Raw genomic sequence first — 144,179 nt, forward strand, 5'->3', positions numbered from 1 at the left:
AAAGACATTTGTCCACACAATGAATGCTCTCCACAGAAGCCAACATTTACACATATTTACAGTTTGAGCTTTGCAAGCATAAATATGACAAAAAGCATTGCTAAAACATGAAATTTCTTTCCTTTCAAAAATAGCAATATCTGAAAGGATTTCCACATTTTAAAAAAAAAATAACAAAGATGAAAGGCTGCAGATTTGTCAAACAAACTAATGTTGATTGTTGGGCAATTCACAGAAAGACAATAACAAAGCCTTCCTTGGGAGTCATTAAGAAACAGCAGTTATCACACAGAGTGTAAAAAATGGAAGTATATTACTTATAAAAAGAAAGAGTAAAAAACATGAAAAAAAGAAAGAAAGCAAAAACCATCCAAAACCAAGCACGAAAAACAAAAACCCAAAAGTGACACAAATAACTATGGCCTTTTAAAAGATCAATATATGAAAAGTACAGAATTTTGGTGGGATAGGGTTCATAAATTTTTATCAAAATGCAGTACTTCATATATTTGAATCAGAATACAGTACTTGAAATTGGAAAAGGAGCCATGCACAGTCCAAGTTGCAAGGGAAGAAAAAGAGAATGCTTGTGTGTTTCTTCCATGTGAGACTGGCAGGATACACAGCCTAGTTTACAATCCTATCACACCATCGTAGAAAATTTGTGACCATAATCTATCATTATCCATGAAATGTTGTGATTAGAAATTACTGCGTTTGTCTCATGGGACTTGCCATCAATCTTTGGATTCAGCTCTCCAGTTACTGCATCAAAACTTGACGATCCTGATGCAGTAACCAAAAGAGAACCAAAGTGATGATGTAAAAGCTTTTTGTTATAGCTGGGGTGAAAAACACTCTGGCTATGCAAGGTTGTTTTGAACCAGTTTCCATCGCAATGAATGGCTATGTCCATGACATCACACTTTGGAATTCTATAGTGCAACTGGAATCTCTCTGCACGCTGTCCAAGTGAGACCCACAATAGAACAGACAGTTGAAGTAATTTTTGGTGCTCCATTACAAATTTAATCTAAATGTGTTAATGCACTGATACAAATAAATGGGGGAAAATGATGTAGATGGCAAGATAAAAAGTCATAATTGATTTATGAATTATTCAAATTTTGAAAACATAATTACAGAAGTGCATTAATTTATTGGCGAGTAACCTGTGACCGCACATGCAGCCAGTGAAAGCGCTGTAAATTGTGACCTGATATTGAAGATCCTTGAATGCTTGAATACAATAGTTCTACGAAAGCTATCTTTACATATTTTTTTTTTTTAAGTGGAGCTAACAGTCTTACATTTATCATTGACATCACACAATGTGAAATACAACGTATACAAATCAATAACTTAGATTTTCCCGACAAGAAATACAAAAATTGAATATCAAAAGATTGTTGAAAACAAATATGTCTGAATGAAATATTTCAAGATGAATTATGAGTCAGAGTACTGGTAACAATGAATACAAACTCGTTAAAAAGATTAAAAGACTTGATCATCAAGCTTTCCAAGTGACCAGTACTATTTTGCACCAAGATAAAATTTAGTATTGATGGGAGACTGTGGCATATACACCAAAAGTCAACTTATGCTGGCTAGACACTTGTAAAGAAGGCTTTTAATTAAAAGTTACTGAACTGTTTTATTTTCTCCTATATTACCGGGTGAGGGAGAAATGGTAAGATTAACATGAAAGTTGCTCTTGTGTGCGAGTTCAGTCTTTCTGAACAAGAAATATATATCTCACTGGTCCCCTTTATGCAGCATATATTCATCATAAACATACACACATGCACACGTAGCTCTCTTAGATAATTTCTCAAACCAACATTCACTCCAAGGTACTATTGTTGTTGTTTTTTTCCTGGGGGGGGGGGGGGGGGGGGGCAAAGACCCTTGTTTATGAGGGGTGTAAGTATCAAGTCTTGGGTATTGGAGAATTATGCTAATTACATTAGGTACTTATTATGTAACTGGCCAAAACTAACAATGAACAGGAGGATCTGTACTAACATTCCACTGTACTTGTGAATTTTAAGAATTTGAAAGACCTCACAATTGCCTATTTCAAATGTCAAGTTTCAAATGTCAAGTGTTTCTTTCCAACTACAGTACACTCTCATTATAACAAAGTCCTCAGGACCGGTAGTTTTTATTTCATTACATCAAAATTTTGTTATAGCCAAACAGTATAGTGTGTAAAGATATATAGATTATAACTTTGGGACTTGAATTTCGATTTTGCTGTGACAAGAATTTCGCTATAGCAGTGTTTGGAGTGCACAGTACTAATATCTAACATGCCACAGATTCTCGGAAATTTTACTTTTTCAGGGATGGGAGAGGGCATGGTTCTGTCTTACTGCTCCAGGTTGAGACTGTAGCAGCAAATGCTGCTACACAAAAGAACACAAACATCTCTACGAACATATCTTGACAGCCACAACATCACCCTGCCGCTCCAAAACAAGTCATGAGTGTTTTGAGAGCGGATGAGTCTCTAAATGAAAAATTCTCACTGGATAAGTATACCCTGTGCCATATGGTTTTCCTGAACGAGGATTGCCAATTTATGGAAGCATTAATAAAACAGATGGATCAGTGCACTTCTTAATGGAACATGTACACACAATAATACTTGCTTTTGTAAGACAATTGGACAGCAATTATGATTTCTTTGTTTTGTCCTGTTTTGGTCAAAATTATGAGCACATTGAAATTGGAAAATACTGGTTGGAAGTCAAGAGATAACAGACAAGACTTGAAATTTACAAGACCATCTCTGTCAGGGGCGTGTGGGCACTAATTCAATGGTTGTGGCAAAAGAAAATGTTTAATAAAAAACAGGTTGGCGACTTATAAGAGCTGCGACTCGTAAGTAGCACCCCAGTAGTCAAGTCCCATGTGGATCGTTGGTCAGGGGAAACGAATGACTGATACCAAACTGAGCAGCTTGTCAATGACAATGAGCACTCTAGACTAAAAGGACAAAAATATGGGACAGATTAACTTCAAATGAACCAACATCTACAATATCTGCAAAGCTATGATCTCACAGTGAAAAATTTCCCACGATAGTTGCTATGAATGAAATGAAAGCCAGAGCACCCTGTATGGATTAGGCTACCCAATAGGAGTTTTCTTTTGTTTTCTCTTTTTTTTCTTTACATCAAGACTCTTTTAGCCTCACAGTTTTGTACATACACTTAAAGTTACAGTATTGCATCTATGTACAAGTCACCATCTAAGACGTTAAACGTCCGTTTCCTCCGTGAAACAGCAACACTTCTTGCCATCTTATGAGCTACAGCTAGTCCAATGTTTTTGTGGCAAACACTATGAATGACATGCTACACATGAAAACATTATCAATTTTGTACACGAGTTTCAGACTCTTGCTACATCAGGTATAGTACGCTGTATTTGAACCCTCTCAAATCTATCCACAGGTAATCCTACAGAGTCAGTCGCATTAAATTTTCCTTCCAGTGTCTTACATGTTGTTACAACTATGAACGATGATTAATGTACAATGCCCTGTGATATCAACAAATGCTCGATACTACTCACACAAGTACTATGCGTATGTTGTCCTAAGGTACTGAAACACTGGAGACATAGTACTGCACCTTAGGGGAAGAGACTTCAAAGGCTTTGCAAGGTATAGTTACGTTGAAGAAGAGTTATACATATTCTCCTCTGTTTCAGAGCTCACAACACGTATCACGTACACATCTGATCTCAGCGACGATCAAATTTGGCAATTCCAGGGATGGGACATCAAAGAGAGAATGAATGTCTCAAGATACGTCTTTCACATCAAACATATAATCTGTACATTGGTCAAATATGTTAATGCATGTACAACATACTGGAAATACTAATTCACTATCAGCATCCTCCCTTGTACTTTTGTGCACATACAATTGTGTATGAACAAAAAATGTGCAACATCAGGTACACGGAAAATGCATACATTGTTAATCTTCTCTGAAGGATCCCACATCATGGCTTTCCTACATGTAATTCACAGATGTAATCTTGACTGCTAGAAAGAAAAAGATGGTCAAGATTTAGACCACTATCCTTTGCAACATATCTCTGAGTTTCTCAATACACATATGATGCATGGTGCATTATTTCTCTTATTCCCCTCTCTGGCATCTTTCCTTCACTTGCACAAGTTTGGCAATGCCCATTGCTTCACTTATACTGAGATTCATGATAGAACTATGAGGCCCCTCAATGAGCAGTCTCGCCTTACGTTACTTTTACAGTACTTATCAACTTCAAAATAAGCGATTAAAATCCACTTAAGTTGCTGCGTTTCCCAAATGTCATCAACATACACAAGACATAATTCACATTAGCACAATAAATAGTATTTAGCCAGAAAATTGCAAGAACAAAAAAAGAAAAGAAAAGAAAACAACTCTAAATTTCTACTTAATAGTCTTACACACAAGTCATTTTTAAAAAATCTCAGTGGATGGATTATACAAGATGGCCTTTCTTGCAGGTTTGTCCACCCCCTGAGAGAAGGGCACAGCGACTGCAAGGGGAATTCACTGATGTCACTTGGCTCAAACAGGTCAACAATATGTTGCTAGCAACGTGTTTCCTGGAAGAACTCTTGACGGAATATCCCATCTTTAAAGCTTTACATTAGACTTGCGCATTTCTCACAGAACATCTGTTTACGTAACAAGCAGCCTGCTAAAACCTTTGATTCTCTCCCGATAGACGGTGTCTATCGCTCTAGCGGATCTACCTCACAGAGTGCATGATGCATAGATCGGTATTCCATACCACACTCGCAGAATGCAACAAAGCTTTAGCCGGTTCACCCTATGCACATCCGGGACCATCCGCAGCGCCAACTGTGCGTGCAAGCCTGCCGCAGGGAGCGGGCACCAAGCGGCGGCGTCTAGACCTGACTGTCTGTGGACATGCGACCCAACTGGTGGACAATGTCCCCAAAAGAGTGTCGGTCCTTTGGACTGTCCGCCCAGCAGCGGTGCATCATGATCTCCACCTCCTCCGGCGTATCGGGCGGTGTCTCCAGCATGAGTTCGCCGTCGATCATGGCGCGCATGACGGCGTCGTTGTCCAACTGGGAGTAGGGCAGGGATCCCTGGCTGAACACCTCCCAGACGAATATCCCGTAGGCCCAGATGTCGCTCTTTGTCGACAGCTCGTCCTCAAAGATGGCCTCTGCCGGCATCCAGCGTACTGGGATCAGCTTCTGGTGGTACTCGTGGTACTCTGCTCGGTACAGGTCCTGGCTGACTGACATGGTGCATATTTTCACCTCCATGGACGGCGAGAGTAGACAGTTGCGGGCAGCCAGGTCTCCGTGGATGAAGCGGTTGTTGGACAGGTGTTCCATGCCAAGTGCCACCTGGTTGACAACATCAATCTTCTGGCAGAGAGTTAGGGGTGGAGGCACATTCTTGGTACCGTTCTCACCCCTTGTAGCTTGAAGAAATTGCTTGAGATCGCCCTACGGAAGAAAATTTATTGAAATGCCACAAATTTAATACGTTCACTGTTTTATCTTGTACCATGTAGATTGCAAGCAGAAATGTACTTTTAGGAAACACAGATTAGCAATCAATTTTAGACATAAACCATGGAACCATTTTCCATGAAGAAAACAATTACCTAGCTGTGATTTTTTTGCAGTTCATTTTGACATTTTTTTTTCATCACATGTTCCAAGACTACGACTGAATGAGAGTTTCCTTCAACTTAATCTGTTAAACTGTTCAATCTGTAACTTCTTTTGAGGCTCACTCAAATCAGTCCAATGATTTCTTTCATTGAAGATTTTACTGTTAAAGATGGCACACAAGGAAGTTTGGGGGTTCGACTATTCTTTTTTTTTTCATTTCCCATTCCATCTCTTTAAGTAGAGACTGAACAGACTTTGCTTAAGATTCATCTGATGACAGACACATCCAAACTGTACGAGAAGACTAGAGGTAGGGATAGGAACAAGTAAAACTAGAAATATCACTTAAGGTGATTAATACCCCCGCCCCGTGACGACAGTCTTACCCAAGGAATGATCTTTCCTTGATCTTCTGCCATTTAAATGCCGTTACCATGGCAACGCAGCTTCCGACACGTCCGAAAAATATGTCTTGCACATCTTCCCACCAAGACTATTGTGTGTGCCACATTTCATAAGCTTTTGTCAAAAACTGAGGAAGTAGTTCAATCCACAAGATCTTTCCTTGATCTTCCACCATTAATATGCCGTTACCATGGCAACGCAGCTTCCGACATGTCCAAAAAATATGTCTTGCACATCTTCCCACCAAGACCAATGTGTGTGCCACATTTCATGAGCTTCAGTCGAATACAGAGGAAGTAGTTCAATCCGCAAGATCTTTCCTTGATCTTCTGCCATTTATATGCCGTTACCATGGCAACGCAGCTTCCGACACGTCCGAAAAATATGTCTTCCAAATCTTCCCACCAAGATCAAGGTGTGTGCCACATTTCATAAGCTTTGGTCAAAAAACTGAGGAAGTAGTTAAATCCGCAAGATCTTTCCTTGATCTTCTGCCATTAATATGCCGTTACCATGGCAACGTACTTTCGGGTACTGTCGAAAAATGCGTCTTGCACATCTACAACCAAAGGCACACATCTGTACCAAGTTTCATGGAAATTGGGCAAAAACTGAGGAAGTAGTTTGCAACACAAAATTTTCCATCATTTTGGCTCATAATATGTGAGCTGTTACCATGGCAACATACTTTTTGTCACTGTCAAGAAATGTGTCATGCTGACCTATATCCTAAGACAAACATTCAATATGGATTCCATGAGAATTGGAAGAACACTGATGAAGCAGTTTTGCCATGAAGCATTTTGCCCTATATTTTACCAATAACATGCCGTTACCATGGCAACGCACTTTTTGCCACTGCGGAAATATGTGTCTTGCACATTAACATATTCAGACGAACATCTGTACCTAATTTCATAAAAATTGATCAAAAACTGTGGGAGGAGTTCGCGAAGCAAGATTTGTACCCATTTTTGCCCATAATATGCCGTTACCATGGCAACGTACTTTTGGGTACTGTCAAAAAATACGTCTTGCACATCTACAACCCAAGGCACACATCTGTGCCAAGTTTTATGGGAATCGGTTGAAAACTGAGGAAGTAGTTCGCGACGCAAGATTTGCAACGGACCGACCGCCCGACCGCCCGACCGACCGCCCAACCGACCGCCCGACCGACCGACCGCCCGACCGACCGCCCGACCGTCCGCTGATTCCTATATACCCCCTTCAAACTTCGTTTGGCGGGGGTATAAAAACTCTAGGATATAGTCGATCCAAGTTCACATACTTGTCAAACGAGCTGAGAAACTGTGGTATCCGAAATTTTGTGTTGTGTTTGTGAGTGTCTGTTTGTGTTTGTGTTTGTGTTTGTGAGTGCATTTGTATTTGTTTTTGTTTTATGTGCTATGTCTATTTGGAGAAGACACTGGGGTTGAATGATTGAACACAGGGTAATGTGGGAAAAGGAACTCACCCAGTCCAGGTACTCTGTGATCATGAGTTGAGGCTCGGCGTCGCGGCACACACCCAGCAGCTTGACGATGTTCTCATGATTAACCTTACACAGCATCTCAATCTCCCTCCTAAAGTCCAGCTGGAGGGACTCCTCCTTGGTCTGCAGGGCCTTGACCATCACCGTGGTCGCCTCCTCCCCGTCCTTGATGCCCGCCGCCCTCGCCAGCGACACCTCGCCGTACGCACCGTGACCTGGGAAAGAAAACGTGGCCGATTGAGAAAATGCCTTCCTGCACAGCTAAAACACATGGCTTGTGACACTGCTGTTGAAATGTTCAGTTCAGTTCAGCATTATTTCTGCATTCCATTGTCCATACAGTAACACATTTAATTGTCAGTGTAATTATATGCATCAGTACACATTAAATGTAGTACAATCATATGAAACATATATGAAGTACAGATTTAAAGCAATGTCATTTTGAAGGTGCACTAACAATGAAAACACTTTGAATAAAGTTTTGTTGTGTGTGTTTTAGCACATTACTCTAATGCTCTTAAACAATTTGATTTAAAAGAATCACATGTAACTCCGTTTGGAGTTAATCAGTATCAAGCAGTTGCAGAATGCTGATTAATTTCTTTGCTGCCATCAATCACAAGTGTGTGAAATATACTGATCATGCCGTGATAATTGGAGGAATGGACCCTGTTATAAATGCGTAAGCCTGAAAAACTGACAGCAAAATGACATGTGATTAGTTGATAAGTTATCAATCACTCTCCTCTTTGGGCAATAATGATTGACAGGTGATGAAGGAAGAAGTAATAGAGAACAAAATGTCACAATGACCTGTGAAGTAAAGGAGACAGCTGATACAACATAGCTAGTACAGTTATATAATTACATAGTTATAACAAAACTGTGTTACAAGGTCTCAAAATTATTATCTATATATCTTTGTATATTTAATCTATCTGGCGAAAACAACATTTTGATAAAACGAAAGAAACCTGCTGATCTCGAGGACTTCGTTATAACGGGAATTGCCTGTATCACACATAAACTGGAACATGTCAGCCACCAATAACTGCCTAACTGATTGACTTACTGTTTCTTGTTCTACTGAGACGACAGAGCACTCTGGTTACAAATAGTTACCTATAACGGTGATGGTCTGCATGTCGTGTCTTGGGAACTGCAGCTTGTCGTAGCTCCCTCGTTGATGGTTCTTGCTGGGCGTCGGGCTCAGTGCGATGTCGCCGTCGGCCACCTTTCCGTTCTCCTCCTCGTGGTACTCATTCAGCATGCGGTTGTTGGCGGTCACCACTGCACCGTTGGGCTGCTCCATGCTCTTCATCTTGCGACGGTACCGGCGGCGGCGCTGCCGGCACCACAGCATGAGACCGACCACCAGCAGGATGTAGGCCGCGGCACAGCCGACTGCGATGGCGATGGTGCGGGTCATGACCTGGGTTGGAACCGGCTGGCTGTCGGGAGGTGTCTCCTCTGCAGAAATTAGGGAGAGAAAAAAAGAAATTGATGATTATCAACCTGCTCTACTATTCATGCATTCCTCCCTGTACATTGCTTTGTCACATCTAAACACCACACCTTAATTTAACAAATTGCTTAATGTTTGTACAATACAATCTTCCTCAGGACAGTTGGCAGCAGACTAAAGATATTATATCATTGATCAATTTGTGGTAATGTAATACTGCAACACTTATAAATGCACAGCAATGTACCCTTTCAGAAATAATGTAAAGATTGGAGAGAAAATGGCAAGTCTTGTAACAAAAAACACAACAAAACACAGCAACATAATCTGGACTACAATGGTCACTATGCCTTCATATCCACAAACTTACATTTCTGTGGTACTGTATATGCGGTATATTTCGTGAGTTTTTGATTTTCGCAAATTTCACAAGTTGGGTGGTATTCATGAAATTAACAACATGCAAAAATATTAACTCTGATCCCAACACGAATGCAACATGCACGCATACATTTTTTCCGCTCATCACTGTACATCTCGATTGCGAATTTAACCACTCGCAAAAGTGTCAGGAAGTCCCCGGTTCGTGAAAATTTATACTCCCTAAATATATGGCACATACAGTATTCTTTCACTGCCAATCATCATCTTCACTTTAAATCAACTTATATGACGTAAGATTATCAGACATAATCATTCTGGAAGAAGACTCAAATCAAAAGTACAACACAGATAACAGTGTGAATTGGGCTGAAGAGACTTAATGTCTGCATCTAAACTGTCAGGTGACAGCCCATGCTTGGTGTCATATGACTCTCTCACTTACTGTAGACGGTGAGTGTGATCTCGGTGATGTTGAACCCAGCTTGGCTCCCGGCGATACACTGGTAATTGCCAGCATCAGTGGCATGGAGTTCCGGTATATGGAGAGTTCCGTTGGGGAACTGGACAAAGTGATCCGGATATTTGCTCAGAGGTTTGCTGATCCACGTGAGGGTGGGGAGGGGCTCACCATAGGCCGAGCAGTCAATCTGCACAGAGTAGCCCTCAAAGCCAGAGGTGTTTTGGGGCACAATGCGGAATTTGGGTTTCACTGAAATACAAGACAAACATGGAATTGAAGTATTATATAACAGAAATTGATAGGTAGAAAAGCGGGAAAATAATGTCAGAAACATAAAGACCATTCAATTGTCCTCTTATGGTGACAAAGATTGTATTTTGTTAATGTGTTTAAATGCCCTGACACATGCAGCTAAAAAGCAAACACATTATTTCTCAAGACATTCATCAAAGAAATACAGACTTGTGATGACCAGGGTGATATTCTTGAGACTGAGATTGTGCTGATGATCCATTCGCTTTGCGGCGACAACAGGTCATGCTTACACCACAATAAATGACCAATACCTTCATCAGTTATCAGTTTCATCATACAGCTTCACCATAATAATCGTATCTAATCAATTCTGCTGTTTTTCCTCTTCTATTACCAAAATTCAATTCTACAATCTTCATTTTCTTTTTTCTCATGATCAGCATCACCATCACTGTCATCATAATCACGGATCATCATCATCATCCTCATTGCCATCTACATGATGATGATGATGATGATGATGATGATGATCATTATCATCATCATCACCATCGTCATCATCATCATCTTCATCATCACTACCACTATCATCACCATCATCATCATGACCATCATCAGCATCATTATCATCACCACTACCACCATCACCATCACCAACATCATGACCATCACCAACATCACTATCATCACCACCACACCATCATCAGCATCACCATCATCACCATCATCATCATCATCATATCATCCTGGTTTTCACTAATACAACCAACAGCTTGTTGACAAACCCTCCAAAGCGCAGTGAGTTATCAACTTACCCACAACCTCGATCTTGACACTGGCATTGATGCGCTCCAGACCAGTAGACGCGATGCAGATGTATGTGCCCTCATCACTCTTCATGGCTGGTTCAAAGACCAGTGTCCCAGGGGTGGAAGCAGTGACGTGCTCCGGCCAGGTGCCTAACTGGCCCCTCTTGTACCACGTGATGTGAGGGTCCGTTGCTGCAGTGGCATGGCACACAAGGTTGCCTGTCTCACCCCGCTCCAGGGTCTTGTCCACAGGGCGAGGGTTGAATTTCAGGATAGCTGCATTTTAGGACAAAGCAACTGGTGCTGTTAGTTAACTCTGGTAAAACTTCCTATGACTGTTCATTTCACTACTATTGCTACCTACTACTACTGCTACTTCTGCTACAAATACTACTACTACTACTACTACTACTACTACTGCTACTACGCATATATCTCCTTGTAAAATGTACTACTAGTACTACATGATACAAATAGGCCTTCTCTGACTTGTGCTGCATATGAAGCATTAATGTCTATGGTCACAACCAAGGAACATAAAGACAAGTGGAAGTGGAAATAGAAAACATGCCAAGATGACCCACCTTTCACATAGACCGTTGCTGAGGCGGAGTCCCAGCCGGCAATGGTGGTGGCGTTGCAGGTGTAGGTTCCATTCTGGTGGTTCATGGCGCTGTGGAATACCAGGGTGCCATTTTTCGTCACCTCAATACCCATTTTCTGGAGCCAGAGGAGAGAGACAGAACAGGTGACCGGTGTACAAGGAGGCAACTCTTGAGTGTACCTCAACATGATATGGTATTTGTGGAGGGAGTCTGCCCTACTCACTACATCATGGCGATAAAGTAACAAACACCCTGAACAAATCTGGAAAAAAAAAATCCCTTCAAAGCCTCATATACTAAACAATTCAATAAGTTGATCTGCTAGCTTGAAAATAGCCAAATTGGGGAAAAACAGGACATTAAGCTCCATCAAATATACAATGCCTTCAAAGATATTTTTTTATTAATTTATTATTTTTTTTAGAAAACCTCCCAAAAACAATCTCAACTTGAACTTTCTTTTACTTAGTAACTTGGACATCCCTGATTCTGCTATGAACAAACTTGAAACAACAGTCATCAATATACTGACTTATTGTATTAACTTAGTGCAATCACTTCTGGTTCTAGAGAAAATCTTTAAAGATTCCTAAATGGGAGATGAGCTGGGCCCCCCTGGGGGACCCCCAGATGGGGCATGGTGCCCATTTGATGGAATTGAGATTCTGTCCCCCTAGGAATGCTACCTGCTAAGTTTGGTGAAAATTCATCATGGGGTTCTTAAGAAAAAGATGAAAATTTACAATTTGGCCCCAAACTAGGGCCCCCCCCCCTCCCCCGGGGCCCTCTAGGTGGGGCATGGTGCCCATATGATGGGAATGAGATTCTATCCTCCTAGGGATGCTACCTGCCAAGTTTGGTGAATATTCATCACGGCATTTTCAAGAAAAAGGTGAAAATGTACAATTTGGGCCCCATTAGGACCCCTCCCCACCCCCTTCCCTGGGTCCCAAGGGGGGCACCCAGGTGATTCTGCCATGAACAAACTTGAAACTACAATCATCAATGTACCAACTCAAAGTATTAACTCAGCTCTCTCACTTCTGGTTCTAGAGAGGAAGATTTTTAAAGATTCCTTAATTTGGGGGGGGGGGGTTTGGGCCCCTCTGGGGGCCCCCCAGGTGGTGCATGGTGCCCATTTGAACAAATTGAGATCCTATCCCCCTAGGGATGCTACCTGCCAAGTTTGGTAAAAATCGGTCATGGGGTTCTCAAGAAGAAGATGAAAATGTAAAAAGTTTACGGACGACGGACGACGGACGAAGAGCGATCGCAATAGCTCACTTGAGCCTTTGGCTCAGGTGAGCTAAAAAGGATATGATATAAAAAGACTTGATTCTGTACCACTATCTTTCATGCTTCGCTTCATTGCTTTTTATCAAGGTGTTGTGAGGTCTATGATAAAACCCTTTCAATATTGACCTGCATCCTTTTCCATGTGCAACCAATCAATGGTCAGTCGCACCATTCAGATTCTATCGCTCTTCCTACTTACAGACTCGACAGGCCTGCCATCAAACGTCCACCTAATGACGGGCGTGGGGGTTGCCGTGGCCGCACAGTGCAGAGCGGTCTCTTCATACTCCCTCACGTGGACATCTCGAGGTCTGGTGGTGATCGTGGGGGCAACTGAAGACAGACAGGGGAAGGAAAAATTTGTTGAGTCTATGTATATGTAAAATCCAATATTTGGATAAAGTTTGGACAGGAACAGAAGTGTCTTGTAAACAGACACACATGTAAGAGAGACATAAATACTGATAGAAAATAAATAATAGATAAACAGAAGATAAGATAGATAAATAGACACATAAAGAGACACATAAAGAGATACATATACAAAGAGATACACACATAGACACGAATAAACAAAGATTAACTCATGACAAAGTTTGGACTATCATGTATTTGCGGTCTTCTTTTGCAGAGCAATCAAAATTTTGCTTATCTTAGTAAATAAGTATGCAAACAAATCCTTTTTCAAACTGGACAACAGAATAAATTCCAAGATTCAAGATGCCTTCTTTGATGCATTATTTACAGTCTGAGCTATGATGGATTAATGGCTAAAAGACAAGTCAGAATCAACCAATTTTCAGTATGTCCGCACAACAAATTGACAGCATCATATTATAATTCTCAATTTTGATCAATTCAATGTACCACAGCAATGGAACTTGAACAGAGCACTTGACTTACTGGCTACAAGCAGCTGCAGGACCTGTGTCTCCTGTCCAGCGATGTTGGACGCTCGGCAGGTGAAGTTTCCCTCGTCCTGCTTCCTGACCGGGTTGATGACCAGCTTGCTGCCGTCCTCCCCGCTGTAGATGCGCTTGGTGTTGTTCCGCGACACCTCCCTACCGTTTGGCTTCAGCCACTGGAGGGAGGGGGTCGGGATGCCCCCCGTCTCGCCCTCCTCGTATGAGCAGTTGATGGACTTGACGGTGTTCTCCACCACTGTGATGGTCTCAAATGGTGGCAAGGGGTGCACAGCTGAACACAGGGGATTACAAAACATGAGAACACATCATCAATTCACAGGTGATTGAAGAAAACAGCATCATAACTGTTAAGGATGCTTCAGTAATGGTGGTGATTATCAGAAAGTGTGAACACATTCATTCATGGGTGACTGCAGGAGACAGCAACACAACTGTTCTGGATATTTCAGTAATGGTAGTGGATATTTAAAAGTGTGAACACATCATCAATTCTCATGTGATTGCAGGAGACAACATCACAATTGTTCTGACTGTTTTAGGAATGATGGTGGATATCAGAAAGGGTGAACACATCATCAATTCACAGATAATTGCAGGAGACAACATCATCATTATTCAAATGCTCTTAAGTAATGATGGTGGATACCAGAAAGGATAAACACATCATCAATTCACAGATAATTGCAGGGGACAGTATCATGACTACTCAAGATGCTTCAGTAATGGCTGTGGATATCAACTACTGATCTAGCGAAGTCTCCGAAGTTTGTCTGTATCTGTACCCACTGCCCGTCCACTCTAAAGTCTGGTTCATACAATCAGCCAATGATTTATGGCCATCATGAGCACTGATATGATCTGTTTCAGTGATTTGTTTGCACGAGATGAGGTGATAATGTTTATTGCACGTTGCCATTTGTCAGCATCCCCCTTATTTATTGCCCTCATCAATGGGATGCAGATAAACTTTGGGACAAGAGAAGCACACACTCTCAGATATCTTTGAATACTGACAAATATAAATATTGAGCGGTGCGTCAGTTGTTCGAGTAACTTCTGAAACTGGCAGCAAATTTAATTTGACTAAAGTACATTGTTAATAAATCATCTGTAAGTTCTGGTTTTTGTTTTGTTTTGTTTTGTTTCTGTTTAAGAACTGTTGACTGAGACATATATGTTTGTTTGTTTGTTTGTTTTTTGTAACTAATGTGCACAGTGAGAGGCAAATTACATGGTAATTTGCTGCAGTTTGAGATTTCAATATTCATTGATTTTCTTTGGTTCTAGCAAACCAGGTAACAGTAACTGAATGGTAAAACCTGGCTTAATATAAACTGCCAAACCCTTTTCATTCAACTTAGCAAAGTGCTCTGGCTATCTGGGGCACCTAAAGAATACTATATAATTGGTAGGGCAGATCTAAACGGAGGGGGTAGTGGTGACCGGGTTTCTGCATGCTTTTGTGAGTTACTCAGATGTAAATATGTATTTGTACGAGTGTGAAAGCATGTGAAAGCATTTGTGTGTATTCTTTTGTGCAATAAAGAAACCGCTGAGTAAGTTTTCCTCATAAAATCTGCAAAATACCCTCATGCACGAAGCTAAAGCAGTTTTTTCTTAACAAAAACAGAACGACAACAGTACATACACACAAAAAAGTGTCTTTCAACTGAACTCAAAATGCACAGAAAACTGTGAACTTATCGCGACAGTTGTGTAAGTACAGATATTTCTGTACTCATATCTACATGTGATGTTCTACCTAGATACAATAAAATTCAATTTCTGTTTAACATCGAATTTTTGAACTCAAGTGCGTCAGTTATGTAATTTCCCATTTCCTTCTCCTCTCTCCGCCCCAAGAAAAACAAACTCATCTCCCTATTGGCATGATTTCGTTCCAAATTGTATATATTCATAGGAAAAAAAGAATGAAGTAAAAACAAATCTTTACGATGGGGGATTAGAAAGGGAAACAAGATTTTTCTCCTCCCAAGGATTTTAAAAACACTGTGAGCATGAAACAGAGCGTGGAAATGAAGTTCAATTTTCCAGCACCCATAATTCCCCCACCAAAATGAAATGCCTGCCAAGCTTCCAGGCACAAATAGACGAGGTTCTTTCTGTACGGACGGGAATGAACATTATTACATCTGACTACAATATTCAAAGTCAATACTCAGCTCTTCTTGCAGCTCATGATATCATGGTTATGTCTTTGTAAGATTGCATGCTCTATGCTAAAGTAAATGTCTGTTGACATAAGTCCGTACCATACATCTACAAAGACCGCAACGATTTGCAAGGAATGACGTCGATTTGAAATGAGGTTGCATCGTGCTATATACCGGTAACCCCATCATAAAAGATGGCATGTTATTAAAGTCTATGATTGAACAAGTAGGGAATGCAACATGGGGGGAATACTGCAACGTCCTGTTGGTAAAATGTCCTAGTATTTTTTTTTTTATATTCTGACTACAGCACAGCCCAATATCCTCTGAGAAGGGATAAAGATTCTGACATTACTATCAAACAAGAAATCAGTGGATTTCTTATGAGTCACAATGCTCAGATTAGACTGGAGCAAATGGCACTGTGCTATGAATTGAAGAATGACATCATCCATGTAAACCTGGTTGTAAGACAAAAATATAGAGTGATATCTGGGTATTAAAAAAAGAAAAATGATGTTGAAATATGTCATGGACAGTGTTCAATCTTTTTGCTCTTTATTTTTCTGTAGGCTTTTTGAATTTCTTTTATTTATGATTTGACCTATATTATTATCACTCCCTTTTAATTTTGTATCCCCATCATACTGTAAGATTTCCAGTTAAGATTTACTTTTATGTCATTTATCTATTAATCTATGTCTCTCTTATTTTGATTATATTGTTATGTGCAGTTGAGTACATTCTTATAAAAACTGTGCAATACAAATCTACAATTATCATAATTACTATCATTTTTTTTAAACCCGTTGAGGATGGGCTTGCCCGAGTATACTCAGGACTCGGCCTCAACAGGTTAATACCACATCACTTGTCAGAACAGAATAGGACAACTTAATCACAGTCATTTGATAAATGTTTTCATTGAGTGCGTAGTAAGAGAGAAGACATCCTGTATCACATATACACAAAGTAATATTCATAAACAACAATCTTATAAAGAAGCCATAATCTTGAGGTGTAAAATGCTGATGTGGGACAAAAAGAGCCTGTTGCACCAGTCCAATAAATCCACACCTGTGTGGCTACCTTTAGATGTTGACAACTGTCATGGTCAACTGCTGTGGTCTCCTGGAGTATATTAGATTTAATTTCAGTATTGCTCCGTCCACCCTATGGCAGTATATTCAAAGCAATGTAATTTGCAAATTCAATCATTATGGGTTAAATTCAGTGAGTCCGTCCTAAAATGAAATTACTGCATCCATTCATATGTATCTCGGAGTTTCAAAAGGAAGCATTTCTGACTATGAATAATTCTAGCCTCACTATAAACATCATTCCTTCATATACATGAATACATGAGGGTGCTCAACACAAACTGCTCCGGTGGTCATGATGAGTAGCTAACATGAATCCTAGCAACACTAATGTGTTATTTTGCTAACCCTTTCAAAATGCTGTATTTTGTGCACAGACAAACACAAAGACTTGCTCATACTGTTTTTCGCGGCATCCTGGTCTTTTTCTTGTCATTCTATGTGGAAAGAAATGCCAGGAGGTCATTCACTGCTGGGCCTTTTGTTTGGTTTTGTTTTGAATTTTATACGGCTGTTGTGTGCATACCAACAGGTGCATCATGCATTCCAACAGGCTGGTAAAAACAACCACAACTAAGGATCACTATACCAGCCGCTTGGACCAGTAGATTTGATAGCTTCTGGTCCAAACGTGCATGCATTTCATGAACTGGAGCCAAAGGGAACAAGGAAAAGTAGAAATTACGCGGTGCGTAATATATGTCCCCGCCGGAAGTAGCATTTTGTAGCAAAATGTGCAATATAGGTAAAAAATCAAGGTCAAAGGTCAAAGAAGTCAAAGGTCAAAATTCTGTGTAAAAGTTTTGAAGCCCTCACCTAGTGCCATCACATAAAGCAAACGGAATCGAAATCGGGTTAGAAATGGCGAAGGAGTAGCATTTTATAGCCAATGTACAATACAGGTCAAAAATCAAGGTCAAAGGTCAAAGAAGTCAAAGGTCAAAATTCTGTGTAAAGTTTTGAAGCCCTCACCTAGTGCCATCACATAAAGCAAACGGAATCGAAATCGGGTTACAAATGGCGAAGGAGCAGCATTTTGTAGCCAATGTACAATACAGGTCAAAAATCAAGGTCAAAGGTCAAAGAAGGCAAAGGTCAAAATTCTGTGTAGAAGTTTTGAAGCCCTCACCTAGTGCCGTCACATAAAGCAAACGGAATCGAAATCGGGTTAGAAATGGCGAAGGAGTAGCATTTTGTAGCAAAATGTACAATACAGGTCAAAAATCAAGGTCAAAGGTCAAAGAAGGCAAAGGTCAAAATTCTGTGTAGAAGTTTTGAAGCCCTCACCTAGTGCCATCACATAAAGCAAACGGAATCGAAATCGGGTTAGAAATGGCGAAGGAGTAGCATTTTGTAGCAAAATGTACAATATAGGTCAAAAATCAAGGTCAAAGGTCAAAGAAGGCAAAGGTCAAAATTCTGTGTAGAAGTTTTGAAGCCCTCACCTAGTGCCATCACATAAAGCAAACGGAATCGAAATCGGGTTAGAAATGGCGAAGGAGTAGCATTTTGTAGCAAAATGTACAATATAGGTCAAAAATCAAGGTCAAAGGTCAAAGAAGGCAAAGGTCAAAATTCTGTGTAGAAGTTTTGAAGCCCTCACCTAGTGCCATCATATAAAGCAAACGGAATCGAAATCGGGTTAGAAATGGCGAAGGAGTAGCATTTTGTAGCAAAATGTACAATATAGGTCAAAGGTCAAGGTCAAAGGTCACGACTGAAATTCTGTGTAGAAGTTTCAAAGCTCCCATGTAGTGCTATCATATAAAGCAAACAGAATCAAAATTGGCTCATAAATGACAGAGAAGTAGCAAATTGAAGATTTTGATCACACACGGACGCACACACGGACACACGGACGGACGGACGGACGGACGGACACACGGACGGACACACGGACACACACACGTACGGAGCCCGTTTCATAGTCCCCTGCTCGAACTCGTTCGGCGGGGACAAAAATCAAAACTTACACACACAGATACACACTCAAAGACCAAGTTTTAGTCTGTTGCTGTTGTTGTCGTTATTGTTGCTTTACAGGCGCGTCATTCAAGGTTGAATATTTAGGCCTATGTCTGTAGCATCTCGTTTCGATAAAGTTGACACAGGGGTTACTGTCTCCCTCCACGCTCAAAGTTCAAGATGTGGTTTCTCAAAGAGTTGAAAGTTCAACTTTTTCTCCCTCTTACAGAGAAAGTCTGAGAAAAACTTAAAGAAACCTTAGGCATTGAGGAGAATGTTGTCACTACCAAGCAGCTGTTGCCAGTTTGACTCTGGTGCTGCGGCTATCCCATGAGGCTTTGCAAGAAGAGGTCAAGTTATTGACCCCTTTACTGACAGAAATGTTTCAGAATTTTCGTCCTGTTTGAACATACCACTGGATAAAATATCTCACCAGAAGACAACCCAGACCTTCTTCTGTCGAGGGCTAGAGCTGAGGGCATGGGGTCCCCACTCTCTGATAAAATGTCTGGGAGTTATGAAGTACAGAGGGGATCAGTTGCCTTGTCTGGCTTGAATTACTTCCGTCAATAGGACAGGATATAGCACTAATATCACTTAATTTACAGAATTTCCTGGTGGTCTCCAGAGATGCACTTTTTGAGCATACATCATTTCATCTGAACCATCAAAGACACCCCACATATTCCCAACACCTGACGTTCAAAGGAAAACATCAAAGAGTATGTACCCAAGGGAGACATTTCTAGAGAGTGGGTGCAGCAGAGCAAAAGTCTTGGTTCATTAAGAATCCGCAAGAACCGAGACAAACAATCAAAAGCAAAGAGTTAAGGAGATATGAATGTTAATAAAGTCATCTACCACTATGATCATTTTCATCTCTGATAATCCTCTTGCTCCATGTCTGGAATGTTGTTAACCCACTGAAGACTAGTCCCAGGTATACTCAGGCAGGTGTTTATAGGAAATGCATAAAAATCAGCTTGTCCTCAACGGGTTAATCTTCAAAAGTCTCAACGCAATAAAATCAACACATTTCCTTTGTGTGTACCCTATGAACAGGCCTATGATGACATGTTTTTACATATTCTTCACAAGCAGGGATTTCTTCTGTTCACATGACTTCCAGAAATATCACACCCTGCTCTACTTTTGTGCACAATACATATGAAGAGTCCTACATGTGAGGTACATATGGGGGTGTCTATCACCGATACATCGATTTCAGGATCTCTTTCTGCTCTGTACAAGATTCATGCAAGTTCCTGTGTTCACAGTAACACAGTACCATGAGTGTTGCCAAATGGCAAGAACTGGCCAGAGCCTTTTTACGACAGTGTCCGAAGGCGCAATGTGTGGTCTGCACACCAGCTTTACTCTCCCTACAGATGTGATTAGCCAACTGTAGGTGTTAGTCCCACTTACTTGCGATGGTGAGAGTGGCGGAGGCGTGCGGTCTACCGTGGTCACTGATGCAGATGCACTGATAGCTGGCCTCGTCCGAGTCCTGGACATTGTCCATTCGGAGGGTTCCATTTGGGAAAATGTATGTCCTGCATGTTTTCATGGATAGATGAGAAGTAAATGTTAAAAAAGAAAAATAAATAAGGAGGTTGTTACAGATAAAAAATATACCATAACTTTCTACATTAATGTAGCGATGTAAAGACATAAAAAATCTTCAACATTGTACTACAAAAGGTATAATGTAAAGACATAAAAACATCTCCAACATTGTGCGACAAAAGGTATAATGTAAAGACATAAAAACATCTTCAACATTGTGCTACAAAAGGTATAATGCACAGAGGCCCCTGGTACTCTGAGGCAGCTTGGGTGAACATTTCCCATCTCTTTGAGTACTGATTCACTAAAACTGAGAAACCACTCAGCGGCATTACATCAGGTAACTCAATTTATGCAGAATGTAGCTTAGAGTTACACAGATTGTGTTATGATACAACACCAGTGAACAGTACAATGGCAGTGGTCCTAAAAGGCAACTGAACACAGATTCTCACATCCATAGACATGCCAGAATATGAAAAGTCTCTTTCACAAGACACAGTGGAACCTCGGTACATTAAGGTCAAATATAGCAAGATACTTGGAATAACAAAGTAATTTGCAGGCCCCATTCCTTTTGTATTCTTTTGTTTTTATCACTGATATAACAAGATGCCTGATATAACAGGGTAATTTTGAAGGTGCCATACCTTTATATTCTTTTGTTTTTATTCGTGATATAACAAGATAACAAATATAATGAGGAAATTTCAATGGTCCAAAGTAGTTTGTTATAATGATGTTCTCGTGTAAATGCAACATGTTTTTCTGCTCTATGAAACAGTATTTCTCTTCTATCTTAGATTTGGATATCCTTTCAGAATATGTCCTTCCAAAATGAATACTAGACATTCTCAATTTATGATCTACAAAACAATATTTCACTGAGGCGAGCATTCCTGCTGCTACACATTCCTCTTTCAAGACGAGAAAATCAAACACTCTTCCTGCAAAAGGCTTATGAAGTGACTGGCTGACATCGAATATTCTCACAGTATCACTACACCATCATCGATCCCAAGAGTGGTGTACCCTCAGCCTGACTTAGTTCCAGCTGTTTGATAGCCCCCAAAATATTGATTCGAATTTCTCTCATCGCTATACATGATGTGAGAGATGAATAGAGAGTTCGATAGATAGATAGATAGATAGATAGATAGAGAGATAGATAGACAGAGAGAGAGATAGAGAAATAGAAAGTAGATAGATAGATAAGACAGATAGATAGATAGATACAGAAGATAGATAGACGGATAGATAGATAGATACAGTAGATAGATAGATAGACAGATAGATAGATAGATAGATAGACAGAGAGATAGATAGACAGAGAGATAGATAGAGAGATAGATACAGTAGATAGAGAGAGAGAGAGAGAGATAGATGGAGAGAGAAAGATAGATGGATAGAGAGATAGATAGAAAGAGAGAGAGATAGATAGATAGATAGATAGATAGATAGAGAAACAGAAAGTAGATAGATAGATAGATAGATAGATAGACGGATGGATATATAGATACAGTAGATAGATAAACAGATAGCTAGATAGATAGATAAATAGATAGATAGATACAGTAGATAGATATATAGACAGATAGATAGACAGAGAGATAGATACAATAGATAGATAGATAGATAGATAGAGAGATAGATAGATGGATAGAGAGATAGATAGATAGATAGCTAGATAAAGTAGATAGAGAGATAGGTAGATAGATAGATAGATTGAGGGAGAACGAAAGAGTGAGAGGAAGAGAGAAGGATGGAGTAAAGCTTGCAGGATATTGAGCGAGCAGAGGATATAGGATTCCACGATCACGTACCCAGTGCTGGTTTCGTTCAGGAGTGCCAATGGGTCCTCTCCCTTCTTGTTGATGAACCACTCCACCGGAGGTGAGGGGTCACCGCTGAAGATGCAGTCGAAATGGACGGAATCTCCACTGACTCGGAGAGCATCCTCGGGAGGGGTTACAATGACTGGTATGTTGGAATCTGCAATGATAAAGAGGGTTCAAAATACTCACATAAGGGTGTGACATATCACAAGTTTGAAGGTTATCAGCAGATACACATATCTTGCAGTATCAGGTTTTGTAGCATGTTCAATGCCACTGATAGAACATCCTTGTTCAGTTTCATACTTATTGATTTTTGGAATTTGGGATCAAAGTGGAACATTTTTCAATGGTGAAGAAACAAATCCTTTCTTTACCACTTAATATATAAGCTTTATTTTAGGCTTTACTGTTATATATATATATATGTATATATATTTGTTCTTTTTTAGAACTGTAAGAAACAACAAATGGTAATTGAATTGAACTGAAATCCTTTTCAAAGTGTTGTTGGAAGGTATACTGCACTTATAAGTGCCTTCTACATAGTTGCCCTGCAGTCTACATGTAATACTTCATGTATTTTGGACAGCCACAGTTGGTGTTCCTTAATTAGCAAGCCAGATGAATAATTCTTATTCTAAAAGATATCAAATATTTCCATCATGAATATGTTGGTGGCCTGGATGGCCAAATGAATAAGTAGTTGAATATTGCACACTGAAGTCTAACACTCCCGGACTTATTACATGCATAAAAAACTGAATGGCATAGATGAAATTGCTTTGAATTTCTTAGTATACTTTGTTTTAGGTCTGTATAAAACTGAAATCCTTTTCAAAGTATTGTCGGAAGATATACTGTGCACACTAATAAGTGCCTTCTACACAGTTGCCCTGCAATCTACATACAATACTTCCCTGTGAGAATAAAGTTTAGCCTCCACCACTTAGCTCACCAAATAAGGAATAAACAGAAAATAAAAAAAGATATAAACAAGAATACCACATCAATATCAATAGGGTAAGCATACAAACATGGTAGCTGACTATAACTTATATTACACATATTACACATATCACATATTACAACGAACCTGAGTTTCATGCGTGTCTTGTGGGTGAAAAAAAAATGGTCAAGACCACTTAATTAACCTGGTCAAGTTGTATAACAGGTAACTTAATGAAGTATTGCAGACAGCATATAGCCCAGAATGATTTCAAGAAAAACATCCCAATCTCACCCTGCCACTTCCTCAAAACCCTCGCTTTACAACTTGGAGTAGATTACAAGATATGTATACACTCCCATCTAAATGGTCTCCTCCGAATATATGATGTATGTATCTCTCTCTATCTTTCCCTACAGCTGCATGAGAGGGAGTTCTAGCTAGACACGGCAGTTATAAATGATTAAGATGGAATTCTGTTAGGAAAGCCTTGAGGGAGAAATGAGTCACATAGAGGAGCTCAGTGGACTCAGAAACAAGGCACAAGCATCTCTAAACCCCCTCCCCTCAAATCCCCCCCCCCCCCCCCCCCCCCCGGAAAATTAAAAAGAGAGAGAGAGAAAAGGAGAGGAGACACAAAGTTGAAGCATACATTTGAACTTAAAAAATTCAAATATTGGTCTGTACAACAACAAAAAACTGACAAAAATATTTGATCTCAGTTTATCACAAATGAAACTAAAGAAGAAAGAGAGATATGGGGTACATAGGAAGCACAGTGAGATGAAAGGATAGTACTGAGAAATTATAAAAGACAGTAGTTCCATCTCACAGAAAGAGTGTACCTGTATTCTGACACAGTGAATAGAGATATGAAAATTTCTTCAGATACATACGGAGACAGAGATTATCAAACGACAGATTAAAATCTCCTGACATGAATGGCAGAAAGGAGAATCAGACAAAAGACTAGTCTGACGAGTCTGACATAGAAAATTGCGGCTGTATATGCAATGAAACGCATGATTTCATATCTAAAACCTGCATCAAATTATATAAACAAATCATCATAGGATAAAAGTTATGAATTGAAAAAAAAAAAAGAGTTTGGTTCGAGGATGGACACTTTTCAATCATGGAACGTGAATCAAGATGTCTTTTGAGCTTGCCGACAATGAGACCTACAGTAATCCACGCAGCTCTCATAGGATTACTGTGAACTTCAATGCCACCATGCTACAGCTTGTGACCTGCCATAAAATGTCACTGGGTACTGTAATTCATATGAGATATTACATACATTGGTAATTTGCCAGAGAAGTGACAGCTACACACCCCCAGCCACCATCACCACCAGCCTGATGACTTGCTTGTATCTTTATAGTTTTGATGTCTCTCTTATCTATACCCTTTTTCATCACACTCACTTGTTGCAACGTAAGTAAATCATCCTAAGCCTACCATTACTTTTCATTAATTAACTCCTATTCCTTCTGTCTCTGATACATAGCACAAAGTTTTCTGCAGTAAGCAAATACCTGAAGTACTTGTGAGTTAGTATGCCAAGAAGCCACACGTGGCAAAGGCAATTCCAAATTTTGCCCTCTACTAAATAAAAGACATGTTAAAGGACAAGTTCACCTTCATAAACATAAGGATTGAGAGAATGCAACAATATTAGTAGAACACATCAGTGAAAGTTTGAGGAAAATTGGACAATCGATGCAAAAGTTATGAATTTGTAAAATTTCTGTTTTGGAACCGCTGGATGAGGAGACTACTACAGCTTGTGAGTCATATGCGTACAACAGTATAAAGAAAATATAAAGAAAATTCAACATATTTTTACTTTTTTCGCATAATAAAAGAGCACTTGACTTGCCTCTTTCTAAAGGCAGGGGGAATAATATTACCCATAACATTTGTCGGTAACGAATCGGGGGAATGTGTACTTTTTTCATAAGATGAAATTTTGTGAAATTCTCTTTATATTTTCCTTATATTGTTGTACGCATGTGACATCTAAGTTTTTCACACACTGCAGTAGTCTTCTCATCCAGCGGTTACTGCACAAAAACTTCAAAAATTCATAACTTTTGAACGGATTGTCCGATTTTCCTCAAACTTTCAATGATGTGTTCTACTAATATTGCTACATTCTCTCAATCCTTATGTTTATGAAGGTGAACTTGTCCTTTAAAATGATGGAGCAGATCCTCATCAAATGTTTGCTTGAGAGTGTACACATCACCAGGCATAATTCTTTAATAGGTAATTTTGCTTTGTGCATGAGATTGGTATCCAGGATTAATTTACAAGTACTTTGGCATTTTTGTCCATCAAATAAAGTAACTCATGCTAACAGCAAAGAAACACAATTTACAAATAAAGGTCTGCTATTGTAGCAACTTGGGGCATCCCTTTTAACTCATGAAGGAAGTATGGATTACAGTAGATGATAGCAATAATAACAACAACATTAGCAACAACAACAACAAACATATTAACAACTTTGAGGCATGTAGCCTTTGAAGTGAGGGGCTGGCAGAATTCTTCCAGCCATTTAGCTGACCTAGTGTGGTGGAAGAAAACACTTCCCCTCATTTTTCCTACTTACTTCCAGCAAATGCACCAAAATGTGACCGACTTCGCACCGACTTCAGCCGAAGCATGGCATGCCAGATGAGGCATGCATGAATGTTTCTTAAGCACATTGTGCAAGCCCCCTTTCCCTGTTCCCCCTGGAGGTTTTCAGAAACACGCAACTCTGGGCTGGAGTGCCGGCGCTTGCCCCAGGGTGCATTTCTCGCCCCATCAAAGGAAGCGACCTGCCCCGGCCTTCTCCTTGAGGTAGGACTTTTTTTTTTTTTTCTGACAGCACCGAGGATCAGCAAAGATCCTAACAGGTTTTAAATCATGCTCGATTCATGTTTCCTTCCCCCCATTCCTCCCGCAAAACTTCTGGCAGAATAAGTAGCAGAAGAAGGAGGGGGGGGGAGGTGGAATGGGATTAAACATGCTTGTTAAACATTCATGCGAACCCCGGAGGACCTGCCTGCAAGCCCTGGGGCTGCTGGAACCCATTTTGATAAGCGGCAAGATTTGGATTGATGAGGGCGCATTGGGTTTCGGCGTGGCAATGGCTGCGTGAAAGGGAGAGCCGTCCTGCGAGTGTGCGGAGGCACCAAATATAGGCAGGTTGTTTCCCCTGCATCCAACATCTCAATCTCCATTCGTAATGTCACACCCCACTCCACTCGGAGCACACGGAAACGGAGGAAGACTACTTGAAAATTCAAACACAGAACGAGCCTCAGCTGACTCATTCTCAACAAAGTTCCATCCATCCCGGTCGGCTTCATGAATTACAAAAGTGCTGTCGGACACATCATGCGTGTGTGTGCTATGGTTCCAGAAGGAAAACACGACAATTTGGACATTCTTGACGGGGTAAATTGTGACTACCGATCGCTCCACCATCTTGTTTTGATGTCTTCCATGAATCATCATCGAAGACTCAATAGTGTTAAGACAAAATGGCGGAATGTTGATCACAATCCAAATGCCAAGATTTTTTTTACGCCCGTTCGTAGGAACAGAAATATCCCGCTATTTGCCGATCACAATAATCTGTCGACCAAACTGCGCATGCCCGACATCTACCGAAATGGTGACCCTTACCCTTGTGTTCATGAGCTGTTGTGATGTGTGTTTTCAGGGAGGTGTCTTGAATAACTGAATGAAAAATCTCAAGATTTTTTTTTTAAATCCAGCATTCCTGCACTCACTGCAGTGCAAATTATCACACTATTTCTCAAATCATCTCGATAATTCCAAAATAACAATTGCACAATTTCTTGGGATTTGGATTGCTATGCTGATCACACTGTCTCGCGAGATTATTGTGTCTACACAGGTAAAGATCTCGAGATATGGATAGTGATGCAAATCTTGAGATTTGTATCCTGGAATTAGTATCAGTGTGAATCCCACTAATGTAGGCAAAGCACAGAGACCCAACATATAGCTAACCATAGCACTGAAGGTTTTTTTTTATTATTATTCTAACACAGATTAGGCAAATATTACAAGAAGTTCCTTATTCAATCATGGAAATTTCAGCATTTATATCCATATTCATTTCATATTTCATACCACCCCACATAATACCCCACTGTGACTGCCATTCTGAGAACACTGGAACATGTCAATAAACCACTGCATGGAGATATAAACATTACAATTCTTACAGATACTTTTTAGTACAAGTTCATCCTATTGTGCATCCAGTAATTGCAGCAGACGACGGTATTTTACAACACGAATTGAACCCTCAGATGAGCTTCTGTACACAAGACCATTGTACTGGCACTCAATTGTTGTTTATTCAGATTAGATAACCAATTTTACTTCCGACTGCACCTCAACGGTTTCAACCAGTGGGGCGCATTATACTCCAGCCCGCATATAACACTCATCATCGAAAAATGCGCAAGCGGTCGGCCAAATAGGACAATAGCCTGCTCAGACGGGGCAGAGTTCAGCCGCAGACCAGTCTGTCTGGTCTGGCAGCCACAAGGCTGGTAAACCAAGGAGGGCAACCATAAGTTCTACTGGCCAAGGGTGAGGGATCACTGTGGTATTTCAGCTCACTTCACAAATCTCCAGGCACAAGCATGGCTAGAAAGTAGTGAGCACAATCATGTTTTGATATTTCATGGTATGACAGTACTTTGCTGGCTGGTACCAGAACGCAGAACACAAGACATACTTGTACAGTTTTAGGTGTACTCTTGGAAGTGGAAAGAGATCCCAGCTCCCTGGTGTACTTGACAATTATCATAAAGGGCCGACACTGTAATCAGTCGCTGGCAGAACTCATGAACGATGAATAGTCTTTTTCCTTTCCTTTTTTTTTCTCTCATGGGGGGGCAGTTTAATACAATTGTCAAACACATATAAAACCCATGCTACTGTAGGCAGATTTTCTTTTTTAAAATTCAGGGCATAGTTTTGGTACATATCAACTGTAATCATCAAAGTGGTTTCAGAATGAGAGATGTTCAATCTTCAAACCCTGTACTCTACAGTATCTTGAAAGACTCTTTCATGGATTAAACACAAACCAGTAGGTCTATCTCTAGTATCTGAGTATCAATAGTGTCTCTACCCACAGCCTCTTTCTTTACCACCGCCCCCCCATCCAATATCCATATTCTCAAAACCCTCAGAATTGAGTAGAGACACATTACTACAGAAAACCCGAATCAGGGATTAAAATGCACTCGAATTCCTTCCTGCATGTGTCACTTTATAATCAACAGCAACAACAGCAAGAAGGTCAACCTTGACGAGGTGTTCATGATACAGATACCTCATGAAAGATACTGTCGATCCATAATTCATAACGAGGAGGGCTCCCTCTTCAACACCTCAGTGGATTCTCCAGTCATCACTGATACATTTCTAGGTCACCAGTCTGCAATCTAAACCCCCTACACAAGTCCATTTTCACTTAATAAATAATCTCTTTGCACCTTTACCTGTAACCCTCGGGTGCCAATACCATTGGCAATCTCCCATAAGTATGGGGGTCCCTTTGGGAATCACCTTTAAATATTAAGTCTTGAAAGAACCATGCTCTTCGATGAAGCATAATGTGACAAGCCTGTGAAAATAGACCATGCAGTACCTTTGACAGTTATACAGTATCATACCTTTTTTCGGTACCTTTCTTTGCCTTGAAGACCAGCAGAAAAATACCCATACATACTATAGTGACAGTGCACATGAATTCAAAGACTTCTTACATTTCTCATTGCTGAAAATGTAGGTATATATAGTTTATTCTGCGATGAATCCTACAATATCACTTGTCATCTCAAAGCAAAGCTTCTGAGAAAGCAGTATGGTTTTGATACCGAGGGTTTGAAGGCAGTAATAATCATCTATAGGATGGAAAGAGCAATTGTGGACAGCTACCATGCAATGATGCGTTGGTCATATGGAATTGCGTTGCAAATAAAACCATGTCTGTGCGTCTAACCAATCAAAAAGTGTGACATTAAAAAATCTCCCTTTGTGCTCTTTATGTCTGATTCTAGTTGTTTGAAAAGTAGATTTTCTCTCTTGTTGTCAGAAATATGTGGAGGAAAGAAAAACAAATCCAGGAGCCGAGCTAGTTCTTTCCCAGTGCCATATCTGAGTCGTCCCTTTAAGGCTGGCTGATTTGCAAAGGTCTACACCATGGGATGAAGTCAGGCATGAAACACCTTGAATTGAGGTAGGCGGCAGTCTGCCTGCTACCCTCGCAGAAGAAAAGACATCCAGTCCCCGCGTTTGATCCTGACGATGTTACAACAAAGTCTCCTCGAATCTCCACAATGTGCATTTTTCTCCGCGGGAAGGATTGTTTGCACATCTCATTTTATGCGTATGCCAATGCAGTTCCGCATTATGCGACTTTCTATAGAAACTTTTCTCTTCTCTTTTTTAGGTTGACGTGCATCAATCTGTTACCAACTGTTGCCAAAGTCTAGGCTGTTTCTGTTTCATTCATGAATTTCTAATATTCCATGTAACATGTCTTTTCTCTACAACAATGGTGTGGAGAGAGAGATTGAGAGAGAGACATGGGGGGGGGGGGGCTGTCAGACAATTTGTATACAAGTACATCTTTGTGAATTCATTCGGCAAAGCAAACAAAACCTAACTAGGTATGCTACATTTCTGCCTCAGTGAATTTCTGTATCTGATACAAACATGTTCATTTTCTGCCATAATCCATGCAAAGCTTTCCATGGAAGCACAAAATACACATTTTCACAATTAGGAGGGTAAATTCATTTCATAGAAAAAAAAACCCCAAAGAAACCAAAAAAAGAGAGCACACAGAAAAATCCAACCAAGAAATCACAAAACAATATTAACAATCTCATTCAAAAACCTGTATTACATTGCACACTTGGCTTACTCTCTGTATACTCTTGTTCAGGTATAAAAGGACAACTAATAGATGCCCTAACATTGCCCCATAACCCTCAGTGTGCCCAGACACTTAGCTTAAAGGGATCGTATAGTTTTGGTTGAGACCTAATTTCAGGTTTCTAACATTTTTTGGTGAGATAATGAGTAACTCCTTATGAAATATGAAAGAGCATGTAATTACAGTGTACATGAGGAATTCAATGTTTATTTGATGAAAATTGGTTTTGAAATGGCTGAGATATCAAAAACAGAGCGATTCTAATAAAGTGTGGGACCCACATTTTATTACGATCACTTGGTTATACTTTGTTTTTGGATGTTTTAGTCATTCCACACCCAATTTTCATCAAATAAACTTTGAATTCCTCTTAAAATGGTATGATCTGTACTATTTCATAAGTGTTTTCTTGATATCTCGCAAAAAGTTAAAAGCCCAATTCTCATCTCCACCAATACTGTACCATCCCTTTAACCTTCAGAGTTTTTTCATCAGGATTCATCCAACCCATCCAAACCTGACCTAGTTGTAGATTAACAAACCTGCTCAGGTGTAGCAATGTGCCCGAGACTGTTTCCACTTCAGTCGAGAAATGTACTGTATATGCCGAATATTTCGCGAGGTTTTTATTTTCGCGAATTTTCGCAAGTCAGCTGCTATTCGCGAAATTAAAAACACGCGAAAATATTGACTCTAATGCCGATATGAATGTGCCGTACGCGTATACATTTTCTCTGTTCAGTACAGGACTCCACGATCGCGAATTTAACCACTCGCGAAATTTTCGGGAAGTCCCGATTCGCGAAAATTTAGACTCGCTAAATATATTGCGTACACAGTGAATGCAATGCTGAATTACAATTACTAAATTGCAATTATGATTCAAATTATCGTCTATACATACGATCGAGGAAAGATTAGCAGATTCTGAGATTTTGAATTTCAGAGCGAGGAGGGGAGGTGTGGCTTCTTTCCGAGTTGCCATCAATCACTCTTGAGCGGTAAAATGCACTCGCGCTTTGACTGCACTGCGAGCATTTGAGGAGTGCAGTTTCTCTGCGGAAGTATTTGAAAGGACACAGTAAGCACCTCCCCAGAAACACAGTTTGGAGGTCAATCTGTACACACGACTGTTTCATTCCATAATTCTGGTGAACAACGACTGGAAAACACCTCCGAACCGTCATTTGAAACACGATTGGAGTTACGATTTAAATCGTCCTCCACGATTCCAGTTTGCATTCACACGGCAAAGATGCACGATTTGAATCATGATTCTAGTGATGTGTCATTTCAATCCTGTTTCAAATTATGCACTCTCGGTGCGTGTGAAAGCAATCTATGACCCACTGGAAGACCATGGACGCGACACAATACGGATTAGGTAATCTCTTTTTATTGACAGTTAATATCCAGGCATCTGTACTAATCAGTGAAGAAAGCACTCGAGTGTTGCACGGCGAACGGTGAACAAAAGGCGATAAGTTTTAAATAAAGGAGTGTCCATCTCATTTCATCATCACTGTTTGACAAGATGAAACTAACTTGAACTGTCAATATATACAGAACTACTGCTATAACTCACTGCCGCAGTCAGCCTGCTAGTTGCCGCACCATCCTAACAAGCACGATAAAAATCGCAAGCATATCTTTATCTTTATGGGAAACACATGTCCATTCTCAAAATAGCAGGAAAGATACATATGTCTATATTTTTTTCTTCGCCACAGCGCACATAGAGAGAGTTCCAGTGTATCTGCTCTCAAGTAGCCAGGCGTTTATGGGGGGCACGAAATGCAGGCCATTTTCGATGCAAATTGGCCCCCCTTTTATGGGCAATTTTTATCGCCAAGGGACTTGCCCTATTGCTGGATAGTGTTTGTGCAAGGAGAGGCTGGCAACGATTATAAAAAAACACAAGCGAGCGGTTAGCCTGGGGGCTGGGGGTAAGACAATTGTAACAGCAGTTATGGGCTCCTCTGGTATTCTAGCACCTCCTTGTCAGGCGGCCTGCTACGCCATTGCCTTCTGTTCCCTCTCAGTACACAGAACTGGCATCTGATCATGAACTCTCCCTCTTTGGAAAGAATTTCAAAAAATTGTGTGAAACCACAAATATCTGATCACTTCTGCCACATTGTTTGTTGTCAAGGCAGGACGATGTATGCTCATAGTGATTCTTATGACCATCAAACTGTGGATTTGGCCAAAGAATCGAACAGGGCTCTCTCCCCCCCCCCCCCCCCCCCCAACCCAATAGCACATAATCAAACCTGGCTTTCTTCACACTTTGTAAACTAAAGAACTTCCCACAAATGCATACAGGACACAAGCGTACAAATTTGTACTAAATTTATCATTTCTTTGTCCAGAGCAATCTTTGATACTCTTCAGTAAGGGAATTTTTCCTTCCTTTCTCACATTTCGTCAGATGTATAAAACTATCTACTTTTAATTGAAATATAAAACCGTGACCCAAATTCCAACTTGCCGACAGCAACATATATACCACTTGATGATTTGATGTGAGCTACTGAGCACTGAACAATGGAAATATTCACTGATGATAGAGCACAATGATAATTACATGCACTTGATCTTGAAATGCTTCGGTTGGGTGGTCAAAGTAAACACCTCACATGGTAGTGGTCGATGACTGACCAATACTGTCCATTCTACTTCACAGTCGTTCACACCGCAGTTTTCATTTCATTTCCCCGCGACACCTCCTGTATTTATTCTAGCAGCGTCCCTCACTCCATCTCCGGCCAGATGAGTGGCTGGGGATCGCAGCGGAAAGGGAGGATTCCGTTTGCGAGAACATCTTTGGCACCCGGGCCCCAACTGCTGGGAAACATTACTCACCACACCAGCGATTCCAACCACGGTTTGAGATGCCTGCCACTCCTATCGATTACAGTAGGAGCATGAGTAGTCGCAGACCCTAGTTAAATCTTGTTTTGACATTTGATCTTCATCTTTTTTTCTCTGATATTTTACCAGGCACAAAGATAAGACTGAGGATGTAATGAGATTTGCGAAGCACGGCATCATCTTTTTATTGGAAGTAGAGTTGACATCTCCCTGTCTTCCAGTACGCTTAATCCCTCCCTCCCACCCCCCCCCCCCAGCACAGCTTATTCTTATTTTGTAAAGTCATGATTGTAACTGGCTCAGTTTTTTCGTGCTCCTAATAATCCTCACTGATATTCATGGTTTGGTTATTCACATGCACATGATGCGAACAAAACCAGAAAGATGGTGCTTACATAGCCCTTGTGAAGTCCTCACTACGTTTACACGCTCACATCCACAGTGATGTCAAATGTTTTCGGCAATACTCCACAAGCCCTCATTTATGATCTTGTGGCACGGAGGACAAACAGACAGACAGACAACACACACACAAGAAGACACATAGTGCACAATGCATGTGTGAGAAGTCAGGTGCCTTTTAAAGCGGACTTACATGTACATGTATCTGCACAAGTCACGAAACCTGTGCATGTATTCTCATACGAGTAACAGCAACAATTCTAGTCCAGTCGCGTTCATATAATCACTTTTTTTTTATGGCTAGGCCCCCATATTTGCCGCATCAATGATTCCCTAAAAGAGGTATAAAACGTTGCAAGATAATTTCCATTTCAAAGCTAATCAGAACACATGTATTCTCTCTCTCACACACACACACAGACAGACACACAAACACACATACACCATATATCTCATGATATCAATCCCCCAACCCATAAGCACCTGCAATCACTTCCCAGATTCATGAGAAAACATGAATAATTCAATTACTCCTTGCTTGCCCCAAGCATCTCTCCCACCCCACCCTACCCCCGACTAATCCTAGCTCTCGGCAAGATATAAATTGATAAACTCCGGGCACAGAAATAACAAATACGGCAGACATCAAAAGCGGCCTTGTCGGCCGCACCACTCCTTGCGACAGCATCTTTCACGGAGGATATGATATTTACATTTTCAACTATATCTCTCCCTCCGGTGCTTCTTTGAATCGCATTTCATTCAAATTCTCATGGAATCAAACAAAATTCTGGCTAAATCTTCTCAAAAGAACATAGAATTAAAAAAAAAAAAATGTGCATTACCAATGTATAAATGTTATAAAAGAAATAGGAATATACTGTTCATCTCACATCTAACATAAAAAAAACAAACAATCTGAAGTCTCATTTTGAGAAACAAAATATGTGATCATTATCCTTAAACAAAACCCATCATGGAATTTCAGCTCACAAGAAACTAATGAAATTATTTTGACACCATCTTGCTCTAGTTTTTTTTTTCTCATTTGTTTGTTTCTGAGAACTGAATATCATGATACCTCAAAAGAAAAATAAATCATCAGCCATGGACTCATTTGGCATTTCTGCTGGATGGCCACCATGGGCAAACGGTACGACAGATCATATATAATAACAAAAGTAATAACTGGAGAGGCTGCAACATGCAGCTAAGGGTGTGTGTTTGTGTGTAGGGAGAGAGTGTGTGCTGGAAGCTTTGTTTTGCACTTAGGCTTGTTAAGCATTCATGTACGAGAGTATCCCGTACAAACCAGAGTTCTATCAATTCTAAGGACTCTCTGTAAAGGGTGGTAAAAGCCCATTCTACATTCACATTAATTCAAATGAGGGATAAGAACAGTTAAACCCACAGAATAATCATTATTTCATTGGACTTGGACAAACAAAGAACTCAATTATGAAATGTACAAATTTCACCTGACTGCACATCAGTGAAGTTGGGCAAATAAAACATAGATTTGTGCACATTGTATGCAATAATGATGTAACCCTCTTCTAGAAGTTAGTTTGCATACATTATAAATCCTCACAAACTTGTCAAAATTCAAAACAAATAAACCATATCCTTTGCACAAAAAAGCCAAAAGAATATCCCCCCCAAAAAAAATATATATATAATAAATATATTCTTTGCAAAATAGTAGTCTAGAGTATGAGTAATGTTGAAGTAGTCCAACTTTTTAGATGAGAGAGTTAAACTGATAAATCTAAGACAACAAAACAAAAATTGTTTGTATTTTCAAGAAACAAAACAAAAAATTGTTTGTATTTTCAAGAAACAAGACAAAATAAACCAAAAAAGCCAAGAGTTGTGATTTGATAACATCACAAACTCATCTTTCATGGGTTACCTGTGACCAATAAGTATCACTGCTTCATCAAACACATGAAAATGGTAACTTCCAGTACTTTCTATTTTCACTCTGACTGTAATGAAATTCCCACTGTTATGTCTGTTTTACACTTTGTTTGTTTTAATTTAGAAAAACATTACAGTTAACATGAAAACGGAGCAGTGTATTCCTTTAATGCTTTCCTGGCCCTCGAGAGACAGTGCTGGTCTGGAATTGATATCAACTACTCGGCACTTCGGGCAACTGATGATTTATCACACGCCTGATACGTCATGTCGTGGCCGCGATACGACCACCAATTGAGAGCTGCCATGACTTTTGCTTGATGCCTTTACAATGAATTCATTTCCGTTTGAAGGATTCCCCCGGATCAGTTGCGACCGGCCGAGGGTTCCCCTTCTATTGTGGGTGTTCTCCTTAACTTTCCATGCAAGATTATCAATCATGCTTGCCGCCTGACATGTGGATGACTTGCTGCCATGCAATATGTACACAGAACATTGATTCAATTTCATGCATAAAAAGGGGACAGATTCATACAAACCTTTGGCATGTTCCTTCCCTCAATCGTAAGGTCCCCCTTCTTGTTTCCTGTTTCCCCTTACTCTATTCCCACCCAACCTCCACCCCTCCCCCACCCCATCGTATATTTTATGAATGTGTCAAACACGAACTTGAATATGAACATGAAAACAAGACTACATATCAGTCTTTTGCGACAACAGACTTAGATAGTTCTTGTCATTTGCATCAAATGGCCATTGCAGATACCACTGTCACAGCTAATCCACTAAATAATAAAGGCAAAAGTTTCTCCATTAACAAATTTCATGATTATGTTCAAGTGTGTTTACCTTACTAGTCCAAAGTCCACAAAAACTGCATCAAATATTATGTACAACAAGAAGCAATGTAAATCTGGACACAAGTCATGGATAAATTGCTCATGGCCAAATGCAGAATTTAACATTTTTGTGTGATGCTACTTTGCTGAGTGAAATATTCAAATTGTAAGAGTGATAAGGTATGACAGCAAAAGTGCAAAGCTCCCACGTACCAACGATATCTAGTGTGATACCATCAGAACTCCTGGATGAGCCTGCCGAATTCGCAGCGAGGCATTCATACGACCCACTGTCCTGCGCAGTCACGCTCTTGATCTTGAGCCGGTTCGTGGTGAAATCTACGTTGGAGCCGGCTGCGAGCTGGGCGTTGTCCCTGTACCAGGTGATATCCGGGGTGGGGCTGCCCGTGGCCTTGCAGACAAGGGTGACTCGGTCCCCCTCCTCGATACCCTCCAGCGAGCCGGGGCTCTTTAGCTGCACCCTCACGTCACTACCGACCCCTACGTCATCGTGGAGAGATGGAGGCGGGGCAGAGAGAGAGAGAAAGAGCGCATTCAGAGACGAGCATTCCATGTTAGCAATGGCAACAAAACATTCACTGCAGGGGTTAATAGTCAAACATGGAGAATGTAGCTGTAGCTGTGCACTGTGAGCATGGCAAATGATAGTGAAAATGGGCGACATGTGATATATGCTGACGATGGAAAAATAATTAACTTGCCAATGAGATGAAATGTATAGACAAGGCTAAATCAAAAACAAAAAATAGGTAATCGTCAGCCAACTGGACCCAACATCTAGTTGCAAAGTAAATCAATCTACTGATTTGCCAATCAACTATCATAGTTGGGTGCTTTTATGATGAAAATATTCATCTCAAAACAAGCACCTTATAGTTGAGAATGATTTTGATATACCTCTGAAAATGCCTTTTCACTAATATTCAAGCTCATTATCATATTTTTTTTTTCACAGGTAAGCGTATATTAAAATTTATATTTGCATTCAAACATATATCTACTCTTACGTAGATATTTGGTAAATGCATTCATACTCACATTCAAAATTCATATTGATTTTATAAACTTATCTAGATCTTTGTCACAGAAGCAACCTATATGTACTCTTGATTTACAATGAAATCACAAATTTCACTGGAAATTAGTAGACTGTGATGACTGACTAGAACAGAATACAAATTTTCTGCACTAATTGAACAATAAAATTGTATCATGCACTTTTGAATATCTAGCCATGGTGATGATTTCAATACAAAGCAATCTCTCTATCACAACATTATAATTAGATGCTGCATGCTAATTGTGAAGATACAGAACATGAAATATGCAACAAGGCAAACGAACAGTTTAAAAAAGTGTGTGAATCCCATAAAAAAAGGCATCTTCTCTGTCGAGAATAAAACATGGTGGAAATAAACCACATGGTGATATGAACCCATATTTCATCCTATAGACACTGTGTACACGGATGATACAAACAAAATATAAACATATTTTATCTTGCAAAATACATTTACATCCTTACAAAATGTTGATGATAAAACAGATTTAGTGTATAGTTACCTGGGTATCATTTACACTCAGGTATATTCATCACATGTCTGTGTTTTATAATTCAATCAATCTAAATGGTGCATCATGTCTGTGAGATAAATAGGCAGATTAACAGATCAACAGTACGATGAATAAAGGTTCCAAGTTCAGGGCATGATAAAGGTACACAGGTAAGATATCCTCACACAACGCTGGGTTGTGGAGGCCACAACAACATCGGTAAAGCAAAGCAGCAAAGCAGCCGTATTTCCAAACATGGAAGTATCCAGCAGATACATGATGAGACCACAAAAAGGCAAGAAAAAGAAGAAGAAGCAGAAAAAAAAAAGGGAGGGCAGATTGGATCAGATCATGCAACTTGATCGCTGGAAAGCTGCCATCGACGACACTCTTTGAAGTGACAAGTGCCGCTGCAGCATATTGGAGATAATTGGTGGTTGTGTTACAGTGTAACCCAGTCACCATCTCATGCTGTTTGTGTCACTTTCACTTTCCCCGCTAATCCGTGCATGTTACGAGATTTGGACATGCTGGGGGTAATAACAGGCAAGCCATGCCTATGTTAATAAGGGTGAGATGGCAAGTACCTGGGCTGTCAGCCTTGCTGTGTGCTTAAGGTATGGGCTAGGGCTTCTCACGGGCGAGAATCAAGCAGTAACGTCCTGTATGTCAAAGTACTTTCCAGAAGAATTTATCTGATTCGGAGAAAGCTATTTTGAGTGAAAGGAGAGAAGCCCTTACAACGCCAAAGTGAAACTTTGAGCCACATCTGACAAACATTACAAGCAATATGAGCACTTGAATATCAGTAGGCCAATCACCACTGCCTCCTATGGGTATGCATAATTGGCTGTAAAGTTAACGCATTTGTTTAGTACAGTACCTGCCACTTTTTTTCAAACCATGTTTTGAAAGAAATATCTCAGTCACAGCTTTTTTCAAGAAACAAATGCCACATGCTCTTCTGACTGCCCTTCCATGATTGAACATCTTCATGCAAATTCTAATAAGCAAATATGTGTACATACTTTTCAGTCATTTTGGATACATCAAGTCATCGGTATGCAATAAATATCATATTTACACAAGCTATACTGTAAAAGTGAATATTTTCGCATGACTAATTTTTTGCACTCAGCCGGGTAAAAAGAGTTTTTAAATTTTTTTAATTCCACGGAATCAAGACATCAACTATTATAAAATGGGTTCAAGAATGTAGCCAATAGGAAGTGCTGAAATGAGTCACATGTGCTTTGGTTATTCTAGTCCCATTGCACTGCGTGTTAAATCCTATTGCCGATCGTCTGTGCGCGCGGCGGCTCCTTTGAATTGCATGCATACGCGCTGTCAATCCTGTAAACAACTTCTACATGTAGTTCAGGCTGCCGGCCGCCGGCCTTTCTTCCCTTGTGCATAACATGTGTGGCGTACGTATACTCTTATACGTACAGTACAGTAGACCAAGCGTTGTGGGACCGGACGCGTACGTGGAGTCACTTTGAAGGGCAAATCCAACGATTTAGCAGGTTAATTCTCACGCCGTTTTCAAAGTATGTTGTCTAGTAGGCCTATATGAGGAGTCTATATCAAGTCTTTAAGGTAAAGGGCACATATTCTATGTAAAATAAGTAAGTTTTCATGCGGGAACTTAAGTGTCCGGAAATCCAACCCCCCATCATACTTATATGTGCGGGATTTCCGAGTGCGACGTGCGTAAATGTTTGGGACGAACATCTTCGGACGTCTTGACCCACAAAGGTACGTGAAAAACGCTGAAAAATGCTGTTAGTTTTTCGAATTTTCAACCCATTTTATAAAACAAATGATGCACAGGATTATTTCGTGCTCGTGCATGCTTCACAATTGTAAATACCCTCGAGTGCACTATACGCCTTCACTAACGCACTCTATCCTGTGCATCATTTGTATACTGAAACATAGGGCAAGCAAATCTATTTGCATGCTTTTATTTTTGTGCTAATTTCTGGTTGCATGAAATGCGTGAAAATTTCAACACCATGAAAATTTCCACTTTTACAGTTACAGTTAAGCATAAGCTCAAGATAGAACATGTTTGTATAATGACAGATAAATCATCATAGCTTTCTCATTAGATGTATACTTGCAATCAATGTATAAGCTCTGAAACCTTTCCTTAATCTGCTGATTTTCATTGGATGATTGTCATTCAAATGAGTGATAGCAACAGAGTAAATCACCTGTCTAGAGTCGATCAATGTAGTGAAACTGAACGTCTTTCATCTTTGAGCAACAGCTTTGGTTCGCAATATTCTCTACATTTCCAGATGGAATGACAATTTTTGTACTCACTCGCAAGTAATCCTTGCCATCAACTGATTCAAGAGTGCCATACTTCAATTAGATCATCAGAATCATGAACCATGAACAATGATTTATGAGCAATTCATTTATTTTTTTCAGAGGCTTTCTGTAAAGATGAGGGTGTCCAGGATGAAAAATAGGCTTTCCATTACACAGAGGTTTGTGGGATTTTTTTTTCAAATATTGTCCAGACATAGGTACATTTCTATGCTAATCTTTTTGATCTGTGAAATAAATCATAATTTGTGAGATTTCATAACTATCCAGCAAACACCCAATTGCCATTAAAAAACTAATAATCAAAGTAGTCTTCTGCACATTCACCCAAATTCTCACACACTTGAAAAGGTATGAATGTTATGATTTGTTCATAGTGGTCAGTTCAGAAATAGAAGGGTTTAAATGCCATAAAGACTAGCGTCCTTTTGGTTCTTAACCCTTTGGCCCTAATTCACGAAGGTGGTACAATTGAAACCATGGTTTAACTCATAGACAATTTGTATGGAGCGCCAAGTGTCGCATGGCCTATTTCGTTACGAAATCAGTCATTTCATCGACGAAATGACCATTTTGTCGATGAAATGTTCATTTTGTTAACAAAATGACTGATTTCGTATTAAAATTGGCCATGCCAATGAAATGGTCATTTCATCGATGAAATGACTGATTTCGAAACGAAATAGGCCATGCGACACTTGGCGCTCCATACAAATTGTCCATGGTTTAAACCATGGTTTCAATTGTACCACCTTTGTGAATTCGGGCCTCTACAATGTGCTTGGAGCATTCTTTGGCACAGTAAATACCATAGCACCGTACACACTGTTAAATGTTCTGGCACCAAAAGGGTTAATTACTTTACTGCCTAAAAAAACAAAACAAAAAAAACAAAAAAAAAAACAAAAAAAAAATCACAATTTCCCTCTGGAGTATGACACATCTATCTCCTGTACGCAATGGTACAACCTCTAGCTCTCAGCAAGAAATCATTTGAATACATGCAGAGTTTGATGCACAATTTTTTGAAAGATGAAATCATCCAACTGCATTGTGGAAAATCATTCATCGGACTGAGCATGACTACAACATAAGAATGTAACCTCTAACAGAAGATCTGGTCTTGTGTACTGCGCGATGCGCAATGGTTCAAATTTGTCTCATCCGAAGACTTATCTCGAAATCTGCAATGACATGGTAGATTGATGTAAGATATTCCAGCACATTCCAGCCAGGCTCGGGGAGGTTCTCTGCCCTGCTCGGCTGGGGTAAGATTTCTCCAGATGTTGGGGTAGAGGAAAGGTAGGATTTCAGGTCAGATTGTGAAACCCACACCAAAGTGAGCTGGTGGGATTAGACGGGTATGTGTCCTGCTGCACTTTCAGACTGCAATATATCCTTGTTTCTAATCATGTCTAGAGTTTGGGGTGTTCAGACCAGCAATTCAAAAGAGTCTCCCTACTAACTGCTCACAACATTCTAAATGGCAGCTATGTACATGTATATGTCAACAAGACATTTCAATCAAACACACAGCTCTCAGTGTATGTAAAGATGCTTCTTTATGCAGATGTTCATGCGTATGTATGCTCTGTAAATATAAACATACATCTAGTAATCAGAGTTTATAGTGAAGGGCTTGGAGGATAAAAGGAGTTCCCCTTCTTTGTATGCATTTTCAGAGGTGGAATTGTTCAGACTTCAAACACACATGCGAAAATCACCACAAAACCTTGATCAAATAACACCTCCGGACCACATTTGGCCAAACATGACTGAAATGTGTGTGGGAGAAACGTGATTCCAGTTTGCTTCCAGACCTACAAAATGAATGGCTCAATTAGCATGAAATGAAATATGATTTTAAAACAGTTCTTTTGCAGACATGAGTAGCTTATAGTCTCTATGCATCATCCCTGAGACATCTTCAGGCCTTTTTCAAGTAGACATGAGCATGTCTGCATGGAAAGATGTGACTTTGAGTTCTCTTTGTGTTTTCTGTGGCCTCTTGAGTCCTAGGATAGATAAAATGTGTATAAAAGCTTGATCAACTTAAAAAAAAAAAACAAATCAGAAGATATTTCTACTAATTCTAATTCACTTCCTGCATAGACACAGAGTGATATAGAAGCCCCATATATTACACCTAAGACACAGGTTCTATTATAGCATGAAGGTGACATCAAATTTAAGTAGATACATAATTCACATTGATGGTCAGCATAGGGAAAAAAATAACATTTATAGCATTGTATGGAATTAGTGTGAACTGAAGTGTAATGATAAGATATAACCAGTATGACAAAAAATGTTTGGCAAGCTGCATCACAGTGATGCTCACAAGTATGTCACTTTCATTCAATAGAAATATCGCCATAGCCAGAAGTATTTCATACATGATATTCTATCAAACATTTTAATTCAAAATCTCAAGATGTTGTCCTTAGATATTTCATAGCAAAAAATTAATGATGTATATATGTTTCAGAAGTGTTTTGCTACTTTTTCCCTAGTAACTGTAAAACCTTATGGAGGGGGAAATAGCCTTGAGCTGGGGGGGGGGGGGTGGGGGGGTGGGGTGAGTAAAAAGAAATGGAAATTTGAACTCTGTTTGACTCCATTCAATCCCACAGCTAAACCACAACTCTGGTCAGACAAAGAATTTGTCAAATCGGAGATCAAAGTCTCCATTATGGGACAAACAAACAAGTGACAGGCAAACTGTGCAACCTGCATCTCGTAGTTGTGAGTCGACACTCCTTGATGTGAATACATTAGTGTGCATTTTATTAATTCTTCTCAGCTGTATTACTTCTTCTTCTTTTTTTTTTCTTTTTTTTTTTCTTGGGGGGGGGGGGGGGGGGGCTATATTTCTCTGTTCTAGGTTAATTGCATCCTATAGACTGGAACACCTGACTCTGGAATCTGAGTACATCATGCTGGAATGTTTACAGAAGACTTCCTGAACTGAAAAATCATTTTCAACTAAAAAATCATTATGACAAATGCAAAGAGAACAGGAAGCTATATAACAAAGTCATACAGATCAACAAGTCAACACCATATAGGCCTATATCACAACATCAATTAGGAAATTGTAGCAGTCCATATTAAAGTGACTCAATTAAGAAGTTTAGAAGAGTCATTTCTGGAGAGAAAGTATTCCTTTGGTATAGCTTAGCAATATGAATTCAGCATACCATACAATGGTTTCCTATTCTTTTTAATCCAATTTTGTTGCAATGTCTTATGCCATCTTCATGTGTGGTGTTCCATTAAATGAGAGCATACACACACTGTAGTATCCCTCTGAAACCTAATCATCTCATAATTCTCACTATGAACATTCCCATGTAATACTCAAATATTGTAAAACCAGAAATGTTTGTGTACATTTTAATTTCGCAAATTTCGCGAGAGCCATAAGATTCACAAAAGATGCCACAAAAATTCTGTCAGCTCCAATTCATGAAAATTTCATATCACAATAATCCTTGTCTTGCTTTACAGCATCGTCTTGTAATGTAGTTTAAGTTTCTATGCAAATAGAAGTTTGTTGAGGATGTCTAAGTAATAAGTACATGAACATGGTAGGATCAGGGGGTGGGAACCTGCCATCTCCCTGGTGAGATCACCCTGCTGTTCTGCAAACAGAAGTCTGTTGAGGAGACTATGCAGAAGGTACATGAACATCGTAGGATCACCCTGCTGATTTGCAAACAGAAGCCTGGCCAGGAGACTGCACACCCCTGCTGATTTGCAAACAAAAGTCTGTTGAGGAGACTACATGATACATGGACATGGGAAAGGATCACCTCGCTGATTTGCTCACGTCTCACCCTGTGTCTCAACCTCCTATAGGGGAAGTGCAGTGGCAATAGGAGAGCAAATACAATCAGCAAAAGCTGCTTTTCTACCATTTCTTTCATTGCCCAATATCTGGTTTCTTTTCCAGGACTGGAAGGGGGAAAAAAAAAGGATGGGGATGGAGGAGGGGGGGGGGGGGCAGTCAACATGGCCACAAGATTGGTGTGTGTGCTCTATGGATGAAGGAGGTACATTACGGATAATGGTAACTCTTCTCATGTAAAGGGATCTTATTGTGGACTGCATGCATTTATGAGTTTTTTGCATTACCCCACAGCGCTATATCTATGGTAGACTACAGATATGCAGCCCGGACTTCTTCTGTATATCTAAAACAAATCTACTGTGGATGCTAATTTCTTCTAAAGTTGTGTGTAGGCCTACTTGATATGAAATGAAATTTAAAAAAACAAACAAACTGAAAGACAAAATTTACCCTACTTACATATAGATTGTGTCATAATTCATAGTAAACAGTTTTCTCCTAATTCCATACATGTCAAATTTTACTGATGTTTACAGTGATAGGGTACACTATAAAGCTAAGCCACCATTGTGAGAAGCCTATGGTAGTGTTAAAAAACAAAGAAGAAAACTAGATGAAAAAGAGGAAGAAAAAGAAGAAGAAGAAGAAGAAGCAGACATTTTCACAAATTGAAGCTGATTTTATAGCCTTTCTGCAGCATGAAATTTTTGTGTAGTAAGTGTAGACAAGGACTTTCACATGCATTTTAATTTCGCAAATCTGGGCTCTTGCAAAGTTCACAAAACTTAAATCAACATTTCTGGTTATCCAGTATTTCAATCACTTGAAACCTCCCACCCCTAACCCCTCCACTCGACGAAAAAAGAATGAAAACAAAATTCATTCCAAACTGCTTGTCATTTTGTAGAACATCTCTTTTTATTGTGGGCAATTAGGTGTGCTTGGAAGAGAGTGGCAGTAAAAGAGAATTTAATGCCTTTTAAGTTATAATGAGCCCATATGACTCATTGATCAGGGGTAGACATAATCAAGCACAGCTGGCCTACTTTCAGGGGGGGGGGGGGGGGTGAGATTCAGCCGAATTGTGAATGATGAAAAATTTGCCTTCTTTCTCCATTACATCTAGCAAGACATGTTTCAAAAGGAGAATGTATAAATTCAAATCTATCAAGGAGAAATGTGACTGTATGTGCCATATTATTTTGTGGGACTATATCTTACATATTCACAAATTTCACTAGCTGGGTGCTTTTCGTGACTTTAACAACACACAAAAATATTGAGTCTGATCCCAACATGAATGCCACGTACATGTATGCATACATTTCTGTGTTCATAAATGTATTCATGATCATGAATTTAACCTGTTACCACTCGTGAAATTGTTGGAAGTCCTGATATGCACTAAAATTACACTCGCTAAATATATAAGATATGCCACATACAGTACTTCTCACAAATACACAAACAATTCATGATTTCAGTCTTCATGAAAGTCTTGAAATTAAGTGTGTTTTGGTATTTATCCTGTCCTGTTATTTTCTTTCAATATCAACTTACTACGAAAGAAACAAGTAACTTATTTTACTTGGCATCTATATCCTGGTGATCCTCTTGGATAAAACAGAGTATGTAAGATGTCATCAGCGATAATGGCAAAAGAGAGAACAAAAATGTTCTAGAATGTCTGAAGAAAGCAAATGACAGCCAGGAAACTCCACAGGGGAGGAAACGTTTTCTTCTCATCCTCCATCTGAAGCCAAATGGATTTTGCCCTCTAATCTGGCAGAACAAATGATTTGTCTTTCACGGTGGAGCGGGGGAGTTAATGTACTGTGATGCGAATCGTACCACTTGATTGATAATTGAGGAGCAGTATCATTTCGCATTACTGCTCCTTCTCCAAACATCTTCACCCCTGCCTCATAAGCAGTGGAGCAGCGACTCTAACTCTTCACTAATTGGTCCATGGAATGATTAAGTCCCCATTAAACTGGTGCACATATTGGATTTCGCTCCGTCGGCAGACATAAAACAACATTGGATAGGTTGACATAAGGAGCAAGAGTAATGAAGATTTCTCGAACCAACAGAGAAGAAAAACTAGACGTCCATGCCCTGTTCCAAGCAATTTCTTCTGTGGAAATCACACATGAAACACTCTCAACATGCATGATAGCTCAGAAAAATCAGTACTATACAATGATCATACAATATATCATAATCAGCAATTTTTCCAATAGACCTCTAGTGCACATTGTTAAGGTGAGTATGCATCACATTAATTAATTCCCAAGATGTTTTTTTTAAAGCCAGTTTGGAGATATGGGAACATGGATAATGATTAACCTGGTTTCCACCACAGTCACATGTCTATAGTACCATTGGAAACCATTGGCATGGAAATAAATTGACAGAACCTTCTTAAAGAAATGAATTCTTTGTACTCTATCATGTAATGTACAATACCAAGGGTAAGGCTAGCATAACAACTAGAGGTAGAAAAATCTCTGCAAAATGAAGGAGAAACCACTAATCCCCCCCCCAAAAAAAAAAGAGAAAGATGTGTGCAAAAAGTGAAATATGCTATATGGACACTGCACACGGGTGTTAAGAGAACCTGAGGGCTTGATGACAAAACATGTTTCTCTTCCACTCTTCTTTACTTTCATAGTGATCATAATCTTGACACCTTTCTCAATACCATCCCTTCCTCACCCCTTCCCAACCTAACTCCTCCTCCTCCTCCTCAAAAAAAAAAAAAAAAAAAGTCTAACTGGCCTTGAAATCCAGACAGACACATGGCCGAAATAGGAGAGTGAGGTTGATACATCATGGATGCAACATCAAAATCATATTGCATTAGTCTCAGCTGCAGTCAGACCCTATTTCACTACAATGCTTCCACTATATACACACACACAGAATTTTAAGCATGTCTGTTTATACAAATCTATAGCAGTATATAAAGCAATCACAATTATTTGATGGAGTTTTCGTACCTGTTATTATAATCAAATGCATTTGTCTGTTTGTTTTGGAAGTGTAGTGAAGTATGTGAACAGTTCATCCCATCATTTTCTGTGAGATATGACAAGGGCTATAATCGTAGACCAGACAGGCATCATTTCAGCCAAAGGGTGAAGTGCATGATGGAAACTGCTAGGATAATTGGGATTACTGCAGAATGCAGCATAATTCTCCCCTAAGATTTGAATTAACCCTCCTAACCCCCATCCCAGGTTTGTTGGGGGATTACCTTATAAGGACAAGGTAAGTGACCCATTGTTCCAGGAGGGCGCCAGCCGATAAAAGACAAGGATCAAACTCATGCACTACGCACTCTGCTGGGGCAGAGTTGACGCTCGGCTGGTCTTTATCAGGTTATGACAACACGCTGATCTTGATTCATCTTGTAGTGCCTGGCAAAGAATAGCTTTTTTTTTCCAGGGTCATAACCTGGGAAAATAGAATTTATAATTGCTCATGGATCTACATTTATACAGGACAAGAGAAGAACTTTGGCTCTGATAAGTTTTAGTACAGCAAGAGAAACACCATGTTCAGGGTTTGAATAGTTTATGGAGATTGGTGGGAGAAAATCTTAAAACTTGTTATTCAATTCAATTCCATCGCAATTTGATTTTATTGTCCATTTCTGTAAGACTGTATTGTTTGCATGCATCCTGTATACATAGAACATTTTCTGGGTTGATATTCAGAGTTTCTACATCTCAAAATGTCTGATATTTCCTAGATTTCTCCATACATCTCTGCAACTTATCAGAGGACGACGAAAAATTGCATGAAAACTGTTTCAAGTCACTTTAGTTTTCAGTATCACTCTAAAACAATGTCACAGCTTTGACATGTGAAGTTTATATTTCAAATCAAAATGACAGTTCTTACACACACACACACACACACACACACACACACACACACACACACAAATGAAAAGGAAATAAAAGGATTTATATCTAGGACTTGTATGAAGGCCTATATGAAGACCTTTATGCACATCAAGAAAGTAACGACTATTCTATTCGTGACAGGTCATCACATTCCCAAGAGTATAATTAGTTTGAGAACCAGTTGGGTATTCCATTTGTACTTTAATCACATGGAATTTAAACCTATTGCACCTGAGCACAATACATTGTACATCTTCTTTTTTTTCTGTCTGTTAAATTTCTAATTTGTCACTTAAAAAGACAGCTTCTGGGACAGAACCCCCCCCCAAAAAAAAAAGCCAACTGTATGAACCCACTAAACTCATCCTATATGTAGTTGTCCATCCCATTTACCACACGTACATCAGACAAATTGCTTCTGTTTCAAACGAACTCATGAATCATCCTATTTTATCTGAACCTTATCTGGATTCACGTCTCTCCAAGAATGCGGGCCAAAATGGAGGGGACCATTAGCCACTCTCCGGTGATAGATTATATTGGTCTATCTTCTCCGTCGTCACACACACTGCGACTTCAAGCCTTAGTCTGTTATCGAGGATGGGGGGAGGAACAGCCAGTAGAAAACTCTCTCAAGATTGTTATTGTACTTACTAGAGAACGGACTGACAGACATGCCAGGGCTACATTAGGGCACATTCATACTGATACGATGTGGAATACTGTGGTATTTCACACGGTAATTTGTAATGTGAATGCAAATGCAGCATGACATACATCACAATATACCGTAGTATTTAGGGTAGTAATTCAAGCTTTGCACAAAATACACAAGTGAGATATGAGTGTAAATCATGTCAGGAAATGCCATCAATGTGTCGTGTTTCTCATGAGATCTGACACACTTTGTGTCTCTTCCCGGAAGGAGATGTGCACATGCGCAGTGCTTGCCACAAATACGATGGTATTTCGTAAGTGAGAACAGTACCAAGTGAATGACCACACAATCTAGAATTTGGAATAGCGTCAACAAATTATAAAGGTATTTGATATCACATAAATTCAAATGTGATAACTTTCATTACTTTGCTAGTGACAAGAAACTGTTAATCTCAGATTCTCTGGACAATTTGCCCAAACTGCATTACGCTGTCATCGTCATTTTTGGCTCCTTCCATATACCTACAGGCTAGAGGACTAGCATCTAGGCCCTATTTAGACTATTCCGAAACTACTCAGCAGTGGGAAAACCGAGGGGACTTTTTGAGTTTACTAGTTTGTCATATCATAAACAGACAAGATGAAATGCAGGCATTCAACAAGCAGAGCTGCTAATGAGATACTGTTGTCATTGTTCAGGGCATGTCTTGACATTCCATCATTTTTTTTTATTTTGGAAAAAATGCGCAAACAAGGACAAGCTAGGATGACTGAACGAACAAACAAGAGGAAAGAAAGACCAAAACTGAAGTCTAATTCACGAATACCGAAGTGTGCGCAAACAGATGCATTGAGGGGTTCTATGTAGCTTGGTCTTGCAGAGCCTATCTTCTATACTCGGGCAATCTCCCATCAAACACGTCAGGCAGAATCATTCATCACGGAGGAAAGGCGGCTTTGTCGTGCACAAACGGCGGGTTCCTGTACATTTCTAACCATTTGCGGTTGCTTCTTAGAAAGCAGATCTGTTTGCTGTTGTTGTTGTTGTTGTTCCTGGCTTGTATTCTCTTTTCTCGCAGCAATACCGCATTGCTCTCAGCCTGACTGTGGCAAGTCATAAAAGTGTTTTGACCCATCTACTATCTTCACCTCTGTCATCAATCAAAAAACCGAGCATGACTTTTATTAGGTCCGGTTCAACCGGGCAGCTGTTTCATCTTCATAAAAATGGAGTAATTTCATCGTGACCATCCCTCTCTACCCCAGACAAAAAAATTATCCAAATTTTTCCAATTCCTTGAAGGTTTACCACAAGTCCTGCCCACACAAAGACATAGCTTGGGTCCCCTGAAAATGCCCTCCTTTTTTTAAATCTATAACTGGAATTACATTACACTTAGTCTTTTAGTTTATCCCTGACTCTGTTGAATTTGTAACTTCTTTATATTTCTTTGTTTCACTGATAGCAATTTGTTAGCCATAAGATCATATAGCAATTCTGTATGAATTTGTGGGTATCACAATAGCTAACTCAATATACTGGGATCAACATGACTGCAATATAGAAAGGAATGTCATCAATTTCGTACAGCAAAGGACTATGTAACAATAACTTTTACTGAGACAGCGTTTTGATAGTTGCTCTGTAGCACAATAAAATTGCTCAGTAACCGTATTATAGGCCTACGCCATGCATTCAATTGTTCGAAGTGACATGTTTGACTCTTGCTGTTGTAAACTGTACAATAAAAAAAAAACTGTCAAGTAGTTTCAATGTACTTATGAAATAAAATTATTCTAAAATCAATCTTTTATTCACATCTACACCTATTGAGTTGAATTTTTATGCTTCTTGTGGGATTCAAAGAGAGACTGGAATATACTGCATTTATTGCCATGATGGCGATGACAGAGAAGCAGCCATAAGAAGAATCACAATTACATGATTTGCTGTTTTGCTGCATCGTGAAGTGTTTTTCATTTGTGTGGTTCTTTTTTATTTTTTCTTGTTTATGAGGGGGGGATGGGGATGGAGAAATCTGCAGAACTGGAGGCAAGATTTGAATTTTCAATTGCGCTCGAGATGCAATGTTGTGATGGCTACGAATTAGTTCTGGCTGCTTGCTGCTCCAGCCCGGCGCCAGCTCATCAAACACAGATCACTTGGGGAAAACTTGAGCACTGCTAATGGATGTTTCAATTATCATATTAATCTGAATTCTAACAGAAGTTAGACGTCGACTTTAAGTAAGTGACGTAGCACTTGTTTGCGTAAGCTTAAAGCTCAAGACTCCTACCAGCTGAAATTCAAGGACTTGTGAAGGACTATGATATTATCCTGCAACTATTTTAGTCCTTTTTTCTTTCATCTTTTCACTTTCTTTCCACAAATGCTCAGAAAGAAGAGAGATTGAGGAAAAACCAGAATAGAAAACATTTTCCTGAATGGGAGAAAATATGAAAAAATTCCTGAATTCGCACGAAATGTAACTTACAATTGTCAATATTTTCCAGGGATCCAGAGAGTTAAAATTCAATTAGCACAACTGCAGTACAAAGGCAATCTGGAATATTTGAAGAACTCAGCCAGTTTATATAATGTGCAAATGAGGTGTCCTAATACAGACAGCCACATAGGAAAAATTCCTCTCCAACTATGTTTATACTCTACTTTTGATTTACTCTCTTTTTTGATAAAAAAATAAATAAAAATCATTAGTTAGTTTGACTCTCTCCTTGAGGAGAGGCAAAAAGGAGATGTTGATGTTTTTAAAAATAATTTTCCACATCATGTTTAGTGCATAATAAAGAAGAGAAGCTCTAGACTCTTATCTTCTCTGGCAATGCCAATGTTCTCCTGACACTTCACTGGGGTCAGCCTCATTTCTGACGCTTTTGTAGATGCGTCAAATGATTAGCATCGCATGATGTATGCGAATCGTTACGGCGGCGACATCTCCTCTCTCTCTCTGTGCATAACTTGCTTCTTTTCTCCCGAGAGCACATGAGTTGATGAACAGACAGCATCGCGAAAGCACAAGATGTGAAAAACAGTGTTCATTCAAATTGGATTCATCAGATAACATCTTCCTTTATGTCGACAGAACAGCAAATGTATAAAGGGAAAGAGAGAGAAAGGGGGAGGGGGGATTGAAGAAGCCCCATAAAGAGCGACAAGAGTGTTTTTTAACTCGTGCAAGTGCAATGTAACAATGTAACTCCTGGCAGTGACTACACGCACATTACATCGTCACTAACAAAACATAATGGACTAGCCGTGTGCAGCCACGGCTGGCACACTCGCACTGTCATGCTCGACTGTGTCGTTTAATCTACATTGTTCGTGGGACTGGCTGGCAGATCTACAGACGAGATGAGAGTGGTAGGCAGGGACTTTTGTTGGGTGTGAGAGGGCAGGCAGGCAGGCAGGCCGGCCGGCCGGCCGGCCGTCCAGTCGGTACTAAGAGGCGGCTAGCTTTGAATCATTATCGCACCCCAGCGCTCTCTGCCATCTGTATACCTCACCACATTAGGGAAAGGGGGAACAAGAGAGTGCTTGTGATGGCACAATGAAAATGTCCACTCATCCGTGGCTGAGCAAATCTCTTCTCATGGCTTCCATGTATCTAAGTTGCAATAATAATTTGCAACATGAAGTCATTCAATTTAAAGGTAGGGCCTACCATCCGTGCAAGGGCTCCGTTTAAAGGCAGTCAGGGAAACACACACTATCCTACATGAGGCTTGCATTAAACTGTTTTGGACACTACTATCATATTTCAGTAAAATATATTTTTTCTACTTTACTACACAAATTCTAACAAGAACATACACTTAAGTAATCATACTTATCGATACAAGCAAAATTAACAAGAGCTGTATGTCTAGAATATATATTCAATTTTCAGCAACATTAACTGAATACCAGCTAATACTACTGGGTACTCCCAAGTGTTTTGTGGGGTCCCCCCGAAATTACAATAGCATCAGCACGTACAGCTGTAAGTCATAACCAATATCCAAATGTATAGTCCAATTTCTTGCTCAGACTCAGCATCCATCAAACCACTTTACTAACTAAAAGTAAGTCATGAATGTCATCAGTGGCACTACATGTACATGTATCTCAAGTAGCTCTTATTCCAGTATATTGAATTGTGGTGTGTATACCCTAACTTGAAGACATTGTCTAATTACTCATTCTTTTCTCTCTTTTTTTTCTTGACATTGTAACAAATGTAAAGGCAGAATGGATATGTTACAAACTGCCATGCTACATAAAAGGAATGCATGATAACCCCTCACTGCCATAGAGATAGACAACTTGAGGGCAACCGTCCTTAGCACTCGATACGATTTCAGCTATCAACCTTGAGTAAAGGCTTATTCTGAAACGCTATCAGCCTGATGATATAGAAACATGAAAAGAGAGATATAGTCAGAGAAAAGAAAATAAAACAACAATGCTGCAAATACTATTTGCAAGTAGTATACAAACAAGATGGACATGTGATAACAGCTGCAGTAAGGAACATAGGGGATTGGGGGATTTTTCACCAGGCTCCGTCAGTCTTGATACCAGTCAAAATGGACGAGACAAAAAAGGACAAAGATGCGGGAATGAGTCATCTGACCTTTTTTCGTCTTTCTTTTGGGTTTTTTTTTTTCCTCTTCTCTTCAGGAGGACAGCAAACAGGGTTGGGATTCTCCTGGCTGCAGCTTATTACAGCAGCCACTTCATTAATGGTAATTGGCAAATTTGCTCTCAGGTTTAGCGGTCTGAGGAGTGTTAGGACTCGATTTCACTCCAAGGTGTCTGTAACTTTGGGGGGGGGGGGGTGAAAGTGACGGCATGATACATGAACCACAGTTAAAATACTTGCCCCGGGCATGCAAAAACATGAGTGGGCAGGCAAAATTTGCCATCCTTGCTTGCCCCGCTGGGAGGAGCTGATACTTTCGCTGAATTTTCTGCTCGGAAGTTCATTACACAAAATATGCATCAGAGCAATACAATTTAGGATTAATCATCCCTCGCAAGAAGGTCATTAACTTTATGGGAGTTGGTAAATGGAACATTTCTCCTATGAGTACATCGTCATACATCAACTGCTGTGAACTTAATTTCATATTTGACACCAATAAACATTAGTTTTAACGCATTATGCATGGATGATTGTGAGTGATAGAGCGTGACATATATGAACCTGACTGAATTGCAGGGATGACAAAGTTACTTTTCACACTTCTTTTATCTCAAAACAAAAATAGCAATAATCTTGAGATACAGAATGGTACATTCTTGCAACAGAAACATCAAGAAAACAAAAAATAAACATTCTTACATTTCTGCATGAATCCAATCTATTTCCCTTATAATATGATATATTCATATACTCACAGGTTTATATAACGACTGGCTTAACAATCATATACATGTACGTCACTGGTTTAATCAATATCATCTTTAGATATTAGATTTCAAGATAGTAATTTCTTCCATTCTTCCTTTTTTCATATTTCTCTCTTTTTTTTATTTTCAAACATTTCAGAGTAGTCAACATGAAATCAAGGGGAATTACTTTTTATAAAGAGCCGCATTTTCACAACGGTATAATCATTCCCTTCAAATGATTTCTGTATTGACTGCTGTTTTAGGGTTCAGATTTTCTTTCAAATATGTGCGAGTCTGTTCACATGCTATATCATCTGACAGACTCCTTCCACTGCCAGTCACGGAACTCTCCAAAATAACTCCCTGGATCCGGAGTTCATTTTCCCCCGTAATTGAACACTAGATTGGGTTTCGCTGGAGCATGCTTGGATCTTTCATTCTATCACATTACTGTGACGAGAAGTTGCGCGAGAAAAAATTCTGCCTCATTGTGCTCTCCTGTTTGTTGTACTTTTATGTTCGTGCATGTCTTCATTACTGGTAATGGCGCATCAGCAGTTTGCGAGGAATATTTAAATCACATAGAACACTCTTCAAGGGAGAGTATCCTTGCAGGATGGAGAGAGCTCCAGAAGTCGTTATGCACACTAGAATCTGATCACACAGGGCTCGACACGAACTTTTTTGTCTGGTGGCCCATTTGGGCCACTAAAATCTTTAAATCTGAAATTTCGGTAGCCCCCCTCCCCCAAAAATATATGGTAGCCCAAAATAAAAGGAAAAGGAACAATCATTTTTTAATCTTAGTTGCCCAATCGGGCTACCAAAAGATAAATTTGGTGGCCCAACACCAATGTTTTGTGACTCTGGGCCACAGGGCCACTACTAATGTCCAACCCTGTCATATGGAGCAGTGTATCAATGTTACCATTGCTGCTTTTTCTTCTTTTTTTCAAAAAGAAGTCATATTCCCTCACATTGTCCATAACCATCACTCATTTTCTCTCAAGTTTCTCTTTATGTTTCTCATTAAAATGTGACACGAGCAAGTAGGAAAAATGCCATCTGATCTGTATGAGGCAGATAAATATTTGAAACTATAAATCTTTTAGATTAAAGCGCTGAAATTGTGACTTGCAAGAGAAGAGAGAGGAAGAAAAATCCTTTTTTTCCCCTTATTAAAGCCACCACATCCATGTATGTGCCAGTGGTGTACGATAGCACACAGTGTCTGCAAGATTCTGTATGCTTCACATTTTGCTTGTTAGGACTGCTCCATGAGTGTGAGGTACATGAGCATATTTGAGCACATTGTGTGCCATGTAGTACAGTATTTGCCATGTTGTACCATTGCTCCGTCAGCGCTTGCCAATATCATCCAGCGCAGTGTAGTGCAGTGCAGTAAATGCCATCCGTATATGATCCAATTAGTATTGACTGATCCATGATCACCGTAATCACAGATGCTTATTGCCCCTACCCCATAATTGAATAGAAAGAGCACACGCATGTAATTGAACATGAAAAAGTCGCATCACAGGTCTTTCATAGCATTAAAATCCCTCGGCAGAAATGATAATAGCCTAGGTTCCAGACATGTGCGTATATTGTACATTCCTTCTATACAGCTCATCAATGGAGAGCCAAAGCATCCCCTATTCCTATTAAGATACTTATTTCATCTTGACAGATTTATGTGGCATGTGTGAACCTGGCACTGAGTGGGGCGGGGCAAAGACAAAACACCTTACACTCACATTAGGTAACATTTCTAAGATTTCTACAAAGAACTGAGCACGACATGGCAGTATAGAAGAAGTAGGCCTACATGAAAAGAAGCATACAGTAAATCATGTTTTGATGAGGAGCAAGAAATCTCCACTCTAAACCAGAGATTAGCTATACCTCTCTACAACCTTCAATCTGAAGCAGTATATGAGCTTGATGTAGAATATAAATAGACATGCGCTTTTGCGCCAACCCTTTAACCCTTTCTTTGCCAGTGAGTCAAATGTGCTCAAATTACACACACAAACCTATGGACAAGAAATAAACGTGGCACTCAAAGGGTTAAAAGATGGAGCAGTTTCTCTTTAATTTCATGACTGCTAAACACTTTACGAACCATTCACCATATTTGGATGATGTTGAAAAAAGTTCATTTCCTCTATTTCAAGGGTTTGTACAGTTCTGGTTGAGGTGAGGATTTAGCTTTTAATATTTTGCGAGATATTCAGAAACCACTCTATGAGATGTCAAAGAGCATGCAATTCTAAGGGGTATCAAACGTTTATTTGATGAAAATCGGTTTTGAAATGGCTGAGATATCAACAAACAAGGTTAAACAAAGAGATCCTAATAAAAGGCGTGGCCTGTCGCCTTTTATTATCATCACTTTTTTGGATATCTCAGCCATTTGAAAACCAATTTTCACCAAATAAACGTTGAATCCTTCTTAGAATTACGTGCTCTTTCATATTTCATAAGAGGTTTCTCATTATCTCACTAATGTTTGAAACATGAATCCCCAACTCAACCAGTACTGTACAGTCCCTTTAAATATGTCCTCAGAAGGATGAGGCTTGCACTCAATGGAGGAGACAGAATCCTCCTAGATAAATGACATTTATTGAGTTACGAAGGGCACTACTAAAGGTGAAAAAAAAATCATAAATCCTGGAAGGTAGGCTATAAGCATGGATGCAAGGTGAAGGAGGAGGATATCAGGAAAAGAGTATGAGCAGGAAAACAGACCTAGCACCTCCCAAGAGGTAGGGACTATATTTTTTTTCTCTCTTTCTCGCTCTGCGATCACTTTTATTACGATAGGAAAGATGCCCCGCAATTAAGCGCAGGTTTCAGGAGAAGAATATGGGGGATGGAAACCTTGGGTCCAGCTCTCTGTTTCTGTGGAGTGGTGCAGTGCAGACACCAGCAACTCTAATGAATTATCTTGCCCTCTGGGAATTCACCTCACAACTCAATTACAATGCTGCGAATGGCTCGTTGGCAAAGTAACAGTCAGTCGATGTTCTCTTTCTTCGCCGACAAATCATAATCTTATCATATTCGTATATATTGCATGGCATATATATATATAAATGATATGTCCATGAATCACACATAGGCCTACCAGATAATCTCATCACTGTAAAAGTGGATATTTTCGCATGACTAATTTTTCGTGCTTGGTCGGGTGTTTTTAATACGGCCGAATCAAGACAACTACTGAACATACTGTATGCCTAACAAAAATATTTGCATGCTTTTATTTTCGCGCTAGTTTCTGGTTGCGCGAAATGCGTGAAAATGTCCACTTTTACAGTACGGTCTATGCTCACATATGTCATTGTGATATCAAGGAGAAAAGGAAAATTACCGTTGTCAAATATACCATCATAGGAGAAAGGGGAGAAATCTACAGACTTTGCACATTGCAAGCATCCTTTTGCCTATCAAGCAAAGATATGTACTACATGATTTGATCCCAAATTAACAAAAGATATAGAAGATTAAAACATTTAAATTCACAAATGGACCATTTGAATCATGGTATAGATAACTTGCCTGCACAAAGACAATTGATAAATATGGGGAGGAGGTTGCATGTGTGTGTGACGTATTAGTTTGTTGTTGTTGTCACGTGTTTCCTTTTTTTTTATACCTCACGAATGTAGGCACTCAGATAATGTTCCAAAGTATAGATTGCATACAACAACCACTGGTACCAACTAAATTCACCCACATGGTTGGATGATGATTATGTTGCACACACACATTGCACATTGAACTCCTTAAGTTCTCTTTATCACCTTAATGGGCTAACATTCCAAGATATAAAAACCATGAAGAGATCCATACAAGATAACAATATTTGAGTTTAGATATTATATATGAGTAAATGATTACACATGTATGAAGTACACAAGAATGACAATGAATGTAAAGGCTATGTTATAGTATGGATAGTTCTATCTTTGTATTTCACTTCATGCATAATGTGTAAATGTCTTATTCCATCATTCCACTGACTTACACAATATCTTTTCTTTTTAAAGTTCTTGCCATGATGGACACTGCAATGAGTGTTGAGATGTGATGACATCACTCCAACATCTGATATCTACGTAAAATGTGACAATATTACTGTTTTGTGAGAAATAAGAGAAACTCTAGCATTTCACTAATGTTGCCATTTTCTTTGTTTAAATCTAGAAAATGTTAACTGTTCTATGTGGTTCACTTCCACTCAATCTATCAAAGATCATCATGAAAATGATGTGGATATTTTCTTTAAATCATTAACTATGGATTCAAGACAGATGGAGGTATTACTGACTGAATGGGCTTCCATTTCACATGATGAACATGAGCTGCACATAATTGGAGCTATTGATGTAAATGACCCACAGTCCAGGAAAGCAGCAGGAGGTCCCATTCATACAAGGTCCACTCTCTGCAGGTCACCCCTTCATTTTGGGGTTATGAAAACATGGGTGTGCACAACACAAACCTGCAACCACTGGGAACACTGAACAGGAGGACTTGTTGAGACCCAAATGGGAAGAAATAGAGCACACATATTATATCCATTTTCTTCTGGAGGGGTAATATGACCAAGATTGATATACATCAATTACTATCAAATAACCGCTGATTTGTTCATGGTATAAATCCTATGACTTTAATAGCAAATGATGCCTCATTCTGCTATTTAACACAGCAAACCAAATGCACGTAATGCTTCCAAGAAATAATGCTACAAAGTGATCTGAACTTGCTGCATTAATCTTTCATACAAAACCAATAAAAATTATAGGAAAAAATGATTAATCATTTTTATTGCTCTGTATAATATGGGCTATTCATGATATTACAAAATTCTTTTATATCCAGTATGAATTACTTGTCTGAACTGATATTATTACCAATCTAGAATATTTCAGGTTACCATGGTACTACATTATCAAAAATGAACTAGAGATTGTAATTTGTCATCACTGACAAATTAAGGTGATCCGATTTTTGTTTAATCAATGATTCGAGTCCTGATTGCAATAGGCATGACCATACAAGTTCCATCTGTGTTTAGAGACATTGGCCGTGTGGTGTTTGCATTCTCATTTAGCAAAGGGAGTCATATCTGCCATGTTTGGTACCAAATTCTGCATACACTATAACAAAGAAACAGCAACAAGTACATATGACTTTTGACCCACCTTTGCACTCCCAAGATTGCATCTGATGAAATAGTGGTTATTTTGTGAAATGATTCTCGCGACATCGTCTATACGTGTGAAAAATATGGGAAAGATATAAGGACAGGTATTCACCAAGATACAAGATGAAACATTTATGACCTTTGACCCTAATTTACATATCCAAGATGTCCGATCTAGTAGTTGTTATCTCATTAAATAATGTACGTGACATGAACTAAACATGTGGGGTGATAGGGCGTGTTTTTCTTGAGTTATTGCAAAGGAAGTTGCAGAAAGAAAGAAATATCTCAATACATAGAAGATAAGCTTTAATTTCGACCAAGTTTTTTTTATCGTGATGCCGACAACGTATGAAAAAACGAAGGGCACAGTTATGGTAGCGTAAAGTCTCAGCTACAACATATTAAAATCTGGGAGAAATTCACCGAAGGGTAAGTGAGCTAGTGCTCGATAAAGACAATCATGTCAATTTTCACATTTAAAAAAATTCCCTCCCATAGAGATAACACGTCATAACGAAGATACAAAAGAAGTACATATGACCTTTGACCTCAATTTGCACAGACAAGATGGCATCTGAGTAAAAAGTAGTTATTTTGTGAAATGATCCTTGTAACATGGTCTTTGCGTGTGCAAAATATGGGAAAGATAGTACAGGTATTCACTAAGATACAGGATGAAACACTTATGACCTTTGACCCTAATTTACATACCCAAGATGGTGTCTGATCAAGTAGTTGTTAGTTTATGAAATAATTTACGTGACATGAACTTAACATGTGCAAAATATGGAAGTGATAGAGGCCGTTTTTCTTGAGTTATTGCAAAGAAAGTTGCAGAAAGAAAGAAATATCTCAATACATCGAAGATAAGCTTGAATTTCAACCAAAATCTTTGACGTGATCCCGACAGCGTATGAAAAAATGAAGGGCACACTTACGGTAGCGTAAAGTCTAAGCTACAACATATTAAAATCTGGGAGAAATTTACCGAAGGGTAAGTGAGCTAGTGCTCGATAAAGATAGTCATGTCAATTTTCATTTCCAGAAAAACTGCACTCCCGTAGAGATAACACGTAAACTGGTCAAATTTGACAAGATTACTTTCAATCCATTTTTACGAGGTGATACCGTTATCCAATCAAAACTTTGTAATTTTGTGTTTGTAAGAACATTAAATAAGCTACAATATACTGAAATCTGGGTGAAAATTGACAAAGGACTAGTGAGATATGCTCGAATAAACTTGAAATTTGATGACGTCATTTTGAAAATTCACTTTTTTTACTTTATTAAGAAATTTGATATCTTTTGATCATTTTGTCAGCATTACCACCCCATGAAATGACATGTACAACTCATCAGCTTTCAAAATATGTAAAGAAAATGGGGGGTCACCGTCCATCCTGACGAGTAAAATCGGATTTAAAATTGGCGGTTTTTTGGCATAGTTGCACTGTATATCGCCATTGACGCGCGCGCGGAATTTAAACTTTGATTGGCCCGTATGACGTCATATTGAGTCGGATCGACTTGAAACTTGGTAGAAATATTCCTTGACATTTCAGACATTCGATCCGTGCGATAAAACGGGAAATTTCTATTGCATATGAGCTGTGCGTGCGTATATGCGCGCGCGCGTACGCGTCCGTCGATTTTTTTTGAAATGCTGTAAATGACCTGAAACGTGTGCAAAACAATTTTGAGGTTGATTAGAGCATGTTTAAATTTCAACGCGCGCGTACGCGCTCGTTTAGTATGAACGTGACCAAATTTTATGAAATATATCAATAGACCTTGACTTGAACTATTTGATATCTTAATTTCATTCAAAAATTCCGTTCCATTAATGAGATATTGATGTAAACGTGATTTCAGATAATGACGTCATAATGACGTCACGGTCAACTGATCACATTGATACACTAGATCTGTCGTCCTTAGGACATGATACATACATGGTATAAGTTTGAAAGTGATAGGTGGGGGACTTTTTGAGTTAACCGCTGCACAAGATTTGAGGAGAAAGAAATAAAGAAGAAGAAGAAGAAAGAATCCGTACAGATACAATAGGTGATCCGAGAGGATACTCGGATCACCTAATAAAGAAAAAATTATGTTATTTTATAGAAATTTGAAGGAGAAGCATAAAAAAATCAGAAAAAGATAAAGTAAGGAAAGGGAGATTAAGATTAACTAAAGAAAAAGAAGAAAAAAGTGTTTAAAAAAATTTGAAAAAAATATTGGCAGGGGTGAGCCTCGAACCAGGGACCTTAGGATTACGAGTCGGATGCGCTACGCAATGACCTATTTCATTCTCCATAGGCCCTGTGTATTAAGCAAAATGACGCTGCATCGAAGCCTCGTGCCATTTTCAACAAAGTTTTTCGACGTGATGCCGACGTTGTATGAAAAAACGGAGGGCACACTTACGATAGCCCAAAGTCTCAGCTACAACATACTAAAATCTGGGAAAAATTCACCGAAGCATAAGTGAGCTAGTGCTCGAAAAAGAGAGTCATGTCAATTTTCACTGCCAGAAAAACTGCCCTCCCATAGAGATAACACGTAAACTGGTCAAATTTGACAATATTACTTTCAATCCATTTCTACGAGGTGATGCCGTCATCCAATCAAAATGTTGTAATCATATTAATGAAAGATCATTTAATAAGCTACAGTATACTGAAATCTGGGTGTAAATTGGCAAAGGATAAATGAGATACACTCGAGTGAACTTGAAATTTGATGACGTCATTTTGAAAATTTACTTTTTTTACTTTATTAAGAAATTTGATATCTTTTAATCATTTTGCCAGCATTGCCAACCCATGAAATAACATGACCAACTCATCAGCTTTCAGAATATGTAAAGAAAATGGGGGGTTACCGTCCATCCTGACGAGTAAAATCGGATTTAAAATTGGCGTTTTTTTGGCATCGTTGCACTGTATATCGCCATTGACGCGCGCGCGGAATTTCAACTTTGACGGGCCCGTATGACGTCATATTGAGTCGGATTGACTTGAAACTTGGCAGAAATATTCCTTGACATTTTAGGCATCCGATAAGTGTAAAAAAACGGGAAATTTCCATTGCATATGAGCTGTGTGTGCGAATATGTGCGCGCGCGTACGCGTCCGTCCAATTTTTTCAATTTTTCAAAAAATGCTCCAAATGGTCTGAAACGTGTGCAAAAAAAATTTGAGCTCGATTGGAGCATACAAATATTTCAACGCACGCGTACGCGCACGTTTTAAGGGCATAGATGAATTTTGAGAGCATGTGTAGAATCAGCTTGACTTGAATTTTATGTGACGTAAATTTCATTGAAAAATTCCATTCCATTAATGAGATATGAATGAAAATGTGTTTTCATATAATGACGTCATAGTGACGTCACGGTCGACTAATCACTATGATTTTATTTCGATTGTCGTCTTTGGGACACGAGACATATATCGTATAATTTTGAAATTGATAGGAGGAGCACTTTCTGAGCTAATCGATACACAACTTTTGAGGAGAAATAAAGAAGAAGAAAAACAAAGAATCCGTACAGATACAGAAGGTGATCCGAGAGGATACTCGGATCACCTAATAAATAAATAAATAAATAAATAAATTGATGACCATGGATGATCAAGCCCATTGCTTTTTGTAAACATGTAACACCTTGCATTTGTCTCAATGTCAATGATCCCACCTACAATGGTTCATATTTCACCCTTTACGACTCCCAACAAACATCGCTTGTCACATTTCCTTTTTCCTCCTGGATGTCATGACATAAAGTTTGACCCCTTCCAGGTCACCATGTAGAAAGGCATGTCACATCGGAGTCATCATTCCTGGCAAACGCTTGGCACAGGAACCTGCAGATGGGAAGGCTCGGCTCCCAGTCGGTGAAAAGCTTGGCATATTGTGGTACAATTACAGCTCTCATATAACGAACATCTTAATAGCATACAGGCAAACAAAATTCCATCCAAACTTCACATATTCTTCAAAGGATACTAGAATTGAGAAAAGGAGGATGCTTTTGTTCTATTGTAAGAGATATTCTCTGTACAGCCATTTGCATGAAATGATTTGAGGAAAGATTTGGTGTACACCTCCTGTTTTGTCTATACAATATGAAATGCATAAAGATCCAAATTCCTCTTTTTTTGAGACCCTCACACGCTTTATGACTGTCGGTTGTGGTAATAACTTTTTAAAACTTTTTTACAGATGTTCTCAAGGAGCATTATAAAATGATAATACTTGTACATCCCTTTGTTATGACCATTTTACTACATGCTTGTAATTCTCTAATCAAGAATCTCAAGAGCAAGAAAAAAAATGTGCCTTTGTCCTCTTTAGCTATTTAAGAATTTAAGAAATATTTTAGGTATAAAGCTGAAATACACACACCTTAAAACAATTTTATTATATAGGCACCAGTCATGATTTGACTGTCATTGTCTTCTGCATCCTTTCATACTAGATGTCACATATTTTTGTCATCTCTTCTTCATAAGAAAAAGTGGGATGGCTGGATTTCCACATACTCCTTGCATACAAAGTAATCTTTAAAGGTAAAAACACACTTACATTCAGAACCAATGACGTCCTTCATTTTGCTGAGGGATTGAAATGACAAATATTGAATTGACAATTCAACCCCCACCCTCCACAAAAAAGGTCTTAATTCAGAACTCCCTAATGCACGCAGCAGAGGCGAGGCCACACCTCTTTGTCACGCTGCAGTCGTCACAAGAGAAATCTGCGCTCCATTGCGAGAGCTTCCTACCCCAATTTTCACACCAGCTTTCTCATCTGCTCCCCACGACGCTCGCACTTTTCCCCCAGCTATGAGTCACCACCGAACTGCACCACCGACCGACTGTCTGGGTCTGCAAAAGTGGATCCACACTCTTGCTGACCCGCCCGCCTGGCAGGGGATGTTGACTGACCAATACTGTCCCGCCTGTGCTGCTACCACAGCTTTAAAGGTGCAAAGATGGGACGTGATGGAGGCACAATATGAAAAGACTCTTCCAGTAACTTTTGCATCAGGTCAGCGCAAAATTCAACTGGCATGACCATGGAATCCCTATTCATACCATCCCTGCAAATGCTTTGGCTTTTACTGATGCGATGGAACTTAGGCCTACCTCTAGTTTCTAGTGTCCCACTCTTTATTTAAACTATCAACTGATCATATCAATGCAATATATTTCTATGGAATCATGAGTGCAGTGTTCTCTTCATTTCGATTCATACCAGTCCCTTCCATTCCGGTCTAATAATTTCAACAACTTTTTAGCTGATTAACTGTAATAACACTGAACAACTTACAGATGGATTATACATCACTGTTCAATGTGATCATTCATGTAACTAAAATTGTGACAGGAACAAGACTTCATTCAAAGAACAAAATGACTTTGAATGATTCTTGTACTGATCATGTAAAATTTCTCTCTAAATATCAACTGTAGAGTGATTGAGCAATCAGGTACATGTATAACAGGATTTTAATGGGCCCTCAAATGATTTCAGGTCTCAGTATGCAAATCACACCATACATCACAACTGTGGACACATTCTATGTTTTGTCATGTGTCACACAGGACTGTGTGTTATCTTTATTTGATATCAAGTTTTAAACTCCTACCTGCCCAGTGGCTGCCATCACTAGGAGCCCTGTGCCTACCTTGAAGTTATTGGTTGGTGTCTCTATCAGTGTTCATACTTGTGTTTCTTTGCCTCTTTGTTGTCATCCTTGAGAGTTGGCAAATACATAAAATACTCGTAACATTTGTCACTTGTAGAGTCTGAACAGACTCAACTGCCCTATCACATACAATAAACACATGATCCAATAACTGCCTTGCAAGACTATTTTTTCCTTTCTTTTTTTTTTTTTTTTTTTTTTGGGGGGGGGGGGGGGGAGGGACAAACTATATTGCTCTACAGAATGACCCAGCATCTGGCTTGCAAAATTTTGGGAAAATGTACATGTGCTGTTCCTTTGAAAAATGTACAATAAGGCAATGTATTATAGAGGTCTTATGTTCAACCCTCAGGTCTCCTACAATACGTTTCATATCTGTAAATAAATAAAGGCAGATTGTATGAGCAGTAGTTTCACTGAATATTTTATATGCACGAAAGGACAAAAAATTGCAGTGGGTAGGCCTAGTTGGCAGCGAAACAATCAATTGATATTGAGGCAGGTTATCATAATACCATTATAACACGCTCCATTGTACCGCATAAAGTTTTATTCAGAATGTACAGAATTGATTCTGTGGTGATGATCGCTAAAAAGATTCCTTGCTGCCAGACTTAATAATCTACTGTATTGAGCTTTCCAGCCACCTACTAACTGAGATAAAGATAGACTGATGAATATAATGACAAAAATGATGTAAAAATATAGGTATGTATACAGATAGAATGCTTATGGAAAAAGACGGATGGAAAGACAATTTTTTTTTTTGAAAAGGCGATATCCTCAAGAATTATAAGATTTTAATTTCGCAGGACTTCCACACAAAATTCCTAGCAGCATTTAAGATGACACATTCTCAAACAGCCCACTTGAGCGCCTACTTAGACTGTAACATTAGAGAGGGAGATTGATGCAATGTAAACTAATCGTAGGATCATTCTCCACCATTAAGTCTAATGGCAGCTTGCCTCTCATCAATCAAGATGTTCTCCATTTTGGAGCAAGAGCCTCTCTGTGGCTGCGCAGCACACTTGAAGTGGGGGGCTGTTCATTGCCAAGGCTTTGGCCTGTCCAGTCACGTGCGCTCGTCAACTGATTTACAAGATTCTCAACAAACATCAAACACGTTTAGCGGCTGTAATTTATCTTTCATCTCTCAACATCACGCCACTGCTCCCAAGGCCTGTTTGATTGCTGTCCTAATTTCTGCGCAATCTAATATATAAATTGCAGGCACAATTCCAAGGTGAGAAATGGGATAGGCTCCTCATGGGCAGCTACATACTGTGATGATACTTTTTAAGACTCACATTATGGTTATGGAATAAATCAATCATTTCATGAGATATTGTTTCTATTTTGTTCTGAAGGCTTACTGTAAAATTTCAAAAATAATCTTGAACACTTGAATTTGTAACAAAACAAAAAAATCACAAAGGTTTGCCATGGACTATAAATGCTACAAGCTACTTACACAAATATCTGTATGTGGGACTGTCAATCACGGGCATGATTATCTTTCTGCTGAGACAAGCTGAATTTTGTGCAATGATCTTATTTGTGCAAATTTTGTTAATTGAAAATAACAAAAACTCAAATAGAAAAATATTTCCAAAAGAAATGTTTTCCACAGTTTACACCATCTAGCACGCTGTGTTGCATTTTGTTAAGTTGTTTATGCTAAGCTTTTGTGGAGGGGGAGGGACATGGTGTGTCTCAAACATCTTTGAAAGGTCAATACAAGACCTCTCGTTAGCTATTTTTATATACAGTCTGTGTTCTTTATTCACATTTGAGAACACAGTTTATTTCTTTTTCAAGACTTGCACTGTTGACTTGATTGATTTGGAATTGAATGAATTGTTTGATTTTTGATGTTGATGTTGATGCCATTTTTGTTCAGCCATAGGAGTTCTCACTGCAGATGGTTGTTGATTGTACACTGTACAAACAAGCATCCAAGACAATTCTAGCAGTATTGGATGGCATATGTTTGCGGGTGATGAAGTTTTCCTGCATTTCAAGCCATGCATCAGAAAACAAGACTAAAGAGACAACATAATGATCCTTTCTTTTGTTTTGTCACACAATACTGAAAGATAAGATATACAAGGATGATTATCACTGCCAAAAGGGCGCACACATATACACATGTTTCTCTGTCCTCCCATATGACATGAACTTGTATTTCAAAGTCCAATCATTTCCAAGTATATTACTCCCTTCCCACTCCAATTATCTCTTGCAACTGTTCCATTCTTGCGGTAACAAGCCACTACAAAGACAGGGCATTGTGTCCAACTTGTTTTCAAATTTGCCAGAATCTCCCTTTGTCGGCGAGTAACTTCTTCTCCCCATGATAGGGGCACTTCTCTTGTCGAGAATTGTCTGCCATTTTCGACTTATCGACCTCAGCCCAACAGAGCATGACAGTTGCCTTGCGGGAGGAAAAAAATAGAGGGGGGGATAGAATAAAAGGCATGTAATCACAGAGAAAATAAAAGATGTGTCTGCATGAAGCTTGGAAGGTAACACCATGAAACCACTTGAAATATACTTTAGGATGATATGAGTCTTTTCCGTGGCTTTTGTCAACAAATTAGTGCTCAAAGTCAATCACGTGACCTTTAGGAATTTTGATTTCTTGTGGACGAAGTGCCAGCACCAATGACCCAGAAAAATACGTGCTGATATAATCGTCCACTGGCTACAAGTGCAGGGCAACCATGCTTACTTCGTGCAAACATATGCTCCCCATAAACAGACCAATAACCTCCATGATCTCACGTCATGTGACTGTCATTTTACTCTGCCCTTAGATGAGACATAAAGCGTTTTTATCTGAACCAATTTAATGATAAGAATCTCACAATTTGGAGAGGAGAATACAAGACTGAAAAGGAAACCTCGTTTGGACAATGCACAGGGTCACTAAATTGATGTATTCTTCACTGGTCACAAACTTTAATATTGCAGTTGGTAAGCCTGCTTGAAAGTTAGAAGCCATGCTGCTTTTTGTGGACAGTGGTTTCAGCTTTAGATGTGTAAAGCACACAGACAAAGCAGTCTTCACACAACGAAAAAATTAGGCCTATGTATCTCTACTTTGAATACTTATAACATCAATCTAATAATTATGTTGTTTTGAACTCTTGATTTGAAATGATTCAGTTGGATTCAGTTGTAATCCAGAAGATTGAATGCCCACTTTCAATGATATATTACACAAGTGGACACAATACTCCATCCTTGTTGACCATAATATTTTAAACAAAGTGAAGTTCCAAGCACTCCAGGCATGGAGACACTGTTTTTTTTTTTCTTTCAGTTCCTTGCATGTTTTCCATACACCATGACATGAATTATGGTAAGCCAGTTTCAAGACTCTAACTCTGTAAAATATGACATACATGGGAATCATTCTTAAACATTAAGTGATGCTGCAGAAGATGTCATGAATAAGTTTAAGTGAAAGAGAGGTTCCAAGGGGTCATACTAAAAAAAAAAAAAATGCTGTCTCGAGCAAGCTGAGCACAGAACCCATGTTTAATGTATTGGAATATTCAATCTAGATTTCTCCTACCCCTTCAGAGTCAAAAGTCCACTTCCATGCATATTCCAAACAAAAAAATCTCCCGCATCTTTGAATTTTTTGCTCTGCCCTACACAGCGCTTCCATCCATGACTCATACCATGCGACCGGAGAATGAGCGGTTTGACAGCACGACAGATTACTCAGGAATGTTCGTATCACTCCATTATTATCACAGCCCCTTTTATGCATCATCTTACAAACTGCACTGGATGAGTAACCATGCCTGCGTGAGTGAGTATTTGGTAGCACTCTACTGTCAATCCATACAGTCTTCAAATTTCAATATCTGTGTTTAAACTGCACTGCTCTCGTGCAGGAGTGACATAATATCGCGCAGCACTGAAAATTGAAATTGGACAAATTCTAAATGTCCATTACCCACCCCCCACCATCCATCCACATGCAATTTGCACATTTCATCTCTAGCTATTGAAATGGTAATTGTCGCCTGTCACTACCAGATGTATCAGGATTAGGAATCTTCCATCTTCCCCGTCTGCTGTGAGAAATGACTGCGCTATCTGACACTGGCAAGCTGGCTTATAATATCTCTGTCCACGGTCAGACTGTAGAAAAAAAAATTCTCACTTGCAATCACGTTTCTGAGCAATGTTTCTAGTTGTGTTCAGAGCTAGGGAGGGTTCACACATCGCAATGAGCCTCCTGACATATTGCAAGCTGCAAATTACATTTCATGCAACAGCTGTGTCACAAACATAGGCCTACATTATATGCATCTCACACACATATCTGCAGAATGTACAATCAAAAGGAACGGAAGGTCAAGCTAAGCTCTGCCTCCACAATAAGGTCAAACTTTTCAAATTACAAATGCTCATTAGACAATATCTCTAGTCAAGATTGTATGGCCAAACAGTATTTCACGCAAATGTTTTTAAGAAAGATAACTCGCAATTTGTGATCACATTTTTCAAATACAAAAAATATCACATAAAGCATAGTTCATACTGAACATATAAACATGCTTACAATTTCACATAGTATGTGAGTGTGAAAGGGTTTTTCATCCCTAGCTATTACCCTTCAATGTAATCTTCAACACTGTATATCAGGAATAGCATTTTTACCTGTCATACTGTCAGAATATATCAAAATGCATGGTTCCATATTTCGTGAGTTAGTTTGATTTTTCCAACCATTTCACTGAGCTGGTGGGCCTGTTTTTTTTTTTTTTTTTTTTTTTTTTTTTGGGGGGGGGGTTTATTGTTTGTTTGTTTGTTTGTTTTTACTGCTTTCATTGAAACTATTTTCCTCTTCTGTTCTGAGGACATTTTCCATCAATCTAAGTAGAAGTAGGTTTACTTTCCTGTTAATATTGCATGATTTATGAACCAATGCTGTCTATTTATCACACCATGGAAAAATACCTAACTCAGTTTCAGCGCATAATTCTCTCTGCAAGTGCATTTCTTTCAGTATTTCTTGAAACTAAACTGTGCCCCTTTTCTATACCCCACACCCTATCAAAAAGGATTGCTTCAGTGCTGAATAAAACAAAACAATGACCTGCACAAGTCCATTTTTTCCCTTTGAAATTCTCAGGCCAAAGTCAACATCTCCACAGTGCATACACTGTACCTTCAGATGTTCTTGAATCTAATATTGATAAGCTTGCGTGAGTTTGATCCTGTCAAACTTGCAATCAAGCAGTAAGTAAATGTGCACACACCTGCCCGCTAACCTCGAAACTACATAAAGCTTTATTGATACTGGTGAAAATTAAATGCACCTCAAGAGGAAATTCAATAAAGTACTATTCTTAACAAAAAACATCAAGGATAATTTTCCACTCATTGGAAATACTGAGTTAAATCTCTTTCTCTTTTTTTTTTCTTTTTAAGGGGGGATATTGCAAAACAAGAGTTACTGAGTAGTCTTTTTCACATGACTTTCTTCTAGGCATGGCTGTGGAGAAAACAAAAACAAAAACAAAGACATACTTACGATTACAAGAATTTTTTCAGTATTTTTTTTTTTAGTATTTCTGATCAAAATGACTAAATATATGGAGTTCACATTATCGATTTTGGTAATTTACGAATGCTAACTTTAATATACAAAAATAATTAGTTTAAGTATATTTTTTATAACGATTAAAGTTTGTAGCAAAGTCTGGATCTGAGGGAAAAGCTAATTTACATTGAAAACACTTAGTCTAGAGCATCTGTATGTACACTGTAAAACAAAAAAGCTAAAAGAACACAAAACTGGTAGTGTGCATGTGTGTATGTGTGTATGAGTGAGAACTAATGAAAACATTTATGACAGTTACAGGAAACTCTGAAACTTTTAGACTTGTGACCACCCTTTTCTCATCTCGTTTTAAATCTTATAGTACCTTGCTGTTAAAAGCCTTCCTTTACTTATTATGACAGTCCATAAAAGTAGAGTGCTGCAAAATTTCCTAAAGTTATATCTCAAAACCAATAGCTGGCTTTGATATTGATGACAAAGTGCCTCCTTCCAATATCTGCTTTCCTGAGAACCATCTGGATAATAAACATTTTCATTCATTAAAAAGAACAAAAGAAGGGCAAAGTGGATTTACTTTACTTGGCAACAAAAATTGCCATGTAAGAAACAATGCAAAGCATAAAGCTGACAATATGCAATATATGCTTCACTTCAATCCAACTAGATACGGAAACTGATTTTGCCGAAAAATCTAATCAAATTTGAAGGAAGATGAGCATGCACTGAGCAAAATCATACCTGGAGGAGAAAGGGGGGAAAAAAGTACAGATAAAGGTCTCCATCCACATGCTATCATCAGATTTCCATGCTGAAACACATATGGTAACACAAGGTATGAAAAATGCTCGAGGAATTTCAAGCACACGGTGAATCATCCCTGACTGGAAATGATAATGCGAAGACCCCCGAAGACACGGCGAAGAGCGTTTTTAAAGCGTGGTAAGATGGTGAGAATGAGCGAGACTTACAGGGAGCGGGGACTGTAGAATGCCAATAAGTGAAAGTAAACTCCACAGCATGTAAAGCTTCCAGTCTTTGCAGTGCAGACGTGTTTATCTGACGACATTTCACTGCCGTACCTAATCGGGGAGTTTGCCGGATTTGTATTCGTCTTGCCTTTTCTACAATCTATCATCCCCAGCACAGAAAATCCTGTGAGAGAATTTAGAGATAAAAATAGTCGGACACCGATAGAATAAGTATAATTCTCGAGGGCTTGAAAGTATTCATGTACACTATCCTGAAAGCCTAAAAGATATATCAACCATTTAGGAAAGTTGTTCTGAAAGACCGGCAAAAGTTTGAGCGAAGATAGACAATTGTGAATATTGAACACATACTTATGTCTGCAAGTAATAAAGTATGGTGTGTTCTGGGTTCTCAAATGAGCCAACTCGGTCTCATGCCCATGCAATCACTTGCAGAGAATTTCTCATTTGTTTTGTACTCAATAATAACAAAATATAATCTTGTTTCAATTTAAAATGAATTCTCCCTTTTGTCTGGCCAGATGGGGAATTATATCCTTGCTGTATCATGAGTCATGACTCAGAATTATGAGGAAAAAGAATTTCCTTGAAGTTGATATGAAATTACAAAATATTTGTACAAAAAACATACTGGTTCATATGGCGCCACTGTCACATGATCTAAGAGGATTTTCGAAATCATTGAACATAATGTACTGTGACTAATTGACAGTTATAAGGTCAAAAATTGAAGACTTTATAAACTTTGCTCCTAAAATGTATTTGCGAGCTCCTGTTGTTTTATTTCATTTTTTCTTATAGCATAGCATTCTTTGATGGGTATATCCTCATCCAAAAGCTCTGATACAGAATGAGGTTATCTTGAATACAAGACAAAAACAAAACAAAAGGATACTGCATCACGGTTAGTGACTGAATAGGTACTGAGTCTGGTCTGAAGACTAGGCCGCAAAATTACCCATAGGCCATATATCACGAGTTTGTTATTCTGCGCTCAAATTTAATTTTATGACAATCCATTTGCTATGAGTATGAATAAAACTCATCAACATATCTGCCTTCAGCAAAGTATCATGAATGGCATATTATCACATCCCCTGTGCATTACAACAATAGAGATGAGATTGAAACAGAAAACATTAACAATATTTAAAAATGAATTGCATTGTTTGTTTGTTTGTTTGTTTGTTTGGTTGGTGTTTTTTTTTTGCAGCAGCAGCTCAGTTCAGATAGACAGGTACATACATCACACATGCATTAGAATCAACACAAGTGGACACTAAATCTCTCATTGGGTAATGCACATCCTGTGTTGCTCACAGTGTCAGTATTGGGTGTACCTTTTCATGTGAGCTTGTGAACATGTAAGCCTACAATATTCACATTCCCATCGCTATTGGCAGCAATTTAAAAAAAAAATTGCCTTTTCCCACTGACAGCCTTCTTTATAGTTGTAGAAATACCTCATGAATATATCTTGCACATTTGAAGATGGTTTACAAATTTGTCTATGCTTTCTGTATATCAACAGAGCTACATGAAGCATTTCAATTTGATGGAATTTATGGAAATCAGTCATATAGAATTTCTTCCCCCATTGCACCTGCATTGTAAAATATCTAAAGAACCTTTGGTGGCATGTGTAGTAATGTTGGAGAAAACAAGGATCAAATCCTTTTAAGCTGAAAATACAAGACATATAATAAAAACAATCTGAAAATATCAACAAAGGATGTTAAAAGTGTAACATGTATAATACAGCTGTAAGATCTTTGTAATGTCTTCATTGATAGCATGGCGCTACATCTACTCATATCTGGCCTTTTGCTATCCGTTTAACTCGCTGCTCTTCCAGCATTTAATTTGCAGAATTAGCTTTACTTACAAACCTGTGGGATGATAATTCCAACCTAGCAGCTGGTCTAGTTTGCACTTAAAGGTATTGTTGACCATTGGAAGCAGTGATTAAAAAAAAAAAAAGAGTTATTACATTTGATCCATATGTGTTTGTCAGTGTATCGCAAAACATCCTCCCATACAAAATTTTTGCAATAAAGCCTAAAATATAAGGATAAATCTCTATTTTTCTCAATAAACCATAACTGTAGATGGTTTACTCTAGAAACAATTTTATTATAACTATTGTTCACATTTTGTATATTTAACGATACTTAACATTGATTACACTGATTAACATTTTTACTTTGGTCGTTTTTATCCCTAATTCACATGTTAGAAAATTTTAGATCTTGAAGCACTAAAGATTGGTTTTTGTTTCATCTTCAAATGGTAAACAATACCTTTAAATGCAGCCTCAAGTTGAGGTTATATCTGTAAGTACTGCAACTTGTGGTAGCCTCCTTTACAAGTTGATGCATGCACTCACTGTATTTGACAGCTCTTGTCATTGCAAATGAGGAGCGGGGGTGGGGAAGCCCCTTCACTTTGAAGTCAAGCTAACACAAGATAGACTGCATGCTCTCGTGTTCATAACGCATATCTCACATATTTATATATGGATTCATAGAGTTGACAAGATTGCAAACTCTTTGTCTCGCTGTACTCGGCATCACTAAAAATTGCATACTGGTACTAGATGTCCATAGCAAGACTGGATTATGATATGAATGTATACGTGAATTATCAGCTTTGCTGCAAAGAGATACACAGAGAGAGAATTATCAATGCGGATGACTGGAGAGCAAAAGTTCTACTATTTGTACAACCAAATTATCTGTGAAATTGTTTAATCACAGTTCACTACTCACAGAACCAAACCCAGGTCTATATTTAGTCACTCACACAATGTCAAGAATTATGATGACATCATTAATGTTTAGTATGAAAAGTTTGACATTTAATGTATTTATGTGTTTCTGTTACTGTCACAATTGTTTTCACACAGCTCTCTGTGACATATTTCATTTCTGAACTCATGATACATTTTATTTGTAAATATATGTGTACAAAATCTTACTTCCTGTGAAACTTCTCTCATGTTACACCAAATTTCCAACTCAAACTTGCATGCGATGCCAGAACAGCTTGTATCAAGTTTACTTCAATCTACCCATAGGCATTAATTAGCACTGAAAAAAAGAAGAAGCTATTTTGAAAGTTGATCTTTGCCATGTTCATTAAAATGTCAATATCAACTCCATTGTTATACACTGCAGTCTTGATTTTGGCATTATCATATATACACTCCAGCGTTCTGTATTGATTATTGTCTGAAATGAAAGGGTCCATGCGTGGGCTCAGAATATATATACGGAGGAACCGCATTATAACAAGGTTGGATACAGTGAGTGAGATGCCTGATATAATGAGGTAACTTTGCAGGTCCCATTCCTATCATATTCTTCTTTTTTTTTTAACCCTAATACATCAAGATACCTGATATAATGAAAAAATTTCAATGGTCCCAGGCTGCTCATTTAAAGGACAAGTTCACCTTTATATACATGTGGATTGAGTGAAGGCAACAATGTTAGTAGAACACACCAGTGAAAGTTTGGGGAAAATCAGACAATCCGTTCAAAAGTTATGAATTTTTAAAATATCTGTGCAATCACTGCTGGAGGAGAAGACCACTACAGTGTATGATGTCACATGTGTACAACGATATAAGGAAAATAAAAAGAGAATTTCACAAAACTTGACTTTCTGAATAAAGTGCACATTTCCTCGACTTGTTACTGACTTATGTTAGGGGTAATATTATTCCCCCTGACTTCTGAAAGAGAGAAGTCGAGTGGTCTTTTATTATGTGAGAAAAGTGAGAATATCTTGAATTTTTTTTATACTTTCTTTATATAGTTGTACTCCTATGACATCACAAGCTATAGTAGTCTTCTCATCCAGCCGTGACTGAGCAGAAACTTCAAAAATTCATAACTTTTGAACGGATTGTCCGATTTTCCTCAAACTCCCATTGATGTGTTCTACTAATATTGCTGCATTCACTCAACCCACATGTCTATGAAGGTGAACTTGTCCTTTAATAAGGTTCCCTGTACTTACCTCGTGATAAAAGAAATGAACTAAAAATTAAAAAGTATGGTTTAGAGCCGAGTTTCACTGCTTATATCACAGAACTGATGTGTGCTTCACCAATGAGTTAGGTTTTGGAGATTGCTTTTAAAAAAATCTTGTTTTTTACTCAGTCAACCAAAACAGGTGAAAATCAAATGACTGATATTACTGAATTCTAGGTGCAGAACACCAGCAGCTTATTGGAGTGGAGGTTGTCAGTCAGCAGTGAAGAGCTAGATAAATACTTTTATCTTCGATATCGTAGTCTTCTATAAACAGACTGAACATCTTCGGTTGATATCACTGCTTGCTCTTCTGTATTTTTTTTGCAGAGCTAAATCCCTCTAGTGTTGGTACAAAATCAAGGGGAAAGGATGAGGATGCAAAAACACACAGCAGAATTCTGTATTTGAGCAAGGGATTGAAAAGCCTTCAAGAAGCCAGGAATAGAATTAGCATTAAACAGCCCATACAGGGTACGGTCTAAACCTGTGCATAAATACCTGGGCACTACTGGAAATCAGTGATATGACAGAACTGCTGTGTGATTAGTACACTGATACAATAAGTACATACACTGAATAATTGTAAAATGAGCTGAACAGAAGTGGTCACTTTGTATGACACATTTCATACTGACCAGATGAAAGTCAGCATTAAATCTTGTGTGAGAAGATAAGTCGGTACTATATGCACAGCTATGCTATGTCATGTCAGGTCTGCAGATAAGACTAACAGGGAGCGCATCACCTAGTGGCCAGGTTGCTATGAAGGGGGGTTGGAAGACAGGAGGAGGATGGGGAGGATGGGCAAGCTGAACTGAAGAGGATGCATGGGTGATTCATCATGCATTCGTCCCTGGTGTGTACATAATCTCTGCCCAACCCTACCGCCAGAATGGATCAATATGGACAAGGAGTGGCTAGTCTATGCATGCAGTCTTTGACTTTAATAATTTCTATAGATATATCTTCTTAAATCCTTCAAGCCTCCCCCCCCCCCCCCCCCCATTTTACAACATTGTAGAAATTAAAATACAAATGCATTACAAAAAAAAAAAAACAAGGAATGTGGTTTAAACAGACATATACACATCACTACAGGAAGAGTATGATGTATGTTTTCCTATCAATTCTGAACTTTATACCAGAGTTCCACTCTGACAGACCAGGAAGGTGTCCCTGAACAGACAGACTATTTGAATGTTAAAAAAAAGTTTCTTTATTATGGAAGGAGAAAAGGAAAAAAAACACAAACTAGATCATGGAGAATAATGTGCCTTCAAGGAAGGAGTGTCAATTACAATGATAGGACAGGAAAACTATGAGCAGCATTATGTTACACACAAACCATGCATCTCAAATTCATATATGTAGTTCTTAAAAACTTTATCAAATCCATTAATTAAAACAAGGTACGGTACCATAGCTTGGAACTGATACATTTCAAATCATCAGTTGTCAGTTTTTTTTTTTGTGAGAGTCTGTTCTCTTGAAACTAATTAACTGCTATACTTTATATTCCATGTAAAGAGATACTGTCAAATTGGCAACACTGGATGAGAGTAGGCGGTGGATGGAGGTGAGAAGTAAACGCCAGAAAGGAGATACGCATGCATGGCTCTGAGATCTTGCTTTCCATTGACACGCCTCTCTGTGGCTTTCAATACAACAGCCTGGTCTACTGCCCATTCTTTAGCAAGAGTTCACGGCAGGCCGTTGGCCCGACACACAAGCTAGGCAAAATCACTTTCACTCAAAGGGAGAAGACTCAGGGTGAGGGGGGAAAGTGGGCAAAAGTGGACAGAGATTTGAGCTACTCAGAGAGATCAGAAAAAAAAAAAGAGAGAGAAAAAGACATTTATATACCTGTACCATGGAGCTCCATGCCTGTACACAGGGTATCGTGTTAGAGATTCAGCATTCATGGGATGAAAGGCTGACAACTGATCAACTACTGTACTGTTGTCATGACATTAGTTACAGATCTTCAATTGAGAGATAGAAGGTCTTGAAGACATATAATACAGCATGATGACCTGTTTAGTTTTCGAAGAAAAAACAAACAGTGCACATTGTATCGGAACATCAATGATCTGAACAATGATTACTAAGTAGTTTATTTCTTTCAATCCCATCTGTGACATGACCAAGTAAGATGTCAACAGAGCTCTAAAGCCCCTTGCTAACATTTGCAGATGAAAAAAAAAGTTTGAATTTGAACAACTTTAAAGCAGGGCTGCACACTGGCACTGGTCCGACGGTCCCTGACCAGTAAAAGTCACTGTCAGACCAGTAACTTTTTCAGGAATGGACCAGTAAAAGATAGAAAAACTGGGTACCTTCTGGACCAATGGACAGGCCGGACCAGTAGAAGAAATAGGTAAGTGTGCAGCCCTGTTTAAAGCTTCAAAATAGTCATAAAATGTGAGTTAGAGATAAAAATAACCAACAAGAAAATGTTAATCAGTATACTCAATGTTAAATATTGTTGAATATACAAAACGTGAACAATAATTTTATCAAAAACTTTGATTAAAATTTCTGGAATAAACCATAACTGTGATAGTTTATAAAGGAAGTTAGTAATATCTTAGTACAGTTGTAGCTTTATTTAAACATTTTATACAGTAGGGTGTTTTGTGATAACCCTTAACAGATGCATCAAATGTAATAATTCAAACACTTTTTAATCACTGCTCCCAGTGTTGAATGGTGGCTTTACAGATTGGTGGTTCTGAGAGGTTTACCAGTTATATTTTCACTAATTACTGGAAAACTCACTACTGTCACAAAATATCCAACCATACAAAAATTTTGCAATAGAGCTAAAATATAAGGAGATATCACCATTTTTCTCAATAAACCATAAGTGGATCGTGGAGACAGTTTATTCTATTAACAATTTAATTATATCCATTGTTCACATTTTGTATATATTCAAAAATACTTAACATTGATTACATACCGATCAACATTTTTACATTGGTTATTTCTATCCCTAATTCACATTTTAGAACTATTTTGAAGCACTAAAGCAGAGTTTTTGTTTCATCTGCAAAGGGTAAATAATGCCTTTCAAGACATTCAAGGATAAGGACATGAGTTTCAGGGGTTCTGTGGGGAGGCACTGTATCACTGGTACTTGTCTGTAAAGCCATAAATCTCACTATCAGCTTCCTGAGCTTAGATTAAACCCATCTACACATCCCAGTAATCCTGTTAGCTCCTCTTGAGAAATGTAGGCCTACTTCTTTCAAGCACTCTGACCCATCTCATCAGCTTCATGCTCAGCAGAGCAACCAGTAGGCAGGCTTCTTTTGTGATTAATCTCATTTGTGCTCTAACTTCCCTATTTCACAGTTACCTGGTTTGGATTAAATGTGTCAAAATTTGGGTAAAAGTTTGTCACCGCTCAGTTCCCAAGGGCTGATTTAACACAGAATTTCCGTATTCTGATTTAAAGAACATGGTACACAAAGTATGCCCCAGATTGTGAATTAGAAATTCATCAAAGGTTACTGTAGCTCCATGGTTACGTGAATGCATGATGAAGAAATTATACATATATTAAATCTTTTTATGTTTCATGTTTTTGTTTTACTTTGTTTATTTGATTTGGGAGGAGCAGAATATCGTTATTGTTAGCATCATTTTTTTTTTCTTTAAGCAGTGCTTTTGTCTGCAAACAGATGCCCTTAATTCAATTGTGGTCAATGAACTTGTCTCTGTACCATTGTTACTCTTAATTATACACTTTGTCATTTTGTCAAAAGCTGGGCTTGTTTGTTCCATTTATCCATTCAGTACATGACATAGGCCCACATATCACTTTACTCTTGTAGCTAATTACTAGAAAATATTACGCACATGGTGTACATCGTATGCGGAAATATTATGTTGTAAAAAAAAATCATACTTCACAGTACAAGTAATACTTTTTTATGCTTGTGATATCTTAGTATTGATACAACTTATGTTTGGTTGAGCTTCAAATCAGTCAACCCTAATACACACTGTTGTAACTTAAACATTAAATTAAAAATTTGCCTTGCACTATTAACGTGATTAAGATTTCCAACATAAAGAAGTGGAGAGCAAATCCCAATATATTGACAGCACGCCTTATTGGATGGGTCATCGCAGGGAAAGTACGAACCCAGGTATTCATAATCGCTTACAAAGCCCAATATTAAAGATTCATTCCAGGAGACTGACTCACACTCCCTGTTTTCCTTCACAAATTAAGTGGCGTAATGAAGCAATTAATCTTGAAGACTGTATCAGGTAAATCCTCTTGAATTAAACTTTGCTGCGGGAGGACTACGCTACATATTTGTGACTCAATCAATTCCATTTCAAGCCTGCATACTGTCTGTATGACAAGGCATACATCTTCCAGTATGACCTATTTGCTTTTGTTGGTTTCATTTACTAAATGCAGAAGTTTTGGCACACTCATTTCTACCATATTTCATCGGAAGATGACAGATAGTGCTAAAACAGTATTAATCAAAACATTTCCTGAGGAATTATTAGATTTTTTTTCAAAGCATGTTTCTTATTTCTTTAATGGAATATCAATCACCATTTCACAAAACCTTGAAGTAAAATAATCTTCTTGCTACATGTATAGCAAATATCACAGTATGACTGGATGTGTGATGCTGTACGGTACTGATTTAGCTAGTTCACTTCATGTGATTCAAGAGCCAAATAATACAATGTACCTCACAATAAACTGGTGATCATGTTATAGCATGTCTGATTATATAATCTCAAACATGATATGCCTAATACCATATGCTAGCAAAATTACAATGAACAATGGAAATTACAAAACATGTTTAAAGACATTTAAGGTTCACATATTTTTGACTGTGTAAAATTAATAGGATTGTCTGTATTGTTATTCAATGACAATTTCCAGTCTTTTATGGTTCTTGCATAGTGCCATATCTCCTACGATACTATCAAAAATTTTAGTACATGAGACTAGCATTCCTGTCATAGTTTAGTTGGTATTAGTATAAGTTCACAAACACACATATTTTTATCTTTTTACTGTTCTACCCCAGGTGCAATCAATACTTGACTCATCTCTGATGAAAATGTAGGGGAAAAATGGTTTTGCATTGTATCTGAAGTTGATTTTGAATAGTCAAACCCAAAAAAGAAAAATCAAATAATACTAGACTGATAAGGTATAATGTACAATATGCATTTTTTTTTTTTAATTCATAGTGATTTGCACAGGAAGGTTAGTTACTACCTTTAAAGTGCATGAACTTCTCTGGCACAAGAGCCGGTATTTCTGTGTCCCCCACTATCATTCAATTATGAACAATCTAATTAAATATGATCCACCATGAAGTAGACACATGAGGCTGGATGGGCCATCTGTGATTTCATTCATAGCTAGGTGTTCAAACGGACATCACACCAACGACATCTCGTGCGGAATTTCTATCACTGTCTAATGATGCCTTGATCACCCCCAATTAGTTTCAATATTCGGGGGAACGACCATCCCCATGGTGATAATTGGTGTCTAATGACGAAATGCTTCAATTGTTCACTGGTACAACTGGACAATATGGTCTAGTCTCGGGTTCAAGGCTGTAACACTTTGTCACCCCTTTCAACGATAAGAAAAGCAGACAGCATGAAGGTTATATCATGTACCAAAAATGTCTGATAAAATATCACAGGATACAGACGAACCATAACCAATGCCAAATGTAAAGCAACGCTGCACACTGGCACTGGTTCAATGGTCCCTGACCAGTAAAATCACTGTCGGACCAGTAACTTTTTCAGGAATGGACCAGTAAAACAAGGAAAAACTGGGTACCTACTGGTCTGACAGACAGGTCAGACCAGTAGGAAAAATGGGTTAGTGTGCAGCCCTGTGTAAAGATATGACTTTGCACCTGGCAAGCATGAATGTTTTTCGAGGAAGCCTTGTATGAGACTAAAGAGGTCCCAGACATTTGTACTCTCTCCCTCACTCACACACACATTGGGGATCAGAGACAGTAATGATAACATAGAGCAGACAGAGAGAGACAGGGTAAATAGCAGATGGACCCAGAAAGATGCCTTCAAACAAAGCCGTGCTGTCTCTGCGACGACGACTGGGTCCTAGACAAAGATGGGCAAAGATAAACACTGCTGAATGATGAGGGTGAGGATGCCAATAGCACAGAATTTACCCGTTGTATAAACACAACCGACAATCCGGACACAATGCAGACTCTATGACAATTACAAGATGAAAGTGCAATGTTGCCATCAACACCAAAGTGCAAAATCTTATTTGACTTAACATAATGTCTCCAGGTAACACAAATCATAACACCTTTAGAGAACACAAATTTGGGCTGCTCCAGACTTTCCTATTCTGGTTTGGATCCTGACATGCAAGACTAACATTGGCTCTAAGGACATTTTGAATGCACCTTCGTGACCTATCAGTACCAGACATGTACATGATCACACATTTTTGCAGTGAAGATCGACCACTTGCATCGCAAACAATAATATTCCATATCTATATTTCAATTTTAGATGCATGCCTATAACACAAACCTGGCAAATCTGTAGAATCAATGTAAACTGTGGAAACCGTGGGGGCTGGGGGCTACACACACGCACACGCACACGCACGCACACACGCACACACACACACACACACACACACAACAATCACTTTTTGGGGTCTGCAGACCTCCCCGTAACCCCTTTTTTTGGTCTGTAAAAGAAAAAAGAATGCATGTAAAGAATCAAAACACCCATATATTTTCCAAAGGTTTCATCCTTACAGATTGTACATTCTTCCCTGTGAGTGGGAGGAATATCAAAGGAATTTCTTGAATATTTTGCTGTACTTTTATTGACCTAGTCAGATGCTCCATCATTCTCAGCAGTATCTCTCCATTTTGATGTGGAGAGGAAGGTCACAAAAGATGCTTTCTGGCTGCTGGAAACCCGACACGTCTGAACTCTGTTGAACAAGGTCCGTCTGGATAGAGAGGAGAAGTGACCCATTCTAGCCAAGGAGAAGTACAAACGCCTTTGTCAAGGCACCTGCCTCTAACCCTTTTACGAGGTCAAATAAAATCAAATCAGGCTAAACCAGTATACTTCTATTTATACATCTCCTTAGCCTTTCCAGGCACTGCTCTAATGAGTTGAAGCCCAAATAAAACCCAGGCAGACTTTTAATACTGCCACTGAAGGTGTTAGAACTTATTTTCTTTTCAGTCTGATTTTGCTAAAATTTCTGTATTGTTTTTGTCTTTCCTTTTATTATTACATGACACCCCTGTGGTCAAAGAAATCCTTCCTCTTTCAAAGATCATTTCATTTTTTCCGTTAAGAGCAAAATACCACAAGGTCACAAAACAAACAAGAGAATCTGCAGAGCTTCTCAAAACTAGGGTGCATCAAAGGAGACAGAGAGAGAGAAAGAGAGAGAAAGTGAATGAATTTTATACATTCACATATACTCAAATATAACGACTCTGTCAACAAAAAATAGGACAAAAATGTCCTGTAGGGAATTCATCTTGGAGCCCCAAAGTTAAAGGAATTTATACATTTGTAGTTTTGGTTGAGACCTAATTTCAAGTTTCTAACATTTTTTTTGGGTGAGGTAATGAAAAACCTCTTATGAAATATGAAAGAGCATGTAATTCCATGATGAATTCAACATTTATTTGATGAAAATTGGCTTTGAAATGGCTGAGATATCCAAAACAGAGCGATTCTAATAAAGTGTGGGACCCACCTTTTATTACGATCGCTTTGTCTTACTTTGTTTTTGAATGTTTCAGTCATTCCAAACCCGATTTTCATCAAAAAAAGTGTTTTCTTGGTATCTCGCAAAAAAGTTACAAGCCCAATTCTCATCTCCACCAATACTGTACCATCCCTTTAAACTAACCCATGATGCTCCTTAGGTACAAGATGTACCCAAGAAGGAATGCTTCATGAAAGGAATCCATCCATGAGGATATTTTCCATCCACCAAGTAGCTGGGAGAGTATGTCACCACTGCTATGAATATCCCAGGCTGAGGAATCGATACTTACAACATACTGCCGTCAATAACATACATCGGTGCCAGGACACATGACATCACTACTTTGCACACTTGTGAAGGTAGGTGCATTCTCATTTATGGCGAAATACCACGATTTGTCGAATACCACAGTATTTTGTGAAAGCAAAGACATTGAATACAACTCAAATCACATCACAAAGTGCTGTGGTATTTGGGGCAGAAATTTATACTTATAAAATTCCATTATTGGCCATAATCACATCACTAACCCTTATTCCATCACTAGCCCCATTCCATCTCTGGCCATATATTCTCTTGACCCGTTCCAGAATGTGCACAGAAGCATCCAGAAATTGAGATATCCACACATATACATATGAAAGCACAATTTACAAAACAGAGTTGAGCTCAAGCACCGTATTTGTTTATTCATCTTTCCTGAGGGAAGCATCACTCACAGTACCCAGTCTGAAACTCAAACTAACCCCTATGCATTTTCATTCTCATTTGTTGGTGTGTTGTTGTTTGTTTTTAAACCAATGCAACCAAATAGAGCCTGTTACTGTCAAGTTTCTCCCTAGCACAGGTGCAAAAACCACAAATCTGACCCTAGTGATTAAAATAAAAAAAGGGGGGCAAGGGAACAAACAGCATACTGGATAAACTTGAAGAATTCAGACTGGTGCTCTACCCTATCGTGACAAATGGAAGTAATCACACAGCGGGACACCGGTATGCGTCGATCACGTAAACTTGATAACAAAATCACAGGCTCGAGAGAGAAGCGCAGTGGATTTCAAAGAGCCCTGCGCATGGGTGACAAGCACAACTCTCACTGACTGCTACTAAATCTAGCTGTAAGCTCTAGGATGTGGCAGGACATTCCAGCTTCACCTCAGGGATGGGGTGAACCAGGAGGGGGAAAAAATTTGGAAAGAAATGTTTCAAAGGTCGCAAGCAATGACCCCTGTACCTGACCATAAAAATACTGATCTTTGCTTCTATTTACATCATGCCTGGGATGCACAGAGCCGAAAATGTTGCATAGAGGTAAACAATTCCTCCATAAAAATCTGATCTTTGCTTCCAAGGGGTAAATCAATGAAATTTTGTTTTCTTGACATCATAGTTATAGCTCATTTAAGGTTGCTAAACCTTGAGCAGTATAACAGAACAGTCTTTAACGACAAAAAAAAAAAAAATGATGCAAAACAAAACAGAATGAATAAGAAAAGCAGTGTCAAAAAAAAGATATCAACACCAAAGGATGATTTCTACATGTAAAGGTCACTGAGTTCAATGACCTTATAACTCATGTTACCTGTGCTTTGTACAGACCTACTGAGCTGTAAAACAAGAATGCAACAAGTCCACAGTTCTCAACACAGAATGAATTATTGTAGAAATGTAAATGTTTGTGTATCTTTTTTACACTTTAATAGTCAGGTAAAGTGAATGTTACACATGTGTATCAAAGAGATAGAATATCATTACATATAACACAGAAAAAACCTTTTATTTTTCCATTAGTTTCATGTCAAGCGAAATGCTAAAGAATTCCACTTTTGAAGCATGAGCCTTTGAACATTTGTGCCTCCTTTGGTATTATACCAGTAGTCATTCTGGCATTTGGTATATATTAACTCCAAGCTTAACTTCAGTTTGGGTATAAAACCTAGAAATACAGTTACTATGTATTGCTAAAATTTCTCTGTATTGCCTTTAAATATGACAGTTGTCTTCTAGTTAAGATTTATGATACTTAAAGGGTATTATTTGTCACACAAACAATAACATTATGACACTGAGACCTTGAACTTCATAAATATTGTCATAAACTAAAAATAGTTGAATTGGTACTACTCCCTTGTTCACTTGCAGTGGTACTTGTGTCAATCCCTTTTTATCTATCTTCCATTGAGGGCCACTGCTTTCAAGATGAGGTTTATCTCATGTTGCAAGGCATGGCCATATTCAACTGTAAATATTAATGATGCTCTTTTTGTCTATTCAGTATTAAGCAAGATGCCTTGTCTATTGAATATTAAGGACACTTTAAGAAAGATGTAAATAATTTCATGATACACTATATTGTTGTGACATAGGACATGCAGACACACACTTCACAACTTTTCTTATTTACCTTGTCTACTATGATATATTGAAGAAAAAAAAATTCTGGGCTCTACTACATAAAAATACAAGCAAGTCAAACATAAAGTCAGGTATATCAATCAGAGTCGAGTATTCAGAGACTTGCATTTGATTTTCTGATTTATGCCTGATCTCAACTCTTATGCAAAAGGGCCCTGGATTGTGATCAAGAGTCTACACCACTATACTCTGGCTTTGAAATTGACTAGGTCTTGGGAACATGAAGATGCTTCAAAATGTATCCAACTTCTTGGTAACGCAGGACAGCTGAATACTTAGGCCTACATAACATTCGAACAAAGACAGATGGAGATATTCTAATCTCTCAGTGAATCAATCTGGTGTATTTCTTTATTCTAGTTTCTTTTGAATACTACTTTTATTTGTGTGTGTGTGTGTGCACTCTATCTATTATATAATCACTTAGTCTCAAATCAAAACCCAGCATGTATTCTGAATAACCTCTATGGTGAGGGGGGGGGGAGGGAGGCTTGCTCGTCTCTTGGGATATTGTAAACAGTAGGAGCCAAGTCATCAGAGGTCAAATGGCAATATACACATTAGGCCCATTTACACTTGCTTGGAAAAATCACGATTTTTCTAAAATCGCGACATTTGGGTGCAAGTTACTAAGCAACTACACCCAAACGCCCTCAAAACATCGCCAGAAAAATCGCGAGCCCGAGTGCGATTTTTTGAAACATTGCGATGTTTGAGGCGAAGTTAGCTAGTGTAAACCCAAGCTGCAGAAATATCGCGATTTTTCATCACGTGACTTTCGGTATAGGATTGCACCGGGAGTTTACGTGCACTCCCGGTCCCTCTTTGGAACGTGTAGAGAGTACGTCAGTCACTGACCAGAGTACTAGTAGTACACGGTACAGTGTACACTAAACGGCCGATCCTCGATCGGCTCGTGGTCTCTCACCTCCCTCTCCGTGATGAAACTAGTAGGCCCTATGTGAAAACTAGTAGCAAACCTGAAGTTTTCCAACCACGTATCATCACCCCATGACGACTTAACAAAATAATGTTCTCCCAGAAATGCGTTGATTGTGGGAGTACCCATAATGCTCTCAGTATACATTGTTTGTGAATACAGGAGTACGTGACAAGTGTCGGTTAAACAATGGCGAGTTCTTGCTGTTGCCTGATAAAATACCAGTCCTAACTTCCAAGTCCTACTTCTCACTTTCGTCATATCGGCGAAATTTCCTAATCCTCCTGAATGCTGCTTTTATCAACTTTTCCATACTTACAACACGTAGATGAAGTTTTATACACCTACTACATATATGCTATACGTATGTGTTTTACCGTAAGTAAACACTCTTGAGAAACACAATTTATGTGAGCATTGTACTGATAAAAAGCCCTGGCTCAACGTTCCAACCAGCTAGCTGTCAACAAAATATACTGCACGGCAGTGAAAACGAACAGAATAGCGTGCGCTTCCACTCAGCTACCGTGATGAAAAGAGGTCAATTACACATGCGCACTACCGACCAAAAAATCGTGATTTTTCGTGAAGCTCAAAGTTTACATGCTTTTGCGCAAGTGTAAATGGTGGTACCAAAATGTTAGTAGGTGTAAATGCGGCTATTGAGAAGAAGGGATGAATGAAGCTGTGTGAAGTCCACCACCCTAGGTTTCCATGTGCCTTTCAAGAGTACAATGTTCCTGTCAACCAACATATTTTACGTTTGGGGGGGGGGTGGGGGGAAGAGAGAGAGCAGTAAAATGCACCTAGGTGTGTGATTTATAGCAACGTGGTGAGTGTTATTGCTCCCGTGGGGGCCCAAATCATATTTGCCTTGAACGGTGAGGTTTAGTGCAACAGGATATTACACTTGAACGGGGAGTTCTCCTCAGTGGGCAGACACAGAGTAAAGGTCATGACTTTCTTCTTCTCCATTCAGGAGATATTCAATTCTTCAGCTTCCCTGGTGGCACTTCGCCAGGTAAATATATTGCACAGTCTTGAAGGCACTCCCTCAAACACATAATATCATCAAACAGTCTTCTCAATTTATGGGACTATCAGCATCAAATTACTCAAACCATAATAGAATACATGACAAATTGAAAAGCCCCATACATCTAAGATGTTCCATCAAAGATTAAAACAGGAGGAAAACATGCGAAAGAATGACTTGTGTATTGTGTGGACTCCCTTTGAGGGATCGGGAAGTAAAAATGGAATACTATAGTATTCACATTTGGTTGTAACACTACCACTCAAAGAGAATAAAGCAATCAGCTGTAATCACATCTGTACATGACTACAAACACACCCAACATAATTTTACAGTGCCTTGACTTATTTCTTCCACATCTTTTTTTAATTTTTTTTTTTTTTTTCATGCTCAATATTTGTATTCTTTAGGGGCAACACATTAAACTAAATGAAATCTAACATTGTTGGGATGCTGCAAACCAGAGTTCACAAAAACATGCACAAATTTCCAACATGCATCTCATTTGCCAGTTAGCATTGCGAATGCTATAAACAAACAGCCTGGCCCACGACCATCTCTCCTCTCGAGATCCTTATCTTGTGTGGTTTTTTTTTTTCCTTCAGCGATTTGAAAACGGGAATGCTCAAGCATACTGTACAGGATAGGTGAGCCGACCGACCATCTTGGAGAGGAACAAACATCTACCAGGGAAGCTCTTGGAATGCGCAGGCTGAAGGCGGCTCGGATGAGGAAATCCCTCGGCTATGATGGAGTGATTTAACACAGCACATGCTTCTTCTATCAATCGAGACCTGGCATACTTATGAAAGCTATCTTACCTTCATATCACAAATAATATCATTCATAATGCCTCAGAAACTGACTGCTTGGCTTTGCACTTTCAGTCGTCCCACAATTAATAAAACACTGTATTATCATTTAGAGACTCATAGACAAATGCCATTGTTCAGCAAGTCAAAATAAATATCCAGAGAACTTCTACAGCTGTATGTATCATTTGATGTGGTCAATATCACAAAAATATAAGCTACACTGTAGCACTGTAGCACACAGAGCTACACAAAGCATAGCATCTAGTTTTGGTTGAGATAGGTATTCTGGTTTTAACTTTTTTGCGAGATAATTAGAAACCCCTTAAAGGAGTATGCAATTCTAGGAGGAATTAATGAAGGGTGGTTCCCACCTTTTATAAGGACAACTTCATTTCACTTCGTTTTTGGATATCTCAACCATTTAAAAACCAATTTTCATCAAACAAAACTTTTAATTCCTCTTAGAATTGTATGCTCTTTAATATTTCATAAGTGGTATTCAATTATTTCACAAAAAGTTAAAATCTGAATCCACCATCTCAACCAAAACTACACCATCCCATCAATAATATACATGTAGAGAGATTTTTTTTTTTTTCAATCCACCTATCTCACAAATTTGCTCTACATTACGGGGAATATAATCTTAGTCAATATCATGAAACTGATTTTGTCCCAGGATGAGCTAGCTCTGAGGGTTGCAAGATGGGCGACATCTTGGAATTGAGTCTGGGAACATAACGAAATGAGACCATGCATGTACACATGTACATGCTATTCACTGTGGGACTGCTTGATGAAGATTTCTTTTCCAACAAGCAGATGCTCCTTCGTTTGCTTCCCCCATAAAACCCCTGCAAATAAAGCAGTGAGAAGTGGGAGTGAACGTTACATTAGGACTTGATGGAAGGGGCTGGGAATTACATACGTCTTGACAAAGAGAACAAATTTCAAACTCCCTAATCGGATCTGTCTGCGCGAACCGGAGGAGAGACCCAGTCGTGACCGAGACCCGCGGAAGAGAAATCTCCTGTTTGTGCAAAAGGGGGAATGTTTGAGATGGGGAAACCATGTGGGACTGCGGAGGGCCGAACATGATCGGTGAACTTCACTGACACCACAGCCGACACCCATCAAAGTCTGGCAACACATGTTAGGCATGATCCTTTGTCTGGGATGATTTCAGCTAGTATGCAGCACAACAAAGTTTGCACAAATATCAACTTGGAAGAAATAATGCATAAATTAATGATTTTTCTTTGTGCTAACGTCCCCATCAGAGGAGTTCCAACCGGAGGAATTTCAATCATTCAAACAAAACCCCAGAAAACTCTGTGAGACAATACATTGAGCAGATTGCATGAAAACGCTCCAATCAGCACTACACAGTCAAATGCAACTTTGCTCATTTGCTTTTTCATATACAGTCCGATACAGGTTTGATTTTGGGAGGGGGCATCACACAGCAGTCTTTGACCGAGATTGTCACAAAGATGACAATTTATAAAGTGGGGGAAAAAAAAGAAGGATGATACATTGAGATCATGAATATAAAAATGCCCCCAAAGACGATAAATACCAGGCTTCGTATCATAATCACAACAAATTTTATGTATGCATGGAAGATGTTAACCTGACACCATGATAGTGATTACAGGATCAATCATCATGTGGTATGCATTACAGACGCATGGAGAATGGAGGCGCCACAATTCATCACAATATTACTAGTTGAATGAATAGAAGAAACACTGACATTTTTATTGATGCAATAAAGATTGAGCACAGAAGAAATCAACTTGTAAATATCACAATCATGAAATATACCGCAGGAAAAATGCACTATAGTACTTATGACAAAAAATACCAATAAAGTTCTACAACAAAGGGGTCCCACAAAAGGCAGAAGCAACTGTACTGACAATGTTTCATTTCTATAAATGCCTTCTAAGAACTACCATCAAATAATGAAATGCACAGCGCATGATGTTTTTTAATGTATTTTTAATCACTATTAAAAGACAAAATTCCAGCAAAATAAACTATAAATTTGACTTTTAAAAAAATCAAAATGAGACAAGATAAACAAATACCATAACTCCAGACTTTGAAACAATTTGTTTGTGCAAACTGGAAACAATCTATCTACTGCTGTTCCTATGGTTGGCTTGTTGTATTGGGGCAGACAGAATTCCTTTGAAGATTGGTTACACTATCCAAATCTTCTTTCCTCCTTCATCACTATTTTAGGAACCAGTGACTAACCTAAAGGCGGGATATTTTACCAGTCTAATGATATTACACACATTCATCAAAGTACATAAATTACATTCTGTAATAATGGGTTGAAATAAAGCTTCAAGAGCTTTCAAAATTTTTTTCTGAAAATATAGTAACTTCATGTAAAGCATCAATGTGGGCTTATACTTCTGCCATTACATGGACATACAAAAAAAAATACAGCTGTGCCACACTATTCTAGTAATAATCCTATTTCTAACAAAGAAAACATACCCTGTTCAACATAACATCATAACTGTTTAAATCAAAAGTGATTTAAATATAAATAATATGAATAGACTTCCAACCAATCAGAATCTAGTGTGAAGCACTCACACTTGATTTTAACAATTATGACATGATTAATTGTGTTGCTAGACAAGCACCAGTACTATCATCTTTCTAATGTATTAAACATCTCCACCATTTACAAGCATTTATACAGTAGCTAAATTGATTGTGAGCTGATGAAAGGATGGGGGATAAAGTGATATTGTGATACTCAGGCTTCACTGTGCATCATAATTATCATGCCACTCTTCATTAACTGCTGATTCTGGCTCTCATAAAGAAAGTGTACATAAATCTGAGTAAACAACATTAAAAAAAGAAAGAGGGAGAAAAATCCTGTCAAATAGAAAGTCAGCCTACCATGGCCTGATGAGATTAGCAAAGGCCTTAATAGTCATTGGGATCACTCCTGGGGGAGAACTGGTAGATCTCTCGCCTGTTGAATCCGAAGTAATGGCACCTAGAGTCTACTGCAGTAAAAGGGTTAATGAGCCGTGATGCCTAAATGACTGTCAGTCCACATTTCATGCCCCACTTGAAGACGCTGCAGAGATAGGATGGTGCATGGCTTTGACCACACGTTGGTTGCCATGACGATAGAATCACAACAAATATCACCTGGCTATGATCATAGGCCTGCTGTCATATTTATATCAGGAAAAAAAAAATGAAATGAATTAAAAATCTTAAACTGTAAAACAAAATGGACTCAGAATGTCACAAGTAACGAATTCTCATTTCCTTCATCACCATAGTACTTTATAAAATGGGTTCAAGAATGTAGCCAATTGGAAGCGCTGAAATGAGTCACGTGTGCGTGCATTATTTTCTTCAGGTAAGCACTAAGAAGAGTCTCTCTTCCACCTCCCTGGCCTGACGTACGTCACAATGTTTTACACTAGCAGTGCGCACTCAATCAGTTGTTACAAGTGCGTCACGCGCTACTATACGCGCTGTCAATCCTGTAAACAACTTCTAGTTCGGGCCGCGGGCTGCCACAACAGCCGGCGGCCTTTCTTGTGCATACGTACGTGGCGTACGTATACTCTTATACGTACGTACAGTACTTATGTGCGGGATTTCCGAGTGCGACGTGCGTAAATGTTTGGGACGAACATCTTCGGACATCTTGACTTTTGAGCGAGTGCTACATGTAGCTGACTGGTATTGACCCACAAAGGTACGTGAATAATGCTGTTAGTTTTCGACCCATTTTATAAAACAAATGATGCACAGGATTATTTCGTGGCGTTAGTGAAGGTGCGGCTCACTCTCGAGTATTGACAACGGTTGCAAACATGCACTCGGCTGCGCCTCGTGCATGTCGCACCATTGTCAATACTCTCGAGCGCGCCGCACCTTCACTAACACACTCTATCCTGTGCATCATTAGTATACTAACAACTGCTAGAATTGTTCCATACTAGGTTTGTGTTAAATAAATAGAAAAAAAATGCTATGATGACTAGTCTGCTGTGAGAATAGCTTCTGGTATGAGCTACATTTGTACGTGGATGTGTGCCATTCTGAGGTTGGATATCAATCATGTGTCAATTTGATTTTGTTGTAATTCACTTCAAACCAAGCAAAGAATTTGGCAGGTGCAAAATTGAGAATACCTTCTACCAACAGCTTCTTTCCTCGCCTGTTAATCTAATTTGCTTCATGCCCGAATCAATCACACACACACATTTGTAGGACTTTAACGAACAGTAATTTGGTAAACCAAACCATTCAAAACAAAAACTGTACAGCAGAGTAAAACGGACCACATTTCGTAAAGCAAGGTATTTTCGTGGCATGAAATTTCGTGAATTGCCATTGGCATTCAATAGGCCTACATAGTGTAGACAAGAACTTTCGGGTGCATTTCAATTTTGTGAATCTTGGTTTTCACAAAATTCTCAAAATTGAAATGAATGTGAACATTTCTGGTTTTACAGTACAAATCCCATTTTTCTTCCTGATATCATGCATCCTGACCCCCATCTCATCCTTACTAGAATGATTTTTGCATTGTACAGTAGAGTACAATCTCTTCTCTCTACCACTTGACCAGTACCTTGCCTTTCATTCATTTGTCAAACCACCTTCTGCACCCGACAGACAGACATTAATGGAAACGATTTCACAAACTGACATGCTCTGTTGATTGATAGCTCCCTAACAAGAACAGACCAACGTCTGTGCAGGGGGAAAAAGAAAAAAGAAAAAAAAAAGCAAGAGCTCCTTGTAGCTCATGTAGTCTACATGTCCAGACCAGCCTCAAGCAATAAGACTTTTTTTTTCTTTTTTTTTTCTTTTTAATGAGGGGGTGGGGGAGATGTAGAGGGAGAGGTACCCACTTATTAAAACTTTGTAAAACATTGTCTTTGAGTAGCAACATGAAAGTAAATAAGTTGAACCTACATTATACAATAAAGGTCACCTGGCAACTGTTAATAACATCTTGCAGTTTGTGCAAATTTCTGCATCAAATCTACCATTTCATTGTCTCACAAATAAAAGAACTACAGATGCCTAGTAGTAACTAGTATCAAACCATCTCCCCACAGCATGCTCACATAGCATCTTGGGCATTGGATTTACTGTTCATGGGGATTTGCAACCATGGTTAGCAACACTAGCCTTCGTTGTGGCTTGTGTCTGAATCTGAGAAGATCTGTCATGCATAATCCCTTACTTCATCTGCGAAACAATTCACCGCGCCGGAATGATAATTGAAATGAAAAGCGGCTTGCTAATCGGCATGTGTGGAGGAATGACAACAGTTAATTAAACCGCTCGCACCAACAGCATGGCTCCTGCGTTTCCCTGGGTGTGAGGGGATGTGAATTCAAACAAGGATTTCCTTCTGAAAGGCATCACATATAATGTACTCGACTTAAAGGTATAATTTACCATTTGCAGATGAAACAAAAACCCAGCTTTAGTGCGTGAAAGTAAATCTAAAATGTGAGTTAGGGATAGAAACAACCACTGCAAAAATTTGAATTCGTATAATCGATGTTAAGTGTTGTTAAATACACAAAATGTGAACTATAGCTATAATAAAAATGTTTCCAGACTAAGCCGTCTACAGTCATGGCTTATTGAGAAAAATATTGATATCTCTTTATATTTTAGGCTTTGTTGAAAAATTACTGATATCTCTTTATATTTTAGGCTTTATTGCGAAAATTTTATATGGTAGCATGTTTTGTGATATACCAGACCTACACATTTGCATCAAATGTTATATCTTTATTTTTTTTTTTCAAATCACTGCTCCCGAAGGTAAACAGGACCTTTAACCTTACCATGTGCTTTCTTTTTCTATCATACATCAGCTTTAATCTACAGATTGTACCACTTCAACAAAAACAAAGAATACCAGTGCTCATCAAATAAACAGCCAATGCCTCTTTGTAAGAATTTTACAAGCTATTCTGTTTTTTTATTTTGGTTTTTTTTTTCAAGATGTTGCCACTGAAGATTCAGCATAACTCTACCTATGTACATGTATCACAGAGGCACCTTCCCAGAAAGCAACCTTGGTTGTGAATACACAAAGACAATTTGGGAAAAGTACTGGAAGAATGTATCTGTCACTAACAAATATGAAATGCAGTGTGACCCCAGCTCTGATAGTGAACATCATTCCCCCCACCCCCCCCCCCCCCCCCCCCCTTTTGGAGCTGGTCAAGAAGAAAATGCGAAACTCACTCTCCAGGAGGAGCTTACAGCTATAAACAGTAGGTTGGCACAGGGTCATCCATTATCCATTCCAACCTGACAAGATACTTCTCCCGCCCCCAACCGCCTCCTCCCCTTGTCTGTTATGGATGCTTGTTTATGTGTCTTCATGCCAAGGTCTAGCAGAGGGCATCAGATGATCACTTCTACTGTTAGCCTTCATCCAGACTGACCAATCGAAAAAAAAAAAAAAATGGAGGCATCATCTTCATCAAGATTACTACACATGCTACCAACCACTTAAAACACTGTAACGATGGGTCGTCCTCTCCTACTAAGCCTCTCAGAAGCGCTGTAAGGCTTCTCTGTCGGTACAGCATCCTTAGATACTGAAGATGATCACAATGCCTTGTCAAGAGAACAAAGGGTGGTAAAAGTCTCACTGGCACAGTGAATGCAAAGATGGGAGTTACCGATTAGCTTTCAAGGTTGTGACAGTTGGGCTCACAATTCATTATTGTACATGGAAGTTTTCCACAGTCCTTGCCAAAATTGTGTGGGACAAATACCAAGTGGTTAATGTCCAACCCCACTGAGCTGGAAGGCCAAATTTCTCAGAACACAAGGAGGTAGAGAGCTGGAAGAATTAATGTTCAGCGATGATGTAATTATCACTGTGGCTCAGATTTCTTCTGAAGTATTACAAGAGACCCAAGACACTTATGGCTCAGTTTCAGAAACAGCTACAGAGAATTATCAAAAAATTATCATCCCTCTCATCTAACTACTGAATAAACAGAATCAAAGACACAATCCTGCTATGTGATGACTGTGTGACTTACAACAGCATGGTCACACCATGGACGTCAATCTCATTCACTCCTCTCTACTGAGCCATGAACAGAATGCACAAGTGAAGGGACAAAGTGAACATTCTCACTTTTTACAACAAACTCCACAACATTCCATAAATGTAAAGAGGCATATTTTTAGCAACTGACACATATTTTCAGGGCAAAACTCAAGTGACTGGAATATTATATCTTCATGAGAAATGGAGCAGATGAGATCACTAAAGGTCAAATTTTTCAGTACCTTGTACTCCACCATCTCTACTTTCGTGCCTCCCCTCCCCCTCCTTCAACATACCCACACCCCCCCTTCTTTTGCCTAAAATGGAGAAAGGCAAGTGACATCTTAAATCAGATCATGTCTTCCAAATGGGTTTTAGGCCAGGCCATTTGATTTGTGAGCTGTGACAGTTGTGACCCTCTGGGACCACAAACATTAGGATGATAAATAGTTGCTGGCTTGTGAGATGCTGACATGGAGACGGGGATGGTTACAAACATACATTCCTCGACCCAGCTAATTCCTATCCATTTTATCACCAATGGAGATGGTGTGCATGAATTGCCCCCTTTTCAACAGCATCACAAGAGACAAGGGTGCCATGACTGGCCAAATAGGCCTATACATTTCATAAAAATCAATTGCTAACACAAGATGTAAGTAATACGACTTGAAATGGAGAACACAGCATGAAAAACAGACTCTTTCCACCTCCCTGCTCTAACTGTATCACTACCAGCAGTAATTGATTGGACACTTAAATCCAGCTCCTGTCTAAAAGCATCATATTTTGAAGTTAATGTGTTTCTTTTCTTCCATGTCCAAGAGGGCTGATGTCATGATGTGTTTGAGTCACTTTGATGTTGTTGTTGTTGTTGTTGGGAGTGAACAAATTTACATAAATATGCATTAAATGTAGGCCTACTGCCTCAATTTGGAGGCCTTTCATGGATTTTTCTCCTCTTTTTGTTGGTGATCATTGCAGTTGATCAATAGCTATACAAAATTTTACAAAATGATACCCACAAAAGACGTAATAAATGAAAGTTGCAGGTCCACCGAAAGACAATATCAACAAGTAATTGTACCTGCTAGACTTATACAACGTACACACATTGAACAAGTTTTTAGAGGAGTTTCTCGTTCTCAGAGACAAAGGCATTTTCAGTTAAATATTGGCAAAAATTGGCAAGAGATCAGCAAAACAAAAGTAAAAGGAAATTTGAACAGGCAACAACAAAGCTATAAACAGTCATAAGTATTGGCAACCAAACATGACAGTTTATGGGGATGCACAAAAAAATACATTTAGCCACCTTTATTTGATACACAACAATGATATCTCTGTCATGCACCCTCTCTATGTTTTCTTTGTCTATTATAACCAAAATATTACTTTTCTTTGACTTGCACAAAAAAGGGTTTCCCATTTTTTTTGAAGAATGTGACATTCCACTGATTAAAAGATAAATGAAGAGCTTTGCATTAGCGATATCAAAGTCATAAAGTATAATTTTAAAAATGGAATTAAATTGAATGGAAGTTTGAATTTGCAATCCATAAGACTCTTCAATCAGATGTACCATGGAACATCAACTAATTAAATGAGTGGCATTGGTTGATCACGAATTCTAAAAGTACTCTAGAATGATTTTTCTAAACTGTTTTAACATCTTGCTTTAATTTCACAGCATTGATAAATACACTGGCTTCTTGCAGTGTTATCTCCTTTAAGAATTCCAGACAAGGGACTTGAAGATGGCTAAGACATTTTGCACTATAATGCTCTATGAACATTACGACGGGGTACATCACACAGCTAAGAATTGGAGCACAAGCTAATGCTCAGTCAACCTGGCGGTTTGCACTTCTTGCTTTGTGTACGCGCCAACAAACAAGACCTTTGATCCTGCACTTCAGTCTTCTTCGGAAGTACTTCAAAATCAAAGACATTCACAAATCCATGCAGAGTATTTCATTTTATCTTAATGAATGGACCATGCTTGGTGCTAGTTTCTGAGTATTTGATAGAAGGTTTTCCCTTAAAGGAAAAATATGGGTTGCTGGTACTGCATGGTTACTCATCATTATAGTATTTCACTGCTAGTTTAGTATACGGTCTATCTGATTTTATTGTTACATTGTTTAAATCTTACCAATCTCGATTACAGGACTGGTAACTTTTGAACAGTTCAATGGCAAAAGTTTTCCTGTGAATATCCCAAGTACTGTTTTCGCTCTTCATTATTACTCACCCTGTTTCTCATTCTTGCCTTGTCATGTTTTTCACCTCAGAGACAAGTTATAAATCATAGAGGGTAAGGAAATACTTCACAATTCAATAAAACACTCTTTAGGGATAATAAATGCTTTGCATGGCATTGCATTGCAATTATTTTTGCTTTATTCACTGCTCTGATTTCATTTCGATTCATCCCAGGCATGGATTTTTAAAGAAGTTTACCAATTTGCTTTACAATCACATGGGCTGTAAAATTACAAAATATGTTGTCTAACTTTGGGGATTTATTAAATTCTTTATTCTTATTCTTTTTTTGTCCATTTTGTTTATTCCTCAAACTTCATATACTGTAAAACGAGAAATGTTCGCGTGCATTTTAATTTCGCGAATTTCGCGAGTGGCAAGATTCGCGAAATTTAAATGCACGCGAAAGTTCGTGTCTACACTACAATTTTTGTATGTGCATTGAATGACGGTGGCAGTTTGCGAAAATTTCATGCCGCAAAAGAGGCCGTCGGCTCCAATTCGCGAAAAATTCATGCCACGAATATATCATGTTTTACAGTAGCTTGTGCTTCCCATAAACCTCTGGGATGATTAATGACCTAGAGTCAATAATTAGTGGTATCTTTAAAAGTTGCATTATCATTTCTATTCTGGTTTTCTCTCATATCATTTGTGGTATGTACACTCTATGTAATTAGTGAGGACGTATATCCAACTGGATTAACACTGAGCTTTACTAAACAGGTCCCTTAACAACTAGAACTGCTCGAAAAATTCAATACACTGTATTGAAATTTACATGTCTGCAACATATCATAAATCAATGTGGCTAGACAACTGTTTCTGGAGCAGTCAACGCCATAAGAAAAATTGCCAATTTTGGTCAACCATGCTCCTCTAGCAATTCCTCAATCATGCTTGGGAGGGAGCTTTTTTAGTACTGTCAAAGACAGAGACAGCTAGCAAGTGCCATAGTAATATTTGGGGAGGGGAAGAGGGGAAAATGCTGCAGTCACTGAGTAAACATGTACCTGCGGCCACTGATGTCATTTTGGGGAAGTTATGAATTCATTCTGGTCTACCTGAGACGAGAGAGAAGCGACCCTCCCCCCTTCGGTGCCCTGTAATTCCATCCCATCCCAAAAATGTATTAAGACATGGGGCAATCAATAGATTAAGAAAGCATGGGCCTGTTCTCCCTGCTGGCTATTTGCACAATCTAGAGGCAATGAAATATATTTTTCGGCTTGAAAGATAGGCCTCATTGAATGTCTTTTCTCCCCAGTCCCACGCTAACCAAAGAACGCATCCTTCGTCTCATCTTCCAAAACACAATCCAGTTTCCAAATTAATCGACAGGCTCTCCGGCTATGGGTATTGACTCGAGTGACACTGAATAATTCAGAAGAAAGTCTACTGGTATTGATTTTAATTAGAGGAAATCTTTCCGTTTCATCCTCTGCAATATTTGGTTATTTGCAGACTGCAGGCAATGCCCGTGGATGGCTGCCTCACTTGATATTTCTCAAAGTTTGAAGTTCACGCAACGCACGTCGTCTGTCCAAAATTCTTGGGTGCGCAGGTTACTATGTTACTTCTGTCTTCTTTTTCTTCACACTGACAAGGCACTGTGAACCAACCAAGAGGGCTGGTGAGATGAAACATCACCTCCGGAGATTTCATCAAACTGGCCTATTTGGTCCACCAATGCTTTTGCATACTCTTCACCGACATGAAATGTGTCATTCAAAATGTGAAGATTGTAATTCTGTGCCCCTACATGGATTTGATTTATCTGTCTTTGATTCTTCTCTGCTAATTCCCGAAAAAAAAAATGGGCTGAACTCTGTGCAACAAATGTAAGCACACTTCACAAGAATTGCCATGGTAATGGTAACAGCTTAGTTACAAAAGTATAAAACAACAACAAAAAGATTTGATAATCAAGTGCGGTACACACGCCAATTATATGGCGTAAACCTGTACAGTAGGTCTACATATAATGTGCCGGGGGAAACAAAAATCCTGCAGAAAGAACAAATCCCTGTAAACAAGAGGGTCCAACATTAGAATTTAGATAATGACAATTAAACATGCACATGATAACACAAAAATCTACATTAACTTACAATTGACAATGAGCATCCCTGTCTCGCTAGTGACAGTATCCCCAGAGGGTGTGGCCGCAGAGCAGGAGTAGCCCCCTTCATCCTCCTTCTGTACTCCCGTGATTTTCAGGTTGCCTCCTTCCGGAAAGAATCTGGTCTCGGTGGGTAAAGGGTTTCCATCTAATAACCATGTGTACGTCACACCTACTGTCTCGTCTGTACCACAGGTCAGCACAATGTTCATTCCTTCATTCACTGTGAGACTCTCGGGCTGCTGGGTAAACTGGAGAGCCAACGTTGGCTGACATATACTGACAGCTGTGGAAGAAAAGAAAATGAGGTTATGGCAGGGATATCACGAAAGTGAGAATAGATACGATGCGATCATCAGTTTTTAAAAAAGTCATGTTGATTTTGGTACATGTAAATCAGTTCTGTGTTAAAAATAAAACGATGGAAAAAAATTCTGGTATGATGTGCTTCTAAGGTTCTTCGTTCTTACTGGAGAAAATCACAATGTTTATGACTCTCATTATTTTTTCTTGTTCATCATTCAAGAGCAGAGTTGTCGGGCTGCTGGGTAAACTGGAGAGCCAACGTTGGCTGACATATACTGACAGCTGTGGAAGAAAAGAAAATGAGGTTATGGCAGGGATATCACGAAAGTGAGAATAGATACGATGCGATCATCAGTTTTTAAAAAAGTCATGTTGATTTTGGTACATGTAAATCAGTTCTGTGTTAAAAATAAAAAGATGGAAAAAAATTCTGGTATGATGTGCTTCTAAGGCTCTTCGTTCTTACTGGAGAAAATCACAATGTTTATGACTCTCATTATTTTTTCTTGTTCATCATTCAAGAGCAGAGTTATTTCCTATCTCCAGCTGAGCTGGTCATTAAATGACAGCTCATAATATGTTGCAAACTTTTATGTGCAATGCAAGAAATTCTTATCATGTGGAGTGAGGAAAATATGACTGGATATGTATGACTGGAATCTGGATATGTGTGAGCAATCTCATTGGTGCAAACGGCTGACCTGGTTTGTAAAATATTGGGAATATGATAAACTGTGGGCTTTTGTGAACACCTACTATGCCGAGTGCATCTGATAAAACAATCAAGAACAGGACGATGAATGCTCTGAGCTACAAGTACTGAAATATTGACATAAGATGGTCAGTCCACTGCATAAATTCTACAGCTCGAGTGGCACTGACCACTCATTCCTGTGAAGTGACCGCTGGGCTGGCTGGAGAGTGTACAAACACAGAGAAGAGAGGCCGCTTGCTATGCTAATTTCTTTGTCTTCTTGTCTGGGAGCTTTGCACAGACTGAGCTGACCATGCCAAACAAAGCCAAACTATTCACACTTCCTTGCAAAGAGTTTGATAATGGTCTCTGAAGTCTGAAGGGCAATTTTAGAACACACTTTATTGCAATCTTGACAATGACCACCATGCTAAATAGCAACTTGAGACACCCAGATGTGATGGGTATAGTTACATTGGTTTCCAATCTGCAGTTTGCCACTGAACATCAATGCTAAATCCTTAACAATTTGGAGTAAAGGCTTTCCTTGGAGACTAATAAATCCTGAGCATCTTTGAGTGTTGTCAAATCAAGGTGTGATATTGCTTAAAGCAGGGCATAGTTTTCACAACAACCACGTGTACACTGTATATAAAATTACAGGTCTTTGTTCCATTCATCATGAAATACACAAGTTTCCTTAGTGTTTCATGATCGATAAATCTTCAATAAATCTTCTGAATACTTTACTTTTAATAGCTCTCAAGAGTTTTGAGAGTATACAATTCTTTAATGTACTCTCATGTACTTTCATCATAAGATATTATTTTGAACTGCAGGCTATGAAAATAGCATCTCCATCTCGTGGTATCTACATGTAATGAATGTCTGAGTCATCTGTATTGTTCAGTGGAAGCGGCATAGATCACAATAGAGGTTGTCTCCCTGTGGTACACCTGTACTGGCACACCGCACAAAATGTATGGTAGATGCGTGTCGGCTTCCATGCTAGTCTAAGCGCAGAAGGAATGCGCATGACTCATATCGAGCACCGGCTGGTCTTCAAACCTGATTATCTCACAGCATTCATTTCTAAGAAAGATGCCATTTCCTTCTCCACCAGAGCAGTGGGGTAGATATGGATCAACATGACAGGATTTGTGTAAGTAGATAGATTTATCCCAATTGACTTGCAGCATGTTGTGGTCACTGAGTAATTCAAGAGTGATACAAAAGGAAGAAGTCTTTACAAGTATAAAATGTTCTGTATGCATTTTCACAGATCCATCATCCATTTTTTTTCTTTAGACTACCTAATGGCAATGTTTCTGTCTGATAGATTATGCTAATGTCATAGACAGATGGGAAAGACATGTAGAAAGTACTTGTCTCAAATATTCAGTCTTCATTAAACTAAAATCAATTTTTGGAGATACTTGTCCATGTTTAAAGGGGAATAAATACACATAGAAATAGATACTAGAGTCAATTGCAATCTGTAAGATTAAATTTGGTGGTGACTCCTTTTGGGTATCCCACTGGCATTTGGTGTTGCTGTGATAGACAAGTCTTTTGCTTGTAATAAATTTGGCAGATATACATGTACAGCACACAAGATATGAATCATTATTCTACTGAAATTGGTTTGAAATATTCAGCATTTTTAAACAAGATAGACTCTAAGACGTACTGTAAATTCATGACTCAGTATGAGTGATGACCATGCATCCATTATCAATGCATCCCTACGATAGCCTTAATCGAATAATGTAGCTAGCAACAATGACTGGGCACTAAACTCACTCACGCCAAAAAGGAAAGCATTAGTGGCCACATCAAAGCCGGCTTTCCCTTAAATCGCAAATCTAATTTAATCCTGATAGACCCAATACAGTAGCAGAAGATGGCATCCTATGTAATTTCATTATTTCCACTTTGCACTTATAGAAAAAATGCAAAGTAAAAATTTTCATCTCTCTAGACCTTCTCTCTTTCCTTTTTCTCTTCTATTTTTTCTCTTCTTTTATTTATCTCTCTCTCTCTCTCTCTCTCCCTTTTCATATTAGTTTTTTTTTTTTTTTTTTTTTTTTTTTGGGGGGGGGGGGTTGGGGGTTTCTTCTTCTTCTTTTTTTAATCACTGACCTGGTTGTTCTCCTTGCATGACAGATAAACTTAACAGTGTGATACTGTCTCTTCATTTAACTGCAATGTACAATGTATGTTTGTAACACAGTCTGAAATCTAACTCCCTACTATTATAATCCAGCATAAAAGAACAGTATGCCAGTTAAATACACAACCTCACCTCAATTAACATGCCATGCCATTTTACACAATGTTCCATTTGGCTTCAAGATACAACTAAGGAGGAAGATGATTATGTAATACTATATAGGCCTACACTGTATGTCTGTGATCCTGTATGTCTGTGTAAATGTATAATCAGTCAGAAGCAAATGTATATTCAAATACAATGTATGGCTTCCACACCAGTTACACTTGTACTGTATTATAGGGATACGAGCATCCCTTCAAATACAATTGGATAGAATGATACGCAAATCACTATGATGTTCAAATTCACTTTTGAAGTAGACTGAAGATAGAAAATGAACAGAATGATTGAAAATTCACCAACACTTGACATAGAATAAGCAAATGATGGCATTATAAAACTTCAAATGTTTTCATAACGCTGTGATGATTATTAGCAACAACCTCACATTGCAAATTACACAAGGTAATGATGTCATAGACCTACAATTAAATTGTCCCCTGTTTTTCGATGATATCAGTTATATACCAAGGTAGACCTTTTACATGTATCTTCCCTATAAATCTTTTATGTTCCAGAGAGCAATTATGACTTACAGAGGAAAGGGTTGTTCATGCAGTTGCCAAATTATCAAGCAAAAACACGATATTCTTTTTAGCACATGATTTGTGCAATGTGAAATGATGACCTTGTCTTAACAAATTTGCATTGTGTGTAGGTGAGACTAATCAATTTGCTTCTAACACATGATAAAGATATTCCTTAACTTTCTTGTCCATGCGCCATATTGATGAAACTTTTGTCTGACTTCAAGTTCAATCTACTTCTGAAAGTCAACCTGAAAATGATATGAAAGTGTACTTCAAGGGGTGTGATATGCCGTGGTGTAGAAATCACAAATGTGTTTTGACTATGAAAACACTCACACACGTATTACACACTTACCCTCACATAATCACAAACACTGACATTACATCTGTCCTACTCTCCACTTTTCCTTGATCACATCCTCCCCCCCCCCCCCCCATTCTAGTTTGATCTCATTTTTGCCACTTTGCACATACAGAATAACAAGAGGTGAAATCCCATTTGTGTAATCTCAAGCCTACAGACAGGAGCTATACAGAGTGAATGGAAGGACATAAAAGGGCCCATACAGGAGCTAAACCACACAGACCAAATCAGGTAACAATAGCACATGTCATAGTGCCCAGACTCCAGCACAGCACGCTGGCTGCGGCGGCTCCCTGACAGTAACAAAGCCATCACAAGCATCCCATAAAGGTCTGCCTCTTTTCTATGCCCGACTGGAAGGGAAACATAGCACTTTGCCCACAGAATAGGGGGGAAACTGTTCCTTTTCACAAGCTCCATTCATTGGGAGGTGGTGAAAGAACAGCACAGAAGACTGCAGAGAAGGAGAAGAAGGGGGTAAAAGAGTGAACATTCCTGGCTGCTAAAGGCAGACAGACCATCGAGGACTTTTAAAATTGTGCAGGGGTGACTTGCCAGTATTTTCTTCCTGAAGCACTTAATCAGGAAAGGATTGAACAGCAAACACAGCAGAGGGAAAAGAAAGGGGAGGCAGTTCTTGGCTATTGGTGGCCCAAAGTGACCATTTGTATTCACAGTCGATGCTGCTTAATCTCCGTCTGAAATGCACACTTGCCAAAAAGAATTCAGCGAGGACTGTTTGGATGAAATGAATTGCGACCAAGAAAGAATGGGCTGCTGTTGTGGAAGGCTCTGATAACATGACATTCTAAAGACGATGTGTTTACTTGGGATCAAAAAAGAAGAAGATTAAATTATGGTCAATTACATGCCATCCCTAATAAATGGTTTGAGAACAAAATGTTATTCAATCTCACTACACTGAGAAATCAATTGAGAGGGAGCAGCAATTCATGCGGAGCACAGTCTTTAATCTTGGGGGAAAAAAAAAACCATCAACACAGCATCAACAGCCCTTTTAAATTGGTAAATACGAAACCGGTGATTGTTGGGGGAAAAGATAAAATCTCTCTCCTTATTACAGTGTACATTTGTGCAAGTAAAATCATTTCAGTGTGAATAATGACATATTCAGATTTCTGAGCAAGTTGATGTACAATTTTATAGAACGATTACCTGGTAGATTTGTATTGCGAACAATTCACCCAACCATCAAATAGCCTGGTTTGATGATGTATTCAGATTTTATGCATGCTTTGTTCACAAAGGTTGCCCTTAAGCAACCAGAAAGCTTGCAGGAGGCTTGCCCTACCTTGCAACAACCAAGTAAATTCCTGCCTATGGAACTTAATGGGAGGGAGCAGGTGTATGAAATGCTTCATTATAATAGTAATACTAGGCTGTCTAAGGAAAAAAAAATCCATCAATTGCCAAGAATAACAGAAATGGTTTATTGGCATAAGTACGTATTGCTTCAAACAAGAGACTTTTTTTCTTTTTTCTTTCCAACCTTTCAAGTGTCTCAGTTGCAAAATATTCACTTACACCAATGAGAAATTTTACAAATACTTGAATAGTTTACAAGTAAGATATACCACGTAACCTAGTGTAGTGGAGGAAAGATATGCCAAACATCTATATAAATTTCAAGATATTTAGATACACTCAAACTTACATTTTAACCCCGTAGTTATCAATCAATTTCAGACAAGAACTTTCAGAACACTAAAAACAAAAATCTACTTATAGATCTAGACATTTTGTGGCAGTTTTGCCACAAAATACAAGAAGCCATAACTCATAAGATGCAATGTGATATACCTGGTATACTACTGAATTTTGTGTATGTTTCCATGACAATCACAGCTCATGATCAGGCTTCTTCCATTTAATCTGCAAAGATCCGGTGTTTACTGTTTGACTGCCTCCTGTTTTTAACCAGTAAAGTTTACTAACGTTAATATTGCAAATGATTGCTAGTGCTGTTGTTAGCAGCAGAATTAGATTTTCGATCCAAACATTCATTCTAAATCATATATTTGCGAGGATAACATTATGTGCAATAAGTAAGCAGTGAAGACTGGTGTCTGTGGACAAGTAGAACCTGATGAGTTTCCTGGAGGACCGAGTAGAAATCAAACTTGGCTTGTGGGCCGTAAACGACTTCTGCCAGCCGCCTGCTCTGCTGGGCTGAAACAAATGCCCAAACCGCACCAAGTCCCAAATTTGCCAGGTGTAACTTGTATTCATATCATATTATCATGATCAATTTGCGCACTTACCGACTAAAACTGCTGATAAAAATCGCCACCTTAGGTACTTCCACTCCATATTTACAGTTATTCTGGTGTATTCTGGATGTATTCCTGAGAAGTGTCCTAAAAAACCCGTCGTTTTGCTCCGGCCTTGCTGTGTTCCTACGGTCGTTCAGAGGCTGAGCCCAACTCAATCTTCAGGGTACGGTGAGCGAATGACAGAGCTGGCTGGAGATACACAGAGGGCATGCAGAATGATGCAGCGCGACGACGACGGGGGATGCGCGCTACTTCCACCACACATTTACCCCCGGCTTCACGGGCGGGGAACCGACGTCTGGTGGTGGCTCTATGTGTATGTAGCACACGGGAAATTGTATTGAGCGTATCGTCTCCCGAGGCAGTGTACAGTACCTCTTCTTGAAGAGCGCCGCGCGAGGAATACTACCAGTAAAAAGTGTGACCACATGAGACTCGTTTCTATTTTGGCATTGTAGCAATACATAGTGCCATACGCAGGGGTGCGCCGCTCAAAACGAAATCTACGAATAATGCCTCCCATCGATGCACCTGCTCCAGAAGTTTAGAGAAATCTTCAATCATAGATGGCGCTCGTCATCATTATCGAAGGACAATTTTGCGTTTCGCGCAAGTCGAGATCTCATTTTTAACAATGAAATGGCAAAAATTCACGATATCCAGATAACAATTTCAACATTGAGATAGCAAAAATTCACGGTAATGGTCACAAATAGAACAAAATCGTCTGCAGCAAAAGACTTTTGATTAAAGATTCAACTCTTCATGTGGAGCGATGTTGTGCGACCTGTGCGACCTTTTAAATTGGTGTTATGTTCGTAATGCCAAAATGTTCGTTAGTCCAAAAATGAAATATAAGGTTGGTTATTCCTTGATTTAAGTCATGGTTGATTTAACAGAAATTGAAATAAGATGCGTTATTCCAAAGGTTCGACAGACCGAAAATGAATTAAGGTGCGTTAATCCTAAATGGAAAAGCAAAACAAAACAAAACAGAAAGAAAACGGGTGCGTATAATACTAATGAACCTTCGGAATTTGGGGGAATTTAATTTCGTTTTCAGAACTAATCGAACCTTCGGTTTTCAGAACATTATTAACAAGCCTTTTTTCTTTTCGGATTTCTGCCTTCGGAGTAAGGACCATTTGACAGAATAACGACCCCTATTTCATTTTCAGATTAAGGAAAAACAACAACAACAACGAAACACTCTTTACATTCATAGGCTTACATTGTACATCTTTTATAGACGAATATTCCTGCTTATTAGGATACGTGACTTTTTACATTATAGGGACATAAGTTTTTTAGTCACGATACTCTCATAAAAAAAGGTCAATTTGACTACCCGAAAAATGAAATAAATGAGTGATTGCTGTAAGGTTGGTAAACGGACATGTATAAACCAACGAAAATTAGTGAATGAATGAATAAACAAAATATAATTGATTCAACTGATTTACGAAACACGAAAAGTCGAGATCTCATTTTTAACAATGAAATGGCAAAAATTCACGATATCCAGATAACAATTTCAACATTGAGATAGCAAAAATTCACGGTAATGGTCACAAATAGAACAAAATCGTCTGCAGCAAAAGACTTTTGATTAAAGATTCAACTCTTCATGTGGAGCGATGTTGTGCGACCTGTGCGACCTGTGCGTCCTGTTTACTGGTTGAGTCGAATGATTGTGTAGACCATGGAGATAATCCTTATCGCGTGCAAAATTTTATAAGAGAGCACATAAGGGTATTTTCGCTTGGCGGAACACCTGAATGTTGTTAAACGTAGAGCGGTCTACAAACTGAGAAAATAAATATATGCGAAGTGTTTCTGAAATTGATTAAACAAAAAATAAATGAAGGTAAACCTATTTGATTCAGCTTGTCATTCTTATTTGAAATAATTGAAGGTGAATCAAATGGCATCGCATTTCTAAAATGTTAATTCAACGTCTTATGTTGAATCATGAAGTGAGGAGCGAAGCCTTAGTGTTCCAAATGTTATGCACAGATGCCTTTTAAGTAGTGGAAACTCAAAAGTTGCATTGAAGAGATTGCACTATCTGGCACTAAGGCCCGGCGGCAAGGGCGAGAAAAGAAGATTGACGTAAAACTGTTTCAACTTTGATCCGTGTACGATTAATTATCCCGAAGGATAACAAATATAGCATGTTACCGCTTCTCTATAGAGAAGTTTAACCTTTTATCACAAATTGAATCTTCAATAAGGAGCTTTGAAGGCCCCTTTATTATTTTCGGATGCTTCTGCAATTAAGCTGCAGCTGTGATCTGATATAAATAATATTTCCATATCCGAAAGTAACTATAACAAGGGGCCTACAAACCTCCTTATAACATCCAGGGTAGCCTCTTCAGTGTTTCCACTGCTCTACCAGAGGGCCCTGCCATTATCATTACCCTAGCATTGCCGTGGTACCCATTTATACACCTGGATCGAGATGGACATAAGGTGGGTAAACAGTCATGTTCAAGGACGTATAGCACTGGGCGGGAATCGAACTCGGGTCCTCCAATAATTGGGAGTCGAGAGTCTTATCCAGTATGGGCCACAGCGCCCCCACTTATTGAAGATTCATTGTGATAAAAGGTTAAACTTCACTAGAGGAGGTAACATGCTATAGTGCTATCTTTCTCTTTTTTTACAAGTTTTATTACTCTTTAATGAAAACGTTAGCCCGATAATTGCATTCATCAGCCATTAGCATAAGCTTTCTGGTTGCTGAGGAAAACAATCGATTGTTCTCTATTGGGTTAATCATCATGAAAACATTTCGTTCCTCCTTTTTCAAATCTTAACGCGAAATTATTGTGTAGGCCTACTCAGTTATGTTCTATAACGAAAGAATACAGTACAGGTGCGGAAGATGTTGTATGATTTCATTCCCTCCCCCCCCCCCTCTCTCTCTCTCTCTCTCTCTCTCTCTCATAATATTTGGAATTACTGCAACTTCGACGCCAAACTGACTTTTGGTTTAATGATTTGAAGCCCGCGGTTTAAATACATGCAAATGGGATTTTACCCCATGTTTATTTAGGCTATATATACTGAAGTATATAATATTACCACTGAAAAAGAAGAGCATGAGGTGCTGTTTATATGATGATGATATCCAAGCAACTGTTTAAAATTAGGTGTTCCTACATTATGGGTGGTGCTATTAAATTGGTGTTATGTTCGTAATGCCAAAATGTTCGTTAGTCCAAAAATGAAATATAAGGTTGGTTATTCCTTGATTTAAGTCATGGTTGATTTAACAGAAATTGAAATAAGATGCGTTATTCCAAAGGTTCGACAGACCGAAAATGAATTAAGGTGCGTTAATCCTAAATGGAAAAGCAAAACAAAACAAAACAGAAAGAAAACGGGTGCGTATAATACTAATGAACCTTCGGAATTTGGGGGAATTTAATTTCGTTTTCAGAACTAATCGAACCTTCGGTTTTCAGAACATTATTAACAAGCCTTTTTTCTTTTCGGATTTCTGCCTTCGGAGTAAGGACCATTTGACAGAATAACGACCCCTATTTCATTTTCAGATTAAGGAAAAACAACAACAACAACGAAACACTCTTTACATTCATAGGCTTACATTGTACATCTTTTATAGACGAATATTCCTGCTTATTAGGATACGTGACTTTTTACATTATAGGGACATAAGTTTTTTAGTCACGATACTCTCATAAAAAAAGGTCAATTTGACTACCCGAAAAATGAAATAAATGAGTGATTGCTGTAAGGTTGGTAAACGGACATGTATAAACCAACGAAAATTAGTGAATGAATGAATAAACAAAATATAATTGATTCAACTGATTTACGAAACACGAAAACAAAGGAGTAAACAATCAAATACAGATAAATCGATAGGAACAGAAACACTTCATAAAGCATTAAACAACTTCTTCTTTTTCTTCTTCTTCTTCTTGTTCTTCTTCTTGTTCTTGTTCTTGTTCTTCTTTTTCTTCTTCTTCTTCTTCTTCTTCTTTTTCTTCTTCTTCTTCTTCTTCTTCTTCTTCTTCTTCTTCGACTTTACCCTATGGAAATTGTGAACCACCCGTGGTGTACTAAAATGTAAAAAAAAAAAAAAAAAAGAAAAGTTCGAGGGCGAATATGTACCCCCTCTTTTAAAATATTTTGTATGTAAACACTATATTCACTGTGTGAATAGTGTGCAAGAGTGATGTAAATAAGTACCATTTTGAAAAGTCAAAAGTCTTCTTCTTCTTCTTCTTCTTCTTCTTCTTCAATTCCAAAGATCAACTAGAGATTGTAATTTGTCATCACTGACAAATTAAGGTGATCCGATTTTTTTTTTATCAATGATTCGAGTCCTGATCGCAATAGGCATGACCATACAAGTTTCATCTGTGTTTAGAGACATTGGCCGTGTGATGTTTGCATTCTCATTTAGAAAAGAGAGTCATATCTGCCATCTTTGGTACCAAATTCTGTATACACTGAATAACGAAGATACAGCAATGAATACATATGACCTTTGACCCACCTTTGCACTCCCAAGATTGCATCTGATGAAATAGTGGTTATTTTGTGAAATGATTCTCGCGACATCGTCTATACGTGTGGAAAATATGGGAAAGATAGGACAGGTATTCACTAAGATACAAGATGAAACATTTATGACCTTTGACCCTAATTTACATACCCAAGATGTTGTCTGATCTAATAGTTGTTATTTTATGAAATAATGTACGAGACATGAACTAAACATGTGCAAAATATGGGGGTGATAGGGCGTGTTTTTCTTGAGTTATTGCAAAGAGAGTTGCAGAAAGAAAGAAATATCTCAATACATAGAAGATAAGCTTTAATTTCAACCAATTTTTTATCGTAATCCCGACATCGTATGAAAAAACAAGGAAATAAAACGATAGCGCAAAGTCTCAGCTACAACATATTAAAATCTGGGAGAAATTCACCGAAGGGTAAGTGAGCTAGTGCTCGATAAAGACAATCATGTCAATTTTCACATTAAAGAAAATTCCCTCCCATAGAGATAACACGTCATAACGAAGATACAAAAAGAAGTACATATGACCTTTGACCTCAATTTGCAACGACAAGATGGCATCTGAGTAAAAAGTGGTTATTTTGTGAAATGATCCTTGTAACATGGTCTTTGCGTGTGCAAAATATGGGAAAGATAGAACATGTATTCACTAAGATACAGGGTGAAACACTTATGACCTTTGACCCTACTTTACATACCCAAGATGGTGTCCGATCAAGTAGTTGTTATTTTATGAAATAATGTACGTGACATGAACTAAACATGTGCAAAATATGGAAGTGATAGAGGCCGTTTTTCTTGAGTTATTGCAAAGAAAGTTGCAGAAAGAAAGAAATATCTCAATACATCGAAGATAAGCCTGAATTTCAACCCAATTTTTTGACGTGATCCCGACATCGTATGAAAAAACAAAGGGCACACTTACGGTAGGGTAAAGTCTCAGCTACAACATATTAAAATCTGGGAGAAATTTACCGAAGGGTAAGTGAGCTAGTGCTCGATAAAGATAGTCATGTCAATTTTCATTTCCAGAAAAACTGCACTCCCATAGAGATAACACGTAAACTGGTCAAATTTGACAAGATTACTTTTAATCCATTTTTACGAGGTGATACCGTTATCCAATCAAAATATTGTAATTTTATGTTTGAAAGAACATTAAATAAACTACATCATACTGAAATCTGGGTGAAAATTGACAAAGGACTAGTGAGATACGCTCGAATGAACTTGAAATTTGATGGCGTCATTTTGAAAATTTACTTTTTTTACTTTATTAAGAAATTTGATATCTTTTAATCATTTTGTCAGCATTGCCACCCCATGAAATGACATGTACAACTCATCAGCTTTCAAAATATGTACAGAAAATGGAGGGTCACCGTCCATCCTGACGAGTAAAATCGGATTTAAAATTGACAGTTTTTTGGCATAGTTGTACTGTATATCGCCATTGACGCGCGCGCGGAATTTCAACTTTGACGGGCCCGTATGACCTCATATTGAGTCGGATTGACTTGAAACTTGGTAGAAATATTCCTTGACATTTCAGGCAGCCGATAAGTGTGAAAAAACGGGAAATTTCTATTGCATATGAGCTGTGCGTGCGTATATGAGCGCGCGCGTACGCGTCCGTCCAATTTTTTCAATTTTTCAAAAAATGCTCCAAATGGTCTGAAACGTGTGCAAAAAAAATTTGAGCTCGATTTGAGCATACAAATATTTCAACGCGCGCGTACGCGCACGTTTTAAGATATAGAAGAATTTTGAGAATGTGAGTAGAATGCGCTTGACTTGAACTATATGTGACGTAAATTTGATTGAAAAATTCCATTCCATTAATGAGATATGAATGAAAATGTGTTTTCATATAATGACGTCATAGTGACGTCACGGTCGACTGATCACAATGATTTTACAAGATTTGTCGTCTTTGGGTCACCATATATATATGGTATAAGTTTGACATTGATAGGCAATGCACTTTCTGAGCTAACCTCTGCACAACTTTTGGGGAGAAATAAAGAAAACTAGAGATTGTAATTTGTCATCACTGACAAATTAAGGTGATCCGATTTTTTTTATCAATGATTCGAGTCCTGATCGCAATAGGCATGACCATACAAGTTTCATCTCTGTTTAGAGACATTGTCCGTGTGATGTTTGCATTCTCATTTAGAAAAGGGAGTCATATCTGCCATCTTTGGTACCAAATTCTGTATACACTGAATAACGAAGATACAGCAATGAATACATATGACCTTTGACCCACCTTTGCACTCCCAAGATTGCATCTGATGAAATAGTGGTTATTTTGTGAAATGATTCTCGCGACATCGTCGATACGTGTGAAAAATATGGGAAAGATAGGACAGGTATTCACTAAGATACAAGATGAAACATTTATGACCTTTGACCCTAATTTACATACCCAAGATGTTGTCCGATCTAGTAGTTGTTATTTTATGAAATAATGTACGAGACATGAACTAAACATGTGCAAAATATGGGGGTGATAGGGCGTGTTTTTCTTGAGTTATTGCAAAGAAAGTTGCAGAAAGAAAGAAATATCTCAATACATAGAAGATAAGCTTTAATTTCAACCAATTTTTTATCATCATCCCGACATCGTATGAAAAAACAAAGGAAATAAAACGATAGCGCAAAGTCTCAGCTACAACATATTAAAATCTGGGAGAAATTCACCGAAGGGTAAGTGAGCTAGTGCTCGATAAAGACAATCATGTCAATTTTCACATTAAAGAAAATTCCCTCCCATAGAGATAACACGTCATAACGAAGATACAAAAAGAAGTACATATGACCTTTGACCTCAAATTGTACAGACAAGATGGCATCTGAGTAAAAAGTGGTTATTTTGTGAAATGATCCTTGTAACATGGTCTTTGCGTATGCAAAATATGGGAAAGATAGGACATGTATTTACTAAGATACAGGGTGAAACACTTATGACCTTTGACCCTAATTTACATACCCAAGATGGTGTCCGATCAAGTAGTTGTTATTTTATGAAATAATTCACGTGACATGAACTAAACATGTGCAAAATATAGAAGTGATAGAGGCCGTTTTTCTTGAGTTATTGCAAAGAAAGTTGCAGAAAGAAAGAAATATCTCAATACATCGAAGATAAGCCTGAATTTCAACCCAATTTTTTGACGTGATTCTGACATCGTATGAAAAAACAAAGGGCACACTTACGGTAGCGTAAAGTCTCAGCTACAACATATTAAAATCTGGGAGAAATTTACCGAAGCTTAAGTGAGCTAGTGCTCGATAAAGATAGTCATGTCAATTTTCATTTCCAGAAAAACTGCACTCCCATAGAGATAACACGTAAACTGGTCAAATTTGACAAGATTACTTTTAATCCATTTTTACGAGGTGATACCGTTATCCAATCAAAATATTGTAATTTTATGTTTGAAAGAACATTAAATAAGCTACATCATACTGAAATCTGGGTGAAAATTGACAAAGGACTAGTGAGATATGCTCGAATGAACTTGAAATTTGATGACGTCATTTTGAAAATTTACTTTTTTTACTTTATTAAGAAATTTGATAATTTTTAATCATTTTGTCAGCATTGCCACCCCATGAAATGACATGTACAACTCATCAGCTTTCAAAATATGTACAGAAAATGGGGGGTCACCGTCCATCCTGACGAGTAAAATCGGATTTAAAATTGGCAGTTTTTTGGCATAGTTGCACTGTATATCGCCATTGACGCGCGCGCGGAATTTCAACTTTGACGGGCCCGTATGACGTCATATTGAGTCGGATTGATTTGAAACTTGGTATAAATATTCCTTAACATTTCAGACATCCGATCAAAGTGAAAAAACTGGAAATTTCAATTGCACATGAGCTGTGCGTGCGTATATGCGCGCGCGCGTACGCGTCCGCCCGATTTTTTCAATTTTTCAAAAAATGCTCCAAATGGTCTGAAACGTGTGCAAAAAAATTTTGAGCTCGATTGGAGCATACAAATATTTCAACGCGCGCGTACGCGCACGTTTTAAGAGAATATATGAATTTTGAGAACATGAGTAGAATGCGCATAATTTGAAATATATGTGACGTAAATTTCATTGAAAAATTTCATTCCATTAATGAGATATGATTGAGAATGTGTTTTCATATAATGACGTCATAGTGACGTCACGGTCCACTGATCACAATGATACATTAGATTTGTCGTCTTTGGGACATGATGCATACATGGTATAATTTTGAAATTGATAGGCAGCGGACTTTCTGAGCTAACCTCTGCACAACTTTTGCGGAGAAATAAAGAAAGAAAGAAGAAGAAAGAATCCGTACAGATACAGAAGGTGATCCGAAGGATACTCGGATCACCTAACTAGAGATTGTAATTTGTCATCACTGACAAATTAAGGTGATCCGATTTTTTTTTATCAATGATTCGAGTCCTGGTCGCAATACGCATGACCATACAGGTTTCATATGTGTTTAGAGACATTGGCCGTGTGATGTTTGGATTCTCATTTAGAAAAGGGAGTCACATCTGCCATCTTTGGTGCCAAATTCTGTATACACTAAATAACGAAGATACAACAACAAATACATATGACCTTTGACTCGACTTTACACTCCTAAGTTGGCATCTGAGGAAGAAGTCGTTATTTTGTGAAATGATTCTTCCTACATCGTCTATACGTGTGCAAAATATGGGGAAAATAGGACAGGTGTTCACCAAGATACAAGATGAAACATTTATGACTTTTGACCCTAATTTACATACCCAAGATGGTGTCCGATCAAGTAGTGGTGTTTTATAAAATAAAGTACGTGACATGAACTAAACATGTGCAAAATATGGGGATGTTAAGGGCTGTTTTTCTTGAGTTACTGCAAAGAAAGTTGCAGAAAGAGTATCTCAATACATCGAAGTTAACCTTCAGTTTAAGCAAGTTTTTAACGCGATTCCGACATCGTGTGAAAAAACGAAGGAGACTCATACGATAGCGCAAAGCCTCAGCTACAACATATCAATATCTGAGAGAAATTCACCGAGGGTGTTGAAGTTAGGCAGTGCTCGATAAAGACAATCATGTCAATTTTCACATCCAGAAAAATTCCCTCCCGTATGTACGTCATAACGAAGATACCTGTAGAAAGAAGTACACCACCTTTGAACGCACTTTGCACAGACAAGATGCCATCTAAGCAAAAAGTGGTTGTTTTATGAAATGATTCTTGTAACATGGTCTTTGCGTGTGTAAAATATGAGAAAGGTAGGTCATGTATTCACCAAAATAGAGGATGAAACATCTATCACCTTTGACCCTAATTTATACATACCGAAAAATGGCAGATATGACTCCTTTTTCTACATGAGAATGCAAACATCACACGGCCAATGTCTCTAGACACATTTGAAACCTGTATGGTCATCCTTTTGCGATCAGGAAACGAATCATTGATAAAAAAAAAAATCGGAACACCTTAATTTGTCAGTCATGACAAATTACAATCTCTATGGTTTTGTGAAACGATTCTTGGGCATTGTCTATACGTGTGCAAAATATGTGAAAGATAGGACAGGTGTTCACCAAGATGCAGGGTGAAACATTTATGACCTTTGTGTCTATACTTTACATACCCAAGATGTGTCCGATCAAGAAGTTGTTACGTTATAAAATAATGTATATGATATGAAGTAAACATGTTCAAAATATGGTTGTGGTAGGGGCCGTTTTTTAATAGTTATTGCAAAGAAAGTTGCAGAAAGAAAGAAATATCTCAGTACATCGAAGATAGGCTTTAATTTCAACCAGGTTTTCTAACGTGATCACAACATTGCTTGAAAAAACGAAGGGCACACATGCGATAGCGCAAAGTGTCAGCTACAACATATTAAAATCTGGGAGAAATTCACTGAAGGGTGAATGAGCAAGTGCTTGATAAAGGGGATCATGTCAATTTTCACTTCTAATCCCGACATCGGGTGAAAACACGGAGGACGCTCACACTACATCTCAAAGTGTCAGCTACAACATATTAAAATGTGGGAGAAATTCAGTTAAGGGTAAGTGAGCTAGTACTCGATAAAGACAATCATGTCAGTTTTCATATCTGGAAAAATTCCTTCCCATAGAGATAACACGTACGATCATGAAGATACAGAAAGAAGTACCTGGTGTAGTACGTATGTCGAACTTTGACTCCACTTTGCACAGGCTAGATGGCATCTGTGCAAAAAGCAGTTATTTTGTGAGATGATTCTTGTGAAATGGTTTTTGCGTGTGCGAAATATGGGAGAGATAGGACATGTATTCACCAAGATACAGGATGAGAAAATTGTGACCTTTGTCCCTAATTTACATACCCAAGATGGTGTCCGATCAAGTAGTTGTAGTTATTTTGTGAAATAATGTGCGTGACATGAACTAAACATATGCAAAATATTGGGGTGATGGGGCTGTTTTTCATGCGTTTCTGCAAAGAAATTTGCAGAAAGAAATAATTATGCAGACCGATTTTTCGGCCAACGGCTACCCATGAAAGGGGGAAATGTACCATTCATCGCCGCAGCTTTGAGAATATTACTAGTACATGGGCGTCACCAGGGGGGGTGCGTTGGGTGCGAACGCACCCCCCTTCAGATCCTTTAAAAAAAAAAAATAAAAAAAAAATTAGTCTGCGAGCGACCTCAACGCCGGACGCTAAATAATTATTCTTTTCTACTTTTTTTTATATTTTGCACCAGGGACACACACACACACACACACACACACACACACACACAAAACAATTCGCACCCCTGGTTCTGGCAGCACTGATTTTATACTTATCTATTAGTATTCTACAGTATTTACTATTTATCGACCATACTGTACATCCGTACGATACGGAGCACTTATACACGTTTGCATGTACGTGTGCTACTTACAAGTATGTAGGGTCTATGTACGTTATTTCTGACCAATCCATATTGCCAGCCCAAGAGCGAGCCTTAGCCTCATAAAAAAAAATAAAAAGAAATGGAGGGGCAAGCATATTAATTGCCCCCCCCCCGTAATCAATAATTCCCGAAATGAGAAGATTTTCTTGCTTTTGAAAGAAAACAAAAATGTTGCCCCCATGAAAATATTGGAAGGCAAGCGCACCATTTGCCCCACCCCACATAATCATAATTCCCGCGATGAAAAGATTTTCTTGCTTTTTTGTTAGAATTCAAGAAATCTGTCCAATTATTTCACCCAAAAGCAATGGCGTAACTACGGAGAGGGGGGGGGGGGGGTGCGGCCCCTCCCAATGCGCTGGTTAAAAAAAAAAGGATTTCCCGAAATAGTAGTTCAAGTGTTAGTAAACTGCTTTTGAATGAAAGGGTGATCCAGAAATAAGATATCTTTCTATGATTTCTTTTAACCATAATTAAATAGGTATATAGTGTGAAACATTGTTCAAAAAGCCCGGACCCGACAAAAGATTGTGATTCCTGGTTGGCATTCTGCATATAAGCAGGATGTGCGCAGTGTACTCAGTACATCCGAACGAAGAGTCGCTACAATCAGGGGCTTCCACCTCCCTGCTACAATGTTGCGCAATGTGATGTAGAATGTACACCTTTGTACGTTACGCTTCGTTATATCAAAGCTAGATCATTGATTTTGCAGTGTTGCTTTACATACTAGTCTATATATATATATATATATATATATATATATATATATATATATATATAAATGTCTTGCATTGCCAATAAAAAGACTTGACCTGGGTTAATTCCTAACTTTTCCATGTATATAATATACACACACACAAACAAACACGCACAATTAGTTTAGGGGATGCTCTAAAGTGCAGATTTTGGACGTCCTTTCAACGCTTGGTCACTTCGACGCCACCTCGCTGGTCATACCTCCCCCAGTCATGAACATAAACCCACACCCTTGACTACCAGTGGCGGATCCAGGGGGTGGGGCGCACCGGGCGTCCCCCCCCCCCCCTTTAATTTTCAAAGCGAAAAAAAAATAGCTGCAAACGGCAGTTTGTGGACAGTAAATAATGTCAAATTTTCAAGCTTGCTCGCTCCTCTCGCTTGCATTTAGTCGTAATGCCATTCTCCTGGAGTTGCTGCCAGTAATTGCCGGCAGTTGCGCCTGGTGCGCCCCCCTTAATTTCCAAAGCGAAAAAATATACTTGAAGCTACAAACGGCAGTTTGGGGACTGTAAAATGTCAAAATTTTCAAGCTCGCTCGCTCCGTTCGCTCGCATTTAATCTGTATGCCATTCTTCTGATGTTGCTGCCAGTAATTGCCTGCAGTTGCGCCCGGTGCGCCCCCCCCCCCCCCTTAATTTCCAAAGCGAAAAAATATGGCTAAGAACGGCAGTTTTTAGACTGTAAAATGTAAAATTTTCAAGCTCGCTCTCTTCACTCACTCGCATTCAATCTTTATGCCATTCTTCTGATGTTGCTGCCAGTAATTGCCGGCAGTTGCGCCTGGTGCGCCCCCCCTTAATTTCCAAAGCGAAAAAATATAGCTACAAACGGCAGTTTGGGGAATGTAAAATGTCAAAATTTTCAAGCTCGCTCGCTCCGTTCGCTCGCATTTAATCTTTATGCCATTCTTCTGATGTTGCTGCCAGTAATTGCCTGCAGTTGCGCCCGGTGCGCCCCCCCCCCTTAATTTCCAAAGCGAAAAAATATGGCTAAGAACGGCAGTTTTTAGACTGTAAAATGTAAAATTTTCAAGCTCGCTCTCTTCGCTCGCTCGCATTTAATCTTTATGCCATTCTTCTGATGTTGCTGCCAGTACTTGCCTGCAGTTGCGCCCGTTGCGCCTCCCCCCTTAATTTCCAAAGCGAAAAATATGGCTAAGAACGGCAGTTTTTGGACTGTAAAATGCAAAATTTTCAAGCTCGCTCATTCCGCTCGCTCGAATGTAATCATTATGCTCTCTTGATATTGCTGCCAGTATTTGCCAGCAATTGCGCCCGATGCGCCCCCTTAAATTCTAAAGCGAAGAAATATAGCTACAAACGGCAGTTTGTTTGTTTTTTACTGTAAAATGTCAACAATTTCAAGCTCGCTCGCTCGCTCGCTCGCATTTAATTGTTACGCAATTCTCCTGATGTTGCTGCCAGCAATTGCCGGCAGTTGCGCCCGGTGCGCCCCCCCCCCCTCCTTTATTTCCAAAGCGAAAAAATATGGCTCCAAAAGGCAGTTTTTAGATTGTAAAATGTCAAAATTTTCAAGCTCGCTCTCTTCGCTCGCTCGCATTTAATTGTTATGCCATTCACCTGATGTTGCTGCCAGTAAAATTGCCAGCAGTTGCGCCCGGTGCGCCCCCCCCCCCTTAATTTCCAAAGCAAAAAAAAAATATGGCTACAAATGGCAGTTTTTGGACTGTAAAATGTCAAAATTTTCAAGCTCGCTCGCTCGCTCGCTCGCATTTAATTGTTATGCAATTCTCCTGATGTTGCTGCCAGTAATTACCGACAGTTGCGCCCCGTTGCGCCCCCACCCCTCCTTTATTTCCAAAGCGAAGAAATATGGCTCCAAACGGCAGTTTTTGGACTGTAAAATGTCAAAAATTTTCAAGCTCGCTCTCTTCGCTCGCTCGCATTTAATTGCTATGCCATTCACCTGATGTTGCTGCCAGTAATTGCCAGCAGTTGCGCCCGGTGCGCCCCCCTTAATTTCCAAAGCAAATAGATATGGCTACAAACGGCAGTTTTTGGACTGTAATGTCAAAATTTTCAAGCTCGCTCGCTCCCCTCGGTCGCATTTAATTGTTATGCAATTCTCCTGATGTTGCTACCAGTAATTACCGGCAGTTGCACCCGTTGCGCCCCCCCCCCCCCCCCCACGCCTCCTTTACTTCCAAAGCGAAAAAATATGGCTCCAAATGGCAGTTTTGGGACTGTAAAATGTCAAAATTTCCAAACTCGCTCTCTTTGCTCGCTCGCATTTAATTACTATGCAGTTTACCTGATGTTGCTGCCAGTAATTGCCAGCAGTTGCGCCCGGTGCGCCCCCCTTAATTTACAAAGCAAAAAAATATGGCTACAAACGGCAGTTTTTGGACTGTAAAATGTCAAAATTTTCAAGCTCGCTCGCTCCCCTCGCTCGCATGTAGTCGTCATGCCATTCTCCTGATATCGCTGCCAGTAATTTGTCGTTTCACACCGTCATTCCATAATCCATTTATAGGGGGTATACCCTAACCCTTTCCCCGCTTGGTTTCCCTCAAAAAACAGTAAAAGTCTAGGGATTGAGAGCTTCCTATATTCCAAATGTCTGTCCAAAAAATCTCGTAAACATTTAGTGTCAAAACGCACCCCCCTTGAAAAAAAGCTGGTGACGCCCCTGCTAGTATGTGAAGACAAAGTTGTGCGTAAATTGTTTCATAAAGCTGTTCGTATATCAAGTTACGAACAACTTACGAGCGACTGGTAATCACTTTTCGATTGCTATAGTTATTAGAATTTCAATAATTCAGCACAAGAACTGATCACCAGTCGGTCGAAAGTTGTTGGTGACTTTACGAACAGCTTTATGAAACACCCACGAATTCTCGGGCGTGTGCGACGGGCTTTCCATGGTAGTATCGCGTCTCTCGCAGTGCTCCCTCCGTGATCCACACAGTGCATGCCTGCGTGGAGTGTACGTACGTACCAAAGAGTATAGAAGCGCACGCGTGCTCGTACGCTTATACCATGGCTCTACTCTGTTAGTAGCTCCATGCTTTATGCGTAGTACCTTACCCACATATACAATACGGAGGTGGTGTACGTGTTTGTCAATTCGTAACCTACTGCATTGGCGTGGCAGCGCAGCGACAGGCTCACAAATACGACTTCTGAAGACCTTTGCGTGAGACTGACGGTTTGATTAGTTTGGAGTTCGAGTACCAGGTGGGTATTAGTCTGTAAACGCAGGCATGCCTAAACACAGATGTTTGGGTTTTTAGAACAAAATTTCATGTGTGTAGTCGTGGTGCTGTTAGTGTTAGTGACTATAATAAACGTTAGGGTCTATCAGTAGTATCACTCTTATGTGTTCAGTAGTGTCTGGGGACATGCCCATCGTATCACCACAGCTCAGGCCCTATACGTGTACGAAGCTGTTGTAGTGCGTAGACCGTACGTTTAAATGTCAGGAGTATCAGGAAGGAAGTTGCGAAGTTTTTAACGTTAGACCGCGTTTCCTGAATGGACAAGGTGTGAGCCATATCATGATTTGCTATGTAATTACTAGGAAGGCTAAGTTCCAAAGAACCTACTTTAAGAGTTGACGTTGACTAAGAGGGCTTAGCGTTACTCTGGTGATTTGCTTCTGCCAAATCTGGGCGAGATGCGGGCGCCATACTTTAATGCGTAGCTAACACCACGACCAGTAGAGGGCGTATTTTACAGTGCTATATAGCGGTGATTCCTGTCCCCCTTTCCTGTCCCGTAAATATTCCCTGTCCCCCTTTCCTGTCCCGTAAATATTCAATATTGAATGATGCGCCTTTAAGCACCACCAACAACAACAACCCTTTCATTTCACCTTTTTTTATAGGGGGCATGCAGGGGAAGAAATATAACGTTACTTAGCCTGGACCTTGTTTTGTCATACAGAAGTATCATTCCTGTTTAATCATGAAATGTAACTGAAGAGAAGTCATTTATTTTCCAATATGTAGTCCCACAATTACACATCACAAGCTTGACTTTGACCTAATTTCACTGAGTTATGCTGACCGTGTTATAACAATAGGGTTTCCCTGTGCAGATGTGTGCACAGTGAAAAATGTGTTTTTAAGCAAGATTATAAGTTTAAAAGATGGTTTTCCTTTGTTATAAGAATTGTTTAGATTGCAGGAACAGTAAAATAATTTTACAAAGATTTGTATAAAAAATTTGGGTGTTGTGCCTCATATTCCTCTCAAGTACCGGTATGTATTTTCAGAATGTGTGTACCTCACATTATTAGTGGTCTGTCCTTAACACAAGGTCCTCAGGACCAGAAAAATGTGCTTGTTATAATGAAACCTTGTTATATCAGGGTTACAAAAATAATACAATACAAATTGAAATTACAATCTAGGACCACAAAAAAATTACCTTGTTATAGTGAACTTCGTCGTATCAGTGATAATTGTAGAGAGTTCACTGTATAGCCTATACAGGTATTGTTGTAACGTTTGTATTTTTCCTTTCTTTTCTTTCTGCAGGTACTGGTTGCTTTGGAAGGAGATTTATGTTGGTCTTTGTTGAAAGTACGTTTGTGTTTGTGTTTGTTATTTGTTGAATCATCTTCATCCTACATTTCATCTCATACCATTTCACCTTCATCCTTGAATATTCAGTGAATATTCACTGAGATTACATCTGGAAATTCATCCTGGAATTCACGAACTCATCCCTGAAATATCTGAAATATACCTGAAATACCTGAACTTTACCTGAAATACCTTAACTTGAACTTTACCTGAAATACCTTAACTTGAACTTGAAGAAAGCTGAGAACAGAGAACTTCTGAGTGCATGAGAATAAGACAGTATCAGAAGGAGAGAAAGTTTCAGAATCAGAGGCAGAAAGGGTTAGAGTCAAAGAGAAAAAGAGTGAAATCAAAGAGAGGAAGAGTGAGAGTTGACGAAAAAGGAGTAAAAATTAAGCAGAATAACAGAGTTTTAAAGAGTGTTTGAATGAAAGAGTGCATTCTTTAAAAGGATAGTTAAAAACTGGAAAGAGAATTGTCCTAGAGAAGGCGAGAAGTTTGCTGGAAACTTGAAAATAGAAACAGTTAATTTGAGAAAAGGTGTTTAAGAGTCCAGATTACACTGAAAGATTATTAAAGAGTGCCGTCATAAGACGAAAGCATTATAGTGTTGTAAACTAATTGGGGTAGACAAAATTTGCACCTTCAAGGATTATTTGATATTTGATATATTCTGCATTGAAAGTTGCTGCAAATAAATCAACTACAGTTGGCAAGAGCTAATAGCTAGGAGTTGAAATTTTGAAGGAATTGTTAAAAGTGTGAGAAACAATTTATGAGGTGAGGCGAGAAGTATACTAAAAATTTTATGTAAAAATATTTTTTGGTATCTTGAGTCTTGAATTTTCGTTAATTGTTAATAGGATAAAAGAATAATTGAAGAGCGCCATCTTCAGATAAAAGCATTTTAGTCATAGTAAATGAAGGGAGAGACGTTAATATTGCACCTTAAAGGGCTATTTATAAATATTGGGCTGTGAAAACAAAAGCACAATTAGTAAAAGACATACCTTTATTGCAAAAGGAGTCATCTCAAAACAGAAACATTACTGTTTCTTTAATTGTCAGTGAAGACAAAGAATAATTGGTGAAATTGAAATTTTTGTTGCGAAAGACCCTACCCTAAGAGAAAAACATATAAGGGAGACCGATTATTGTGCAGTTAAGGCAAAAGCATAATTGGTAAAATTGTAACCTTCTTTACAAAGAGCATAATCTCGAGATAAAGGCATAATTTAGTCAAATCAAATGTTAGAGAATTGAAGCTGAAATTTCTGTTGGCAGATATCGTAAAAGGAAATTGGCATAGCTTTTCTATAAAGTAGGAATTGAAGCACGTAACAGACAAAGAGTGCCACCTGTTGCTAGAAACAAGCAAACATTGTAGAAATATCCCCACCTGTTGGTAGAAACATTATATGGATCGGTGTTGCAGCCTTCTGCTGGAATTTGTATTGCAGTGAAATATAGTACATGTACTGTACACATGTATTAGTGCAACTTTCAAAGCTATTCAATCCGACAATTTTGTTACCAATCGCAGTACTAGTGGAGTAGGTGTGATTCATAAAAGTATAGTGATTCAAGGAATATAACTGTGTTGATTGACAGTTGATTGATATACATTTATTTAGTAATAGGTACCATTATACTTTCAAAGATTCGAAAGCCCTGTAGTTTGACAATGGAAGCAAGTGAATTCAAGATTGTTATTGGTGATATCCTAGATATCCTCCATAGTTGTGACTTGATGAGAAATGTAGAGGTCAGTGAATGTGATGCATGTTGCAGTGTGATCAATGAAAATGAAAGCAGAGTACCATGTGAGGATTGTGGCAAGCAGTTTCATGTGATGTGTACAGGAACTATTTCTCATGAGGCTAGAATGTGTGATGCAAGGTTGATTTGGATATGTTCAGCATGTGGAAGCAATAATATTGCCCATCGCATCTTTGACAAAATTGGCATTCCTTGTCATTTCAATAGATACGAACTTCTCGAAGACCTTGGTGATGAAGATTTTCATGTTGATGTTTCACTTACATCACGCAAGAGCAACCAGAGAAAGAAACCAACGAAGATGAGACTGAAAAAGAGGTATGTGAGAAGAAAGAACAAACGTGGTGTTCTAGAAATGACAAATGTGTGTGTGGAGGAAAGAGCAAATTGTGACAGAGATGAATCAGATCCGACATTCATCTCAAATCTCACTAGGAGGCAATTTGAACCATTAGAAACTGCAGTTGATGATGGTTGGACAACTGTGAAATCAAGGAAGACAAAAGTGATTGAGAAGGCCAAACTGACAACATCCCAAACAATGACTAACAATCCTAAGACCAAGACCAATAACAAGAGCACAGTGAGATCAGTAAATGGTGTGATTCTCCAACCTGGCGTGACCTACATTGGCAAAGCAATGAAAGGCTACTATCTTGAAAAACAGAGAAGAGCCAAGACCAGCAAAGGCAAAAAATCAAAAGTAGAAACAAGGCAAGAAGAACATGGTGAACTCGTGAAGCGAAATATGAATCGAAACTTGGACACAGAACGAAATGATAGTCTGCAGGTGTATACTGAATCTGTATTGAATGTATATTCAAAGTGTGTTCAGTCACCTCATGTTATGGCAAAATACTCTGAGCAAATCTATGCAAAAACACAGAGAAGTTGGGCTGATGTGGCTAAAAGCACTCCGAATATGACTAATGGATGTTTCGTACTGAGTGGTGATCAGGCTACATGTGTCTCTGTCCTTTCCACAGACATTGAAAAAGAAGTTTGGAATGTAAACAGGCTCTATGGAGGTGGAAATGCACGGCAACCAAGAAAGAAAGGTCGTTTCACGAAGATCCGCAACAAACAAAGTGTGCCAGTGGTTAAAAATGCTGACTCACAGGTGCGTAACAATGAAAAGGTGAAACATTACATTTTTGAAGGAGAACATGCAGCAAAGAATGAAAAGTTGTGTAAGAATGAAATATCTGACCGTGAGGACAGTAATTCCACAAATAGAGACAACACAGGCTCGAATGATATGTCCAAAGTGAAGTGTGACAGAATCCACGATATGCATGAACTAAACCCATGTTACAGCGAAACAAAAGATGTTGAAGGTGACAGTCAAATATCAGTGAATGAATTGTTCTCTGTGAATTCTACTACAAATGTAAATGTTCACTCTCCGTGTCACAAACCTGTTTCAGGTATGCAAAACATGTGTGTTCAAGTTTGTAATGAATCAATATTCCTGCCTGAACGTGAAAAAACTATTAATCCATCTGATTGCATAGTAATGAATGCTGGTTCTGCAAATAGTGTTGACCACCATAATTCATATGATGTTCAAGAATCGTCTGTACTTATATTAGATGGTGAACCAGCTGCAAATGATTTAGAGACTGAAGAACGTGTCTGTAAGCCTGTTTCTCTTTCAGATTCAGAATATGATAGAAGGCAATCATATCCTCTGACTAAAACAATCGCACAAGGAAATTTTAATCAAGGTGATCAACGATTTGGTTATACTGCTGGCAAACAATGTGCATGTAATTCTATTGTGGCAGTTCTCTACATTCAAACAAAGAATGGAATCGAAATGAGACCTCGTGATCTTGATCAGATTCTGACCCTTGGGAATGAGTTGTATTATTACATAAAGAAGGATTCACAACTGAATGAAGAGCTTGTAATGATAGATGAATTACCGAAGGAACTTCATATTCTGGATGAAAAATTTCAAATAACCTATGGTGAATCGAAATATGGAGTGTTGGAAGGAGATCAAAACAATTTGTCAAATTTTGGTGCTTTGCCATTGAGTCAAGCATTAGAACAAGAACTGTGCCGATATGATGCATGTCTTATGAATTTTGCTGAGAGTACATTTGCAATCATTAGGCATCACAGTGGTTATTATGTGTTTGATTCTCATTCCAGAAGTCATGATGGATACTTGGTACAAGATGGATGCAGTGTCTTGCTTAGCATTTCATCATGGCAAGGTATACAGGTACACTGTTTGAATTTGGCAAAATCTATGGCATGTGATTTACGTACTACTCAGTTTGAATTAACCGGTCTGGCAGTAGAATTCAATTCTAAGAAAAATGTATTGACAACTAGTGGCTCTAAGAGATCAAAGACCCTAAATACTGCGTGTGGGAATATAAATGATCAAAACAGCGACTATTCGCAACATTGTCATCATATTGAAAGAAATCTGAGTTATAGTGATGAGACTCAAAATGTAACAATAAAGGAAACCAGAGTTAATGTAAGCAGTGATGACTATGGAAGTGAGAATGAAGTTGAATTTGTTTCACTTGAAAAGACAACACAAAGAAGAGATAGAAACTTCAAATTTGCACCAATTACATATGTAGACAAGCAGTGTTTGTGCAATAGATTAAATGTCAATTACTGTGGCGCAGCCAGTGAACCAGTGGAAGATACAAATGAAAATTTGTGTATGAGGAAACCTGTAAATATCAAGAGAGTTATGGGTGATGGCAACTGCTTTTACAGAAGTATTTCTCATGTAGTTACTGGCAGTGAAGGAAACCATTTCATGCTCAGGAAATCCAATGTGGCACATTTACTGGAAACGGGTGATTTATTTAAAAATTTAATTAACACAGTGAAATATCAGAATGTCAGGGACTTTGTACTTCAAGAGAAATTGATGGATTTAGGAACATGGGCTGGTCACACTGATATTAGTTCAATGGCACATATGCTAGATTGTGATATATATGTGTATGATGATCGTACAAAAAATTGGCAAATTTTGTCTGCAAGGAAACCGGGGTACTATAACAAGGTAACAACTGAAAGAGGCATATATATTGTGTTCACTGGAAGCAATCATTTTGATGTAGTTGAAAGTGTAACTGCTGTTCAGTCTAGTACTTTGGATGAAAAATTAAGTGTGTTTCATGTGAATTCAGATGCAAATGTGGAAAGTAAAAAAGAAAGTCATCATGAATCATCTAAGGCTACCGAAAACTTGACATTGAAGAAAGGCAGTGTTAGAGTGAAGAAAATGATGTCCAAACAAATAATGGTGTCAAACTTGCAAGAGACACAAATTCCATTACAAAACACATGTCAACAGACAGTAGTCGATGTTGATGCATCCGAGGTGAAGCAAGTGGGAGAAATTAAAAAGATTAATCTCATGTACACACCTGTGAATAAATTTGACAGAGAGAAGTTTTGTTGCAAATTAGGCATAAAGGTTAATGACAAATGTAGCAGTAATGATGTGCCAAAAGATATGGTGGAAAATGGTAATATTACTGTCCTGTCACAACCATTAACTATCTATAAAATTAGTGGTGATGGAAATTGCTTTTACAGAGCTATGTCATATGTCACATGTGGCAAGGAAGATTCACACCGTGATGTTCGAAAAGCAACAGTTATGCATATTTTACAAAACAAGCAAGATTATGTAAGCCTTTTAAAATCAGGATACACAGATGTTGTAAAATACATTGCAAAGGAAAGAGTATTCAACAATGGCACATGGGCTACAGAATTGGAAATAATGGCCTTATCAAATCTACTAGATACTGATATTTATACATATGAAGAAAACTGTTCAAAATGGAAATTATTTGGTGCAAGCAAACTTCAGTTTGGAATTGTTACATCACAAAGAGGTGTTTACTTGCAACACACAAATGGCAATCATTACGATGTTGTAGAGTCTGTATGTCCAAGGATCCAAACATTAAGTTCATGCCAAAACTTGTCAAGACCACAAAACATTACCGCTATGGAAACGCCTGTGACAAGAAAGAGAAGACTCACAACTGAGAGAAAAGTTACGAAACAAGTCGGTGATTGTCAAATAAATGTATTGAACAATGAAGTTTTAGAGGATGACATTGAACGTGCTGTTAAAATGAGTAGGGATACTGAAGAATCTGAAGAAGTTGAAACTACAAGGCAAACTACAAAAAGGAAAAAACAAAGAAAAAAAAGTAATGCAAATATTACCAGACGAAAAAATAGAGATCGAATGAGAGCACAGAGAGAAAAGAAAAAAAATGAGCAAAGACAGTTAGAAATAGAATGTTTATCAGATGTTCAGCCTTTTCTATTCCGCAAACTAAAAAATGCAGCTGCAAAGAAAGTAAAATATCAAACAGATGAACCTTACCGGTTCGAAAAGAGAAGAGAAATTAAGGAGAGACAAAGAAACAGGTACTTGTTCGATCCTACTTACAGAGAAAATGTCAAGAGAGCAATGAGCAGAAAGATGAGAGCTAGATATCAACGCAATGCTTTATTAAGAGAAAAAATCAAGAAAATGATGAGGACAAAGATGAAAGCTAGATACCAAAATGATGCTTCATTTCGAGAAAAAATTAAGAAAAGGATGAGAACAAAGATGAAAGCCAAATATCAAAACAGTGCTTCATTCAGAAAAAGGCTGAAGACAATGAGGAAAGTAAACTATGGGTGCAATGTTCTACATAGAGAAAGGCTTAAGAAAATGAGGAAAGCTAGATATCAAAACAATGCTTTATTCAGAGAGAGGCGTAAGAAAATTATGAGGAAAGTTTCAAACATTAAGTACAAGACAAATTTTTTGTACAGACAGCAGGTTGCAATGAGAAACATGAAACGAAAAAAACAAGAAAAAATGAATATGAGAAATTGTGACCATGTTTTGAAAAAATTTAGGGAAATTGTTTCACACGGCCCTGAATATGTATGTTGCGTATGTTTGAAATTATTATTCAAGAATCAAGTATTGAAGTGTACAAAAGCAAAATATAACGATTTGAGGTGCTTAAAGGAGGAGTATTTACATACATGCAGCGATGACTGTGATATTGACTGTCAAATAGTAAAGTCATCAAGAAATTTTTTATGGGTTTGTTACACTTGCCACAGGAAATTATTAGCTGGTAATATGCCTGCTGAAGCTAGCAGAAATAATTTAGAATTACGTGCTATTCCTGCGGAACTTGGAAATCTGAATCAGTTGGAAACACATTTGATTGCACTAAACATTCCATTTATGAAAGTTTTGAATTTGCCTAAAGGAGGACAATATGGAGTGCATGGCCCAACAGTTTGTGTACCTTCACGCACAAATGAAACTGTAAAGATATTACCTCGACCGGAGACTGATGATCAATTAATTCGCGTAAAGCTAAAGAGGAAACTGTCATATAAAGGACATTATGAATATCAGTTTGTCAAGAAAAACAATGTCCTAGCTGCATTGGAATATTTGAAAAAGAATAATAAGTGGTATTCTGATATTGCTATTGATAGCGAATGGGACTCTGATTTATCAGACAAAAATAGTAAAACAGCTTGTGGTAAACTATTTGATTTAAGTGAAACTAATGATGATGATGATGATATAGAGGATGATCAAGATGGACGATTACAAGGCATTCAGTTGGGCACATGTTTGCAGAAGGTCGATATGAGACAAGAAGTGCTTGATCAGTTTTTTGATGATATTATATGCTGTGCTCCTTGTGAAAAGAATAGTCCTGTGTCACTATTGATGGATGAGAGTAATGAGGCAAAATGTTTTCCTGCTCTGTTTCCAACAGGCCAGCCAACATTTCATGATACCAGGTACATTAAAGTAACACTTGGTCGTTATTTGCATAATCGTTTGATGCATGTAGACAACAGATTTGCAAAAAATACAGAATATATTTTCTATGCTCAGTGTATTTATGAACTGCAACAAATACTTTCTAGTGTTTCTATAGCTGTCAGAAAAAGCTCAGAGAAAATAGATAATTCCACATTGATGCGATGTTCAGATCTAAAGGATGCAAGAAAACTTCATGAGATACTGGATTCGAATAAAGGATATAAATTTCTGAAACAAATACGAGGAACACCTCCATACTGGCAATCTACACAGAAAGATGTATTAGCAATGGTTAGACAACTTGGAAAGCCTACATGGTTTGCATCATTTTCATCAGCTGAAATGAGATGGCCTGAAGTTATTAACACATTGCTAAATCAACAAGGTGATGGGAGAAAAGCAAGTGATCTGGATTGGACAGATAAGTGTAATTTATTAAAATCAAATCCAGTGACAGTAGCTCGTATGTTTGATAAACGCTTTCATGCATTTTTGAACAGAGTGATTCTTTCTGAGGCAGAACCTATTGGCAAGATAATTGACTATTTTTACAGGATTGAATTTCAACAGAGAGGATCTCCACATACACACTGTTTATTCTGGGTTGAAAATGCACCTAATTTGGGTGTCGAGAAAGATGAAACTGTCATAGATTTTATTGATAAGTATATTTCATGCAACATTCCATGTGAGGATGAAGATGAAGAACTGTATGAAATAGTGAAGAATGTTCAGCTTCACTCAAAGAAACATTCAAAATCATGCAAGAAAAAGGGAACCTCCTGTAGATTTAATTTTCCAAGACCACCTTCTGAGAAAACATTTGTTGTGAAGCCTGATGATAATCCAGAAGTTACAGATGAGGCTCAAGATGTTCTGTCTGCAGTAAAGAATTCATCATGTGTGGAAGGCAAATATGATAATGCTAGGCAGCTCTTTGAAGCTCTTGGGATGTCTCAAAAGGAATTTGAAGATGCCTATAATGCTGTAGCTACAAAAGAAGATGTAGTCATGAAAAGAGATCCAAAAGATATATGGGTTAATCAATATAATTCATTCTTACTCAGAGCTTGGAATGCCAATATGGATTTGCAGTATATAACAAATGAGTATGCCTGCATTGTTTATGTTGTGTCATACATGTCAAAAGCAGAAAGAGAAATGAGTTTGCTCTTGAAAAATGCTGAAAGTGAAATGAGAGAGGGCAATGAAGATGCTCGAAAGAGTATGAAAGAAATAGGACATGTGTATATGCAAAACCGTGAAGTTTCAGCACAAGAAAGTGTGTATCGTGTTTGTGGCCTGAGATTGAAAGAGTGCTCAAGAAAAGTAGAGTTTATACCTGTTGGACCAAACCCTGTGAGAATGAGTCTACCACTGAGTGTTATTCAAAGCAGACGAGACGATGATGATAGGAGCCCATGGATGCCAAGCAGAATTGATAAATATAAAGCCCGACCTGATGGTTTTGAATTTGAAAATATGTGTTTAGCCACATTTTGTTCAAAGTATAGACTACTCAGTGAATCTGATATAAAGGGTAAGAAACAGAAACAGAGTGTGTTTAAATTGAGAGATCAGCTGGGCTATATACAAAAAAGAACAAGAACCAATGATGCTGTAGTGAGATACCCTCGTTTTTCACCGACTGTAACCCCAGAAAAATATTATCAGAGTATATTGCAACTATTTTTGCCATATCGTACTGATAAACAGTTAAAACCTGACCAATTTTTGACATATGAGGAATTTTATCAAAATGGATCTGTTCGAATGTTTAATAAGAATTTGGAAAGTGTCAAAAGTATTGCCAATGAAAATCTCAGGCAGTATGAAAAAAACGCTGATACAATTGATCAGGCACAAGAATATCTTGAGAAATTTGGTGCACAAGAAGATGCATGGGGATTACTCTGTCCAGAAACAGAAGTTGAAAGACATGAAACAGCTAAAATCCATGTAGAAGTTGAAGATGCTGACAATGAGTTTAGAATCCCAGATCTTGAATCTAAATCTCAGGAGAAAGAGTCATATGGCATAGAATTTCGATCATGTAGCATTTCGAGAGAAGACAGTAATGTCTTATTAAGAACTTTAAACAGCAAGCAGCAAAAAGTGTTCTACAAAATACGACAATGGTGTCTTGACAGAGTTAATGGAAAAGAAGCCACACCGTTTCAGATATTTGTGACAGGTGGTGCTGGAACAGGAAAAAGTCATCTGGTGAAATGCATATGTAATGAAGGGACAAGAATTCTAGGTAAAATGATGCATAATCCAGATGATCTTTCAATTATGAAAGTAGCTCCAACTGGAATTGCAGCCTACAATATTGATGGTAGTACTATTCATAATGCACTGTCCATACCCATTTCTGCTTCATTACCTTATCAACCCCTTGGAGAAGAAAAGATAAGTCATTTACGTACTCAGCTGGGCCAATTACAGATACTAATAATTGATGAAATATCCATGGTTGATCAGAAGCTACTGTGGTATGTACATGGACGTTTAAGGCAAATAAAGCAGACGCGTGATGATGCTCCATTTGGAAAGGTTTCAGTTATTGCAGTTGGAGATTTTTATCAGTTACCCCCAGTAAAAGGTACTCCTTTGTATAAAGATACATTGCAAAGTTCTTTATGGACAGACAACTTCTCTATGATTAACTTGGATGAAATAATGAGACAAAAGGATGATGCAGACTTTGCTGTTCTTTTGAACAAATTAAGGGTAAAAGAAAAGAAAGATGAATTATCAAGTGATGATTTTGCAGTTCTTCAATCATGCCAAACTGGAGAGCAATGTGAGGATGCACTGCATATATATTCTTCAAACAAACAAGTAAATGACTGGAATAAAATAATGCTTCACAAGAAATGCACAAATATCATCTGTCTTGATGCAGAAGATTTTGAACTTGGCGATAAGGGTAAAAACAAAGCATGTGACAAGCCACGGAGATGTACTAAAGCTTCTTTGCCAGCATATCTTTGGGTTGCTGAAAATTCTAGAGTGATGCTGATCAAAAATGTGAATGTGACCAAAGGTTTATCAAATGGCTGCATTGGCACTGTAACTGACTTAGTAAGAGTAAATGAAAATGCCAGACCCTCAAGTGTGCTTGTGAAATTTGACAATGAAAAAGTAGGAACACAGTCAATAGAAATGCAACAGGAATCAATTGGGAAAAAATATACGAGGAAACAATTTCCCTTGAAATTAGCATATGCATGCACAATACATAAAGTACAGGGCATGACAATGGAAAAAGCTGTTGTTTCTCTGAAAAATATATTTTTGCCCGGACAAGCATATGTTGCTCTGAGCCGTGTCACATCAATACGTGGACTAACTATTGAAGATTTTGATCCCAAAGTCATATATTGCAATCCAACTGTTAAAGAAAGTTTAGAAAACATGCCAACATTTGTTGATGAAAAGAGCTTTGATAATGATGTTTCTGTTGCGACTCTGAATATAATGCTACATAACATTCAAGGTCTTAAAGCACATTTCAAAGATATCCAATCAAACCTCCTATGTAGAAATTCTGATATTATTTGTTTAACTGAAACTTGGCTTAATGATGACATTTTTGACGTGAATTTAGATCATTTTAAAATGTACAATCAACCTCGGTCAAAATCTTATTCAGATGAAAGTCCCTTATTTTCGGCACTGAAAAATCAAGCACATGGTGGAGTTGCAGTGTACAGTAAAATCAAATCTATTAGTAGGCTGGATTTACATGTCAATAATCTAGAATATATTACATTTGCAGTAACTTGTCCTTCATGTCTCATTTCTGTGATATATAGACCTCCCAGATATGATAAGAAACAATTTTGTGAGAAACTGAAGAGACTACTCGTAGAATTGCAGCAGAGAAGTACGAAACGCATAGTTATTGGTGACTTCAATGAAAATCTCAGACAAGGTTCAAGTGATTCATGTGTGCATAAATTGATGTATTCTTACGGATATCAACAACATGTACTTGATGCTACAACAGAAGGTAATACATTGATTGATCATGTATATAGCACAGGTATAGACTCACTTCATGTTGAAGTTATTCCACTTTACTACAGTTACCATGAGGCTATCAGAATACAGTTCTGATGAGTGATGTCTTGAGTTTACGCAAAGTAATGTGGCACATATATTCAAATCAATTGATATTTATTTTCTTTTGTCATCATATTTCCTTTTGTAATACAGAATGAGGAAAATAAAAAAGTGTGAATAGGACAGAGCATACAGCAATTCAAAAACAAATGAGTAGAAGTGATACTTATGATCAATACTGAGGTGTTTGAAGTTAAAAAAAAAAATTGCAATGAGTAAAACATGTGAAGTATGGAGGGTTCCACTGGGAAGATTATGCTTGTGAATATGAAACAAGACTTCAACAAAAGTATGACTACTAGTACTACAGAAAACAGCGACATTATGAGACAGAAAGTGACAATTCAGTGATTATAGACTTCCTAAATATGACCCAAAAATAATGTGAGAAATTATGGAAATTAGTTGTTGAATTGCACCAAATAAGCACAAAAAGCATAGTTATTGGTGAATTTAATGAAATTCTCAGACAAGGTTCAAGTGATTTGCTTGGCATAATTTGATGTGTTCTTATGAATATCAACAACATGAAGTTGATGCTACAACAGAAGGTGGCACATTTATCGGTCATGTATGTAGTATAGGTATTAATGATCTCACCATTGAAGTTATTCGCCTTTACTACAGTTACCATGAAGCTATTTGAATACTGTTTCACTGAACTTGTTTTTACTAATAACATTAGATGTTTATTCAAGGTTTTTTTCACAATGCTGAAATCAAATGAAATATATTTTCATCTTTCATCATACATATTTTTATGATGTTATGGAGAATAGATGAAATATGATGAATGAAATGAACAGAATGTTCAACAGTAGTGAAACCTTATGATAATATTAAATTGTAATGAATACTGAAGTGATTGAAGTGAGGAAAACAGTGTGCCATGAGCAAAGTGTGCAAAGGGTGGAGAGATCCACTGAAGCGACCTTGATTGTGCACAGGAAACAAAACTTGGGCAACAATAAAAGTACTACATAACACATTGACATTATAAAGAAAAAATAAATAGACAACGACAAGAGCATGCAACAGAAACAATGATCTTTGATTGCTTGTTGAAAGAAATGTGGGCTTGCATGTCAAGAAGAAGGAAAAACACATAAATTGTGTAATTGCAAAAATGATTTAAAGGACTGTAATTATAATGTTACATGTATGTCAGCAATAGTGGTGATATTAAAAATTTATGAAGTGGTAATGCTGAATCTAGGTGAGAATTATCAACCCTTTTCACAAAGCAGTAGCTGAGCTGGTAGTTGCTCTTCTCTAAATATCATTGTTGGAAATGTAACTATAAAAGGAAGATACAAGTTCAGTATGGAACAGAAATAAAACAAAAGACAGAAAATGGAATTGAAATAGAATAGACAAAGAATAAAAATAGAACAGGCACAACAGAAATAAAACATAGCCCAGAAAATGACAGTGCAGAAAGGTAGATTTTGGCATAATAATCATTTTGAAAAATATTTTTTTTCAGAGAATTAAATGCTGATAATGATAAGTTTGTGTTACTATTTGATGAGCGTTTAGAGCTGAGGAAAATCAAATTGTAAATGCTGATGAAAGTGCTTTGAAATAAATGGAAAAAGTAGGAGTTGCATTTATATGTGCAAAACCTGATCAATAGGCATATGTTGTAATTGATAGAAATGAATATTTCACCAGAGAAGATAGAGTGAAATCCATGAGTGATCATGTATGTGGTGCAAGAATTGTATTTATTACGTAAACATTATGAGCTACATAGCACAAGTTTTGATTGATTTCATGCAAATTTATGAAAAATGTTTTGAGTTTTCAAACCCCTGTTTCTCAAACATTTGCTTTCATTGATTGATGTCATTGTTTCTCTTTAGCACCCATGGTAGTGAGAATAAAGCACTGGCCAAAATGAAAAAAGCATCAATTAGGTGTATTTCATCTAGGTGTTTATGGCTAACATCTTTATGTCTTTACATTTGCCTGGTGAATGATGAACTGGTCTGTGCTTGTGCCGCAATCATGTCCAGCCTTGTACCCAAGTGTTTCCACCGGTGAGTTTTATTTCTTTTTTGCTTTTTTTTCCCCCTACTTTTTGTCAGATTTGTATGCATTTAACTTTTCACACAACTTTTTGACAAAATCAGGCTCAATCATACTCAGTGTTCAAATTAAATTCTCACAATAATCTCTCCAGGTGTGTTTTTAAGCTGTATTAGCATAACCTGTAGAATTATGCATACACAGGTGTTTCTTCAGAATTATTTTTTTTTCCCCTGAAATGTTTGTAATATATGTTCTATCATCTAAAGTCTGTGATCTGAAACAGTTTGTTAATTCCATATTACATTTATGAAATGTTATTCACATATTCCTTATTCTTATAAATGTGACTGTACAAGTGTAGTTTTGTTCTGTCCAATTTACATCGTAGCTAAACATGATATACATCCAGAGAACTATGATGTATATGCTGTACTCCTGTAAGAGAAATAGGTGTATGTATTCATGAAAAGAAAGGTTAACATAAAAGGTGATGTGATGTTATGTGAAGTTGTGAATGTTTCAGTACAGTTGTGTTCGCAAGTTATGACTACAAGAAATTGGTTGTATCTGTCTAAAATATGTAAAACATAATGTAACTTTCTTCGTAACATTTGTGATAATGATATTTATGTTCTCCCATTCTAACAACACATATTTCAGTTCTTTCATTTTATCGATGTTAAAAGATAAGCAGTGTACTTCATTTGTAACAGTATGTTGTTTATGTATTTTAAAGCAGGGTCTTGACCAACAGAGAGAACACACCAGCTTTGCTTTGCAGCGTTGGTGTAGCACAGGGAGTAGAACTCTACTGGTTAAAGGCTCAAAACCAGTCAATTGGACCAGGTGTGGATCGCATCTATTTCAACTGTGTGGACAGCTGTCAATCTTGGATCAAACTTGGTTGACATGCAAGCACTTCATATCAGATGATAACAGATGAGCAACGTAATAGTTTCTCAGGACTTCCACTCTCTTCCATCTACAATAATTCTAAGCACAGTGAACAGTATGCATGATAAATGCTAAAGCAAAGGGTATAAATGTAATTGAAGTATTGTGGAATGATTTACGCAACATAAAATACCTCAATAATTATTAATTTTATGTTTATGTGGTGGTAATCAGATCATGTGTAGTATTGGAAGGTACGGTAAGTTAGCCATAGTGGCATGTTAAGCCACCGTCCCTGGAGACACTCAAGTGGTAACGTGTTAATGACCCATAGCATAATCATTTACACCACCATATTGTTTTCGTGATTGACACAGAAACGTCTTTGATTAAGGGCAAAACCAAAATGTAGACCATAAAAGTAGAAGTATGTGAAATGCAAATGTGCAGTATTTTTACATTTTTCCATTATGGATCAAAGCTATGACTTAGATATTAGATGATGATTGTGAGAAGCAAGTGTGGGTCTTTTTTTCTGTTTTATCCTTTGAATAATTGCAAAGATGCAAAGTTTAAAAAAAATTAACAACAAGATTTTCATGACTTAGTGTCTTTGCGCTCGCGCAAACGAGAAGGGTATTCCCCCTCCCACAGTAAGGAGCCTTTTTTAAATTTGTAGCTGTTAATAAAGGATCTGGTGCATAATTAAGTGACTATTGTTTGCTAATTTGGCATGATGAAGGGAAATACACCTTCAATTGCAAGCATCACTTCAATCCTTTTAGCTACACTCCTCATTTTTGGTTCAAGTTGCAATTTCACTTGATGTCTGAGAAAAATGGGTACTATGTGTGAAATCGTGAGACAGACCCTAAATGCATGAGTCTCACCATAATGAGAGACTTGGTCTGTAATTGATGCATATATTTTGTGTATGCACATATATGTAAACCTTCAGTAATGCTCTAGGTGTGGGGTTAGTTGAGGAAGACTCTATGACCCTGTTTACAGTGTGGGGCTGCACCATGCTGCGGCCAAGCCGTGGTTGAGCATAACCTCAATTGCGAGGCCAAGCCCCGCAATTTTGTTCCTTTACACTACTGGGCTCGGCCGCGCTTTTATTTCAAACCTTTTAATATTTTGTCATAGTGGCGCTCTACTTGTAAACAAACACAATTCGGTGTTGTCTGGTTTTCAGACCCTTTGCCAACTGAATTTCATGGCAACGAAATCACCGTTCGGGCAAAGGCCTTTTCTGAAGGGAAAGATCCTTTGCAGGACAAGATCACATTAAACTATGCTAGTTTTCGATGTTGAGGGGGTTAATATCCTGAATAGTGAAATAGTACAAGTACGGGGTTTGGAAACCAGAATAAAATTGGCAGCGCATTTGGCCCCATTTGCGTTTACACAGAGAAAAAGGCCAGGCTCAGCCGCGGCTTAGCCACCTCCAGAGCGAGGCCAAATGCAAGGCCAACTTTGGCCTTGCATTTGGCCTTTTGCACGTTTACACTGAAATGGAGGTTGGCTGGGCTATCGTTGAACTGCGGCCAAGCCTCGCATCGTAAACAGGGTCTATGTGGCAAATTGAGCTATGGCTCAACTTGCCCTAAAGACCTGCATTCATGTCCATGGTACAATTGAAAACATAGTTGAGACCATGGACAATTTGTATGGAGCACTAGGCGTGGTGTGGCCTATTTTGTTAGGAAATTAGTCATTTGTCAACGTAATGACCATTTCTTTAAAAAATGTTCATTTCATTCAACATTTTGAAACATTACAAAGTGACTGATTTTGTAATGAAATAGGCCATGCAATATTTAAGGCTCTATTCAAATAGTCCATGATTTCAATTTTACCATCTTCATAAATTTATGCCATAAAGTCTAGCACATTTTACTAAATATAATGCGTGTAATCACTTCATACTTTTAAATACTTCTGAGATATGAAACTAAAAAAAAGAAGTCCATTTGATTTATGTTGGATAGTAAAAAACAAAACAAAAAACAAAAACATGTTTTTTAAAGAGAGTTTCAAAACTTACACTGCTTCTCTGTGTGGGAGTAGCAAGTAAGCACTACATGTAGCTACCTCGAATTTTTCCAGAGGATTAATTGCAATGGCATGACACAAATTTCTGCAAGACACTCAGTTATTTCTGATGCATCATGCGAAAAACAAAAATTGACCCATAATACCTTACATTCACCAAGTGCAGATAAAGTAAAATTTTAAACCATTTGAGGGTTTTCATGAAACAAGAATGGAATTTGTGTGTAGAATATGTTTCAGTGGTAATTCTAGATGCTGCATTTTTCTGGGGAAAAATATATTTGAAGAGGTTGCTTTGTCATATTTAGAATTGTTGAATATTGTCATTTGAATTGAATCAAATGATGGAAAAATCTTTTGTGTTATAAATTGTGCATTAGGAAATTTAGTGTCCATATAACATATTGTCAATGTGACTTGAAAGAAAATGATGGCCATGTTGAAAGTAGCTCTCATTGCTTATTCAATATTTTGTTTCATTGTAAGTGTAATCAATTCCAGCAGTATTGATGTTTTAGTTATATGTTTTAATAGATATTTATTGCCTACATATCAGATATGACCTGTGACAAAAGTGGTGCCATTTTTGTAGCTGCTTGCTTTCTTCAAGAAAGCTGCCATTGTTAATTGATGTTTTTTGATATTGTTTATAAAGGTTTAAAGTTGAAGGGAAGAAATGTTTCTCTTTTGTATTATAAATCACAGATCAGCAGTTTCTACTGTTTTTATATTCAGCTGAGCATTGGTTAGTGTCAAAAAAGGCTGCCATTGTCATAATGATTGCCATTGTTTATTTGAAATTCTTTGACATTGTCAAATCAATTTAAGGATTGGAACTATTTGTATGTGTGAGTGTGTGTGTGTGTGTGTGTGTGTGTGTGTATAAATCAGGAATTTCATTGTCCATGTTTTAGTTAAAGTGGCAAATAATTGAGTCAATATTGTGACAAGTCAATTTTTAAAGCCATGATGCGCCAAGTAATGGACATCATGAAGACTGTAGTTGATGTCCTGAACCCCGGTCAGATTCCAGTCCTTACATGTAATCAAGCACTCTACACTATGGCAAAGGGGGTCCAATGGAGCAGCCCTAGAAGTTATATTCCAGGGATTATTCCATAGTGATTTTTGGTTGACGATGCGTTTTGAGGATATCCTGACTCATATCACATTGTGTCAGATCTAAACACACATTGCAGCAGATAGGATCAACCCAGTCCTGAATGCAGTTTGCAGAGCTATCTCTGGATGTCTGCGACCAACAAGAGTAGATGACCTTTATTAACTGTGTGGTATTGCCCCACCACACATCAGGCGAGAGGTCTCAGCACAGATGGAGAAAACCAAGCAAGAAGTTAACCCTCGCCACCCACTCTACAATCGCGAACTTGCTAAAAAGAGACTCAAATCCAGACGCAGTTTTCTCCATTCAACCGAATCCCTTGATGGCACCGCCCACGGTCGAAGGATTACCCTATGGTCCAACCACCTCCAGTCTGTGACGAATAAGCTCTCCTATGGACCAAGTGAATCACTCCCTCCGGGTTCAAGTGAGGCATGGCCCACCTGGTCATGCCTGAATCGCCTACGGACAAGAACAGGACGATGCAAAGTCCTCATGCAGAAATGGGACTACAATAGGGATGGAGAAACTGCTTGCAACTGTGGGCAGGATCAGACAATGCAACATCTTTTGGTCTGCCCCCTCCTACCAGAGCCATGCACTGTCAATGATCTGGAGACTTTCAACACCAAAGCCGGATCCTGCACTCTGCACTGGGCAGGACTTGTGTGGTGACTCGAGAAGAAGAAGAAGAAGAAGCAGATAGGTTGCAGACAGATTCTTGCAGCATGAGAGCAAACTGAGCAGGAGACAATTTGAGCTATCAACTGTGGTTACTAAAAATGGCAACATTTTTTGCATAACATAATTAAAACCAGACGACTCTGCTGTACTTCTTGGTCTCTAATGGAAGAGACATTAGCACCAACAAAGATCTCATCACCACACAAGGTAGTGACATTCTTTGCTGCGATTGTCCGGACATGTCAGATGATAGCACCGTGCACGTGTGAGGAGGCAGACACTGGTACATCATATACTTGTGCACCTATAGGATGCCGTACATTCGCAGATTAGCAACGTGCCAATATGCACTGTTCATACAAGTGTTGCACCCTTTGAGCTTGTCCTAGCAGCAGCCATCACCGGAATATCCATGAACAGTGGATTGCCTTTGGAGCTGGGAAGAACTTCAGGTTCATAGCTTCTTTATGGGATCACCAAAACTTGGCTGATGTGTTGCCATGCCAATGTTTCATGTTTTTAGTGGCTGTGGCTTAGCGTCTTGTTTTTGTAACAAGGCAGAAAGATTGCGTGGGTACCTGGACTACCTATGAACAAATCACAACCGTATTCAGCGCCTTCTATGCTATGCAGACTTACATACTATTGAGGAGTAGATGCAGCTCAATGGAGCAATTTGTAGTTTGTTGGAGTGTCGCTGAAAGAAAAGAATAGATGCAGAGTGTTAAAGTTGACAATGCCAGAATGTGACTTTGCAGTGTGCAGCTCCTTATTTGTTGTTGTTGTTGTTGTTGTTGTGTTTTGTTGTTTGTTTTGTTTTGTTTTGTTTTGTTTTGATTTTTTTTTTTTTTTTTTTTTGTGCAGGGGGGAATTGGCCTGAGTTTCAAACCCACAAAAAAAAAAGGGTGCTGGCAAGCATCTTGAAAGGTAGCTATTTTTGTCACAGGTCAAATCTGAGATGTTATGCACACAGTAAAATTACTGATGTTTGACTGAAAATACCACAGGAAAACATTTGCACCCAACAATGTATTTAATCTCTAATATCAAAAACTTGCTAATAAAGATATATAGCCATTTTCATAATGGTCACCATTTTTGTCAAAGTCAAATTTGCCTAGCTCTACATCCGTATTTAAGCTAGTATTTTCACGTACAGTTATTTTGGTAATGAGAAGATCACATGAAGTGTATTAACAGGGTATTATACAGTAGAAATCAGTGTGTGACCAGTTGGACTGTCTGTTGCAAATGTTGCGTAGAGAATTCTTACAGTTTTGAAGCAATCTTTATGGAAATAGGGATACATCATGAAATTGAGGCTTCTTGGCTGAGCAAAACTGGAAGGGTGTCATAATTTTCTTGTTACTATTTGCTGTGTTTTTCACTTTATATTGAAAGATACAACAGAGGTTAATGTTAATTGGGCAAAATTGTATACCTCATTGGAAAACATCGAGTGTTGTTGTCTGGGAAAGCTGATTTTTTTTTTTTCAGCCTTTTTTTACAGGAATCTGCCACATATTGTCAGTTGAGAATGATAAGGGCTTTAAGGTGCCACTGAATCTATAATGTTCAAGACAACTTAATGCCCTTCTCATTCTCAACAGATGAGTATGATGGATGTGTGTCAGTTGAAAGTTCATGTCACAGAAGGAAATCCCCCAAATATGCAAATGGAAGTGATAAATCAAGGGTCTTTTGTTTGATATTGGTATGTAAATGTTACATGTAGAATTGCACAGATGCGAATTATGAGGTATGCAACAATGGAATGTTGTGTGAGCAAAACATGCCATTCTAAAAATGTCTGTCAGTGAATGTGCTTAGACTGTAATTGCACAGGTATTATTATTGTTATTGTTACTATTTTTGTTATATTTATTTGTTTCATTCATTTACTTATTTATTTATTCATTTATTTATTTGGCCATGCAATTGCAATTTAAAGTACAATTTCATGTTACATACAGGGTATAAAGACTCATGTATAAACCCATAATTGCTGGAAATTGCACATGTAAACATAAATGTCAAAGTTGGGTTGAAGCAAATTGACCAAGTTTGCAACTGACATGA

General features: G+C 38.4%; 1 protein-coding gene and 1 long non-coding RNA gene across 4 annotated transcripts; one reads left to right on the forward strand and one right to left on the reverse strand.

Annotated features, from left to right (window-relative positions):
- Positions 1-4,015: 4,015 nt before the first annotated feature.
- On the reverse strand, positions 4,016-106,865 carry LOC139708447 (inactive tyrosine-protein kinase 7-like). The gene is made up of 13 exons (XM_071620401.1): positions 106,705-106,865; positions 100,183-100,479; positions 36,615-36,902; positions 22,421-22,589; positions 20,457-20,584; positions 13,770-14,063; positions 13,066-13,199; positions 11,550-11,685; positions 10,972-11,241; positions 9,884-10,150; positions 8,715-9,062; positions 7,572-7,804; positions 4,016-5,518 (listed from the first exon to the last, which is right to left on the reverse strand). The coding sequence occupies exons 1-13, from the start codon at positions 106,751-106,753 to the stop codon at positions 4,943-4,945; spliced, it is 3,189 nt and encodes a 1,062-aa protein (XP_071476502.1). The 5' UTR covers positions 106,754-106,865; the 3' UTR covers positions 4,016-4,942.
- A 15,168-nt stretch (positions 106,866-122,033) lies between these two features.
- On the forward strand, positions 122,034-142,957 carry LOC139708455 (uncharacterized). Of its 3 annotated transcripts, none has more exons than XR_011709359.1 (7): positions 122,034-122,188; positions 123,493-123,537; positions 125,527-125,637; positions 126,306-126,439; positions 127,480-127,552; positions 137,326-137,349; positions 138,081-142,957. It is a non-coding gene; the product is annotated as an uncharacterized lncRNA (long non-coding RNA). The 3 variants fall into 3 exon arrangements; XR_011709358.1 differs by having other exon boundaries at positions 127,480-127,544; XR_011709357.1 differs by lacking the exons at positions 137,326-137,349; positions 138,081-142,957 and having other exon boundaries at positions 122,041-122,188; positions 127,480-134,547.
- Positions 142,958-144,179: the final 1,222 nt, after the last annotated feature.

This window comes from Diadema antillarum, unplaced genomic scaffold, assembly GCF_040938485.1.
Source record: "Diadema antillarum isolate AM-2024a unplaced genomic scaffold, OU_Dant_1.0 scf00000036, whole genome shotgun sequence".
Taxonomy (NCBI): Eukaryota; Metazoa; Echinodermata; class Echinoidea; order Diadematoida; family Diadematidae; genus Diadema; species Diadema antillarum.

Bases quoted from the DNA above. Each gene is read 5' to 3' on its own strand.
- LOC139708447 (XM_071620401.1), bottom strand. From the start codon at position 106,753: ATGGAGTGGAAGTACCTAAGGTGGCGATTTTTATCAGCAGTTTTAGTC. The intron at 11,242-11,549 runs GTGGGTCATCTT...CCTAAAATGCAG, and splicing joins AGCAACGGTCTATGTGAAAG to CTATCCTGAAATTCAACCCT. The intron at 9,063-9,883 runs GTAAGTGAGAGA...TAATTTCTGCAG, and splicing joins GATCACACTCACCGTCTACA to AGGAGACACCTCCCGACAGC.